The 137,468-nt window shown below is 41.9% G+C and overlaps 1 protein-coding gene across 3 annotated transcripts; it reads right to left on the bottom strand.

Annotated features, from left to right (window-relative positions):
- Nucleotides 1-16,380: 16,380 nt before the first annotated feature.
- SERTAD2 (SERTA domain containing 2) lies at nt 16,381-129,536 on the bottom strand. 3 transcript variants are annotated; one of them, XM_064572424.1, is made up of 4 exons: nt 128,871-129,536; nt 24,495-24,900; nt 22,888-23,080; nt 16,381-21,699 (listed from the first exon to the last, which is right to left on the bottom strand). In XM_064572424.1, exon 4 carries the CDS (start codon nt 21,693-21,695, stop codon nt 20,688-20,690), a length of 1,008 nt encoding a protein of 335 aa, XP_064428494.1. In that variant the 5' UTR covers nt 21,696-21,699; nt 22,888-23,080; nt 24,495-24,900; nt 128,871-129,536; the 3' UTR covers nt 16,381-20,687. The 3 variants fall into 3 exon arrangements, with proteins under 3 accessions (XP_064428494.1, XP_045740844.2, XP_045740843.2); XM_045884888.3 differs by lacking the exons at nt 22,888-23,080; nt 24,495-24,900 and having other exon boundaries at nt 128,871-129,534; XM_045884887.2 differs by lacking the exons at nt 22,888-23,080; nt 24,495-24,900; nt 128,871-129,536 and adding an exon at nt 38,444-38,770.
- Between the last annotated feature and the right edge of the window lie 7,932 nt (nt 129,537-137,468).

The following is a 137,468-nucleotide window of genomic DNA, read 5'->3' as shown; positions in this document are numbered from 1 at the left end:
GGGGGGCATTCAAGTACTGTTTATGAGGACAGAGGGCACTTGGCAGTAACACCTTTTGACCCATCAATTTCACTTCAAGATTCTAGATAAGGATGTCATGAGATTTTAACTAGAGTTGTTAATCATAGCAAGAACAAAAAATCAGAAATTCCTAAATATTTAACATTAGGAAATTAGTTCAATGAATTACAGTGTAGCCATAGACTAGAATGCCACACAGCCACTGAATATGATATAGTAGATGAATACATATGGCCTTGCTTGGGAAAATGTTCAGATAAATTACTGAGTGCAAAACGTTTCCAAGTAATAATGGTAACAATTTTGCTTTGTCAGAAAAATAAAGAGTATGAAAAAGTGTGTGTGTGTGTGTGTGTCTACACTTAGGAACTTCACAAAAATATATGTTAAGGTTTCAGCAGCCTTCATCTCTAATACCAAAGTGAGCATTTTACATTTTTATTTTTGCTTCTCTGTATTTTCTAGTTTTGCCCTACAAAGGGCATACTTGTTTTTGTCAAAAGGAAAAAAAAAAATATTTTTAATTTTAAAACTTACTTCCCAGGGCAAAAGTTGCTAATCTGTTTTCTTCCGGGAGGGGCAGGGTCAACATCTTGGAACCATGAAATCTCCAGATAATCCCCTGACCACTCATCTTCCTCTAAAATCTCATCTTTAACCAAGGAGCCAAAAGAGAGGCTCAACTTGGATTTTTCCTCTCCTTCCAGGCCTTTCCCACATTGTTGAGCTGTGGGAACTGGCTAGGGAGTTGGCACTGGAGAAGAAGAGGATCCAGAGGTCTGAGGAATTCCCATCAGCGTGGAGAAGAACCCAGGGTTTGAAGTCCTGGATCCACCTCTATTTAGCTACGTGACCTTGGGTGAAACAACCTCTCTAAGCCTCAGTGTGCACAACTAAAAAGTGGGAGTAATAGGAGTGCTGAGCTCATTGGTGATTACAAGGCTTTCAATGTAAAGGGTTTAGCACATCGCCTGGCACAAAGCACTCAATAAACGGCACTTCTGATCATTTCTGATTTGGGAAGCCAGACTCTTTCCTGCCACACAGGGAGCCTCTGACAGTCCCGACATTCACTGAAGCCCTTCCGACCATTATGGGAAGGAAACTGGAGGAGAAGCCAAACCTGACCCACAGACTCCAGAAGGGCCTTCTAGACTCTGGGCTGGACCTATTACCTAGGAGACCGCCCATGGTGAGAGCTCTTTTTTTTTTTTTTTTAAGATTTTATTTACGTGAGAGAGAGGGAGAGAGCACAAGCAGGGGGGAGGGGTAGAGGGAGAAGCAAGCTCCCCGCCAAGCAGAGAGCCCGATGCGGGACTCGATCCCAGGACCCCGGGATCATGACCCAAGCCGAAGGCAGACGCTCAACCAGCTGAGCCACTCAGACTCCCCCATGGTGAGGGCTTTTAACTGCGGCCCCTTCCCCACATGCCCTGTCCCTCCTTCCTGTAAATGCCCCCAGAGCCTGGGTCCCCATCTTGACCCTTCCTCCACAGAACCTCCATTCATCACAGTCTACTTGGGGATGCCTCAGAGCTACCCAAGGCCTGTGAACTTATCTTGTTCACCATCCAAGTGGGACAAAGGGATTCAAAAAAACCCACCTACCCATCCTCTCAACTCCCATGACCATCTCCATGCTGCCAAGGCCCCCACTATCAACCCAGAAGGACGTTCCCACGGAGGTGACCCAGCTCTGCAGTCCAGAGCAAGGGTCAGGGTTCTCTAGTCAGTGCAGCAGCTGGGACCTTGTCCCCAGGCTCGGGGAGTCTCCTCGACAACAGTGCGGATGCCCTCTGACAAAAGTGGGAACAGAGTGGCTCTGTGGTCTTCTAGAAGGTTCTGTCTGGGAGACAGAGAAGCTGTGCCCACTCCCTGACCCAAGGGAGGCCATAGTCTCTAGAGGCAGCAACCGGCCCACCCGTTCTCCACCCCCCTCCTGTGCAGGGGGCTGCCTGGGACCAGGGCCTCAGAAATCGTGATGGGAGGAGAGGGCCTTTACAGCAGCACAGGGAGCACCCGTGAGAGCCTCTTCCCTGAAGACCAGGAAGGAGCTGCGGGAACAACTGGGGTTTTTAGTACAAAGGACCTGGTGGGCCAGCCTGACTTCACCTAGCCTGAATGAGTGAGGGGATGAACAAGTGACTGATTTGAGTTTTTTTATTTCTAGAGTTAATTAACATAGAATAAAACATTCATGTAAAGACGATGTGGTACACACACACACACACACACACACAGAGGAATATTAGTCAGCCATAAAAAAGCATGAGATCTTGCCATTTACAACAACATGGATGGACCTGGAGGGTATTATGTTAAGCGAAATAAGTCAGACCGAGAAAGACAAACACCATATGTGGAATCTAAAACCTGTAAGCACAGAGAACAAAGTGATGGTTGCCAGAGGGAAGGGGGTTGGGGGATGGGCAAAATGGGGGACGGGGAATGGGAAATATAGGCTTCCAGTTATGAAATAAGTAAGGCATGGGAATGAAAGGGACAGCATAGGGAATATGGGCAGTGGCGACAGATAGCAGCTACACCTGTGGTGAGCACAGCTTGGTAGATCACTGTGTTGTACACCTAAAACTAATTTACCATTGTGTGCCAACTATAGCCAAATAAAAACTGTTTTTAAAAAATCTGTAAGTGTGCTAACCATTAGAAAATAGTTAAATAGGGGCACCTGAGTGGCTCAGTCGGTTAAGTGGCCAACTCTTGATTTGGCTCAGGTCATGATCTCAGGGTCGTGAGATCGAGCCCTGCGACAGGCTCCTCACTCAGTGTGGAGTCTGCTTGAGATTCTCTCTCCCTCTCCCCCTGTCCCTCCTACTCTCTCTCAATCTCAACTAAATAAATAAAATCTTAAAAAAAGAAAAGAAAATAGTTAAACCCAGAAGCTTAGCTGAGCAACACAAGTGTCAGTCGGGAGTCACATTTTGCATTTACTGTTCAGCTGCTGAACCAGAACTTGGCCTGCAGAGCAACAGTTAATCAGCTATTGAATGGAGGAACGCATGATTTTATCAGACCTCCCAGGTAAGGTAGGGAAAGGGGGAGGAAGCTCTGGGTGTGTCTTCACCCCCGCTAGAGTTAAAACCACTTGCACTTGCTGGTGTGACCTGAAAACTTGGTGAGCATTTGGAGTCAAGCACCCACAGATGGGAAGGTCATTTAAAAAGGTGAAATTAACAAAGCAGGAGGGGAGGGGGCAGGTCAGGGGGTTTCCATTCCCACTGCAGGGCCCTCTCCAGGGGCACTAGTAACCAGACCAGAGTAAGAGAACTGCTGAGTAAGAGAATCGAGTAACACCTGCCTGAGCTGTAGGTCTCCCCCTCAGAATTGCCTGACTCTCTAAGACGCACAGCCCACCCCTCTCCACATACATGTACACTCTGACCCTGTCCTGGGCTGTTCTGAGTGTTGGATGCTTGAGCCAGAGCGAGGGTTTGTGTGGATTGGATTCCCTGGAGGTCGAGCTCCTGGCTGGGACCAGGTGCCCAGGAACTTCTAGGGAGAACCCAGTGCAGGCCACTGGACGACCTATTGCCTCAGGGCCTCTGGCCTTATTGCTCTGTTGTTGACTCAGCTGGGCTGGCTTTGAGGCTCTCCCCGATCATCCGGACTTGTCCCCAGGGCTCCAGCCTTCTGCCTGGTCCCTATCTCCTGTCTCCCACCCTTGGACTCCCCTTGGGCTGCTCCAGTCTGAAAGGCACAGTACCAGGGCCAGTGTCCAGGCCCCGTCAAGCTGGGGCCTCAACACCAGGCAGCATCTGGAGTGCAAGGCAGGCCCACGAAGCTGGTGTTTTTCTCTTGGGGAGTGGCCCCTTTTTGTGACTCAGACCCTGGGAATTTGGGAGCCTTGCTAGGCTCTCACTGAAGCTGGGCTCCCAGGAGCCCCCACCAGGCTCAGAGTGAATGCACTTGGGTTTCTTAGCTCCCCTGGCCCCCCTCCCATTCCCCTCAGTGGGTTCCTTTTGTTGTCACTAAATCCCCTCCAATCTCCCTTTCCAAAAGCCGGCAGATCCAAGTGGAATTCAACACCCAAACACTCACACAAAAGCTAGGATTAATAGCTGGCTTTGTCTGGGCACAGATGTTCAGCAGCTTGGAAGGGGGGGCGTTTTTTTCCTGCCACTTGAGTCAACCCGGCTCCACACTGGGGGAGGAAGGGGAAAGCAAGGAGGGACTGCTGCACTGGGCCCCCTGGGAGGGTGGGGGGAACCATGCCCCAGCTCTCTGAGCTGCTATATTCTTGGGGGTCTGACTCCACCAAGGAGGAGACAAAGGTCCCCCCTCACTGGGAGGCCCCTCAGTCTCTCCTCCTTCCCTTTCTAGCAAGTCACACTCCTCGGCAGTGAAGCAGCGCGGCCGGCTGGCGCTCAAGCTTTGGACTCAGTCCCTGTTCTTCTGGAGCCTGAGCTCTGAAACAGGCCCCAGCAATCCTCAAAGAAACCCTGTGAGCTGAGCGAGATAACAGGTCACTGCCGGGAGGCGTGCACTGTCAGGCAGGCAGGGAAGGCTCTCGGAGGAGGCGGGCCTTACTCTGAGCTCCAAAGGACAGGCAGAGTCTGGTTAGGTACTGGGGGAGGAAGGACTCACGAAAGAGTCCATGGGGCAGGAGACAGGAGCGTCTGGCCATAGGGAACCACCAAAGTTATAGAACTGGAGGAACATGGTGGGGTGTAAGGAAAGCTATTCTGTTGTTGAGTGGAGGATAGGCCGGTAGAGGTGGTAGCCAAGGAAACAAGTGGGTGTTACTGGTGCAGAGCCGGTTCTTACCCAGTGCTCTCTGCCTCCAATAGAATACCTTTCTTGAACAATCCATGTTACTGTTCAACCACATGATTGTGGGGATTTTGAATTTGGTCCCCAACACTTAATGGGGAAGATATCATATTTCCCTATTGTTCTATGTCAGGTAAATCAGGCTCCATTCCCAATAGGATTGCTGGTTGGAAATATGACATCAGTCAAGTTTTAGAGTGGAGTCCCTAGACCGGTACAAATATCTAGGGACTCCAGTCCATCTGGTCTCTGAAGAATTTTTCGGCCAAGATAAGGTCCCTACTGCCAGGAGGTTTATATGCTACAGGAAATAAGTGGGTAATAAACAAGGAAATAAATAAATGAATGAGATGACCTCTCATGGCGATAAATGTTATGAAGAAAATAAAACAGCGATGTGCCTGGCTGAGGGTGGGGTGGGGTGGGGTGGTCAGGGTGGGGTGGGGTGGTCAGGGATGGGCCACTCTAAGGTGACATTTGAGCTGAATCTTGGAGGATGAGAAACAGTGGAATGATGGAATGTATTAGGTAGAACCCCATGTAATCACGGAGATGTAACCTTTTTTTTTTTCTGGTCTACAAAAATACTAATTTCATAGGGTTTGACAAAATATAAGGATAGAGGAGAAAGGCACAGCAAATGCAAAGGTCCTGAAGCAAAACCAAGCTTGGAGTGGTAGTCCAACTTCGGAAAGGTTAAAGGCACCAAGCAAGGGAAAACACTTAGGAAAAATGAGGCAGGAGGAGAGGTCTGGTTAGGGAAGGAGTTGGGAATACTGAAGGAGAAAAAAGAGTTTAAGGTCTGACCACTCAACCTCATGACTTAAAAAAACTGAGGGTTGCTGGAGTGGGGGTTGGGGTGGGAGGGATGGGGTGACTGGGTGATAGACACTGGAGAGGGTATGTGCTCTGGTAAGCACTGTAAATTGTGCAAGACTATTGAATCTCAGATCTGTACCTCTGAAACAAATAATGCAATATATGTTAAGAAAAAAAAAAAGAAAAAGAAGAAGAAGAAGGTAGCAGGAGGGGAAGAATGAAGGGGGGAAGTCGGAGGGGTAGATGAACCATGAGAGACGATGGACTCTGAAAAACAAACTGAGGGTTCTAGAGGGGAGGGGGGTGGGAGGATGGGTTAGTCTGGTGATGGGTATTGAGGAGGGCACATTCTGCATGGAGCACTGGGTGTTATGCACAAACAACGAATCATGGAACACTACATATAAAACTAATGATGTAATGTATGGGGATTAACATAAGAATAATAAATAAATAAATAAATAAATAAATAAATAAATAAATAAATAAATAAATAACAACAACAACAAAACAAGCTACAGTGATCAAAGACAGCACAGTATGGGAAGAAGAAACAGATGAGTGGAAGAGAACACAGTACCCGGAAACAGACCACGCAAACATAGTAACTAATCTTTGGTAAAAGAGCAAAGGCAATTCAATGGAGAAATGATAGTCCTTTCAACAAAAGGTGCTAGAACAACTGAGCATTCATAACCCACCAAATGAATCTAAACACAGACCTTGGATTCTTCACAAAAAGCAACTCAAAACAGATTATAGACTTAAATGTAAAATGCAAAACTACTTGAAACTTCTACAAGATAACATTGGAGAAAATCTAGGTGACATTGGGTTTGGTGATTACTTTTTAGATAAAACACCAAAGTTGGACTTCATTAAAATTCAGCATCTCTGCTCTGCAAAAGACACTACTAAGAGAATAAAAGGAAGTCATAGAGTGGGAGAAAATCTTAGCAAAGCACATATCTGATAAAGAACTGGTATCCCAAATATACAAAGAACTCTTCAACAATAAGAAAAGAAACAACCCAATTAAAAATGGGCAAAAGATCTGAACAGACACTACATCACATGACAGATAAGTATATGAAAAGATCATTAACATCATATGTCATTACGGAACTGCAAATTAACGAGGTATCACTACACACCTATTAGAATGGCTAAAGTCCAAAATGCTGACACCACCAAATGCTGACGAGGATGTGGAGCAACAGAGATTCTCTCATTCATTGCTGGTGGCATAGCCACTTTGGAAGACAAGTTTGGCAGTTTCTTACAAAGAATACTCATGGGGCGCCTGGATGGCTCAGCTGGTTAAGTGTCTGATTGTGGCTTAGGTCATGATCTCAGAGTCCTGGGATCCAGCCCCCAAGTAGGGCTCCCTGCTCAGTGGGGAGCTTGCTTCTCCCTCTCCCTCTGCCCACCCTCTCTCCCCCCACCTCCACTCATGCTCTCTCTCGCTCTCTCTCAAATAAATAAATAACATATTTTTTAAAAAAAGAATATTCTTACCTTATGATCCAGCAATCATGCACATAGCTATTTATCCAAAAGAATCAAAATCTTATGTCCACACAAAAACCTGCACACAAATGTTTATAGCAGCTTTATTCATAACTGCCAAAACTTGCAAGCAACCTTCAATAGGTAAATGGATAATCAAATAGTGGTACATCCAGACAGTGGAATATTATTCAACAATAAAAAGAAATAAGCTATCAAACCATGAAAGGACATGCAGGAACCTTAAATGTGTATTGCTAAGCAAAAGAATTCAGTCTGAGGGGCGCCTGGGTGACTCGGCTGTTTTAGCGTCTGCCTTCGGCTCAGGTTATGATCCCAGGGTCCTGGGATGGAGTCCCATGTCCAGCTCCTTGCTCAGTGGGAAGCCTGCTTCTCCCTCTGCCCCTGCTGTGCTCTCTCTCTCTCAAATAAATAATACAATCTTAAAAAAAAAAAAAAAAGAATCCAGTCTGAGAAGGCTACATATTATAACATTCCAATTATATGACATTCGGGAATAGGCAAAAGTATGGGGACAGAAAAAAGATTAGGGGTTGCCAAGGGCCCAGGAGGGGAGAAGAGGGATGAACAGGTAGAGCACAGCAGATTTTAGGGTGGAGAAACTATTCTGTATGATACGGTAATTGTGGACACGACATTATGCATTTGTCAAAATCCATAGAACTGTACAACACAAGAAGTGAGCCCTAATATAAACTGTGGACTTTAGGTAATAATAACTCATTAATATTGGCTCATCAATTGTAACAAATGCAATACTCTAAGACAAAATGATATAATGGGGGAAACTTTAGGGGAGCAGGGAGAGGGGAAATATTGGAACTCTGTACTTTTTTTTTTTTTTTTTTTTTTGAGAAGGGCAGGGGCTGAGGGAGAGGGAGAAAGAGAATCTCAAGCAGCCTCCATGTCCAGCAACGGACCCAGATGCCAGGCTCCATCTCACGACCCTGCGATTATGACCTGAGTCGAAATCAAGAGTCAGCCGCTTAACCGACTGAGCCACCCAGAAGCCCCTAGGAACTCTGTACTTTTGTCACAATTTTTCTATAAACCCAGAAATACTCTAAAAAGTGAAGTCTATTAATAAGAAGTCTTTAAAAGTAATTTAAAAAAGATTTCTGCTACCCACCTCGCTCTCCTTCAGGACAGGGCTGGCCCACCCCACTCCCTCAGCAGCAGCTACCAGCAGATGCTCTCCCCTCCCCAGCCAAAGCCCTGCAGGGGAGAAGGGCTGCAGCGAAGTGCACAGAACTCCCCCAGCTGGGAAAGGGAAATATCCCCCACCTGGAAGCAAGACCAGCGCATACATCGTTCTCCCAGTCGGTTACCTGGCCTAGGATGATGGCCCTTGGGCCTACTCCCTCCAGCCTGCAGTCACTGGGACCCCACCATGCCATCCCTCAGCAGCACGTGTGGTGGGGGTGAGGACAGGGGCTGGGGGGAGACTGGACACATGCCCAGGGCCAGGGTGCGGTCCCCCGGCCTGGCCCTGGAGGGGGTTCTCTGCAGGTTGCCCCAGCTTTGCCCGTGAGGGATGAAAGGTGAGGAAGTCAGGTCACTGACCCAGGGAGGAGAAAGCACATCCCTACAGGGCGAGCAGAAGTAGGTGGTAATGAGAGAGCCTACCTCACTATGCTGGGGTTAAATGAGATACTTCACGGAAAACATTTCGCCCGGGGCCAGGCCCAAGAAGAGACTGAGGAGTATTGACTGACCACAGCCGTTTGGTGACTCACCCCCATGCCTGCCTGTCCTGCTGGGGACAAAGCTGTGGATTGCACCAGGCCAGGCGCCATCTGCTTGGCTCAGTCCTGGAGCCAGGGTGCCTGGCGCGGGCTAGTCCGTCCACTCCATGGGCAAGGAGTTACTGAGAGTCGGTCCCCTCCGCCAGGCTCTAGAGATGCGAGCACAGCAACACCAACGCCAGCCCCCGGGGCTCTACAGTCCAGTGAGGGAGACGCGGTCATCAGATGAACACAGCCAGGTATCAGGAAGCTCTGTGTGCTGGCAGAATAAGCAGGCTGGGGGTGGGTGGTGCTGGGGCAGAGTGAGTGCGGACAGGGGAGAGGTGCGGTCCGAGAAGGAGCCGGGGCCACAGAGGCCATGAGGAGAACTTTGGATTTTATTCCAGCAAAGCCGTTGGAGCTCAGGAGTAATATAACCCAGCACTCGGCTCCTCGACGTGTGGTCCATGGACGGACCGGCGGCTCCTGGAAGCCTGTTAGAAATGCAGGTGCTCAGCCCCCACTCAGACCCGCTCCCCAGGTGATTCACGTGCACGTTTTGGGGAGCACAGTGATGATTTCTATTTCCAAAGGATCATTCTGCTGCTCTGTTGAAGATAGACGATCCAGACAAGGGTGGGGGCAGGGAGACAAGCTGGGAGGCAGAGCCCCTGGAGCCCTCGTCTATCTGGAAGGCAGAGGATACAGGGTCCGCCAATGATGTGGGGGGGGGGGTGGGAAGCGGGGGCTCAAGAAGGACTCTGAGGATTTGGGCCTCATCAGTTAGGGGGTGGTGGCACCATCTACTGCACTGGGGACACTGGGGGTGAGCCAATAAAGGCTAATTGAATCAAAGTACAAACGAGCCGCGAGGGCTCCCTAATCTGAGCTGCCCCCGAGGTCTTCCTGCTGCTACCGGCCATCAGACAAGTTCACATGGTGTTTCTAGCTGGCAAGGGTTCTGTCCCCCGGTTTGTTATGACCCACAGGGATCAGCCCTTCTGGCCTCCGAAGTTTCCCTCTTGCCCATCCTATTCTTCCTTGGAGCCCAGCTGCGGCGGTTGGCAGGCCAGGGAGGCAAACTGCTGAGATCTGGGGACGAGAACCTACTCCTGGCCCCACATTCCCCCGAGCCAGCCCCGAGGCAGCTACAGACCATGTCCAAACATCGCATGGCAGCATCTTCACAATGACCCGCCGTGTGGCCTGGGCCCCCTGGACGGTAGTGGGATATGTCCCCACTGTGCAGAACAGAGTCCTACAGGCACACACAGAACCCCGCCCCGAGACCCCTGTTACCAGCCATATCACCCTGGACAACTTGCCTAACTTCTCTGGGCCTCGGTTTGCCTGTATGGATTAGCGAGAGGCTGACCAGAGAGTGCAGTGTCCGGCAGAACAAAGTTGCTTTAAAGAAGGTAGTGGGATGGGCGCCTGGGTGGCTCAGTTGGTTAAGCGACTGCCTTCGGCTCAGGTCACGATCCTGGAGTCCCGGGATCGAGTCCCACGTCAGGCTCCCTGCTCAGCAGGGAGTCTGCTTCTCTCTCTGACCCTCCCCCCTCTCATGCTCTCTATCTCATTCTCTCTCTCAAATAAATAAATAAAATCTTTTAAAAAAAGGAGGTAGTGTGCCCTCCCCTATCTCCCTGAGGACACAGGCCCTCAGCCTGACCCGTCAGCAGCCAGTCCTCACTTGGGGTCCCAAGCAGCCTCTGCCCACACTGTGCAGTCTGTTCGCAGACCACTTAAAACAGAATGACCCAAGACTCATCCAGAGTCCATTCCCTGCCAAAACCACTGGCTCCCGCCTCTGCCCGGCAGACATCTCTCCTCAGAGCCCACCTCGCCCGGCACTGACCCCCACCAGCTCAGCCCGCTCTCCCCTCCGCTTAGGATCCCTGTCCATGCCTGCAGGCCAGCTGTACTCGGTCCAGTCAGAGCTGCTCAGGCCAACCTGGAGAGCAGAGCTAAAAAGCTTTTACTCCTACCTGGGGCCACCCAGCCACCCGGGGCAGCAGCAAGGCCCTGGATGAGCAGGTGAGCCCCCCTCAGGAGCTCCCGCACCCCGCAGTCCCACCGGGATCACTCGGCGGCGGTACCCAGTCCCCCAGATCCAAGGGCAGAGAGACGTGTGTCATCGCAGACTCTGGCAGCGAAGCAGGCCTTCAGGGGCTAACGCAGAAGACAGACAGATGGAGGCAGACAGACTGACTGAGCCAAAAGGGCAAAGAAGGGAGACAGAGAGACTGAGAGTCAGAGATTGAGGGAGGGAGGGAGACAGAGAGAGAGATGGAGAGACGGAGAGACTAAAAGCCAGCCCTTGGGCTTGGGCAGGTGGCAGCAGGAGCTCAGCACTCTGGCAGCAGCATTTGGGTTCTGGGGGAGGGGCACTTAGGATTGTCTCCAAACTGGGACGACTCAGCAAGTGCCTCGCTCTCTTTTAGGCTGAATGTTTGGGAAGGCACTGTGGGTCCCAATCAGGCCTGGGCCTGACACACTGAACTGGGGAAGACCACTGCGGGCCACCTTCTCTGAGCTGCTTCTGCCCCCTCAGCTCCCGGGAGGGGGGGGCGGGGGGGGCGGAGGTGTGAGTCTGGGGGTAGAGGAGGGAGGCTCTCAGAGAGAAAGGATGGATGGAAGCTCCGAATGACTTCGGGTTCCCTGAGTCTGTTACGAAGCTCCAAGACAACGTGCGACTTCGAGCTCCCTGCCTTGCTGTGGATCATTGTTCCTTCGTAACTTAAGTCTGGGGCCAGATCCTCTAGGCTCTGAAATGCCAGGAGGTAATAAAGGTTGGAGTCCAGAGTTTGAGACAGCGTCCCTCCCACACACAAACACACACATGCACACGCACACTGCACCTAGCAGCCTTGGGCCCCCTCTGTGTACCTCAGTTTCCCCAGGTCCGCTCAGAATTCCCCCATTGCCAGCCCCTTCAGAATCGTCATGAGAATCAAACAAAGTGACCGCACGACAGCACCGAGCTGTACACAAGGCTGATTATCACCGCCGCTGGAGCCCGTCCAGACCCCAGCATGCGTCCCCACGACGGGCGACGGGCGACGGGCGTGTGGATTGCATTGCCTTCCAACAACACCATTTCAAAAGCCCTCAGCCACCTGGCACTGTTTTCAGGCACTTGGCGGGAGAGAAGTGACCAAAACTCCTTTTCTGGCGGCGGCCCGACTCTGTCCATCATTAACCCACAGAACCGGCGACACGCACGTCCAGCGAGGATCATGTCCTGCGAGGACAAGCGAGGACTGCCGGGGGATGGGTGTGTTTGCGTTGGGGCTCCCGCAGGCGCGCGGGCCGGGAGGCGGGAGGCGGGAGGCGGGAGCCGGGGGGCCGGGGGCCGGGCCGGGAGCCCGGAAGGCGCAGTTGGGAGACATTTCCGCGGCTCGCCCCACCCCTCCCCCTCCCTCGCCAGCCTCCGGGGCCTGTGCTCCGGCAGCCCTGGCCTGTCCCTGCGGAACAATAGGCCCCGCTAGCAGCTGGCGGCTTGGCCGCCCGGCCTGGCTGCGGAGGCGGGGTGGGTGCAGCAGGGGGCAAGGGGAGGCCGCCGCAGGCTGGGGGGCCGGGGCGGCCGGCGGCTCCGAGGGGCGTCCCAGCTCCAGGGACAATGCCGGCGTGTGCGCGTCCCCGGTCATGCACACCCTGTGCCCTCCCCGAAGCCCCAGAGGCTGGCACTGGTGCCCTCAGAGCAGCGGGCTCCTCCCGCCCAGGGTTTCCGTAAAATCCGCGAGGCCTGGCGCCAGCGCCCAGAGATGCTGCTGGAGCCCCCGGGGCTTCTAACGTGCGGCCGGGGAGAGCCGGGGAGAGCCGCCGTCCCCAGAGTGTATGTAGGCCCGCCCCTTCCATGGCCACTGAGCCCACTGAGTCTCTGGGACGGGGAGGGGCTGGCCCAAGGTCACAGAGAGCCAGGAGGAGAGAACCTAGGGGGGTATGCAGCCCTGGAGAGCAGCCCTAACTCCTGGTTCCCGGCTGCCCTCACGGGGCCATCTTCCTCTTGTCCGTCCGGGGGATGCCTCAGTGTGCCAGAGAGATCCACACCCAGGTAAAGAAGCGGAGAGGTGCAGGGCTTGTTGGAGGTCAGGCAAGTGAACGAGGTAAAGCTCAGATTGGGCCCGGGTCTCCCGACTCCCTCACCCCGACCAGCCTCGGGCCGCGGCCCCACCTCCGCCATCACAGCAGATGGGCCCTAGGAGAGGGCGCCGGAGGGGTTATGGTTCTAAGAGTCACAATCCCAGCGCTGCCACTTTCTAGCTGTGTGAGCTTTGGGAAGTTCCTTAGCCTCTCTGAGCCTGGACTCCTTCCTCGGCAAAGCGGAGGAGGTAAGATAAACCTCCACGGGCTGGGGCAGAGTCCATGAGATCACACACACCAGCACTCACGGCTGTCTGGCCCATGTGAATGCGCAGTTAAGTGGTAACCCTGGAGACTATGACTCGCGATGCAGTCAAAGCTTCCTTTCCAAGAAGAGCAAAAGGAAATGGAAAGCGAAGATGAAAGAGGCATTAGGCACTCTGAGACCCCAGATTGCCACACAAGCCGGGAGCACAGTCCTCAGTAAACAAATAGCTGACCACCATGGCGACAAGTACGGTGTTAGGAAATGGTGGTGTCCCCACAGAACATGCCTTCAGCATCAAGACGCCCCAGTTTTGCTTTATGGCTCAACCTAAAACACCACACTGAGCGGAGACGTGGATTTGAGCCTTGCCCACTGCTGTGTTAAAGCTATAACTAGCATTTGTGGACTTCTTTTTTTTTAACATCCTAGAACTAAGTGCTTTACACGTATGGACTCATTGAATCCCCACCATTGCATGAAATAAGCTCAATCTTATCGATGAGAAAGCTGAGGCACAGAGAGATTCGGGAGCTTGCCCAAGGTTACAGGCTATAAATGGTGGAGCCAGGGTTCAGACTCAGGCCGTCTGGTTGCAGAGCCAGACTCTGAACCCTGATCTTGCATTAGACAATAATCACTTTCTCTCTGTGTGTGTCAGCTTTCATTTCTGTAAAATGGGGCCTTTTCCCTGCAAGCTTCATGTCTCAGCCTCCTCCCACATCTTTAGCTCTCAGAAGATGTCCAGTCTTGTGTGACTTTGCGGACTGCTCTGCCTTCTCTGGGCCTTGCAGCACCCCCGCCCCCCAGCACTCCGTACCCTGGAGACTCCTGCCCCCGAACTCGCACTGTATTCAGTCTACACGCGCCTTCGAGCACAGGGGCTGCGCCCAGCCTCACTATGGGGCCCCAGCTAGGATCAGACACCATCCGAAGCATTATATGGTTTGCAAAGATCAGGGTCTGGCAAACGTTTTCTGTGAAGGGCCAAATACTTTAGATCTTGAGAGACTTACGGTCTCTGTGCCACTGGAGTAGGACAGCGGGCACAGACAGCACACAGATGAACAAACGTGGCCGTACTCCAACAAACCTTCACTTAGACAAACAGGCAGTCGGCAGCATTTGGCCCAAGGGCCATAGTTTGCCAACCTCTGGCAAAGATGAACATCACGAGGTCACAGAACAGCAGAAGGAAGTGGAGCAAACAATCCATGCACAGCTCACCTAACACCTGGCAGGACTTGCTGAGAGCATTTACAGAGGTTTGCAGAGCCCTCTAGCAGAGGATGAGATTGGTTCCGACTCGGGGGGATGCAGAGAAAGCTCATGGACCGGCACTTGAGCTTGGCCTTGGAGGGATCGGTAGAATTTTCTACAAGCAGTAGGGGCATGAGCAAGGGCACACAGTGTGATGGGAATGGGGCATCCAGAGGGTTGGGATAGGAGCAGGCCTGGGACCCAGACAAAGAAGGCTGAGCTCTGGGCTTCTCCCAAATGGTAGAGAAGAGAACTATGGGGCTTTTTTCTTCTTTTAATTCAACAGATCTTTTGAGTGCCTACTATGTGCTAGGCACAGCTGTGGGCGTGAGGATAGACAATATTCGTAATTTGCATTTTCATTGCACTGTGAACATTTTCGGAAAGGTTTAGGTGCTATGACTTTATCTTGCCCTCAGAAGCACAGAGAGAGTGAATGATTTGCCAAAGTTATATCTCTAATTAATAGCAGATGCTCATATTCTGGAGACCAACCACTCTACTGAGCAGCGGATTCTTATTTCTAGCTGCCTAATGAGTATCTTCCACCGCAATGTCTGGAAAGAGCTCATCCTGCCTGTTCTCCTCCCCTATGTTAGTTTGCTACGGCTGCTGTAACAAAGCCCCACAAACTGAGTGGCTTAAACAACAGAAATGTGGTGTTCTGGAGGCCGGAAGTCGGAGATCCAGGTGTCAGCAGAGTTGGTTCCTGCTGGGAGCTTGGGGGGTTGGGGCACGGATCTGCTCCGTGCCTGTCCCCCAGCTTCTCGTGGTTTGCTGGCAGTCTTTGGTGTTTGTTGGCCTATGGACATATCACCCTGTTCTCTGCCTTCATCTTCACATGGTGTTCTTCCTGTGTGCTTGTCTGTGTCAGCATCTCCCCGTCTTATAAGGATGTTAGTCAAATTGCATTAGGGCTCACCCTAATAACCTCATTTTAACTTGATTACCTCTGTGAAGACCCTATCTCCAGATTAAGGTCACATTCGGAGGTACTGGGGGTTAGGACGTCAATATCAGTTTTAGAGCACACAGTTCAACCCCTAACCCCTCCCTAACACCAACCCCCCAAATACTCCACTGCTGGTTGAGCGGAACCCTCATTATACCCAGGCCCCTCACAGCTAGCTCCATTCCCTCGCCAGCTGGTACGGCGGGCCAGAGATGCCTGGACCAGGACTCCCACCAAAGATGGCCCAAGGAAGCTTGCACAGGATGTCCTCCGTGAACCCGTGGAAGACGGTGCTGAGGGCGGGCAAGGAGGGGAACTGCTGGAGGACGTGGAACACAACGGCAAACCACTGGTACTCTGTCACGTCAACTCCAGCATCGAGGCTGTTGAAGAACCCATGGTGCCAGTTACAGCAGATAGGAAGCAGCTGCAGGAGTCCGAGGCGGGGAGGGAAGAGGGCCGGGGTTGGGGAAGCTGTGGCAGGGATGGAAAGGAGACAGCCAGGGAGCATGGACACTGGGGAACAGAGTGGCTGGGACCGGAGGGAGGCCCAAAGGGGAAGGATGGGCCCCGGGGGGAAACACGGTGGTGAGTGTGAGATGGCCGAGCTTGCCAGATACTTAACTCCAGAGCTTGGGAGAGAGACAGGAGATGCAAACAAGTTTTCGTCGTCCTAGTGGATTGGATCCCACTGGGAAAGAGAGAGCTGGGGAAGAGAAGCGAGCACCAGGAGGTCGAGAAGGGTCCCAGAGGCAAGGGGGAGAACCAGGAGGAAAAGGTGCTCCCGAGGCCAACACAGTGCGAGAAGGTCAACGGCACCAACCCCAGAACAGGCCGAGGGTGGGCCGTTCCTTCACACAAGCAAGTCGTGACATCCGAGCTGGTTGTGCTCCAGGCAGAAGCAAACTGCAAACACGCCAAACACGCCTCTCTCATCTTTTAACTGTTTATTGTATAATATAAAACTACAAAAGTAAGACTGCTCATTTCCATGTACATTTAATCTGTCCAATTGTTTCGATTACAGCCCAAACCTACATGTGAGTACAGCTCTCTGGGTTCCGATGTAACGTCTGTAATATTGCATAGAAAAGGCACAGCTCTCAGGTCTGTGGGGGAAAGGTTACACCTCCTTTTTGACAAGAGCCTTCCTCAAAAACCATGCACCAAACTATGTCACTATGTACATCTTTTCCAAAATCTTGTTTGTTTGCTTGTCTGGACTGCACTTCTCTTCCAAGCTTGTTATCCCCAAAACACGTCCGAAATTTTTATTGGTTTTGTCTGCAACAGCGTGTGATCCTGGCTAATTTTCAAGAACCATTTAGACTCATTCTTAGAAGCACTGAGAACAATCGTATACAAGCAGGACGCACACACCTCGCTGCCTTCGGCAGTTACAGGAAGTTAACCATTCACAGCCAGAACAGGTTAAATACGCTCTTTTCAATATTTTCAGAAAAGGTATAAAGGTCCAATTTGTAACAGCAAGGTTTTGAAATTAAGACAATTCATATAGAGGGTAACAATCGCTGCACAAAGTAGAGTCTTTTTTTTTTTTTTTTAACACATCTGTCATTTAAGAAGGCTGCCCTGTGGTATTCATAATTCATTGTTTACCACAAAGGTGGTTAATAAATTTAAGCTTTAAAAACGATCTGTAAGATGATACTTTGGCTCTTTGGAGCTTATTTATTTAAGAAATTTTCCTTGATTGACCTCAGGGCAGTTGGGATACTCCACGGGGATATGGCAATAAAAAGCTCAATTGATAAAGACACTCGAGGTGTAGCGGAGGCTCTGGCTAGTTCTCACCCTTTGGTGTGAAAGAGGGTGTCAGTGGGGCTGCCCCTTCTGTCATCAAGAGAAAGTGTTACTAAAAAAAGTTTAAAAATATCAACCCTTTGATGCTTGATTTTCTTAAAAATTTGGAGGTATTAAAACATTCCTTATCCATACCCTTTGCATATTTCAAAAAGACCTACATTAGAGAAGAGGAGAAAACTGAATGTGGACGGTGCATACAATGAGAAGATCCAGGGGTCTGGCTTGGAACCCCTTGGAACACACACTGACATTCCTACAAGAGAATACATTCCTACCATACATTCTGCACATGGTACGATCCAGATGTTGTTAGAGCTCCACAGTAAAATAAATATATTTACACAGAAAAAAAAAAAAAGGAATAAATAACTTACGAAAAAAAATCACTTCAAATTCAAAGCTCTTATGATTCTGCTCTCATCTTGTCATTTCATTGCACATCACTGTCGATAATTTTCCTCTCCCAGCCCCGCCCAGCACATCTTTCTCCTAAAGGCACCTCGAACTGCCGGCCTGACTCCGGATGCCACACGATGTCCTTTAGAAAGGGGGAAGGCACTAGAGCCAGGTGGCATCTGGAAGCACATCCCACACTCAGACTGGGGCTTGGAGATCGCACCCAGGCCCGCATTCTTCCCTGTTGGGACGTCACTTTGTAAAAATAAGACAATGGTAACGTGGCCGCTTGGGGTTTTTGTTCTTTGAAAAACGGGCCCCTAATTTCCCACGTCTTCCTCAGCAGACCTTGAATAGCGAGCATTTACGGCAAGGGTGTCCAGCGTTAAAAAGCATTTATTTGCCTGCTGTTGTTGGGGGTTTCTGTTTTGATTTTGAAGCCCAGCCTTACAAATACGAGAGAGTCAGAGAACCATGTTTGGGCAACACTTTGCTGCGCTTATTTGAACTGTTGCCCAACATATGGGATTTGTTTAAACACACGATTTTGCTAATCCAACCAAAGTACAGTTGTTCAAAGTTACTGTAAATCAGTTTTTAACAATGGCAAATCAACCGCCTTACCCTGTTATTGTTCAGAATAATCAACACTATTGTGTCTGTATACGTATGTGTGTGTGTGTGCGGCGGCATGTGGGGAGTTTGCCGGGGCCTCCGGTTATCAGAAGCGCGGCGCCTGGGCTGACTTGTTCTCCACAGGAAAAGGAAGCTCTTAAAATGGACAGGCACAGTGACACCGGAAGCATCTACAACAGGCCTCACCTCCACTAGATGGTCCCTGGTCCTATCAAGGGAAATGCTGCATCTGCAGCAGGGAAAGGCGTCCAGGTGGAGGCTGCTTGTAGGAGAACAAGTGCAATTTGATCTCTTTCTCACTGCTCCTACTGAGTGGACAATTAGCCTTCGAAAACACATTCAAGTGGGGGGAAAAAGTAAATTCAAATATAGAAAAATTTAACCATACCATACACAAATCTTTTGCTTAAACGAGCAGTTCCTTCATCACAAATGCATTTGCTTTGCCATGTGCATTATAAAAATAAAACTATCTATGGCTTGTTTAAAGTGCCATTTTATAAAGCTGTCTTTTTTAATTGGCCAGGAAGACTCAATTTTATCCATGGCAAGAAGTGAGCAGAATTGGTGACTGAATATTGACAAATGACCAACAACAAAGACAACAACAATAACACAAATCCCATAATTTAAAAATTCTTAAATAAATATAAAAGTTATTCCTAAAGAAGCCATCTGCATTTCAACAATATAGGTTGTAACCAGCTAGAGTACCATTGGAAGAAAGAAAAAAAACTGAAACGAAAAGGCCATCAACAATTTCGGCAACAAGCATGATACATTACAAATGTTTTAAAAATTAAATGTACACCAGGAGGAATAAAAAGCTACAGTGTCCTGGGGGTGGGTGGGGGTGGTGGTGGAGGAGAAGCAGGAACATGCATAGAAAGTCCTGTCTGTGTATTTGGGTAAATCAGCTTTGTAAAGTGTAGTTAAAGCAGTTGATTCATGGAAGCAACCAGATTGGAAGCTGTGACATAATGGTACCAACTCCAGGTTCAAGAGCGAACGGATGTTACAAGACAGCATCCCAGGCTGGGCCGAGGTGAGCTGCGCTCAGTGTGGTGATCATGAAGACGCCATTTTCAGCACTTAGCAACAGAGGGAACAAAGGCTCTAGGGAAGGGAAGCTGGAAAAGACAATTGAGCAACACAGTGGATGCCTTCTGGGGTAGTTTCTTCCTTGTGAGCCCTAACCGAGGAGGTCGGTTACTTTTCAGAAAATTTTGTTCTCGTGTAAAATTTCAGGTAATTGTAAAAATTATGCCAAAAGGGAAAGATTTGGGTTTCTGTTTAAAAAAATAAGAACAATTAAAAGCACAAACTTGGCATAAATACAGTGAGTATTCGGTAGCCTTCCCCTCAAGAGAGGGAGCTAAAGAGAACCATCACTTCAACCCCCTCCTCCCCCCCCCCCCCCCCCAGCTCCACTGCCATCTCCCGCCAACTGCTTAATGCAAGTTTGATGAGCAGACGTGGCTCTGGCTTTGGAAGTCACAGTGCTGGCGGGTGTTCATGCCAGGGGGTTGGTGCTTGTGAAATTTGGGTGTGATAGCGCCTGGCCCTTTCTTAAAGCAGTGTGTGTGTGTGTGTGTGTGTGTGTGTGTGTGTGTTTGCATTTGGGGTCATCCACTGCGGATTAATTTGATCCAATTTTCTCTTTGCACCAAACACATATAAAACATTACAACTCTATAAAAGTACAAGTACAACTTGTACATCTGAAGTTTGCAGGAACTATGTGAGCAAATCCTATCAAAATAGCTATCTCATATGTATAAACAGCATTTGTTTTTAGAAAAACAATATCATAAACTGCAGAATCTGTACAAAAATATAAAATAAATTTGGGCAGCAGTTTCTAAACAGCCATGTAAATGCAACACTTAGGAGGAATAGTTAATGCCTCTAAAAAGGCTGAATTGCCAAGTCAACCTATACAGGGCGAAAATGCCAGAAAAGGTACTGAGATTATCTAAATAATATATATATATATTTTCTCTTTTTACCTCTTGCAATAAAACTTATAGAAAAAATAGACAAATATGCACATGCAATTTACAGCTTTTCCAACTTATTCCTTGTGCTTCACTTGAACTGTTTATTTTTGTCATTCAGCATAGCGACATTGTCTTCCAAGGTATTCTTTCCTATTCCGGGGCAGTAGGTCTCTGAGAACCACTCAAAAAAGCATGTTAAAAGTGGTCATACGTGGATGAAGGCACTCCAACTCTGCTCAAAGCGAAAACTAGTGTGATCCTTGTGTAAAACGATCTTTTTCTCTGAAAAAGGCAAGCAAGGGTGCATGCACAGTGCGGAGAGCTGTGGGGTGCGGGGACACTCGCAGGGTCTGGGCGGCGCAGGCGCCGGTCCGGGGCTCTTAGGAGCCGACCAGCACCTCCATGATGTGGTCCAGCTCGGTGAGGTCCATTTTGAAAGGCTGACTCGGGGCCACCGGCTGACTGCTGTACGGGGCCAGAGTCTTGAGGAGGTCGTCGGCCGACACCGGGGCCATCTTGGAGGCCGTCCCCGACGCGGACGTGCAGGGGTCGAAGTCATACATGGACGTGTCGATGTCGGCAAACAGGATGTCGTCCAGGGTCAAGTCCGTCAGAAAGCCCGTGGACGTCGTGATTTCGAAGTTCCCGGGCAGGGAGTCCACCAGCTTCGCGTCGTCGGGCCTCGGGACGCCTGGCGCGCCCGCGCCCGCCCTGGAGCCGTCGGGCGCTGCCGCCGCGGCCCCCGGGGAGGTAGATGTGGGGCAGAGCTCCTCGATCTCGTCCAGGGCGGAGGAGAAGCTGTCCTTCTCCGGCGGCGGCGGCGGCGGCGGCGGCGCTGGAGCCGAGGGTCTGGCAGGAGCCGCGGGCGGCGCGGCCGGGCAAGTGCAAAACGAGTCGTCGTCGTGGTCCTCGAGCAGCGAGGCGGGCGTGAGGCAGACCTCCAGGGCCGTGGTGCTTCCGAGGTCGCCGGCGAGCGCGGGCGGCAGAGGCGGCGGCGGCGGCGGCGCGGGGGCGCTGGGGGCGGGCGGCGCCTCCCGGAAGCTGTCGCTCAGCGAGTCGGGCGGGGGCGGGGGCGGGGGCGGGGGCGGGGGCGGGGGCGGGGGCGAGGCGGCGGCGGCGGCGGCGGCGGCGAACACCGGCCTCAGGCTGCCTTCCTGCTTGAGCTCCTCCTGGATCCGCCGCAACATGTTGTTGATCAGAACGGTCTTTTGCAAGCTGGGCTCGGTGAGGGGCCTGTGGTTATAGAGTTTCATAAGGGAAATGTTGAAGATAGTCTGGCGCTGTAAGGTGTAAGACACCTTGGATGGACCGTCGGAGGGAGACATGATTTTGCCTTCCAGCCCATCTTCATGCTCATCAAACTTACGTTTTTCTCCTTTACCCAACATATATCTGCAGAGGAGAAAGGAAGGAAGTGGAATTAATCGCATGAAAACTAATTTCTACCCTACAAAAGACGCTGATTCGGAGGTCGGGAGTTGCGACTTCAGTTCCTTGCCCAAGGCTGGGTGGAAGAGATGAAGGAGTTGGGGGAAGATTCAGAATGCGAGCGCATTGGGAAATCTACCTTTGTATGCTGGCGGAGCAATTTTAACACAAGGTAGCCTGGTAAATGTATTTCTTGAGAAATGTGTACGACACAGACAAGTTAAACGTTACCATGGAAACCATGATTTTGACTTTCTCCACTCCTGCACTTGCGTTCGCCTGCCTTCGCTTGCCTAACATTACCATGCAGGTTCAATTTCCCTCCCCCAAACAGATTTATTTTCAACGCCCAAGAAAACACTTGCCATGCTATGACCTAACAGATAAAGGTGTCAGAGATTACAGCTTGAACACATCTTGAACGATGAAAAGAACCAAGGTGGAGAAGGGGGGAGGAGGGCACGGACAATTTTCGTAGAACCCTGTGCGCTTTCAAAATGCCTTTTCCTTCCTCATTATGCACAGAGCTTTTCTGCCTGTTTGGTGACATGTGGTGAAGCACTTGGCCTGTGTCAAATGACCACAGTGATGGAGCTGCCACCGCTTTTCAGCCTAGAAGAAAGTGGAGGAATGTGGCTTTCCCAGCCCAAGTTACCAATGGCTCAATTTAATTGCATACAGTTAGGTCTGAACTTAAGTGGACGAATTTAAAAGTAATCCGTTCTGATTATAAGCACTGCTGTTTGAGTACGTGAGACATTTCATAACAAAATACCTACTGTGATTCCAGAGATACGTACATATTTCAAAAAAACAACAACCTCGTATCTCAGACCTTGAGCATTTGGGAATGGCTTGAATTTTAACTCCTGCCCCACCTCACCTCCTGCTCCCCGCCTAGGCGCCTCCTTGCCTGCTCTGGCCTCAGGGAAGACCCCCTCAGCTGGCTACACCTTCTGGAGAGTGGTCCTTTCTTTCAGAACTTCTACCATCTAAACAGAACAACTGCAAGCCCACTGGCCTTCACCTCACAGGCCTCACTTGCTAACCATTTAACCAAAAAAGTTGTTCTTATGCCATCCAGACCAGGAGATGTGGTTCTCATTACTCCAGGCCTGTGCTCACTCCCCCACCCACCTCTGCAGCACTTACCCACAGGCGAGTGTTAATCCTCTCCTCAGTGCCACTCACTCATTGATATCTTCATATACAAGTAGTTTGTACTTATCCAATTTTTCTCCTAAAAGCGACTTGCCTTTTACTGAATTGCTTCAGCTGATTCTCATGGAGCCTCATTCAATCCTTTATATTTTGCTCATTCTGCATCTATGCTGTCCTGAGCACTCTGCCAGAAAAGAGGGTAGTCCCACAGATGAATAAAGCCTGGTCTGCAAGGGGCTGAAAATCATGTCCTACACCTCATTATCATTTTGAATTGAGTCTCATCTTAAAGGAATAAGGCTAACCATAATAAAACGTCACAGATCTTCCTTGCGACACTTTGTTAAGGAAGGCCATGCTGCCCCTCCCCACCCACAGCAGACAAACATGCGGGTGGTCACAGAGCACACGAGTTCCACCTGCAGGGACTACCTTCACAAGCCTCAGTCCCCGGGAGAGAAGGACAGCCGCAACCCAGCAACGTCAGAGTCAGCTTGAGGATTTGTTAATGTTCATAAATGGGCAGTTACTTGTATGGAATGCCTTCCCTCATGGAAACATTAAGAAAAGGGATGTCGATCACAAGGACCAAAGACCAGTCCCATAATGTTCTCTGAGGCAAGGAAGATATGGCGGTAATAACTCTTACATCTACTACTTCACATGACAAAAACATCTCCTACTGTTTAGTGCTCTAAAAAGTCTCATTTGTTTATATGCTTTGCATAGAACATTTCCTATCTAAAGTATGTGTGCTCATTTAAACTTGAGTGTGAATCAGAGAGGAGGTGATTTCATTTCACATTACAAAACACATTTTCGCCTTTATGCCTTAGAAGTGTTACTGGACGACTGTGTTTTGAAACAGTTATACTGTTTGTATCTGCCTAAAATTTAAGCATCTAAACATTCATTTCTAGGAAAATTTCACTTTTGCCAAAGAGCTCACTGAGTGCGTTTAATTCTCATTATAAAGTTGTTAGATAGTCTATGTTATAGGTTATAATGTAACTGTACCCAACACATGTACATCTGTGTGAGAGGACACAAATGCAGACAACACCCTAAAACAGTGTTGCTCAAAGTGTGGTCTGTAGAAGGTGCCAGTCTGTGAACTGTTACTGGCCCATGAAGAGTTAGAGATACTGTATTATTTAGAAACGTTTACAGCAAACTTACAGAGTAACTGTATGGCTGTAAATCTAATTTTGAAAACGAGGCTTCTATTTTTGTCTCTGTACTTTAATTTCATTTCTCTAGTATTTTTATATTTTACTGAAGTATTCATCTGTGAAGAAGGAACAAACAAATAAGATGGTTCTTCATCACAAAAAGTTTGAGAAGCACTGTCCCCAAATGTAAACCAAAAACAACAACTAAACACAACTTAGTAAGCTCACTGCCACTTGGGATTTTTATTGGTTTTCTGGGGGAGAGGGAGTAGCTAAGACAGTGTAGACTTTTCTTGTAAGTCATCGATATAGGGTTGTCTTTTAAAGAGTTGTTGCCAGAATAAACAATAGGACTCTCAATAACTTTCTCAATAAGGATTACTTCTCTAGAAATTACCACTGAATCGATAAAACTCGACCATTTACCAAGCACGAAGTACTAGGCATTTAGCAGAACTCCCACAGCTGAAGGAGATCGGTGGCGATGTTTTGGAAGAGATTTCAATGTGAGAAGCATTTAATTTCCAACTAGAATGATCCAGCTGGTCATAGCTGTGTGATAATCCCAATGATTTAGGAACAGCCTGATAAGATGTTGTAATGCTGGAAGGGGAAGGAGGAGGACCCTTGTAGGCAAAATTTGTGAGCGGGATAGACAGATCGAAGCTTGGATGCTTTTCAAATGTGTACCGAGGAAGCCATGAGAGAGTGTCTCAAAGCAGGTTTGCCTTCATTTCTCTACAGCATTTTATGAGGCAAAACTGGCTCCACACCCCCAGTGAGACTGCAAAACGCACACGATCCTGACTTGTAATCCCGGTTCTATCGAGATCTGTACAGAAAGGAATAAAATGCAACATAATAAGTCCACATTTTAAGACTTTAAACACTTTTTTTTTTTTTATTTGACAGAGAGAGACACAGCGAGAGAGGGAACACAAGCAGGGGGAGTGGGAGAGGGAGAAGCAGGCTTCCTGCTGAGCAGGGAGCCCAATGCGGGGCTCGATCCCAGGACCCTGGGACCATGACCTGAGCCGAAGGCAGAGGCCTAACGACTGAGCCACCCAGGCGCCCTTACACACTTTTTTAAAGGTTAAAGTTTTTCCAGAGTTTGCCTAACACATCGTCTGAGTCAAGTGTTCCCACTGAGCACGTTCAGCAGAGGAGAACTCTCACCCTCAGGGCGGGTGTTAATGACCACCTCCCGGAGCAGGGCACGGTCCAAAGAAGACAAGACAAGCCACTCAAGAACCTGAGGGCAAAAAGCCAATGGTGTCTCTGGGCCTGGATCTCGGCTGGTCAGCAGCTCCTCAGAAGCCTCTTTCCTCAGGCAAGCTAACAAAATAACAATAGTTCTTTAAAGCCCGAGATTGGAGAAGCACGTGACCTTTTAAAAGCTGAAGCAGCAGCTGGGGCTCATTGGGCCTTCAAGGTAACACTGGAGAAGGGGGTGCTCCGCTGTTCCTGCCTCCGAGGCCCTGGCTGTGGAACCTGCACGAGGACAATGGACCTGCAGTTCGCGGAAGGGAGGGGCGTGTGACAAGCGTGACTTCTAGGCCCTCCTGAGACCTGACACCCCTCTTTGTCTCCTCTCTTGGCTTGGGAAGACTTCAGTTCAAAGCGCAGGTCTTCTACCCAGTTTTTCAGTCAAAGATCCAAAACGGACCCTGAACTTCAGGGCTGGTTAGAGAACCCCCACATGGAGAAAGGAGGTGGTTGCTTCCTCCCTTTTCTGCCCCTCCAAAAAGGAGTCTAAAGCTAACCATAGGCATGTCTCTTGGATATTTGGGGGTTCTTAATATAAGGTTCACGATAAAACACCCTTCTTTCCAATAAACCTGTTAGAAACAAACTCCTAGCATCCTAATTTTCTTAACATAAATTTTAGCAAGTATTTACTACAGCAAACTGAGCTTTGAAAATAAAGAGCAAAACTCATGGGTAGCAACAGAAATGAAAACTTCTGGAGTTTTCTAGGAAGTTTAATCCTAAATACAACTCTACATACCAAACCTGGCTTTCAATTGCACAACTTTCATCAGAAAGGACCCTGCCCTCAAAAGCTACACTCTGCTTGGGCAAATGATCAAAAGTAACAAAAGGCCACTAGAACATTCCTAAGAAAAAGGACCAGAAACACAGGGGCCTATATTACTTCACTATCGGAAGGTTGGCACTTCCAGATTTCTTTTTTTTTTAAGATTTATTTATTTATTTGAGAGAGAGAGAGTGGGGTTGGGGGGGTGGCGTGCGGAGAGGCAGAGAGGGAGAGAATCTTCAAGCAGACTCCCCACTGAGCCTGGAGCTGGATGTGGGGCTGATTCCAGGACCCTGAGATCACAACCTGAGCCGAAATCAAGAGTCAGCTACTCACCCAACTGAGCCACCCAGGCGCCCCTGCACTTCCAGATTCTGAGTGACTCCCCATAGCAAGGCGTCTGAGAGGTTATTATGGGCTGGGGTGATCAGGAGAGACTTTTGGAGATAGGATTTGAGGATTTAAATTTAAGGTGGGATTGTCTCCTAAGGCCTGTTTCCTAATCCAGACGGTAAGCCCGGTGAGGGCACACTCTGTCTCATTCATCTCTGTATCCTCAGGACAGGGCAGTCCCGGACACACAGAAGATGCCCCATAAATAGTTGCTGACTAAATGAATGGTAAATGGAAAGAATGAGGAAAGACTCTGAGGGACAGCCAGGGAACCGTAAGACACAGAGATGTGTGTGTCCTTGTCCCTGAGTGTGAACTGTGCATGGGAGGGAGGGTCTGAGAAAGAGGAGAACTGAACAGACCTCAGAGGTGACAGCTGTAAGGGCGGGACATCCTTAAGGCAAAGTGATGGGACTGAGGCACATCCGGTGGGCAGGGAAGCCTGAGCTCAGAAGGCTGTCTCGTGAATGCCTGTCACACTTCTCAGACTTGGGCGAGTACCCGACTCACCTCAAGGGCTTCTAACACAGAATGCTGGCCCCCTACCCCCAAGATTCTCATTCAGCAGGTCTAGCATGGGACCCGAGAAGGCATTTCCAGGTTTCCAGGTAATACTGGTGTGGGGACCCTATTTTGAGAACCACAACTTCCTCTTTTCCCCATCCGGCCATTTCGTGTTTAAGCCTGTGGATATTTTTACCCAATTAATCTTGGGTCCAAAGGTCTTCTCTATTTGTGTCTAAGCAAGTAAGGAAAAAAAAAAAAGAAAGAAATGAACAGAGTTTTTGCAATGGCAACTGACAACTGACATTAAAAAAAAAAAGCTCTCTGCAGAATTAAGGTGTCTTCAGCTCAATTTTAATGGTAAAGCCCAGCTTCTCAGCCTGATACATCAGATCCCACTGGCTCAGTGGGACCCAGATTCTTCTTGCTAGTATCTTAGGGTGCAAGGTAGTGAGGCCTTAAGCCCAGCGTCCACAAAGGAACTGAAACAGTACCTATGTGTTACCTAAGCGTTAAAAGGCTAACATTTCATAGCTTTTATACTGTTAAGGCATTAAGGAAAAAATGCAAACTTTAAAAAAAAAAACCAATCAGAAAGTTCTCTTTAACTCAATGTTTTTCAACTTTTTAAAAGCTATGCCTTAAAAAAACCCTCTCTCCTTTAATGCTATTTCAACTGTCAAAAATAAGTGTTATATTTAAAGTAAGAATATTAAATCTACGTTTGCAAACTACTACTTCTGTCATCTCCCCCTCCCGCCACAACCCACTGCTTTAACCTGCAGGCTCTCCACAGCCCTCTGTGGCCTCCCACAGACAGGCCCGCGGGGGGTAGCGCTACTCTTGTGGGCAGCATCCCTGCTGGCTCCTGTGGGGGTCTGAATGGGAAGCCTCCTCAGCCCACCGTGAGGGCTGACTTTCTGGCTTTCTATGTGCTGGTCACAAAAGGATGTAAATCATTACTTCAAAACACCTCAAGGCCCAACTGGTTCATAGCTTGTGTACATTTTCAAGAGCCTGTTCCAGTGTCCTTTTGTACCAGTAAATAAAAACTAGAAAGCCACTGTTTTCCCTTCTCGGGAGTGTAACAGGCTTCACGATTAAGTGACATGTTTTAAAAGTCAGTTAACGAGGCAGAGTGAAGCCATGGTGTCTGCAGTCAGGGAAGGGTAGCTACGGGGGGGCACGGCTTCTGGGGAGCTGGTCAGCGGCCTGTATACACTTAGGATCTATGCACGTGTCTGTGTGCATGCTGTACTTTAATAAAAATGTTTTAAAAACACTAGGTATTAGCTCTCAAGATAAAGGCTCCCAGTTCAAAGGGGAGCTTGGGGAAGCCATATCCCTAATCTCTTCAACTACATCCTTCAAGGTGACCACTGGCTGCTGAAGGGCACAGAACTACCCATGCTGACACTAAAAATCATAAAAATGAGATGTTTACAGCGATGCCAAAAATTCAGAACAATGGTTTGTCCTCATGCATCAACCTCATTTGAAGAAAAAAGAAGCTAAGAGAAAATGTATGACAAGTGTCTTCGAAAAGGTTAGCAGGGGCTATTTCCTCATCTGACATCCTGTCCTGCCAAAACCCACAGCCCTTTAAGTGGAAACACACACATTCTTTCAGTTTCTTTTGGGGGTAGTGGTAGAAGGAAGGAGTACCCCTGGCAAAATTATTGTGTGTGTGACAGACTTCCAAGACCCAGAGAGAGGCCGGCCAGAGAACTGGCTCTGAGACAACTTCTGAGACACGGAATACTCTCATTTCTCTTCTCCGCACCCCATGTACTTGCCTTAAGATGCATTCTGGATCCTGTTTTTGAGGTGGTCCAAACAGAGAGCTTCTGTGCCTAAGAGAGGACACCTCCCACCAGCCACAGAGCAGAACTCTGAGAAATGGTTCTTCCCACTGTCAGACTGTCACACAGCAACTCCCAGGCAGGAAGGAAAAGCCCGATCCAACTTCAGCTGGGGGAAGCCACATTTGCTTAGACAACTTTCTATACTGTTAAAATATTACACCTTAAAAAACACACAGGGCTCAGAAATCTGATAATGTCTACGCTTCTAACACCCTCCCTCCCCCAAGTAACAACAAAACACACCCGGAGAACAAAAAGGCCACCCTGAAAAGGACGTACTAGGTGGGGGGGTTGGGGGTTGGGGGGGCAGGATCACAGAAACAGCGAACAGAAACAGGCCCAGTCCTCCAAAGACTCACCACCCACGGCTGTGCCACGTGCCACGCTGCTGCTCGCAGTGGGGACAGACCCTCGAATGCGGGAGTGGGTGGTGGCGTGGGTGGGGGAGATCAGGAGGGTGCAGGAAGGGGGGAATGTGGAATCAGCCCTCCCAAAGGCTGCCTTCAGACCCCAAAGTGACTGCCTCTGGCCTCGGGGAATGGCAGAAACAGGGGCAAAATTCCAACGGGGAGAAAGCCTGTCTGCTTATTTACAGACTGGGTAAGGACTCCCAGAAGACAGCGGGGAGTGTTAGTAACAGAACCCCTAAAGTTGCCTGCCTCGGGAAAGGTTTTTTTTTTTTTTTTTAAACAAAACAAAACAAAACAAAACAAAAACCAAAGCTCATCCAGGATGAGGTTCCTGCAGTAACATCCATGCTAATTGGTAAGTAAGACAAAGCCTTCCCTAACAAATCAGCAATGTAATTATGAAGCCAGGCACTAGATGAAGCCAGTTAGGCGCGCTCGGGCGCTATTCTGCAGCTGTAACCCGACACCACGCTCGCGGTGGCGCCTCCACCCGGCTCTCCCCGCTGCGCCCGGGGCTCGGGGCCGCAGGGCACCGCACCGGCTGCTCGCTGCCCGCCACACCCTGCATTTCCACGGAGACCCAGGGAACAGTCCTCCCTGCTGTCCTGACAGCGCCTTACAGCCTACAGATAAAACCGAAATTCGGCCAGGAAGGCCACCTCTAACTCAACTAAAAAAATAAAAATAAAAACAAAAAACTTTTACGGTTTCAGAATGTCTTCTAAAGTCCACGTTTCAAGAAACTCTAGCTTTCCCTCTCAGGCTTTTTACTTCCATGCTTCCATTAAACCGAAGATCGTTTCAGACACTGTTGGTTTGTCAAATTCATCTTTTCTCTTGGAAAAAGAAAAGGAAAAATTTAAACGTTGACAACTAACTGCATTTAGTAGGCAAACCAGACTCAAATTCTGGGAGAGAATGTTTCAAGTAAATATTTCTTTGGACTATACTATGGCCTTGTTAATAAACATCTGGAAAGAAAAATGGGCTTTTTAGAATGTAACTGTTAAGTAGTATAAAATGTTTCTAATATCCTGTCTTATTGGTTCCTCTACCAGCTGGAAATTTTAGGTTTTAAAGCTAACTTTTAAGAAGCTAGGGACACCAGTCGCCTTCTTCCAAAGACAGTGGAAATGCTAACAATTACTTCACTTTACCTAAGGATTCTGGCTAAAAGCACCACACCCTTAAAGTAAAAGAGCAGAAATATACAGATTCTGAACTTAAGTTTAACAAAAACATAATATATGAGGCCTGGATTTGCTTTTAAATCCTCTAGAAAAAAACTGGCCATGTGGATGAAACAAAATTGACAAAATGTTGACAACTACTGAAACTGAGTAATAAGTATAAGGGGATGCATTACACTCTTCCTTTACTTTTGAGTGTTTTGAATTTTCCATAATAAAAAGTTAAAAACACACAGAACACGTCAATACATATGTTTAAAATGCTACGATTTCGAAAAATCAAATAAGAACAATAAATTATTTACACCCTCAGCGAGAACTATTCTATTAACTTGATAGGTTAGTTTACACAGAAGAAAGCCATTAATGCTCCATGTAAACAAGCATGCCCAGCACAAGTCAACTCTTTTCAAACTCTGAAAGACAGCACATCACGTCCAGCCACAAGGGGGCGCAGCAGAGCAATCAGGCGCGCCTGAAGTCTGATTACTGCAATTCTACCTATAGATCTCTCAAAGTATACACACTTCCGAGATTGTTCCCAAATTACAGTCTACACAGGACAGTGCTAAGCAAGCCAAGGGCCTTGCCAAGCCCAAACTAAACTATGTTATGTTATGATTCAAACTCTGAAAATACTGTAGTAGAAAACGCTGCTGCCTGTGTATAAGTAACAATGTTTCAAAAAACCATGGTTAAAACCCTTGGAGAATTCCTGAAGTGAGAACACACACCAACAACAACAAACATACAAACCCAAGTCATAAGGTGAGGACTCGGAGAAGCCAACAGTTCAAAATTGCCGGTGGGGGTCCTAAAGTGAACTCCAACCACACAATGAGTTAGTCTCAATTTTACCAGTATTTAAAAGCCTTCAATAATCCTATTGCCTCTTAAGAACAGGAAACTAGGGCGCCTGGGTGGCTCAGTTGGTTAAGCGACTGCCTTGGGCTCAGGTCATGATCCTGGAGTCCCGGGATCGAGTCCCGCATCGGGCTCCCTGCTCAGCGGGGAGTCTGCTTCTCCCTCTGACCCTCCTCCCTCTCATGCTCTCTCTCTCGTTCTCTCTGTCTCAAATAAATAAAATCTTTAAAAAAAAAAAAAAAAGAACAGGAAACTACTTCCACACTGAACAGATAATGGCTTCAGGCAGTTATTTGGGAAAACTTCATAAAGGATACTGGGGAGGAGCCATTTAATTGTAAAATGTAACAAAGTTAACCTTAGAGAGATAATGAAACCACTTACTGTGTAACTACCTTGCTGTAATTTTTTCTACTCAAATTACAAGTTGAGGTTCTATGTTGTTGTATGTTCCATAATAATGTCCATAAACAACTAACTATTATCACCCATCTTTCCATTTGAAACTTTGTAAATATAAACCTTTATAATCATTTAAATTATGATGCTAATTCATACTAATTTGGTGTCAGGAACATCTTTAACATGCTGAATCTAAAGACTCATAATCAATTAAGGAAAAAAGTTCTTAGATTTTAATTTCTTTCTTTCCACTTAAGATAATGTGCCTGTAAAGGGTAGCCAGCCTTGCCCCACCCCCATTCCTGTGCATAATGAAAATTTTTTTTCTCCTGTATTTATAATTGCTTGGATGGGATTCTGGTTTCAATCCTCCTGTAGCGTCTTTTCCCCAAAGATACCTTGTTTTTCCCCTCACATTAGAGACCCATAATAAACAATGTCAGCGGGCATAAAAGGCGTAGGGTAGAAACCAAATGCTTTTTGCCAAAAGTAAGTGACAGTTTTTTGTATTTTTTTTAAAAAGAGGGCCATCAGATCTATAAAACAGTCACACTAAAACAGGCAAATGTAATTTGTTAGAATGCATCTGTATAAAATAAAATTATATCTTTAATTAAACAAAAGGTTGCCTTCCAGGTTTTGTTAGCCAACTACCTGCCACTGAATGAAACTAACAGAAACTCAGTATGTATACTACAACAGAAAGCATTTTTATAGAAGTGTTTCTTATAGACAATGAGTAGTTTTTAATCTTTGTGTTCAAATTCAGAATGCCTTATTACTGTGAAAAATCATTTTAAAGAAGACATGTTATAAAATATCAAACATATTTCATCTTTTAACTTCCACATGCAGTCTACTTATTTATTTTTTATTTACTGAATGAGTAAAACTGAACATTGTACTGTATGGTCCAAATCTGGATTCTTTAAAAGAAATTTCTGTAACATGACATACATGAGAGGATATAATCTGAAAGTACAGGATAATAGAAACAGACTTAAGAGACACATAAAAGGGAGGAAACTATTCAACAGTGTACGTTGCAGTCCCATATAAGCAACATCCATACTCAGAATCAGCATGTGTATTTTAGTTACTCCTAAGGATTAGGCAGGCTAGTGACAAGGTTTTACAAAGACAATTTAAACTTTACATCATATACTTGAATAACTCACAAAGTAGAGAAAAGAAAATGAGGATACAAACTAAACTTGAGAGCAGTGAATGATACTTTGTAAATATGCCAGCCATTCATTTTTAAAAATAATTACTGTGGGGCTACTCTGAGATAAAATGTATTTCTTTCTGAGGACCTCTGCATATTGATAATTAATGACCCATGGAACACAAAGTCACTTAGTCAAAGACAATAAAAATAACCAGAGTACCACACTGAATGTGATAAATATTTATTTTCTAAGGAACCGACCTCTTAACACTTCAAAGCTCTTCAATGATCCCTAAGGAGAGCCTGCCCCCAGCTTACCACACTTGCTACCCCAACATTCCATTCATCCTGCCTATCTTCAGGAGTTTCAGAGGCAAGAAGGCAGGTGCTACTTGAAGAATCCACACTTTGAATTTGTAAACCAGCTACCCTTAGACTGCTAGCAATCATCATCAGGTGAATCTATTTTATTTTCCATTTCTGGATGTGGTAAAAAAATATTTTTTAAAAGTCAGCCTGCTTTAAAAGCTACTCAGAAGAGACCATCAGCAAGTTCATGACAAGCACAGAGGCAGCACAAAAATTTCTTCTTCAGCTGCAGGCCACAGAGCTCAAATTCCTCTGCCGGACCGCTTCTCTATGACAGCAGGGAAGACACAGAAGTACACATGCACATGGAGGTTCCCTCCTCCAAAAAGGAGAGAAATCTGAAAGGCAAATCTGTATCATGTGTTATTACAGAATGGGAGAACCACTCAGGGAGGATCAGTTTAAAACAGTCGCCACGTCATTATCTCGTTAGCCTGGCTAGAATTTTATGCAAACCTGTTCTGGTGTAGAGATGACCTTGGGACTTTCAGATTCCCCAAGTTTAACTCGGACAACACTTCTGAACACCAGGGTGGGGTACTCCGGCAGCCCTGCTCGAAGCCCCAGGAGCTGTGGCGTGGCGGGGAATGATAAGCAGCCAGCCAGGAGAGGAGAGCAAGGAGCTAAAGGTTGATCTGCAGCAAGTGGAACATCCGCATGTAACTTTCTGGCCCTGGCACATTCAGGTCGTTTTTTTTACTTTTGTTCAACAGATTCACACAGCCCACTACAAACATGAGTGTTCATACATAAAATGTCCTGATGAGCCAGAATCCCTTCCCCTTCACTATTTTACATGAAACTCCCTAGAACCACAAAAAATGCTTGGTTTAGGGGCTTCTTGTCAGTTAACCGCCTATGAAGACTGTGAAAGCAAAAACCTTAGAACCACTTGGTAACTCCGCAAAGTTACAGGTTTTTGCAGAGAGACAAAAAGATAGTAAGTCAGACATGAATTAGTTTTAAGAACTTAGGTTTGCTGCTACCTGGAGTCACTAGAGAAACAAAGCTGCCTTTGGGCACCTAAAACTAGTCAGACCTGCTGTAGCAGTTGCACGGTGGCTCCAGACCTGCCCTCCACTCTCCTCCCTCCAGCCCCCACCCCACGCATCCGCAGAGCTCACTCCACTCCGGGTGGGGCCGGGCTGGGCACACTCACCCCTTGTTCGGCCGTCCCCGCTCAGAGGCAGGGCCAGCACGGCACACGCAGCGTGCAAGTGTAAGGGGAGGCCAGACAGGCGAGCAGATGCCGACTCCATTCAGAACTGAGAGTGGCCCTGGGTACAGAATACGGCTTATGTGATCCTCGGCTTCTGAACTACATAAATCAAATTGTGATGTTTGTGTCAGTGAATCCTGGCAGGTATTTCCAATTAAGTTCAGATGAGGGACAGATGAGCCTTTCCAACTTTTGGAGCTCTCAGACCACAATGAGAGCAGAATTTTCAAAAGGGAGTTTGCACTGTCTATATGAAGTGCTTGGCTCAAATGATAAGCGTTCGTTTCGTCCTGTTAAAATAAAAGTCCTATGTTTTTCAAAGATAATGTGATGTTTTTATTTTGAAATTTTTATTTGTGTTTCAATGAAAATTTTTAGACAGCCAAGCATGTTTTGTTTGTCTCATGATCTTCAAGGAAAAAAAAAAAAAAACACACAAAACCACAAGGCATCTATTTATTACCCAGAATAGGAATGTCGTCTTATTGGCCTGACATATGCCATTCACAGATTCATACAAAGAATGAACTGCGACACAGTGCTCATGGAGAAAGACACTGCTCCACACAATGAGTGATGGGCGCTCCAGGGGACAGTTCTGTTCACAGGGTTTCCCAGCATCTGCACAGAGGGCAGAAGTTTGCTTTTCATACCAATTGCACTGGCCACTGGAGACAATTTTTTTTTTTTAAAGACATGCCAACTTTGGTTAGTAGCTGTTTCCTTCGAGAATATTAAAACTATATTAAATATCCATATACTTTTTAAGCAGAAGCCCTGGGTTTCCATCATTTGTTTAAGTAATGGTATCAATAGTAGGTAGAAAATTATCGTTTATCCATATGCAAGTGGCCGCAGAATTTTGTATGTTCTGTTGGTCAGTATTAATTAATGGAAAGACCTATGAAGGTGGGCGTTACCCTTCCTGCAAGGCCACTTTTCACTGAAAGCCAAAGCTTGCCCTCTGGTGCCTTTAGCATATATGTGATCTTTGGATTCAGTAATCAAAGAGACCTCTCTCTTTCTCTTTCTGTCCTTGGCCAAGAAACTACTGCAACTAGAGCCGTCCCCTACAGGATATTCCATAACAATAAATATGAAATTTCTGTAGCAACAAAGTTTTAAAACAATTCTACAAGTGAATTAAAGTTCACACTCCTAAATACCATATTTATCTCCACGTTTTTAATCTACATATAATATTGACAGTGATCTTGATTTTTCTGATATAAATGAAATATAAAATAAAGCTTCATGCTTTTACTAGTGTTCTTTAGCAAGAAACCACAGCAAAAAAACAAACTCAAAAAGCTTCTGTTGTTACCTTTCTGAGTTAAAGTGTAAAATCCTTTGATAGAGGGTAGCCCTGTAGTATAATTTGATACTGATAATTTGTAGTATGCTACTTTGACCAAAAAAAAAAAAAAAAAACTTTATGCGTCTGTCTGTATTTTTGACCTCCCTCATACCTTTTTTATGTTTTGTGTATGTGTCTTTCTAGAGTACAACAGTACTTTTATTCGGCCACTGGAGCGTTATTTAAAATAGGGGATGCCAAAAGTATCAGTTGTTACATAAATTTGAATGAGTTTTAAAATAGCAAAATTTTGGGGTGTCTGGGTGGCTTAGTCGTTGGGCTTCTGCCTTCGGCTCAGGTCATGATCACAGGGTCCTGGGATGGAGCCCCAAATCCGGCGCCCTGCTCCGCGGGAAGCCTGCTTCTCCCTCTCCCACTTCCCCTGCTTGTGTTCCCTCTCTCGCTGTCTCGCTCTCTGCCAAATAAATAAATAAAATCTTTTAAAAAAAAAATAGCAAAATTTTTACTTTTTTCTATGCTCATTATTAATAATTCAGTGCGTGGCAACTGGGTAAAATTTATATTTCAGTTTCTCACTAAAAAAGCTTCCAAGGGGGACAATTCAGGAAACAGGAGCCTAAAGAATTTCAAAATCTGAATTAATATCCTTCTCTCAATTCTTAAAACGAAACAAGACTGAGCAGCTGTTACCTAAGAAGCTGTAACACTTGCCTGACAATAACACTGTTCCTTAGGACACCTCTTGTTGTACACTTGGTTGGTATTATAAAATGTGAGTCCTCTCTCCTACCTGTTGTAATAAAGCAAGGAACAGCAGACTGTCAAAAAAAAAAAAAAAATGGCTGTCAAATCCATTTCATTGAATTTCTCACTTGACAGCAACATGGTTATGTACATTTTAATTAGGAGTTGGGGGTAAGTAAAAATTATTTTCAGGGCTTCCAAACTTGATGAACATAAACAACTTTACATTAACGTATAATTCCTCTAAGTAAATCAATGAGGCTAAAGGAAAACTTTCTAACACACGTCTCTCCTGTTTCTACAAAGAAACTGATAAAATTAACAGGAAAGCAGAGATCCATGAACAAGCTATTCTTGCTCAGGCCAGAAGCTGGGTCTTCCGACAGGTATTTTCACCCTCACAGCACACCCTCCTCGCTTGCGCAAATCAGAATAGACTGCTATAAAAAGTGGGAGCAATGGGAGGAGCTCCTAGAGTGAGGCATGCCTTCTGGTTAGCTGAGCAACTACCTCCTTCACCCCCTTCAGCAAAACAATGAAGAGGCTCTCAGGTGGACTGTGCTCCAGGGGTTGAGTGGAGCCAAGAGCCCACTTCAATCTTGTCAGAGACTAGTCCCTAATTATAAAATGCTACTTTGAACACTTAAGGCCTCAGGGATCCTATTGGCTGCTACAACTTCTAGGTTCTTTACACACATTATGGACATTTCTTAACATATCTTGGGAAATCAAAAAGCATATTTCAAGAACAAAGCTTGAAAACATTTACTGTCTTCCTTAAGACTAACTGGGGCTGCCCAATTCAATTCAAATAAAAACTGCTATAGTCTGAGGCTGTATGTCTCACCCTGCTGATGTCCCCTCCCCATTCAGTGTCTGTAAAAACTTACTTTCCACCACCCAAAACAACCCAAAACTACCCAGTTTGAAAGCAGAAAGTTATTCTAAGACAAACTGTACCTAATCTTTTTGTGAAATTTAAGACAACCCAAAACACTACTCCCATCTCAATCTATTACCACAACTTCTGCTAAAGGTAAGCTAACTGATGGCCAAGAATAAAAGTAAGAACAACTTATGATTTTCTCTAGATGCAATGGCCCTCTGGCACTCTCTGTCTTAATGGTACAAAGTCCAGGGCCAGGGACAGCTGGCTCCCCTTAGCCCCCTCCCTTTCAGTCATAGGCGGTTACCACCAAGATGACTTGTAGATTTCTAACTTAAAAGCCAGTGAGACGTTAAGTTTAATACACACATATATTCAAAATCAATTCACTTGTCACGGGCGAAAGGAGGGTAGAGAGGGATGTTTTCAAGCTAAAAACACAGAGAAACTCACAGAAACACACTATAGCAAGTTGGATGCACACCCGGTCACGGAACCCAAAAGTGAAGCAGCCTTCACTCCAGCAATCCGAGCCTTAAAAAAAAAAAAAGTCTCGTACGTTCACAACAACACAACGGCCACAACACGCACACACATCCCAGCTGTAAAAGCGACAGCTCCCAGCTCCCTCCGCCCCATTGCTGGGCTCCGGTTAGCTCTCGACCCCCTCCTGACCCGGGTCCGTGACTGCCCGTCCCCTGCCCTTCCCCCAGCAGATCTGCCCGCGTACGCTGGGGGTCCCCGGCCCTCACCCCGGGGGTCTAAGGGTGAGAGGCCGGGAAGCAGTGGGAGGGAGCGCTCCTCCGGGTACCTGCACCAGGCCAGGTCCCTCTAGCCGAGGCGCCCGCGACCCTCGCGGCCACCCGGGCCCCTCCTCCGCCCTCCGGGCTCTCCCGGCCCTGGCCGGGTCCCAACGCCGCCCCCCCCCACCACCACCCATCCACCCAAAGGGAGCCCGGCGCATCCGAGGATCCCCTCCAGCCTGGCGCCGGGAGAACTTACCACATGCAGCTCCACCTGGGAACTAACGCATCAGGAGGGGTTTCTGCCCACTCCTCAAGCTACTCTCTCTCCATGCGGAGTCCCCGCTCCGGGGGCCCGAGGGTGGCGCCGAGGAGCGGGCAGGAGGCGAGACTGAAGCTAAGACTCCGCAGTCCTCTGCCGGCGCGCTCGGAGCATTATACAATGGTGGAGGCGGCGGCGGCGGCGGCAGGCAGGCAGCGGAGGAGGAAGCGGGAGGCGGGCGGAGGGGGCGCCCTGACCGAGCGAGCAGCAGCTCGTGCTCCAGCACTCTCTGTGCAGGAGTGACGTGCGGCCAGCGAGCCTCCCGCGAGCTCCGGGCCCAGGGCTCAGCAGGCCCCGCCCCGACCCCGCCCCCGCCCCCTCCCCCGGCGGTCCCGGGAGGCGCGATAAATGCCGAGCCGGGCCCCGGCCGCCGCAGGAGCAGGAAGGGGCAGGCAGAGCACGGGAGACGTCGGGTGGCAGCGCCGCCCACGGCCCCCTCTCCGGCCGGCGCGCCCTCTATTTTCTCTTAGGGAAAGGCTTAAGGAGATGGCGAGAGAAAAAGGGACACTCGGGCCAGGGGACCACAACTAACCACCAATAATCCCCTCACACTCCAAAAAATACTCATGCAAATGACCGAGCGGCTAGTGACAAAGGCGGCGGCGAGTGCAGCGCGCGCACAGCCCGCTGAGTCGCGCGACCGCAAATATGACAAGCATCTAAGCTATTCGGCAACTTGGGGCCGGTCAGCAGGGCAGACAGGGTCCCGCGGGGGAGGAGGGGATAGGAGGCGAGGGGCAAAAATTCGACCCCGAGGCACGGCGTCCACGCTCCCTGCGCGGCTTTCGAGACAGGCGTCCCTGGAGAGCGGGGGGGAGGGGGGAGCAGCAGCGTCCGCAGCTGGGACACTCCCAGACGCCCCCGTCTCCGGACGCACCAGCGGCCTGCAGAGATGTCCGAACCCCAGGACGGGGGCTCCCGCTGGAGCCGGGGTCAGAAAATGCCCCTTGCGCGCGGCGGCCTCCGTCCAACACTCGAAATGGGTCACCAAGTCAACAGTACTTTCGGAGTAGGACGGAGCCGAGTTGCATTCTTCGTGGCCGGCCGCCCGCGCTGGCAGAGCCCACGCAGGTAGGGAAGCCCAGGCTTGGAGATGCAGCGCGGTCAGAGGCCCCGTCCTCCGCCCGGAAGCTTCATGTGGATAACCGTTTCCCTTAAGGGACGGCATCGGCTTTGAACTACTTACATGTAGCAGGGAAATGTATACTAATTGGGAGAGGTGTGTATGCCTGAGTGCTGCGAATTTAAAACACGAGGAAAAGAGAGACAGCTCCCCTGGAAAATTAATGATTATTTTAGAAAATTACATGCGCGTTCAGTGTAAAGCTGTTACAAAAAGTAATTCAGGCACCTTAAAATTTTGGCTGTCACCCCAATCAATATCTCAGATATCTGGCGTTTAATGGTTCACTGTACTAGTTATATTTAAGGGTAATAAAGCTTTAAGACCTAACATAAAGGTGATTGTAAGTCTTTAACATCAAGACAAGCGTAGACCTATTCAACTCTTCTGTAATGATTTGTTATCAATCAAATTGATGATCTTATTGAAATTAAACCTGGGCTAAAATGTTGGTAGAGAAGACCGTGTTTCTCATTTTATCTTGAAGGAGAATAAAAAAGGTTTTTACTTGACCCTCAGTATAATTAAAATCTTACAGATTTTTCTTTAAGTATAACCGATGCCAAAAGCTAATTATTTGTGGATATCTCTGGAAAGTTTCATTACAGTGGCACTCCAAATTACACATCATGGAAGTAATGCTCAGGGCCCTCTGCAGGTCCTGCTCAGTCTGTGCTGGGTGGCAGAGCATTCAGACATTTTGCTGTGAAGCCAAGATATTTTTCATTTCCAGAGTTCTGCCTTTTAGAGACAACACTAACTACTAACAGTTTCCTAACCACCCACTCACTTATACTTTCAGCGCTCACTTTAAGGAAAAGCCATTGAAATAGAAGGTGCAATAATCTCTTCCTGTGATATCTTTGTAGCAGAGGCCAGAGGCTCTGTTGAATTTAAAATTAATTTAAACTGTTACTCATGGATTGAAGTTAGCAGTGAGTTAAACTTACAGAATTTTTGTGGAACTTGGATATTTTCTAGCAAATGGATTACCAAATGCAGTGTTCCTGTACAAAAGAACCAAAATCAAAGTGACAAGCTTTGTGTCTCCAGAGTAGACCTGAGATTCTGCTAAGGCACGTTATTCAGGAAAGGTCGGACTTCTAATTTTTTTTTTTTTTAAGATTTTATTTATTTATTTGACAGAGAGAGACATAGTGAGAGCAGGAACAAGCAGGGGGAGTGGGAGAGGGAGAAGCAGGCTTCCCGCGGAGCAGGGAGCCCGATGTGGGACTCGATCCCAGGACCCTGGGATCATGACCTGAGCCCTGAGCCGAAGGCAGACGCTTAACGACTGAGCCACCCAGGCGCCCAAGGTCGGACTTCTTAGGAGAGCAACCTGAGTTTTCGAGTGAAGAGGTTTTCACCTTTCCACACTTTTGAAGGTAGTAACCTCTTAACAGTATACACAGTATATACGAGTCCCACTTCCCCCACTTTTAGATTCTGGTATCTTCCATCAAAGCTTGAAGTGGCAGCTTCGACAGCTGCTTATGTGGTCCCACACAAGGTGGTTAACCACCCCTCCCCCCAGGCTGAGCCCCCACAAGCCAGCCCAGCAATCCCAGCCTGGCCCTGGGAACCCAACTCCACAAAGATAAGGAAAAGCCCTCCCTGAGCTTTTGAAGTCAACTCCCTTCAGTATGCAATGGCATGATTTTTTTTTTTAAATCATTGCTTATTCTTAGCAAATGAACAAGAAATGTTTCGTGAAAATATAAGTGTGGTTTTCACTCTCACTCTCTGGGACATTTAAAAGCCCATTTAAAATAATCCTACCCTCAGGATTTAGAGTTTAGAGTTTCTCCTTCTCACTTTCAAATATAAGAAATTTGGCCAGGCATCCACATTTAACTATCGGGAATATATCTGTTTGGGGAGAAAACAAACATGGCTTTTGTAAGAATAGAACGGTGATGGTAATTTGCAAAAATACTCATTAGTTTAGTTTCAGAGAGGTACTTCTCAACATTGCTTTGTATTCTGGGTACTAGTTTGCACTTCACTGCTTCTCTTTGAAAGTTTCTGGGCCTTCACATCTTGCAAACTACTAGAGGACTTCACTAACTGAAGGCTACTTTTAGCACTTAATTAGCATGCACCCAAGAAATGACACCAGGACAAGCTGGCCATTAAACTGAGAAACAAAGACTTTAAAATAGTTTTAAACTTCACTTTTTCTTTCTCCTTTACCATATTTTATCTCTCAGGCTCCACTTGAAATACTAGTAGTAATCATCCACCTCTGTACCTTGGAAATACTGATCTTACGGCAAAAAAATAAAATCAGATAAAATAAACATTTCAGTTAGACACAGTGTATGCAGCCAGCTGGGCTCAATCATCTTTTCATGAAAAATACAGACATCCTTATTGAACCTGGACTTCCTACTCACTGATAACGTAAAACCATTAACTTCAAAATAAAGTTCTGGAAGGCACATCACCTAACTGATTACCAAGGAGTTGATACTGGACACGGTGATTGGACACCACAACTCTCTCTCTTTCTCTCTCTCTCGAAGATGGCACAGACAGGTTCAGTATTATGCAGCCACTAGGAATTGAAAACTTCGTTGTAGCAATGGAGAATGTTAACACATCTCCTTCTGCAGACTCCTCTCCGGCTCTTCCTCCACCCACTTTTGTCAGGTTTTTTTCCCTCTTTCTCCCTGAGGTCGCGGTTCACGCGAGCAGAACTTCGACTCCAGGGAAGGGCTGCTTTTGCTTTGCACAGCTTCCCTAATTATTACTGGCCTGCTTTGCATCGGCAGCCCCTTATGTTCTGAGAGAGGGCTATTCTGTTAGAGATACACCTTCTTCTCTTTAAAAATCTGACAATATTTAAATCCAAACTTGGGACAAAATCTTAGTGATAGTATTTGAAGAAAATGCTTTTCAAGCCATTTTTTCCCCCTAACGCTGTTGATTAGTCCCTTCTAACCATGACTAGAAAGAGAGCTTCTTTGGGGCATTAGTGTCCTTCCTATTCCAATTGCCACTGTTTTCCATTAAAATCTTCAGATAAACTGTGAGGTCCAATTTGGAGCAGCCCTTCTTAGAGCCTCCAGCTTTTGCTCTCACCCTTTTCTCAGCTGGAAAGCAGAGGCCTTTCCTGGTAACAACTCCAGTGGTCCCTTCCTTCTGGATGCTGTTCCATTAAAGACTGGTGGTGGCTTCTCGCAAGCATCTCTCCTTGTCCCCAGTTCCGCTCACAGCACTACGCTCTCAGGGGCCTCTGCATGTCAACTCTGTACTGCTTGTGTATAAACCATCCTCCCTTCTTTTAAAGATTTTATTTATTTATTATTTATTTGAGAGAGAGAATGAGAGAGAGAGAGCATGAGAGGGGGGAGGGTCAGAGGGAGAAGCAGACTCCCCGCCGAGCAGGGAGCCCGATGCGGGACTCGATCCCAGAACCCCGGGATCACGACCTGAGCCGAAGGCAGTCGCTTAACCAACTGAGCCACCCAGGCGCCCACCATCCTCCCTTCTTGAGGAGTTCATACTCTTCTCAAGATACTGGGCACTACTGACATCCACAGAAAACATCAATAAATGTTAGAAATCGCATGGCCTCCACGCCTTCCTTGTCCTTGGGAACCAGCCTGCGGAGAGGATGAGTCCTGGAGTAGGAGTAGGAAGATCTTGTACAAATAAATCACTTAACTATGAATAATCGTTGACTTTTTAGTTTCTCAATCTGATATGTCACAGATTTAGGGTCAGCACTGGTTCTGGGGAAAAGAGCACAGGTTGTTGGTCAGGAGATTTCGGGTCTAGGTCCTCAGCCACAGCCAGCAGGGAGGCTGAATCAGACCCTTGGCATCACAGGGCCTGCTTTCTCACCCTTCAAAAGGAGGTGCTCAGGCTCAAAGATGTCTGTAGCCCCTCCCAGAGCTAGGAGTCTATAAAAAAGTGATTACAATGTAGACTATCCCCATGGGGGAGTTTTAGGCTCAAATGAGATAATCTGCTCAAACTGGAAGAATATAAAACCAACTTCACATTCACACATTTCTAAAAGAAAAGAGAAGTACAAATAACGATAATAATATACTCTAGTCAATAGGATATGTTCTTGGAATTATTTTCGTATCCAGAAGACAGATTTGAGCAATCTACCTGTATTCTCCTAGATCTGTTACCCATTATGGTTCAAGTCACCTATCTGGGAAATCTGTAGCTCACACCATCCCTCCCCCAATGTTTGGATAGAAGCAGGATGGTTTAGAAGGCATTTTCATGTGGATTTACATGTTCACTCTTCATAGCAGCTTCCCTGTGCCATAGGCAGGACAGGTACTCCTCACATCTTACAGAGGAGGGAACAGAGGCTTGGAGATGCACCTGCCGACTGAACTCCTTTACCACGCTGATTCCCAGGGACAGAGAAGGTCTGGAGGCTGTGAGATTTCTAACATTCACGGAAATTGTTTGTGGAAGCCAGGAAAGACCAAGCGGAGGGTCTTGAGAAGAGTATGAACTCAAGCAGGGAGGATGGTTTATAGGCAGGAAGTGCAAAGCTGACATGCAGAGGCCACCAAGAGGGTAGTGCTGTGCCAGGTCTGGACACCATTTTGCTTTGACCTTACACTAGGGTCATGAAATAACAACAATTCTACTTCTTACACAAAGAACTCCAAACCTGCCTGTCCGTGGCTTTGTTGGCATCCTATTTTAGCCCACAGAATTAATAACCCATAAACCCCACAACGAAAAAGAAATGAAACTCACCACACCCTTCAGACCCCTCACTCATTTCCAATATGGTTCATAAAACTGGCATTCTTGTTTATTACTTTGTCTCTAGCTTCTAGAACGGTACCTAAGACAGTAGGTATTTTTAAGTTTTCACTGAACGAATAATTTAAAGAATGCTGAAGAATTTATACCAGTTCCATAAACTCAAGGGGTTAATCTCTCCTGCTAATGTTTTCCTCTCACTACCTTTTCACTAAGCTGTGCATGTGTGTGTGTGTACACATATAAATAACCACATACATGTATTTTTTGTATTTTTTTTAAAAGATTTTATTTATTTGACAGAGAGAGACACAGTGAGTGAGGGAATACAAGCAGGGGGAGTGGGAGTGGGAAAAGCAGGCTCTTGGCTGAGCAGGGAGCCCGACTCGGGGCTCGATCCCAGGACCCTGGGATCATGACCTGAGCCGAAGGCAGACGCTTAACTACTGAGCCACCCAGGCGCCCCCTCTTCCTACTTTAAGAATTAAAATCTTGGTCAAATGATATTTAAAACCACAGCAGCATTTGATAATTATGGGAGGGGGGACGGTGAAGACTCGCCTATCCATATTTTCAAGTGATTACCTGAATGGTTCAAATGACCCCTTATTACGGGCACCTTCATGCCCTCATGGTCATGGAATATAAAAATATGCCAATAATCAAATATTTTATGAATATCATCATCCAATATTAACTCCCAGGAAAACTTGGCAAAATGATGACAGGAAAAATAATTTTTTTGGAAGTATTACTCTAATGCCAGCTCTCTTTTATGTTTCAAAATCATGCATTTATATGACTGGCTAGACTAAATTCTATTTTCTGCTATACATAGTCTCATATCTCTTGTCGAAACTATCTAGGATTGTATACCTTTAAATGACCTATGAGTAAAGAAGTCATTTAAGAGAACTATGGTAATTTGGGAAATGTAAATAATATATTTAAGCCATTTTTGAAGTCCCAGCTGTAAAAACTCTACTTTGAGAAGTTAAAAAAAAAAAAAAAAAGCAAAGCTTTAATGTGTATAGATGCCCAGGAAATGCCTCTAAGTTCAGACTATAAGGTATCATTAGAAAATAAACATGTGGCCAGAAAACCCAGTTTAAATGTAAACATAGTATACAACTAAAAATGAATCAGCTTGTTTGCTACTTTGAATTTTTATTGGGTTTTCTGGAAGATAGGTAACACTTAGGTAAAATGGTATAGACTTTTCTTTTAGTCACCGATGTAGAGCTTTTTGTTTTAAAGACTTGTTGCCAGAATAAATAAAAATAAACATTTTTTTCAAAATTATCCAACTGTCCAATCATACTGGTCCCTTGCTTTAAATTGAAAAAAGGTTAAATTTTTAATTTACAAGTTCTTAATATTTCAAATTTCAGAAATGCACAGAGTGAGGTCAAAAAGGAAGAACTAAAGCAAGCATCCCAGATAAACACTAACACATTAGATACACTTGTGTGGCCAGTCAATTGTTTTTCTAAACATGCTTTAAATATTGAATGAAAAATTTAATCTTGCTAAGTAACACTTGTTTCAAAACTGTTTTCTTAGAGAAGTCTTGTGTGAGTTATATGAAACTCCTTAAATGGGCAATTATCAGAGAAACAGGCTTTTAAGGAGAAAATAATAGTGTGAATGAGCCATATGCAACTTCCCTTTTAAAAAACAGAAGTTGAACCTGTGACACCAAATTTAGAAAGGAGAGTGCAAGAATATCATCTCTATCATAGACGCCCACTGCTGGGCTGTTCAGTTACAAATCAATGCACACGCTATGAATTTGAGTTTGCTCACACAATACATAATGGTTAATCATTCCTAAAGATGGTTCTTTTAAAAGAAAACATAAATGTGAGGGGCGCCTGGGTGGCTCAGTCGTTAAGCGTCTGCCTTCGGCTCAGGTCATGATCCCAGGGTCCTGGGATCGAGCCCCGCATCAGGCTCCTTGCTCCGCAGGAAGCCTGCTTCTCCCTCTCACACTCCCCTTGCTTGTGTTCCCTCTCTCGCTGTCTCTCTCTCTGTCAAATAAATAAATAAAAATCTTAAAAAAAACCAAAAACATAAATGTGAAAGAGTCACATCATATAAAAAAACTCACTTAAAAAGGGGCCAGGTTCCCTGACTTTGGCCGCAGTGATTCGTTTGGGGCTCATTACACAGAGCAGCAAGTCCACACTGGGAATGCAGATAACTAGATTTTGTGGGAACAATAAAGGTAATTTCAACAGTGTTTATACTTCCTTTTCATGTTATTTAAGAAATTAAGGCCCAAATTACAAAAAGGTTGACAAAAATTGTAATGAATCAGACGTTCATTTTCAATCCACTCTCATTTGTTACCACTTTGGAACTGTTAGACATCATACTTTTAGTTTTAGTGATAATAACAGCTGTAAAGATAAAGACTCCAGAATTACTATTTTCACATTTGGCCAAAAATGAAAAGTGAGAAAATAGAAACCTTTCGAAAAGTTCATCAGATGAAAAGAAGAGAATTAATGGAGAATAATACCATTTATGGACAAGAATACTTAATATTTTATAAATATCACTTCTCAGGGCGCCTGTGTGGCTTAGTCGGTTAAGTGTCAGCCTTCAGCTCAGGTCGTGATCTCAAAGTCCTGGGATCGAGTCCCTCAGTCCCTCGTCAGTCTGCTTCTCCCTCTCCCCCAGGCCTCTCCCCCCTGCTCGTGCTCACTCTTGCTCTCTCTAATAAATAAATAAAATAATCTTAAAAAAAATAAATATCACTTCTCTCACACCTCAACTCGCCAATAAATTGAATACAATTCCAATTTAAATCCCAATTTTTTTTTTCATGGAACTTGGTAAGCAAATCTGGAAATCATCTGGAATAGCAAAAGGTGAAAGATAGCTGTGATAAGTGTAAAGGACAAAATGGGGGATGTGTCCTGTCAGATATCAAGGCTTATTATAAATTTCTAGTAATTAAAAGAGAATGTTCATCACAAGGATAGATAAATAAATCAACAGAACAGAACTGACTGTACAGAAATAGACCCACACATAAATGGAAGTGTAAAATACGACAGAGGTGGTATTACAGATCAGTGGGAAAGAACAGATTATTCAATAAATGGCTAAGGGTCACCTGGTTAACTTCATGAAAAATAAAATAAAATTAGGTACCTAATACTTCTCCAAAAAATACATTTCAGGTGGACTAAATCTAAATATGTAAAACACAATTTTAAATTAAAACTTTTAAGGAGAGAATACAGGAGAATGTGTTTACGGCTTCAGGAGAGGGAATGTGAAATTACTGTTTTATTCCTAAGATTCACTCTCTACTTACCTCTGCTTTGCTCTGTGCCTTGAAATGTTGACCCCCTAGGAACTAAGTTCTTTTGCCAACTAGTTGCCAGCTGGATTCAGTGAAAGCAGTGCACCAGAAGGAGACCAGTGGGTCAGAGGGGGAAGAGGGTGGGGTATTTCTTTCCTGATCCTTCCTGCTCTGAGCCCCTGTCACGGCAGTATCCATCCCTCCACCCCCACAGCTTCTGGGTGGCCCCTTCTCCAGGGTGTCAACTGTCACGAATTCTAGCAAGACCATTTCCTCCCCTTTCCCCTTTAAACCTAAGGATAGGAACAGCTTCCTACTGTTGTTGGTCTTCCATGCCTCAACTTTTGTCACATCTCTGTAAAAAGTCCCTTTATTAAAGTCTCATGAGTTGTATCATTTGAATGGAATTCTGCTTCCTGCCGAGACTTTGACTATTCAGAAACAAGACACCCAATGCAGAAACCATAAAGAAAAAGATGGATAATTTGATTACATTAAAATTAAACATCTATTAAACAAAATAAAGGCAAGTTAAAGACTATGGAATGATATATATGATTCATATAATCAAAACAAGATTAGTATTCAGAATAAATTTTTTAAAAGTCCTATAAACCCAATAGAAAAATGGGTTAAATAGGAAACTTAAATGTCCAATAAATATATGAAAAGACCTCAACCTCATCAGTAATAAGAAAAATGCAAATTATAAAAAAATAGTTCACAACGATCAGATTGACCATTCTGGAGATAATCTGGCATTATCTGGTAACATGGGAGATGCATACACCCTACCCATAGACAAGCAGTCTTTCTTACTGGGGTTCCATGAAAAAATAAACCCTACAGAAAATGATTCAAGTGACTATTTCCTCAATTCTCCCATGGATGGTATAAAGTTAAAAACCAGTAGTGTGCTGGTCAATGGTTAACAACTGGCTAGGTAGATGGGGAAAGAAGCCTTTATTTGTAGCATCTGCTGATTTCTGTGGTGTAAATACTCCCAGCACGGCTGATTTCAAGTCTCCCAAATGACCTCAAGAATTAGAAAGAGATCCACACAATCGCTCTCAGGAGCAGGTATCAGTCTCTAGCTCCAGCCCCACACTGGAACCATTCTAGACCTATAGGACCGATGTCTTAGGGTACTGGGGCTTAATTCTCTGGAGGAATTCTGGATGAGAAGAGCTAAATCTAGAATCTAGAGAAACTCTTGCTTTTATCCCCCATGGAGACATAGAATGTTTGTAGCAGCTTTGCTTGTAAGAGCTAAACATTGGAAACAATCTTAATGTTCATCAAGATGAGAATAAATTAATACACTTGAAAACTATAGTGGTTAAGAAGTACTAAAGGTACCATATAACCACATGGTTAAATCTTAAAAACACAAATGTTGAGTAAAACAAAGCAAGCTGTTAAATATGTATAGTATAATATCATTATATAAAATCTTTTGAAATATGCAAAATACTGCTACACATTGTTTACAAATACATAGCTATGCAATTATAAAATAAAAACATTAGAGATAAAAAATATTTAGGAAAGTGGTTACCTCTGGTAAACAGAGGAAGGTAATGGAATCAGGGAGAGACATGGGTAGCTTCTCTTTTATCCATAATGTTTAATTTCTTTTTTAAAAACATGAAAAGCAAGTAAGTATGTTGGAATAAACAATTTGAATTTGATTTAGATTTCATCAGGTTAAAAAAAATATACCTTCTTTTCTTTCTTCCTTATGGTTCCCATGAAGTAGAACTTCCTAAGTTTTTTCCTACAATTTCCAATATTTATTAATAAAGCACTGGACAGTATTCATATTTGATGTATTTATTTATCCCCATCATTTCAGTAATAACTTATTCCTTTCATTCATTTTGATATATTGTCCTTCTTTCTCTCTTAATAAGATTGTAAAATCTAATGATAACACTGTAGTAACCTATAGTTCTTAATAGGAAGCCCAGCTGACGTCAGGTATAAGAGAATAATTGGTATAAAGCCCATGTTTGGGGTGTATTTCTCACCTGCCAGGCCAACTTCTATCATGCTAGAAAGGATAAAAGCTTCCTCACAAAATATGGAAGGCTTACTTCCTTAATATACCAAATAATGCATTTAGCACTAAAAAGTGAAATCGTGTGTGTGTGTGTGTGTGTGTGTTTTAAACCAATGGAAACACATTTACCCATGAAATAAATTTCTTTCACTCGGTGTTGAGGTGACCACTGGCTGCTACACCAAATGCATTTTGATTCTTTCTGATTTTGTGTCTCTTGATATAGGAATAGAAATAAAGCCCACATGCTCTCTCGACCTCTGGGAACATGATGTTGTCTCAGTGCATGGGTAATGTGACTTTTTTTCAGAGATTGTCTTGAAATAAGCCTATGTTTTAAATACACACTTTTCTGCGTGCTAGCAGGCATTCTGAAGCTAGGTGGTTCTAAATAAAGAACTCTAGTCAACAACAGGAAATAACTCCCACAGAAAAAAGGGGCAGAATACAAACTCTCACCAACTCTTGTACACAGTTCACAACGGCCTTTTGTTCCATGCACATTAAGCCTGAAATCTTTACTTTTCAGAGCATGTCTGGGCCTTTGCAGAGCAATTAAACCTTTCTTTTCCTTTTGCTGATGTCCTTGCCTTCTGTTCTCCAAGGAAGTTAACCTTGCAACTAACTTCTTACTATGAGGTAGCAGATCAGAAAACGGAACAGTTTCTATTCTGAAGCTTAAAGTTTTTGTTTTTGTTTTTAATGGAGCTTCTCATGGAAATAAAAACTCTAAGTTTAAAACTCATTTTTCCTTCTAAGACGTACGATGCTATATAAACACACACATGTATGTTTTAAAGGAATATGTTCATCTGCAGTATACGTTTCTATGTTCCTATGGGCTGATATGATATATCGACAAGGATATATATCGTATCAACTCTTAAGTCTAGATTGATGGGTTATTAACGCTTTATTAGTGACATTTCAGCAAATCAGTGCAACTGGAAGATAAATTTATATTCTATTCAAAGGTTCCCATCTTGAGTCTTTTATGAAAAACTGGGAGAAAAATCCAGATCCCAAGCTAACCAAATAAAGAGACATCCGAACGATAGTTTTCAAAGTCAGAGTGACTTCTATTGGAACGGTTTGGTGGCATTCAACTGCAGGACAGCACAGGTACTCCTGACAAGACAAGTGGGCCAAGGAAAACAGCTTGAATACAACTTACAAGCTGCTATTTCTTCCCTCTCCTCTACACTCAGCCTTGCCCTCTCTACTGGCTCCTTCCTGAAGTCAATAAATTATAGACTCAACACTCTCTATCTTCAATTTTAAAACAAGAAACAATCTCCCTGTGCTTCGGTGCTGCAGGAATGCTAGGACCTGCTCCAGTCTCTATCCTTCACAGCTTTGGTCCCTCCTCCGTCCTCTGGCTTCTGCAGGCCCTCACTGTCAGCCACCCCTTGACCACCCCCACAAAAGAGCACCTGTGTCTTCTAAGCGCCAAGGCCAATGGACACTTCCCGGGTCCTCATAGTACCGAGCCTCTCGGTAGCATTTGACATTACTGACTGCCTCCAACCACCTCTTTCAGTGAGTCTGTTTAAACTATAGTCTGCTGGTTCTTATCTCTCTGGACACTTAGAGTTCCCTTTGCTGGCTCTTCTTCCTCTGACCCCATAAACCTATAGTTCTTGACTTTTCTTAAAAAATCACCTCCTCCGGTTGCAACTTGGGACCAGAGAGGGTTAATGAGGTGAATGGGGGATGGGGATGATTGGTTAGAATCCTCAGGAAAATTTGGAGACACGAGTGTTTTGAAAAAATTTTGCCCGTTGATAATCACTATCTAAATGTTTGTATTCCCTATGGTTTTCTTTTTGCTCCTTCTCTTTGCATCCTATAAACTCTCCTCAGGCAACCTCACCCACTCTCAGGGCATCTATATGCTAATGATTCACAAATCATTAACCACATTCCAGATCTTTCTCTCTGAGCTTCATATCTGACCTTTATGTGGAGAGAAACCATATATCCCAGTTTGTCAGGGTCACTCCTAGTTTATGCTTGTCCCGGCGTAATTATTAATAGCACCCTGCTTCAATCTCAAAACGGTCCTGGTTTGAACAACAGAAGTATATAATTAGCCTCTTTCTATCCCATTGCCTATTAGACATCTCCACTGGGTATCATAAAGGCACCTCCAACTCACAGCACATCTAAAATTGTCCTAATCGTATCCTCCTTAAATCTGCACCTCCTCCTGAATGCTTAAGGATGGTTAAGGTACCAACAAGGTACCCCTGGTGTCTAGGTTAGAAATCTAAGATTCAAAGTATCTTCCAGCTCCTTTTCCCTTACATTTAACCAGATATACAGTCCTGTCAATTTCCTCTCTTACATATTTTTCAAATATGCCCCCTCCTCTCCATTTTTCCCATCACTGCCCTAGTCAAGACCCTAATCATCTTTCATTTTGATTACTGCAACAATCCATCTCCCTACTTCCAGTCTTGAATAATCCCCTTCTCCTCCATCTATACCATCTACTGGGTGACTGGTAGCATGCTACATACTAAAAATACAAAATGCACAAGAGATGCTCCCACCAAATTCACAGGGAGGAGTCTAACTCATCAATGCAATGCAATGGGTTATGTGGTGATAAGAGACATGCGCAGGATGACAATGGACACTTATGAGTGGCCACAGAGCCTGGCCAGTGTGAAAGACACAGTGATGGTTTTAGGGTAAATGGGGATTAGTCAAGGTCGTTAAAGGCAGATGGAGCAGCAGAGACAGGGAGGTGAGAAACAGCATAGTATATGGGTGCGGACCTGGAGTGTAAATCGCAAGCAGGGAGTAGCAACATACAAGACTAAGGAGTTTGGCTGGACATGTCTAGGAAGGCCTTGGATGCCACATGAAAGGGTCTGGACTTCATATTCTGAAGGCAGTGAGGGTCATTAAAAGGCTTTCCATGGGGGAGTAGCATGATCGGATTTTTATTTTGGGACGTTATTTCTACATCTATACCTGAACTTGACAGAACAGTCTTAAAAGTTATTTAGAATAACCAACAAATGAAGAAAAAACAAATTTTACTGAAGATGTTAAAAAGCTGTAATAATGAATAGAGTTGAGTTCTGGCAAAAGAAAAATACAAATGGATCTGCACTGAAAAACTTGAAACAGGCCTTAGTATAAAGATCTAATATAGTCAAAGATGACATTCTTGTTAGGGCAAAAGAGGAAGGTGTGTACAGTAGTTTATTATTTATTTTTTTTAAGATTTTATGTATTTATTCATGAGAGAGGCAGAGGCAGAGGGAGAAGCAGACTCCCCGTGGAGCAAGAAGCCTGACGCAGGACTCGATCCCAGGACCCTGGGATCATGACCCGAGCCGAAGGCAGACGCTTAACTGACTGAGCCACCCAGGCGCCCCCCGTAGTTTACTATTTAAGGAGAAAGAACTGGATGCTAGATTTTTGCCCCAAACAATGTGATAAAACACTAGAGATTAACTAAAGAATAAAATATATTTTAAAAAAAACACATGAGAACTAAAAGAAATTACATATGAATAACTTAAAGGTAGACAAGACCTTTCCAAACATAAAGCAAAAGAAGAACCATAAAGTTAAAACAGATCACACTACAAAACTATATGCCAAGAGACACCATAAGCAAAATTAAAAGAAAAAGGACAAACTAGGAAAAATATTTGTAACACAGTTAACAAGGAGTTAGTAATCTTATTTCCTAACGAGGTCTCATGAATCAATTAGAAAAACACCAATACTAAATTAGAAAAACATTGACACTAAATTGGAAAAATGAACAAAGCTAATAATCACCAAAAGAAGAAATGCATGAAACAACAAACACAAATTCACCCAATCAAGGCAATACAAATGAAAATTTGTATTGCCACACACCACGCTGACTACAGATGTGTGAGCACTGATAACAATGTGAGGGCACAGTGGGCTGGGCTGTCAGAGCCACTGATGAAAGTGTAACTGGATTCAACCTTGAGAAGACAGAGTTTGGTCAAGGTTTGTATTAAGAACCTTTGAAAACATCCATATCCTGTAATGTGGTCCTTTCACAGCTAGGAATTTACTCCATAGAACTAATCAGAGCTGTGCATAAAAATTATATTCATTCAACAACCATTTATGGAATGCCCAGTGTGTCCTAAGTTCTGGGAGTTGGAATGTGGCAGCAAAGAAAACCCACAGGGATCCCTGTTCTCACAGCTCTTACATGTTAGTGAGGGGAAAGAGAAAAAACAGAATAAATTAGTAAATTACATGGCATATTAGATATTAAGTGTCATATAGAAAAATAAAACAGGACAGGAGGATGGGGAATGTGTGCTTGGGTGTGTTATGTGTGGGTTGGGGGTATGATTTTGAAGAGGTGCTTAAGAAAGAGGTGCTTAAGAAAGCCTCACTCAGAAGATGACAGTAAGTAAAGACGTGAGGGAGGTGAGAACTGAAGCCAAGCACAGGAGTCTTCCCAGCAGAGGGAAGAGAAAATGCAAGCATACCTGAGGGCTCCACGTCCAAAAGGAGGGGAACGAAGGAGGCGGGGAGTGGAAAGAGACAGGGCACCGGGAGGGGGCATGTTGTGGAAGGCCTTATAAGCCAACGCAATGACTTTGGCTTTTACCTTGAGTCAGAAGGGAAGCAATGATTGCAATACTCTTGACCCCTAACTACGTATTCTCAAGACACTGGCCAGTGGTCCTTCTAAAACGAAAGTCAGGTCATGTCACTCCTCTCTCGAAACCCTCCAATAATGGTGACTGTGTTGTAATGATCGATTTGCTTAGTGTCGCTTTGAGGTTTGAATCTCAAGTGTGCCAAAAATTCTAATATTTGAGAATGTGCCACCGACATTAAACAACTGAGAACCAGTTGTGTAACCAGTGGGTGTAATGGTTACGAGCTTGAGCTTTACAATTAAGGCAGATCTGCCGCTTAGGAGCTTTCTGCCAATGAACCCTGGGCATTTTTCTCAATTTCTGATTCTTAACTGTAAAAAGGGGGAAATATTATCGACCCCGTGGTGTTACAAAGATTAAACTAGATAATGCATTTGTTTTTCAAAGTGAAGTGTACCACTGGTAGCACACGAGGTGATTTAAAAGGTACAAAGAGCCGGCACTAAAGGATCAGCTTAGAAAAGAGCGGTAACAGCTAGGTGAGAGGAGAGTGTTGTGTGAGGGAATGCAAAGGTTTCCCAGGAGGAGGAGGAGGACTCAAGGTTTCTTGCTGCCTCCCATGCTGCTGGAGGTGGCCAGGTGACAGTTTTGGCTAGTGGGATGTAAGGGGAAGTCAGTCTCTGGGAGCCCTGGGGAAGAATTTTACCACCCTGATTAAAAAGGGAGGGACACACAGGCTTGCAGAGAGAGTTCTCTCTCCTTTCCTGGCTGTGTGAGGATGCGGTGCCTTCCTGTGCGCATGACGTAAGAGGGCTAAGGACAAAAGTCCAACACACCGAGGGTGGTGAGGTGGAGGTTGAGGTGGAGCCTGGGTCCTTGACGACATCACTAAAGAGGTAAAGAGAACCACTAGGTGCTAGGAATGCCCACTCTGAACTTCTAAGGGAAACAATCAATGGCTTACGGATATGTTTATAATGCTGTAGGTGAGGTCCAAGGACCAGAGAGAGGCCCATGAATCACCAAGGGACCAGTTTAACCCCACATCCTTGGACCCCATCTAGCTATGCTAAAACATTATCTCTATGGGAGAGGCTTAACAATCTTTTCCTATTGGTTTCCTATTGCTTCTATAACAAATTACCATAGCCTTAGTGGCTTAAAGTGATGCAAATTTATTCTCTTAACAGTTCTGGAGGTCAGAAGTCTAAAATTGCATTGTTGACAGGGATGCATTCCTTCTGAAGCCTTCAAGGAAGAATCTGTCTCCTTGTCTTTTCCAGCCTATAGAGGCCACCTGCACTCCTTGGCTCATGGCCCCTTCTTCCATCTTCAAAACACATCATTCCAACCTCTGCTTCTGTTGCCCCATTTCCTTCTTCTGCCTTTGACCTTCTTACCTCCCTCTTATAAAGACCCTTGTGATTACATGGAGCCCAACCAAATAATCCAGGATAGCCTCCCCATTTCAAGAGCCTTAATTTAACCACATCTGCAAAGTCTCTTTTACCAAGTAAAGTCACAGTGGGGGCTGGGGGAGGATGGATGAAGGGCACTATTCTGACCACACTTCAGTCAATTACAGGACCATTACAAATCACAGGTTTAAGCCACTGTTTGTTGGCTTTTCTGTAACCTGCACAGGAAAGCATCTTAGTAAATCACTCACTGGTCATAAAAACTTAACCCAGTGGTCCTCGATGGAAGCAGAGGTGCAGGGTGGAGAATGGATAAAAGGGTCGGGGAAAGCCAGGCACATTAGAATCGTTTGGGATGTTTTTCCAAAATACATATGCCTGGGTCCTGCCCCAGGCCTATGGAATTGAGCTGTCCAGGTACAGGCACCAGGCATGTATGGATGAACAAACCTCCCTGGGAGATTTGGCTGGAACCCCTGGCTAAAATCCACTGAATAACCTCCAACAATGCTTTAGGTTTTTTATCTGTAAAATATGAAAATAATTTATGTCCTGCCTATCTCTCGTGAGTATTGAAGATCAAGCAAGGCAATGTATGTGGGAGCATTTAATAATTGGTAAAGAGCTACAGAAGTAGCACTGATGAGGGCGCCTGGGTGGCTCAGTTGGTTAAGTGACTGCCTTCGGCTCAGGTCATGAGCCCGGAGTCCTGCGATCGAGTCCTGCATCGGGCTCCCGGCTATGCGGGGAGCCTGCTTCTCCCTCTGACCCTCTCCCCTCTCATGCTGTTTCTCTCTTGCTCGCTCTCTAATAAATAAATAAATAAAATCTTAAAAAAAAAAAAAGAAGTATCACTGATGATTATTAGAGGAAACTGACACAGAATGATGGTATTGGGTGAGACAATTCATCCAGACAGATTCCAGGTACTTGGAACAAACAAAATAAGCAAAAATATATCTTTGAGAAAAAACGAAGAAATCACAAAGCCCATGCACCAAACCTCATGCATTATCATGTATTTCCTGATTGTCTATTTAATCCTAAAGACAATTTTAATTTTTTTACCTCCAAACCATAGATTGTAAATGGAAATTTGGAGAATGGATTGTACATGATACTAGCCAAAATGAAAAAAAAAAGAAAGATAGCTAACAATTTGAAAGAGGAGGAGGGATTAAAATGTTGATATAAGAATTCCAAAAATTTAGCAATGTGGGATTATTTAAAGTAGTGACAAATAGCACCATGCCCCTCCCTCACTAGCCCTGCCCTAAAGGACTCTGTTCCAACAGAATACCTTAGCAATCTAAATGATCCTGAATTATAAAGAAAAGGCAGCATTATGCTCAATGCTCTCAGTGGGAAAAATGTAATAACAACAAGAACAATAATGGTATAGGGAAAGATTTTTATCAAACAAGTTCACATTAAACAAATTTGGGTGCTTAAAGAGAAATTATTTCAAATACCTATAAAATGCATGTGTATAGAATGTGTGTATGCTGTATAAATAATATGTCACTATGTAAACTACACCTGTTGTAAATCTATACATAAGTTCTGCTGATGTGAAGAAGTCCTCATGCCTCATAAGAGCTCAATAAATCTGTGTTGTTTGAGAGACCAAAATTGACACTGTCACCTTATGAATGAAGGATGGTATTAGATCAGTCCATCTGCTGGCTGTAGAGTATACGATAATAATACCACACCTTCAGGGGCGCCTGGGTCGCTCATTGAGTTAAGTGTCTGACTCTTGGTTTCACGTCAGGTCATGATCTTATGGGTTGTGGGATCCAGCCCCGCGTCAGGCTCTGCGCTCAGCAGGGAGTCTGCTTGAAGAGTCTCTCGCTCTGCCCCTCTCCAATGTGTGTGCACGCACACGCACCCGCACACATACTCTCTCTAAATAAATTAATTTTAAAAAATGGTACCACACCTTTAAATCTGTATAATTACTTGTTTACACATTATAAAGCATGTTGACATCATCATCTTATTTGCTCCTCTCTCCCTAAAGCCCTAAGAGCCAGCTACTACTATACTGTTTTTCATTTGAGGAACTGAGATTTAGAGAAAACTTTCTCAAGATGCCACAATGACCAAGCAGCAAAGCCCAGACTGGAATCCAGATCTGATTCAAAATCCAGTTTTCATTTTCAAATTTACATTATTGTAAATAGCACTTCACTTAACCATCAAATAAAGACTCTGTCAAAGCACATCTCTAAAAACAAATTCAGATGGGCACTTCTAAGTGCGGTGATCTATCTACCTACCTATCTACTTGTTTATAAAACAGAATGAATCAGAAAAATTTTAAGATATCTTTTTAAAAATATATATTATCTCTTTCTTTTTAACATGCCTGCACACTGGCTAAGCTTCTATAAACAGCTTTAGCTCCGAGTGAAATTTTATGACTGAATCTCAAACACTTAAATAGAAAATGCTGAGATGGTCTAAGCTAGTAAACAAAATCATTAACTCTAAAAACAAAAAGCTCAAAATGCACAGGTTTCACAAGTATTTGGTTGCTATAAGAAATGCTGTTGTTATTCCAATGGTGTATTTTACTCTTATTTATAGTTCTAGCGGACTACTATGTTTCCATGCAATTTCAACCCACATACATTGATGACACAAGCAGGGCTTAAAATGCCATGATTCATCAAGGCTGCCACAGTCATGCAGCTCAGTGATAGACCCATCGGATGTGAAGCTGCCTCTGCATAACGTACATTCATGCTCACCGCACACTGCGTGTGACTCCAGCAAAGCACAGTCATCCACCTCTGACCCACCCTCCCACTTGCAGAAGAGACAAACTGTGAAACAGAAGTAAATAAAAAGGGATTCTATAAAGGCACCCTTAGTCAGAAATCATCTTTTCTACAGAAACAATAGAAAAGTCTTCACTATGACTTAGGCCACTCATACCGTTACCTTTTGATTCTTTGCAGGAAAACCAAAGTACAAAATACAGAGTATTTAGAGACTGTTTAACATATAGTTAAGCAAACTATAGTCAACATTTTCTGACATGCCTAACAACACAAACTTTGGAGTCAAAAAGTCCTGGGACAGACAGAGTCTCAAGTTCCAGTCTGACCATGTGTTGGCTATCTGACCTTAGGCAACTTGCTTAAGCCTCAGTTTTCTCAGCTGTAAAAAGGGGAGAGAACCAGGACCCGAGGCAGGTGTTACTATGAGGGGTAAGTGAGATTATGTACTTAAAGACGTTAGCACAGCCCCCTGAAAATGATAAACACAGGTAGCTGTTTTTGTTATTACTAATTACTTAAGTTTAGTTGTGCTCCGGTGGTCACTGGTGTTGGAAGGAGAGCTACTTTGTTCATCCCCAAGTAGGCCTAGTCATTGTTGCTGACTATGATGAATCTTATGTACAGGCTTGGGATACACATTAGATGGAAGTCCACACGCTTAAGGCATTAGGCCAGACTGGAGTACAAGAAGAAGACATTTTTGAATAAATCTCATCATCTGAATAGTATTGAAGATGAACCTCTGTACCTGCAATTCAATATAAAACCAACCCCACTTTTTTTCCTTTGCCTAACATTTACTGAGTGTCCACTGTGCTGGGCCCTAGTCTAAGCTTAATAAAAGATTCTGTCACAAATAACTGAGAGAATGTTAGCTATCTGGATTAATTATTTGTAATTCCCTCCTTCTTGGCCCTTTGCTTTAATTATATTCTGATGCAAAATGTGTACATAACAAATGATAATAAAGACTAAGAGAGATCAGCTCCTTTCTACAACGGCTTTAAAATATAAGTAACAGGAGCAACCAGCATGCCTCTTCCTACTTTCATTGCTGTAACTGGGCTACAATGCTTTCTTTTTCCACCTAAAAAAGTATGAGTAATGTTTGGCAAGTGAACCCAAAGAAATGGAGAACATACACCAAAAATGTCAAAAGCTTTAAAGCCTCACTAGAATAAATGGTACTCCTCTTTCTTTAATATCCATTATACCTCTAAGCAGCTGAATCTCAAACCTCTTGAGTTGTTCTGAAAAATACTGGTGCTCATCTCCATTGGCCCAAACTTCTACCCACAGGGTTACGGGCTTGAATGGTATGTCGGGACTTATATTTGGCTGTAAGTAAAGAAATACTAACTGGTTGAAATAACAAAGAGTTTATTTTTTTCTCACAAAATTAGAAGCGTGGGGTTATACAGACCAGGACTGGAAAGATGGTTCAAAGGTAACTATTCCACCATCCTCACAGTCCTCAGGGTCACAAGAAGGCTATTTACCAGCTATTTCATTCACATTCCAGGTAAGAATAAAGTCAAAAGTCTTGTCCTTGGGCGCCTGGGTGGCTCAGTTGGTTGAGCGAGTGCCTTCGGCTCAGGTCATGATCCTGGAGTCTCGGGATTGAGTCCCGCCTCGGGCTCCCTGCTCGGCGGGGAGTCTGCTTCTCCCTCTGAACCTCCCCCCTCTCATGTGCTCTCTCTCTCTCATTCTCTCTCTCAAATAAATAAATAAAATCTTTAAAAAAAAAAAGTCTTGTCCTTGTGAGCATTTGTCTTTTGTCCAAGAAGGGATAGGTTCCCCCAGGAACCTCTACCCACATGTTATAAGCCAGAACAGAGCCATAATATAGCCATATCAAATACAATGGTATCCAAATATCAAGTATTTCAACTTAGCACAGAGTTACCCCAAATAAAATCAGTGTTCCCTTAACACCAAATGAATGGGAGAGGAATCTGGGAAGATGGGCACAGTAGAGAGCACCAGAAATCTGTCACTCCAACTAGGCACGAAGCTGCACTAGCAGCATCTGCCTGATGTAATTTTTTTAACTCTGGAGTCTGCTGAAGGCTTATGACTTCCAGGGGAAGACTTGTACAGTAAATTACAGTGAATTTTAGTTAATTTCAGTCAAGTTCAGCTCTTGGCACATTAGAAGGTACTCATCCCCCATCTCCAGTTGTGCATATGCTCCTGGAGCAGCTTGCAAACAACTTGTGGGAGCCAGGAGGGCAAAAAGAGACTCCCTCCAAATACTGGGGATCTATGCCCTGATTGCCTTTTCTTAAAGTAAGCTCTACAACCAACGTGGGACTTGAACTCACAACCCCAAGATCAAGAGTCATATGTTCTACCAACTGAGCCACCGAGGTGCCCCATATGCCCAGTTTGTTGACTGTTGTTTCCAGTCGTAGAGGTGCAAAGAGGTAGGTAGACATTTTTGTTGCACCTCCCCATAGTGTTGCAAGCCCTTCCCCCTCCCCTTGAATTGACTTCCAGGTGATTTAAAGGGCCAGAACCCTTTCCCTCCACCTTCATTTTTTTGCTTTTCCCCCTTTGCAGAGCCAGACATTAAAGGTTAAGACATTTAAAGCAAACACAACAAAAACAAAAAACAAAAAAACAAAAAAAACACAACTGCAATATACAGGGAAAATAAGAAAGCGACCAAGTATGTCCAGACAAAAGCTCAGAAAAAAAAAAAAAAACAAACCCTGAGAAGACTTTAAGTTTATACCTCAGGCTGATTCTTTTTTTTTTTTTAAAGATTTTATTTATTTATTTGAGAGAGAGAGAATGAGAGAGAGCACATGAGAGGGGGAAGGGTCAGAGGGAGAAGCAGACTCCCTGCCGAGCAGGGAGCCTGATGTGGGACTCGATCCAGGGACTCCAGGATCATGACCTGAGCTGAAGGCAGTCACTTAACCAACTGAGCCACCCAGGCACCCAACCTCAGGCTGATTCTTGTCACAGAGGCAGCCTACAGCAATCAACCCACCCACAAAACAATAAACAGAAACAATACAAAAAAACAGCAAACCCTGAGGAAGGGGGAGACTTTGATTTCCAGAGTTGCCACACTATTAGATTCAAATGTCCAGTGTTCAACAACAAAATTACAAGGCATTAAACAAAACAAAACAGGAAAATATGGCTCATTCAAAGGAAAAAAATATAAATCAATAGCAAATGTCCTTGAAAAAGACCTAGTGGAGATATACTAGACAAAGATTTTAAAACAACTGTTTTAAAGACACTCAAAGAAGTAAAGGAAAATGTGGAGAAAGTCAAGAAAATGACATGTGGCAATGCCTGGGTGGCTCAGTCAGTTAAGTGTCTGCTTTCGGCTCGGGTCATGATCCCAGGCTCCTTGCTTGGCAGGGAGCCTGCTTCTCCCTCTGCCTGCTGCTTTCCCTGCTTGTGCTCTCTCTCTCTGACAAATCAATAAATAAAATCTTTTAAAAAAGAAAAGAAAATGACATGTGAACAAAATGAAAATATCAATAAAGAGACAGAAAACCTTAAAAAAAAACTGAAAAGAAGTTTTGGAGCTGAAAAGCACAATAACTGAAATGAAAAGTTCCCTAGAAGTATTCAAAGGTAGATCTGAGCAGAAGAAAGAATCAGCTAAAGACAGGACACTGGAAATTATTGAGTCTGAGGAACAAAAAGAACAAAATTGAAGAAAAGCAAGCAGAGCTCAAGGGACCTGTGGGACAGGTGGAGCAATAAACCCATCATGGGAGTCTCAGAAGAAGAGAGAAGGGAGGGGTAGAGAGAATACTTGAAGAAATAATGGCTGAAAACTTCCCAAATTCGATGAAAGACATGAATATAAACATCTAAGAAGCTCACCAAACTCCAAATAAGATGAACTCAAAGAGATCCACACTGAGACATATTTTAATAAAACTTTCAAAAGACAAAGAATCTTGAAGACAGCAATAGAGAAATCATTCATCACATACATGGAATCCTCAATAAGATTATCAGTTCATTTCTCATCAGAAACTTTGGAGGCCACAAAATAGCTGATCTATTCAAAGTGCTAAAAGAATGAAACTGTCAACCAAGAATCTTATATCTGGCAAAACTGTCCTTCAAAAGTGAGGAGAAATTCAGACATTCCCAAATAAATAAAAGCTGAGGGAGTTCATGACAACTAGGCCCATCCTGTAAGAAATGCTCTAGAGAATCCAGCAAGGTTAAGTGAAAGGACTCTGGACAGAAATTCAAAGACCTATGAGGAAATAAAGATCTCAAAAAGGTAAATACGTGGACAACTAGAAAAGCTAGTATTATTGCAAAATTGGTTTTTAACTGCACTTTTTGTTTTCTACATGATTCAAGACAAAAATAGATTTAAAGAAAAAAAATTATTAGTGGAAAAGCTAGTATTACTGTAACTTTGGTTTATACTCCAAATCTTGTTTTTTCTACAACTTAAGAGATTAATGCATATCAGCAACCAAAAGGGGTTGGGATGGAGCTATAAATGAGTAGGGTTTGGTCTGCCAGTGTGGCTCAGTCAGTTAAGCATCTGCCTTCAGCTCAGGTCATGATCCCAGGGCCCTGGGATTGAGCCCCATATTGGGCTCCCTGCTCAGCAGGGAGCCTGCTTCTCCCTCTGCCTGCTACTCCCCCTGCTTGTGCTTTCTCTCTCTCTGTCAAATAATGAATAAAATCTAAAAAAAAAATTTTGTATGTTATTGAAGTTGGGTTGGTATAAATTCAAATTAGAGTGTTACAACTTTAGGATGCTAAATGCAATCCCTATGGTAACTACAAAGAAAGTAGCTATAGAATACACAAAAAGAAATGAGAAGGAAATTTAAACATTTCACTATAAAAAAAAATCAGCTTAGCACAAAGAAGACAGTAATGGGACAAAAAACCTATTAAATCATATAGAAAACTAATACCACAATGGCAGAAGTCCCTCCTTAACAGTATCACTTTAAATCAGTTGCATCTCTATACGTGAACAAAGAACAATATGAAAGAGAAATCACAAAAACAATTCAATTTACAAAATCATCAAAAAGAATAAAACACTTAGGAATTAATCAAGGAAGTAAAAGACTTGTACAACAGAAACTACAAAACATTGCTAAAGAAATTGAAGAGGACATAAATAAATGGAAATATATCTCATGTTCATGGATTGAAAGATTTAATATTGTTAAAATGTCAATACTATCCAAATGACCTACAGATTCAATGCAATCCCTATCAAAATCCCAATGTTGTTTTTTGCAGTAATAGAAAAACCATCTTAAAATTCATATGGAATCTCAATGGACTCTGAACACCCAAAACAATCTTGAGAAAGAAAGACATAATTAAAGGACTTATACTTCCTGATTTCAAAGTTTACTACAAAACGACAGCAATCAAAACTGTGGTATTGGTACAAAGACAGAAACATAGATGAGTGGAAAAGAACAGAGAGCCCAGATACAAGCCCTCACATATATGGATAAATGATTTTTGACAAGGCTGCCAAGACCCTTCAACATGGAAAGGACAGTTTTTTCAACAAATGGTGTTGGGAAAACCAGATATCCACATGCAAAAGAATGAAGCTGGACCCTTACCTAACACCATCTGCAAATATTAGCTCAAAATGGATTAAATGCCTAAATGTAAGACCTAAAACAATAACTCTTAAGATGAAAACATAGAACAAAAGCTTTACAACATTGAATTTGTAATTGATTTCATGGATCTAACATCAAAGGCACCAGTAACAAAAGAAAACAGAGACAAATTGGACTTTATGAAAATTTTGTGCAACTAAAACACTGTCAAAAGGGGCACCCGGGTGGCTCAGTAGGTTAAGTGTCTGCCTTCAGTTCAGGTCATGATCTCACGGTCCTGGAATCGAGCCCCATGTCAGGGCCCCTGCTCAGCAGGGAGTCTGCTTCTCCCTCTCCTTTCACCCTTCCCCCTGCTTGTGCTCTCTCTCTCAAATAAATAAATAAAATCTTTAAAAAAAATTTTTTTAAATGAAAACACTGTCAACAGAGTAAAAAGGCAATCCACAGAATGGGAGAAAATATTTGCAAATCATATACCTGGTAAGGGATTAATATCCAGAATATAGAGAGAACTCCTAAAAGTCAACAACAAAAACAACCTGATTCAAAAATGGGCAAAGGATTTGAAGACATTACTCTAAAGAAGATATATGAATGACCAACAAGCACATGAAAAGATACTCAACATTAGTAATCGTTAGGGTAATCCAAATCAAAAGTACAATGAGGTATCATTTCACATCCATTAAGAGGGCTATTATCAAAAAAACCAAACAAACCAGAAAACAACAAGTGCCAACAAGGATGTGGAGAAATTGGAACCCTTGTACATCATTGGTGGGAATGTAAAATGGGTGCAGGCACTGGAAAACAGTATGGCAGTTCTTCAAAAAATTAAAAACAGAATTACCATACGATCCAACAATTTCTTCACTTCTGGATGAAGAATCAAAAGCAGGGTCTCAGAAAGATATTTGTACATCCATGTTCATAGCAGCATTATTCACAATAGCTAAAATGTGGAAGCAACCCAAGTGCCTATCAATAGGTGAATGGATAAGCAAAATGTGGTCTACACATAAAATGGATATTATTCAGCCTTAAAAGGCTGAATTTCCTGAAGGAAATTCTGCGATATGCCACAGCATGGATGAATCTCATGCATGGATGAGGACATGAGGCTAAGTTAAATAAGCCCATCACAAAAAGACAAACACTATATGATTCCACTTTTATGAAGAAGTACTGAGCGTAATCAAAATCAAAGACAGAAAGTACAGCGGTGGCTGCCAGGGGCTGGAGGTAGGGGAGAATGGGGAGTTCTTTTTAATGGGTATGGAGTTTCAGTTTTACAAGATGAAAAGAGTTCTAGGGATGGATGATGGTGATGATGCACAACAGTGTGAATGTATTTAATACCCTTGAACCGTACACTTAAAAATGGTTGGTATGTTAAATGCTATGCTATATGTATTTTACCACCAAAAACAAAAATAAAAACAAACAAAAAAACAGAATGAAGTAAGCGGGGGAATAGATATAACTTAGATAATTAACAAAATTCACCATAAATGGTAAAAGACTAGGCTTAAATTTATGATTTCTTTGTGGGGAAAAATGAATTAAAATGTCAAATGACTATTAACAATTGAAATGGCTTTGTATTGGTCAGTAATGACCACAATACCATCTTGGCTTACTCATATAACCCTTTTCTCTGAGAACTCCATATGTTTTCCACATATATTAACTTTTCTCACAAGGTAAAATGAGAAATTTTCCAGAGGGTACCTGCATAAGGTAAAGGAAAGAAATACAGAATATAGAACCACCAAATGAACTCTTGTGCCAAGTACTATGCTAAATGTGTTACACATGTGCCTCATTTTCTCCTCCCAGAGACCTTGTGAGGGATTCGGAAAGGTTAGGTAAGCTTTTAAAGGCTGTTCATGAGAAATGCAAACTGAGTCTCATCAGGTTCACTAAAACTGAGTGTGCTGAACCAGACTCTTCATTAACCTAGTATTCACCTCTTATCAAAGAGGTTTGCAAGGGTAGCCCTTGTGAGTAGTACGTACAGTGAAACAAACAAAAAGATCTCAATACTGAAGTCAACACAGTAAAGTCATCAGTGCTAGACCGGCAGAAGGGAGGGGAAAAGGAGAGAAGGAAGCGAGAGAGGGGCAGAGCTTTGATCACTCCCAAAGACTTGAATGAACTAAAACCATTACGTCTCAAGTATTATTCCCTTTAACTCAAATGTAAGTTCACAGATGGGTAGCTTTGACTCAAGGAAATTAAACTTTAAAGAACACACATGCAACATATTCAAGTCTAGAATATATTTGAACGCGGTAGGGTGTCATATAGCCACCAATTAACATTAGAATTTGCTCCTGAACATACAGAGTTTCTAACTCAATCAGAGCTTATTTCTAAGTCTGTAATCATTCTGTAGACTTCCCCCCAAGAAAGTAGTATTACAACATTATTACTAAGCAAAATACTAAAAATACTAAAACACAATGGAAGCTATTCTTCTCTGAGCACATGTATACAACTCCCATTGTTATTAAGAAAGCTGAGCACACACTCGTTTGGAGAAAAAAAAGAAATACCATGTAATGCCTCAGAGCTATTATAAGTGATGCACTAGCTTCCTACGACTAAACAGGAAAAGCAGAGACTCGTTAGATTTAGTTTTCAAATATGTACATGTCCAATCAATTATTTATTTTGCGTTAATTTTAATTTAAGAAATTACCCCACATGAAATGGTTGCATCACTGATAGATTAGATCATGACACTCTTTTCAGAAAAGCAAAGATAAGTTTAGTAAGTTTAAATACTATACTAAATAAAGGTTCCCTTCCTCATCTGAGAAAACATGTGAGTTGAAATCAAGTATGGGGACTTCTGGAGTCAGTTTCATAACTACTTACAACCCCACAAGAAGTTAAAGCAAAAATTCTTTATAGGAAAAAAAATTTTTTAATTCACAATTATGTGGTTGCATACATATTCACTACTAGTTATGCAGATCATAAGGTCTCAAAAGCAAGGAGGTACACTTTCTGGGTTTTGAAACCTTGGTCTCTCTTTGAAGAACTGGGGTGGTGGTGGCGGCAGTGGGGGAGGAGAGCGCCCTTAAAACTGGAAGAGGCCTGGAAAGCTCACCCAAGACTTGCATTTGAAAAAAGATAGATAAACCAACATTGGGTCCATTTACTGAGGATTATCTGCCTGGTTGCAATAGAACGGATATATTTCTTTTATCATGGTGTATGTGTTGAGGAGGTCGACATGATTTTTAATTGGATATTACCAAAATGAGTTGGGGACACTTTTTCTTTTTAAACTAATAAACATTTTTTTTTAACTACAATATTTTTCTTCCCAATGGACAAAAAGACTGGGGCCCCCTAATGGCTTCATACGAGTTGGTTTTTAAAACCTGGAAACTGATTGGGTGATATCTAATCTCCAAGATTAAAATCACTTAGTGAATATTGTATTGTTCCACTGTTCTCACTGTCATTTTGGCATGTGGGGCCTCGCTCTGCTGCTCCTGCTGGCGCACTTACCAGCTAATGAAACCTAGCCCAGGAGCAGCTGCCTGAATCTATGTCAAACTGCATCTGGCACCCATCTATCTTCCAGCCATCTAAATTCACCTCTGAAATCATACAAAAGCAGCGCAGAGCTCCCTGCAGCCACACCAACACACCAGTCTTTGTTTCGTTGAGACTGTAAAGCAATTTTAGACCCTTTTTTTTTTTTTAATTTGCCACATATTTTAGAGTGGCAGCTTTTGAAAGGAATGATGGAAAGTTTTTGTTTTTTGGTTGGTTTTTTTTTAATCATGAGACTATCAAGTCTTAAAAATATCCTGTTAAAATTTGGTAGACCATCATTAGCACAGTTTTGGCTGAAATAGTACATTTAGGGGCTGGCCGGTAGAGACACACTGGTGCCGACAGATCCCAGACAAGGAGGCGAGTCTGCTTAAAATTCTTGAGTTGTCACAGTTATTAAATATGCTGTGCCACAAAAACCTTCCAGTACTCCAGGTTTTCTCTGTATCAGCTCTGCTGAATTATCAAAAATGCTGGTTTTAGCAGGAAAATATTTACATGTAAATTCAAGGAACATTATTTTCAAGGACCATTATATAAGAAAGGTTTTCTTGAGTGAGGGAATATATATTTAATACATATTTATTTAATATAAATAACATTTATTTAATATATAATATATATTTTAAAGATGAACCATCTTCCCAAAAATAGTAATCACTTGGATCATTCTGTAACAATGGACTCTTCTTCTGCCCTCCTGATGATAATGATTTTAAAAGAAAATAGTATTTTCTTTAACTAAGGCCTGAGCCATCAACAAGGAGTGTAACCAAAAAAAAAAAAAGAAAAGAAAGAAAGGAAGGAAAGAAGAAAACAGTGTAACAAACATGTATGAAAGGATCTACAGGGAATGCCAAATCTTAGATAATGCCTCAAGCAAACTTAGTTCTTAGATCAGAAATAAGTGAAAAAATCATTTTTCTTTTTTTGCTCATTCATTGATTTTATTCTAATATATATGTTAGAATTATACATATATACAATTAATTTCTCTTTAGACAGTATTTACCTGCACCCTATACTTTCTCTTTATTATGCATTTACCATCCAAACTTTCTGAGGTTCACAGTTCAGTGGCATTAAGCATATTTTTATTATTGTACAACCATCACCACCATCCATTTCCAGAACTTTTTTTATCATCCCAAACAGAAAGTCTGTACTTTTTAAACAATAACTCTCCACTCCTTCCTGCCCCCAGCCAGCCTCTGATGACCTCTATTCTGCATTCTGTCTTTACAAATGTGACAGTTTAGGTACCTTACATAAGTGGGGTCATGTAATATTTGTTCTTTTGTGTCTGGCTTATTCCACTTAGTATGTTTTCCAGGTTCACCTATGTTATTGCGTGTATTAGAATTTAATTTCTTTTTAAGGATGAATAATATTCTGTTCTACGTAGATACCACATTTTATTTATCCAGTCATCTGTCACTGGACATTTTGGTTGCTTCTATCTTTTGGCTACTGGGAGTAATACTGCTCTGAACATTGGCATACAGGTATCTGTCTGAGTTCCTGCTTTCAATTCTTTGAGGTATGCCCTAGAAATGGAATTGCTGGATCATATGGTGATTCTATAGTTTTTAAGAAACCAAAAAGTAGCTTTTTAAAACAAAGCTTCTAAAACTTAAATCTGTCCTCATTATGAGTCATAGATAATTTCACGACTGAAATTCTTCCTCTCTGATGTGTGGAGGTTATCAGTGCCCTCCACGGTGCTAAACCCAATGGTCATTCTCAGTCCTTGTCCTACTTGACCTGCAGAGCTGATTGGCCGATCACTCCCTCCTCCTCCAGGAAACACCTTGTTCATTTGGCTTCCAGGATCCTGCTCTTGGTCTTCCTCTCACTGGTCACATCTTCTCAGCCTCTCTCAGCTGGTTTCTCTCCCTCTCCCTGACCTCTATAGGGTCCTTGAGGCTCAGTCTTTGGACTTCTTCACTATATTCCTCCCGTGGAGATCTCATCCAGTTTCATATAAATGCTGGCAACTTGCAAACTTAAATGTCCAGTCTGTCTACCTCTCCTCTGAGCTCCAGACTGCCCATTCAACATCTCCACTTAGATGTCTCAAATTCAACATGCCTTCCTCAACTTCCCCAAAGCTGCCCCTACCCCTGTGGTTTTCCCCATCTCAGTTAATGGCAACACCATTTGTCCAAGTCCTCAGCTCCAAAACGTTGGAGTCATCACTGATTCCTCTTTCCTTCATATCCCACACCCAATCTGGCAGCAAATCTGGCTCTCTCTTCAAAATCTAAATAAATGAATCATTTCTCATACCTCCACTGCTACTACCTCTGTCCAAACCACCATCACTTCTTGCCTAAAGTACTGAAATAGCTTCTGAAGTACTCTTTCTTGCTTTTACCCTGTTCCTCTACTGTCTACTCTCAACACAGAACCCAGAACAACCCTTTTGAAAATGTTAAGTCAGATCATGTCACTGCTCCACTCAAAATTCTCCAATACCTCCCCATTTCACTCAAAGTATGACCCAAAGGCTACAACATCCTAAAGGGCTCTTTATATTCTGCATTTTCGTCGTCCCTCTAACCATCAGCAAACTATTCTCCCTCACTCATTCTTGTTCCTCCCACACTAGCTTCACTACCTTGCTAGTCCTTGAACATGCTAGAACTTTTTTACCTCAAAGCCTTCACACTGGCTGATCCTTCTGCCTGGAACTCTCTTCCTCCCCATACCTGCATGGTTTTTCCCTTACTTCCTTCAAGACTGCTCAAAAGACACTGTCCTTTGTTTTTAAATCCTGTTTAAAATTGCAAATTGCAACCTTCTCACTCCTGCAGTCTGCTCTGTATCTTCAAACTCCAAACGCCAAGCAATCCCTTAAAACTTTTTTCCATAGCACATCTCCTAACATATTGTATAATTTATGTATTATGCTTGTCTTTTGCCCCAGTTAAACTATAAGCTCCATGAAAGCAGGAGGACCCCACACCCCTGATTTTGTTTACTGTTGTATTTCTGGCATTTAGAAGAAAGCCTACCATGAGTGGATGCTCAATAGTTTTTAAATGAATGGGTCAGGAGAGACACCCTTCATTTTGGGATGGGCTTAATAGGGCTACATTCAAATGTTCAGGCTCTCTCCCTTCAGGGAACCCACAAACATTTTTAAAGCATCTTCTACGAGTCAGGCACTGTCTTAGCTGCTGGGGAAATACAGATATCCCTTCCCTCATGAGGGTCACAGTCTAATGGAGTTCTAAGAAGTTCATAATTTTTAACCTAACTTTTGGAGATAATTATATTTTCATATGCAGTTGTAAAAAAACAATACCAAGAGATACCATGTACCTTGTACTCAGTTTCCCGTAGCATCTTATGAAAGCATAGCATAGGATATTAGCTTTGATATAGTGAGGATAGAGAACTTTTCCATCAGCACACTGATACCTGCCTTTTTATGGCCATATCAACTTCCCTTTCTCTACCCTCTACCTTCCGTAACCCTTGGGAATCACTAATCTGTTCTCCACTTGTGTACTTTTGTCACTTCAACATAGTTATAAAGATGGAATCATACAGTATGCAATCTTTTGGGACAGACTTTTTTCACTCAGCACAATTCATCCAAGTTGTGGCATTAGTAGGTTCCTTTTCACTGCTGAGTAGTGCTGAACATACTAGTTAGTTTAACCATTCACTCACTGAAGGATCTGAGTTGTTCCAGTTTGGGGCTACTATGATTTAAGCTGCTATGAACATTCATGTACAGGTTGTGCATGAACCTAAGTTTTTGTTCTTCTGAATTAACTGCACAGGTGTGCAACTGCTGGGTCATGTGGTAGTGGCAAGTTTAGCTTTGGAGGAATCTGCCAAACAGTTTTCCAAAGGGCTTGTGACATTTTACATTCCTACCAGCAATGTATCTGTAACCTACTCTCTCAGCAGCCTCACCAGTATTTAGTGTCATCACTATTTTTTATTTTAGCTATTCCAATAGACCCATATGTATCTCCTTGTGAAATTAATTCACATTTCCCTAGTCTGATGTCCAATGACTGTTTGCCATCTGTATATCCCCTTTGGTGAAATGTCTCTTCATGTCTTTTGCCCATTTTTTAATTTTTTAATTGGATTGTTTAGTTTTTTTACTGTTGAGTTTTGGGAGTTCTTTATATATTCTAGATACTAGTTCTTTGTCAGATATTTTCTCCAAGTCTGCAGCTTGTTGTTTCATCTTTTTAACATAGTCTTTCATAGAGCAAACTATCTTTGATGGTCTACCTTGTCAATTATCCCCTTCACAGATCATGTTTTTCATGTGTAATGCAATTTATTTTGCAATGGATCTGGGTCCTTACTGAGTAAGAGTTTGCCAGATTGAGAAATGAGGAAAAACATTCAGGGTTAATGTATCAGAATGGCAACACTAGCTATATGCCAGTTGGCTTAAAAATATGAGAACTGCAGAACTCTCTGACAATCCTATACTTACAATAATACTCTATGTGTAACCAGAAAGTTCTATACTCTTCACAAGATGGTGAGGATGGGAAAAAGGAATAGTTCTATGTTTATAATATGAAATATCTGGGACTTGGCTAATACACTTTCTTTAAAAACAAAGAAATTACTAATGCCAACCACTCTGAGACAATATATAATTCTAGATACTAGAAATGGAACTCAGAATTTTTTCATACAAATAATGTGGTGGTAATTAGATAGACTATTGTAAGTAGAGGGGCCTCTTCTTTATTTGACAGGATCGTGTTTATAGAATGCTCTACATAAATGAATTCTCTAGATAATTAATGAAACTTACCTCTCTTGGAGTGCCAAAATGTTTTCTCTCTTCACCACAATGGAATACTCTGGAGTGCTGTTACTAAATCTATGTATTTTATTATGTGGTAATGTTGTTAAATAAGCAAAGCTTTGGGGCTACTAGAGAATTGGATGCCCCTCTATCAAATTCCTCTGAACTGCCAGCTTAGTTTGAGCCTCGGCCTTTTGTATGTCCGTATTTGTTACTGGACATTCTGCTCTCAATTTTCGCAGCTGTCAAGATGCGTACTTCTCACTACACTTCCTCCTAATCTGCAGTGGTTGGGGAAGCCCTGTAACTATGCTAATAAGAATTCTGTCTAAATTAAGAGTAATAGCCTCTGAATGAGGACATGATTTTACTCACATCTCAGTAAAATGCATTAGTGCATGGCCATGTGATATCCATTTTAATGCTGTTGAAAGCTTCGGGCAGAGGCTTCTAGCTTCCCCCAATATATTATGTATTCTCCCTTTCTTCAATAACAATGTAATTTTTAGTTGAGCCCATGACTGCCCAACCAAAGACTAAATTCCCTAGCCTCTTTTGTAGTGGTGGGGGCAGGGGGGGAAGAGGGGGCCCTGTGACTGTGTTCTGGAAGTGAGATTTGAGCTGAAATGACAGTTTATGTGACTTATGTGTTGTGCCCATCTTTCCCTCCAGTCTGTTTTCCCATTCCAATGGCTGTTTTAGTGGGTGTTGCGCCATCTTGGACGAAGGTAATGCTCCAGGGTAGTGGAGCAAAAAGATAGAAAGTGATATGATAACAGTTCCAGTGTAGTGTTCCCTGGGCCTTTATCTATGACATCTTTGAGTATCACTAATATTTTCAAGAAATGCCATAACATTCTTAGTAAAAAATGAATTCTAAGTTAAAATATATATTATGTAGACCTTTCTGAGAGGAATGTTTTAGTAAGCAGCCTCTTACATGGTCCCCATTGACTCCTGCCTCCTGGTATTCAGGTCATTGTGAAATTCCCTTCACTTGAGTATAGGCTAACCTGGTGACGCACTTCTAACAGACAGACACAGCAAATGTGAAGGGAGATGTTGCTTTCAAGATTAGATTTACAAAACGATTGTGGCCTCCATCTTACTCACCCTTTCTTGCTCAACTGCTCTGATGGAAGCCAGATGCCATGTTGTGATCTACTCTAGACAGAGGCCCACAAATCAAGGAATTCCTTCCAACAGCCATGAGGGACTGGGGCCTTCGTTCCAACTGCCTGTGAGGAACTAAATCCTGTTCTCAACCGTGTGAGTGAGGTTAGAAGTAGATCCTCCCTCAATCAAGCCTTCATATGAGACCACGGCCCTGCTTGGCACTGAGAGAACCCGAGGCAGAGGCACTCAACCACGCTGGACCCAGATTCTTTATTCACAGAAACTAAAATGATAAATGCTTATTGTTTGAAGCTAAGTTTTGGGGTAATTTGTTATACAGCAATAAATAACTAATATAGCTGTTCCAAAATATAAATATCAATGATAAGAGATTGTAATTTCAAAAAGTCATACATAAATTTCACTTTATGGTTTTGCTGCTTTTTATACATATTAGAAATTTGTAGATAGTGCTTATGTGAAAAAGAAAGGAATACATTATCTAGAGTATGAAAATAACTTCATTTACAGTTATACAATTTGGGCACTAGCAAATCAGATTTTGAAAGTGACCTAATAATTAATTCTACTAAATATTTTAGGATTAATGCTTTCATATCAAAGTAATCAAGTAATCTATATTACACAGTCATAAAGATTTCTTATTCTTTTCCACCAAAACAAAATAGTATCTTGATTATAATATAATTTAGGCTCAAACTCTAATTGTGACATTTATAAAATGTTATAAAATCCACAAGATACCACAATAATAAGCAAATTTCTATATGTTCAGATTTGGAAATGTTTAATTACTAGTAATTTAAATATTTATATCTTGGTAATCCCAACTCCCTAAGTAGACTCTTGTGCAGAAAGCAACCAACTTTTTTTCTCCAGATTCATTTTTTTTAACTCAAATACAGCAGACATTTTTTAAACAGCTTTATTGAGACAGAATTCACATACCATATGACCCATCCATACAAAGCATCTAATTCAATGGCTTTTAGTGTAGTCACAGTCATACAATCAACTGCTTTTTGCACTTGGTGTCTTGGGAGGCCAAGACAGAAAGAAAGTAGAAAGAAGGGACTTTCACAGAAACTACCACCCTTTTCAAAGGCTAAAGTCCCATCTTCCAAAGCTAAACTGCAGGAATTTTCTCAAAGTTTATTCCCTTTCAGACAACTGGCTGAAATTCCTAGATTCCTTTTCAGTCTTTAATGACGCTGTCCTCCATCCCTAGTCCTACATTGGCTCCTGCCCACTGCTCTTTCCTCTTCCCTCTAGCTGCAGATCCAAAGGCCTCCCAAAGTACATGGTACTCTCTAGTGCAGAGCTCCTGTTCAGTGTCAAAACGTCCCAAGTGGGTGGCAGGTTCACTGAGATGTGGATCCCTCAGTCTGCAGGGCAGCCACAGAGGACCCAAAGCAATGGAAAGTCTTCAGCCAGTGCAGAAGCATGGCTCACCCTCTTCAGTATTTTTGATGTGTCACACCAGGAAAAAGACTGTGAAGCATTATTCTAGTTTGACTTATTCGGGGAACAAACATCAAAATCAACCACATTCCATCATGCTGCTAGGTACTGGGGCAACAAATCAAAAGACAGTCCCTTACCATCTGGGAAAAGGGACATAGAGGTAATTCCAATACACTGTGAGAGGAGCTCCAAAGTAACAGTGTCACAGAATATAGCAAAGAAAGCTCCCAGAACTGGTTTGATAAACAAAGGAGAAGAGAGAAGGAAAAAAAAAAAAAAAACAACCAGATGAGAAACGGCTGCCTCTAGCTAAGGAACTGCTTTCTCAGGGAACCTGGGAGGTAAGTGCCACCTTCTTCACCTTATCACCATATCCCAACACCAGCACAGTGCCTGGCTTATTCCAGGTAGTAAATAACTTGGCTGAAGGAACAGAGTTCACAGGCCTCTTCTTATGCAATGTGACCCAATAACCAAGGGTTCCCTTTTGTCAGACTCTGCAGAATTACAAAACCGTTGGAATGTGTAATCTTTGTCTTTAGTCTCCTGGGATTAATTGATCCTTTTGGGGGACTCCTATGATCTGGTATTTCTCAATTCTTCACTAAATGTAAGCATAAGAATTCATTTAATTTAATTCAACAAATAATGAGTGCCCACTATGATAGAAAGCCTTTTAGTGGAGTATTTACAGATTTCACAATACTCATTTTTTAAAAATACTATCTGCCAAATAAACTTGGTAAGAAAAACTAGGTTCTACGAAAGTTATGTCCTTTCTTTTCTTTTTTTAATTTAAGGAAGAAGTTCTGAGAAGAAATAAACAAGAACCGCCTTGCCCAAGAGGAGACACCCAGGAATATTAAGAAAGAGGGAAAGCATAGTAAAGAACTTGAACTAAGAACAAGGAAACACTTAAACCAGAAAGAAAAGCAAACTGGATGCAATGGTCACATTCATTTTCTATCTCCCTGGTAATTTATGAAGGCTTTAGACTTCATCCTCTGCAATAACGTATCTTAGAATTCAAGTTTGCTTGGTGTTTATTTCCCATTATTTTTTAAATACAGCTCCAGACAAACTAAAACAAACCCTCCTACTAGAGAGTAAAAAAGAAAATTACAGAAAATATAAAGTGACAGCTATAGCACATTTTATTATTTTGAACTATAAAAATATCACTGATGCACAGCTGTCAAATATAGCAAACTCAAAAAAATGTAGAAGGAAGACATTCATATAGGAAACAAGAGTGCAAACAATTCCCAACAATAAGGGGTGTAACTATTACTCTGTCACACTTAATCCCTGGGATCCACAACACTTAAGGAATTCCTGGTAGCTGAATCTATACAACAGGAAGACTGATACTCCTGTCCTTAAAACTGGCTTTTCTCTGGGCCAGTCAAAAATCTTCTAATTGTGAGCATCACATCTTATCTAATCAAACCATCAAAATTCCCCCCAGAAAAGGAATCCTAATTAAGTTTTCCTTGAGTCTGCCCTCGCAGTCGATTACCTCTGAATCTTTTGCCTGGGGTGAAGATTCATACTACACAAGGATGATTATCAAAACCAGAAAGAAACTATTCTTGAGAAGCAGGTGGACAAGCATATTACAGAAACTATGAGATGAATAAATGAAGTTAAAAAGTAGAATTTGAAATTGAATTCCACCTATAATCCTGAAATCCTAATTTTGGTTATTTTACCATTGTGTATCCTTCCTTTCTCCACCCCCACCCCCTACATGAAGAAACCTTTTAAAAACACTATTAGAATGTAGCAGAACTGACTGGTTTGGTTTGAAGTACTTCTTCCTGTATCTGGGAGGTTCATAATCAGTGAGGTGTTTCAAAAGATGAAGAGCAAAAGGAAACTGAATGAGGGGGCTGGATTATGTAATTTGATTCTAACAGAAACAGAAAACCTGTATAATCCCTGAATGGAATAATCAGATAATGAATCATCAAGAAAGGATATAAATTTACCAAATATCCTAGTGATTAAGTGAATTTTCCCTGATTTTATTTTTTCTTGGGCTTGTATTCATTATTTGCTGAACATTACAAGTAGCTTATTATCTTACAATTCAGATAAAATTGAATATTTAAGATCAATTTCATTAAGGACAACATGATTCCTTACACATTTTTATCTCACTTCATCTTTTACTTTGGCAAAACTCTGTCGCTGAGTTTTGTCACTGTGTCACTACAAACCGTGGCACAGATTATTCATCAATGGATTTGATAACTTAAGAGATCAACTATTAAAATTGTACATCATCATTTGGCACTTTAATGGTTTGGTCTCTGTACAGTTTTATTTTTTTGGCAGGTATTTGTTTATCATCTATGGTACTGAATAATACCTTGTAGTAAATGTATACTGTGGAAATGTGTCTCTTGCAAATGAAATCTATAAATGCTCAATATGTGCTTTTCAACATCTTTAACTGGATTTTCCTGGAACTTACATTATTGCTCTTGATCTCAAACTTTTTATTGCCTCTTTTATATACATTTTTTGTTCAAAACTGAAGGCAAAATACAGAACTTAGAAATTTTTTTTTTGGTTTTTTTTGGGGGGGGTTGTTTTTGTTTTTACAAACACTGTTTCTCTGTAAGTATAACTAATTATCTTTCCAAGGAATCTTTCTGAAATAAATTGATCATAACTAAACTTGTATCTAAGACTTGTTTAAATTTTATTATAGCTCAATAACTAGATCTCAAAATAAGGCCATGTATTTTATTTTATTTATTTATTTATTTTTAAAGATTTTATTTATTTATTTATTTGAGACAGAGAGAATGAGAGACAGAGAGCATGAGAGGGAGGAGGGTCAGAGGGAGAAGCAGACTCCCTGCCGAGCAGGGAGCCCGATGCGGGACTCGATCCCGGGACTCCAGGATCATGACCTGAGCCGAAGGCAGTCGCTTAACCAACTGAGCCACCCAGGCACCCAAGGCCATGTATTTTAAATAAAAGACAATTAAGCAGTCAACTTTTTAGTTTTCAAAATTTCATTTTAAAAGTTTACTGGGTTGTATTTTAAGGATGCAAACAGGAATCAGACCCATAATACATTTAATCAATTTTATTGTTCTTTGCAAAGAACCAATTTTTGTTTCATAGTTTTTAAAATATTCTTTGCTCTTTTTTTTATTGACTGATTTCTCTTTATTATTTTCTTCTTTCTATTTACTTTAGATTTTATTTGCTTTTCTTTTTCTAGTTTATCCAGGTAGAAACTTAAGTAATTAATTTTGGATTTTTTTTCTTCTCTAGTATCAGCATTTAATATTATACATTTCCCTCAGCACTGCTTTAACTGCATCTCACAAATTTTAATACATGGTAATTTCATTTTCTTTCAGTTCAAGTTTCTAGTTTGAGGGGCATCTGGGTGGCTCAGTCATTAAACGTCTGCCTTCGGCTCAGGTCATGATCCCAGGGTCCTTGGGATTGAGCCCCGCATCGGGCTCCCTGCTCCGCAGGAAGCCTGCTTCTTCCTCTCCCTCTCCCCCTGCTTGTGTTCCCTCTCTCGCTGTGTCTCTGTCAAATAAATAAATAAAATATTTTAATAAAAAAAAATTTCTAGTTTGATTCCACTGTGGTCAGAGAATATATTCTCCATGATTTCAATCTTTAAAAATTTACTGAGACTTTTTCTGTAGCCAAGAATATGGGCTATCTTGGTGAATGTTCTAGTACACTCGAAAAGAACGTGCGTTCTGCCACTGTGCTGAGATCATGACCTAAGCAGAAATCAAGAGTCGGACACTCAACCGACTGAGCAACCCAGGTGCTCCCCCTAGCAATATTTCTTACTCTGAATGAAGTTTACTTTGTCTGATAATGATATAGCCATTACAGCTTTCTTTTTATTAGTGTTTGTACAGTTTATTTTTCCCTATTCTTTTACTTTTAACTTATTTGTGTGTTCATATTTAAGTATATAAATAATATGTAATTATAGATGGCATTATATAGTTGGGCCCTTCTTATAGATAGCATATATAGTTGAGTCTTGGTTGTTTTTTTTTTTTTTTAAAGATTTTATTTATTTGACAGAGAGAGTCACAGTGAGAGAGGGAACACAAGCAGAGGGGTTGGGAGAGGGAGAAGCAGGCTCTCCGCGGAGCACGGAGCCTGATGTGGGGCTCGATCCCAGGACCCTGGGATCATGACCTGAGCCGAAGGCAGACGCTTAAGGACTGAGCCACCCAGGCGCCCCGAGTCTTGTTTTTTAATCCAGTCAACTCCTTTTAATTGGATTGTTTAAACCAGTTACATTTAATGTAATTATTAAACTAGGTTGGCTCTAAATCTAGCATCTCATCTGTTCTTTGTTCCATTTTCCCTCTTTTCCTCCCTTCTTTTGGCGTGAGCATATTTTACTATTTCATTTCATTTCTTTATTATATTTGCAATATTCATTTTAAACTTAACACAATATACCTTCAAATAATATACAACTTCACATATATTTTAAGAACCATTTCTGGTACTACTTATGTCATTCATTTTTCTTCTACATTAAATAGTAAGATCCACAATCAATCTACTTGTTTGCTTTAAATAGTCAATTGTCAAAGAGTTTTGTTTTGTTTTGTTTAATATTACATGGGGAAGGGTCTTTATTTATCCACATATTTACCACATCTAGTCTCTTTATTCTTTTGTGCACATCTAAGTTTCCATCTGGGATCTTTTTCCTTCAGCCTGAAATTTTTCCTATTACATTTCTTGGTGTGCAGGTCTGCTGGCCATAAGTTCTTTCACTTTTGTTGTTTTGTTGTCTCAGACATTTATTTTGTCCTCATTATTGAAGGATATTTTCACCTGGTATGCAATTTTATATTGGCTGCATTTTCCTTCAGCATCTAAAAGATGTTATTTCACTGTCTTCTGCTTGTATAGTCTCTGATGAGTAGTTTGTGATACTTTTCAAAAAAAAAAAAAAAATCCCTGAATGTAAAAGTCTCTTTAAATGTCTTTTTTCCCCCCTGGCTTCTTTTAAGATTTTTATCTTCATACTGGTTTTCATCAATTTGGTTATGATGTACCTTGGTGTGGTTTTGTGTTTGTTCTGCTTCAGATTCATTTAGCGTCTTGAGTCTGTAGGTTGAATTTTCAGCAAATTTAGCTATTTTTGTCCTTTATTTTGTCTAATATTTTTCTCCTTCCATCCTTAGAACTTCAATTACAGGGGCACCTGGGTGGCTGAGTCGTTAAGCATCTGCCTTCGGCTCAGGTCATGATCCCAGGGTCCTGGGATCGAGCCCCACGTCAGGGTTCCCTGCTCTGTGGGAGGCCTGCTTCTCGTTCTCCCACTCCCCCTGCTTGTGTTCCCTCTCTGGCTGTCTCTCTCTCTGTCAAATAAATAAAATCTTAAAAAAAAAAAGAACTTCAATTACATGTATATCAAACCACTTATACTGCCCCACAAGTCACTGAGGCTCTGTTCATTTTTCTTTTCTTTTCCTTTTTTTTTTTTTCAGCATTTTACTCCATGCTTCATATTGAATAGTTTCTGTTGCTATGTCTTCCAGTTCACTGACCTTTTTATTCTGCATTTCTAATCTGCTGTGAATCCCATCCAGTAAATTTTCATTTCAGACATTATATTTTTTAGCTCTAGAAGTTTGTTTTTAAGTCTTTTCCATTTCTGTCCTTATTTATGGTTATGTTTTAAGTCCTTGGTCATGTTGATAATAACTGTCTGCTAATTCATTATTTTAGTCATTTCTAGTCCCCCTTATACTAATTTTTTTCCCCTGGTGATGAATCATACTCTCTACTTCACATGTCTAGTAATTTTTTATTGGATGCTGGACATTATAAATGTTGCATTTTTAAGTGTCTGGCTTTTACTGTCTTCCTTTAAAAACTACTGTTTTGTTTTGACCAGCATTCAAGTTACTTGCAGATCAACTTGATCCTCTAGGCTTGTTTAAAGTTCTGTTAGGAAAGCAGGGTTTCTCAACCTTGGTACTACTGATATCTTGAGCCATATAATTCTTGGTCGTAGGGGGCCTGCTCTGTGGATTACAGGTTGTTTAGCAGCATTCCTAGCCTCTACTCATTAGATATCAGTAGCACCTCCCAGTTGTGATGACACAAAATGTCTCTAGATATTGCCAAATGTCTTCTGGGGGATAAATTTGTCCCTGGTTGAAAACCACTGGTCTAGGGTAGCTTTTACTCTAGGGTGGTTCAGCCCTATTTCCAAAGTGTGACCTTTCTGGTACCTCTACTGAATGACCCTCTGGCTACTCAGAACTCAAACAGCATAATGCCATAGGTGAGGTCTGGGAATCATTAGCTTACAGGTTCTCCCAGTTCTTTGTCTGGTGTACAGAAAACAGTTAACATAGCAGGCCAGATTGCTATCTTTTGAAAGGCCTCCTGGGAACTTGGACTTCAGAAGTGTTCCCAACATACTGATAAGAGTGGCTCACTGGGCCTAAACTGTTTGTACAAACAATACGGTTTATGCTGAACATCTGCTTTCTTTGTGAAAGTCTGGAATTTTGGTATGTGTCAGGTAGAACATGCCTACGTGACCAGCTCCTAATAAAAGCCTTGGTACTAAGCCTCTAATGAGCTTCTCTGGTAGACAACATTCCACATGTGTTGCCACAGGTGATTTCTGGAGAAATTGTGTCCTGTGTGATTCCACTGGAAGTATACTCTTGGAAGCTCACACCTAGTTTCTTCCAGACTTCACGCCATGCACCTTTTCCCTCTGCTGACTTTTGCTTTGTATCCTTTCATTGTAATAGATCTTAGGCAGGAGTATGACTATATGCCAAGTCCTGTGAGTCTTTCTAGAGAGTCATCAAACTGATGGTGATTTTTGGGACCACCAAAACACCCAGTTTCTGGAGTTTAACCACAGACATGCATAGCTTAGTATTCAGCAACAGACTCCAGGGACCCCCTATGCAGATGTCTACACAACTCTCCCTCTCTAGTACTTGGCCTCACAAATTCTAGTCTCTTCAGCCTCACTGAACTCTAATCCATCTCCCCTCAGCTCAGCTACAATATGGATAAACAGTGCTCCAGGCAGCAACCTGTGATGATCTCAGGGCTTACTCCATTTCCTGCTCTCAGGGATCACAGTCCTGCACTGACTGTTGAGCAGTTATGCATCTGCAAAGGGCCAGCCACCCATTGTCACTGATACTGATTATATCCCCTATTACTACTACTTATCAATGCTTTCTTTTATTCATTTAGCATACCTCTTGATAATTTTTTTGCTTCTTACCCACATCTCATTGAATAAGACTATCTCCTACCACTCTGTCCCAAATGCCTATTTATCTGAATCACATTCACTTATCTGTTCCAATAGATATTTATTATGCACCTAGTATAAGGGAACCTAGTATGGTAGTTAAGAGCACGTAATCTACAGCCAGGATGCCTGGGTTCAAATTCTGTTTCCTCCCCTTAATAGATCTGTAGCCTTGGACAAAGTACTAACCTCTGTGCCTCAGTTTCCCCATCAGTTAAATGGATACAACAGTATCTCCCACATAGGGCTGTTATGAGGGCATGTGACCCTCTCAATAACCTTATATGGGAGATACTGTTAACAAAGTTCTTAGAACAGTGTCTGGTACATGGGAAGATCTACAGAGCACTTGCTGCTCCTCCTCTTCCTCCTCCTACTACTAATGCCAAGCATTATCGTAGATGTTGGACGAAAGTAAGACAAAGCCCCTTTTTTAACAAGGAGTTTAGAACTCATCAGAGAGCACACAACAAGGAACAATGTAGTATTTCAGTAGTTCAAATAATCATTGTAAGATAACATTTATTGAGCACTAAATAGTTTTATCTGCCACTTAATCTTCATAGCAACCCCACAAGTTAGAGACTTTTATGTCCATTTTACAAAGAAGGAAACTGAGTACTTGAAGGTTCACATCCAAGGTCATACAGTCACTACACTGTTGGGGCTTGTACAGCATGAGACAGTTAATGGATGCCCCTGCTGGTTGCTAGATGAGCCCGCTGGAGACTGGGGCTGCTCAGGGCTACCACTGCTCCCCTTCTCCACTCAAGAGCTGAGAGGATTGGATACGGGGTGTGAGGAAGAGAGCTGGGCTTCCAGTTGAGATGACAAAAGGATGGAGAGAGATGCCATAACAGGAGATAGAGCATTTAGGAGGGTAAACTAGAGTCTGGGGAGAGATAACAAATTTAACTCTGGATATGCTGAGTCAGGGGCCTGCAAGACATTTAGAAGAATACTTTGTAATACCTTACTGGAGATCAGATGAAAGGTCTTACCCATTATCTCCTTTTCTTACCTTAATTAATTATTACCTTTAGTGTTGTTTTCAACCCACATGTCAAAGTCTTCTGGATGTATGAAAAAGAACACTACTGAATATGTTTGGAGAAATATGTCTATGAGTTTGGGGGGGGGAAGTGGAAGGGTTAGAAGGTGTTGGAATCAAAATTATCAAATTTTTAGAAAAAGTGACAAATACAGCTTCTGCTGTACCCTTACAATACGAGCACAGTCAACAAACAGTTTTTAAAAGTAAACAGGAGGTAGCCAAACAATTGGGTTTACTAGGTATTAGGGAAGGCAGAATGCAATTGTGCAACATTGGAATTTGACCAGACCATTAGGGTCAAGGAGTTAAATGTAAAAGGTTCTTCTGATTGTCTGGAAGGTAAAATGTCTGCTATCCTATGCATTAAAACAAAACTAATCATACTGGCTTTGAGTTCAGTTTTTCCTTAATTCTGAAAGTAATCAACCACACTTAGATAAGTAGTACAACCGAAGGGCAGAAAAGATAATACCCAAAAAAGTATATATGAGAAAAAAATCTTTTAATTAGTGATTTTGAAATCATTTAATATGTATATTAATGACAGTAGTTCCGTAAAAAGAAACCATGTGGAGAATATACCAACATTTAGTTTATGTTTTCACAAGTATATGCTGACTGTCTTATAATTAAGTACACAGAGCTCAAAACAGCTAATGCTACAGAGAGCTTACACTGACTGTTAACCATTACAGAAGAGGTTGAGAGATATTTGCTAATGACTACCATAAAAGGAATGGATGACTAAGAACGGAGAGGATGTGTGACTAAAAAGTCCCACTACAGTTCTTTGAAAATTCCCTGAATAAGTAGGCATGCCAAATGTGGTCTGTCATAAAATTATTTGATGCTGAACTCTGTAGTTAGACAACAAATACATGCTTTGCTGAAAGGATAAAGGCTTTGTATAAATCATTCAATTGCAGAGTGCCAAAGCAACAAGACCATCAGTAAGTGAAAGTGTTCATCAAATTAAAGTGTGGCCCCAAGTTCAAATGCTGCTAGGCTAGATTAGGCTAACTCCACAGATAATTCATTCAGTTCCAAGGGTGCTGGACTACATATCATGCTCCTACTGTTCTTTCCTATATCTGAAAATGTACAGTAAGTTTCTCACAGATCCTCAAACACTATATAATCCAAATCAGCACATTATAGTCTATCTTTGGTAAATCAACCTTATCACCTCAAAGGCTCACCACAGCTATACACAAACTGCAGATTTCACAAGAAAATCCCAGTACACAGTTGGGAATGCATCCTATTTCTTTCATATACACCCTGTCTCTGCATATGCTGACACAACTGATTTTCCAAAGGAATGTTATTTTCCTCCAAATAGTAATTCCAAATTGTAATAATTAATAATAGTTACTATATAAATAATGTCATTTCATCCTTAAACTTGTGAGGTAGTTATTACATCATTTTTCAGATAGGGATGCATGCTCATGGTCACATCTTTTAAGATCATATTGAAACTCAATGACTCCAAAACTCATGTTTGTTTCACTACACTTCACTGTTTCTTGATATTTTTCTGTTTGTTACCAGCACTCATGGTAGAAAATACATTGAGCAAGTATTGACTCAAATGGGGAAACAGTCTTGAATAACTACAGAAATATCTTGTAACACACAACAGTGACTTTTCGTGCCATGTAACTGAGACTATGGGTATTTTTCTTTTCAGTTTTATATTTTTGGTTTTCCTAAACATGTTTATAGCATGTTATATTTTAACAACATATGGGTTTTTAGTAAAATGTCCATCTCCAGCATATATGAATCTTGCATCCTTTAGAACCCATGTTTTATGTATACAATGAAAAAGAAAAAGTTCTTTATTCCTCTACACAGCTGTCTTTCATTCAATATAATTGATTCAAAATGAAGGATAAAACTTACTTTCCTTATTGGGATTTTAATATTTCCTCTACCTAGTGACTGATGTACAAGGAAAAAGAACTTATTTAATAAAAAGACATTTTAATTTTCTGAAACAATAAATTACAAAGTGGCATTCTGCTCTACTGAAAGAATGCAGAATCCAGTATTATTAAAAATGTCAACTACCATCATTACAGAGGACATCTGTTGCTTTTGTTGCATCTATTCCTATTCTTCCATAACAGTACCCCACTTTTCCTTGAGAGCCCCCCTCCCTTTTTTCTCAGTCCAGGTGATTCTACTCTCAGTACCAGGGATAGGCACATGACCTAGGCCTGGCCAATTAAAGCATTCCATCTCCCTTGCTACGGTGATTGGCTCACAGATGCATACATGTCCCAAGACAGACCAATGAGATCCAATGCCAAGACCTTTGCACAAACGACTGGGAAAGAAGTGGCCTCTTTCTGCTAAGGATGCCAAAAAGGTAAGACCATCACCTCTGGCTGTCCTCACTACCCTATGGGGACAATATACCTAAGAATGAAGACACCACAGGAGAAAACAGTGAGGAAAAGTAAGAAAAGATTACATATTCCTGATGCTATTGAACAGTAGCAGGTTCAGAATGGGAAGGTTGGTGTTAAAAGCCTACCCCTGTCATGGGGTCTTACTCTGCTACAGACCACCCAGCTTCTCTTGACCTCTTGTTTCTACCTTCCAGGCAATTCATGGTAATTCAGGAGAGCACCTGGTACCATTTACAGCTTAGGTAGAGGAACAAAGTTAGTTTCTGTTTTTGCAACCAAGAACCCTAGCTAGTCCAATGGGCAAACAATTTTATGATCTTAGGCTGGAGAAGTCCTGCCAAAAAAGATAGATCTGACTACATAACAATCTAAAAATAGTAATAAAGAAAAAATAAATTACAGAAAAGTAAGTATGTGAATGTGCAATTCACAAGAGAATACTAGTCAGTATATACAGTTTAAAAATTTCAAATTAATGAGAAGAAAAGAAATGAAGGTAAACAAGCAGAACAGCAGGATACTAGCCTCCCAAAACAACAAATCCTAGGAAGGCAAAATCCACTTCTGTGTCGTTTATTATTGAAAGCCTAGTGGGGCGCCTGGGTGGCTCAGTAGTTAAGCATCTGCCTTCAGCTCAGGTCATGATCCCAGGGTCCTAGGATCGAGCCCCACATCAGGCTCCCTGCTCAGCGGGAAGCCTGCTTCTCCCTCTCCCACTCCCCCTGCTTGTGTTCCCTCTCTCTCTGTGTCTGTCAAATAAATAAATAAAATCTTAAAAAAAAAAAAAAAAAGAAAGAAAAAAGAAACCCTAGCATACCCTGGCACATAGTAGGCATGCAGGTATTTATTAAACAAATGAATCAGTTTAGGAAATAAGCAATTGGATATAACGAAACAGATCTTCTCATGTATTGTTAGTAGGAACATACAATTGTACAGACAGTGGAAAACAAATCGGCAATATTATAAAATGTTTTAATGTACATTCTACTAGACTCAGCAAACCTATAACAAATTTATCTTACTGAGAAAAATGGAAAAGTGTGCAAAGATGTAAGTATAAGTGATATTCCCAGCAGTACATTGCTTCCAGGAGAACACATGAAAAACAATACAAATGTCTGGCAGTAATGGTTTAGTGAGGAGATTATTATGCATCCATTCACATTGGAATACAATGCTGCTATTTAAAAAGATAATCTATATTGACACGGAAAGAATTCCCTGCCTGAAAACAACAGAAAGCAAAATGGCTTTTACAGTATGACTTTATTAAATAAAGTTATTAATTTCTACATATCCCCTGGGGGAGGGTCTAGAAGCTTATTCATCAAAATTATGCCAGTGGATTCTGAGTGGAGAAATTAGGGGGATTTAGACTTTTATGGTTTGGATTTCTTGAACAAACATATATTATCTTTATAAACATACAAAATAATAATAAAATGACACACACGCACATATACATGGAGAATTAGTACAATTTCCAAAGGAATTAAATTTAGTATGTAGTCAGATAAGATATGGGAGACTCTTAATCATTATGGCAATGTAAGCCTAAAACTGACCCAATCGGCTTACCAGGGAATAAAATCCTTCCCCACCTCACCTTCATTCTAGTGGTGTAAGGCCCAAGGGAAAGATGGATGCTAGAGAAGGTACCCAGGTAAAGCATCCTGAGAAAAGAATTTGTTTTATCTTATAAATGATGCTTTTCTGAATTAACACAAAAAGCAAGTAAACTGAGGAACTATGAGGGAATAAGCCAAGGCCATCAGTTGTACAGATGGTCACTGCATCAGTTCTGACCAGTCAGAAAACCTACACTTGAAAACACATCCAACATGCAATGGAATTCTTTCATCCAACACCACTAGAATGCTCTTATTTTGCTGCAAATGAAAACATATTCACTCACTACTTATCCCCAAATCCTCCAACATATAATCAATTTAAAAAGTAGTAAGTAGGGTCTCCTGGGTGGCCCAGTCGGTTAAAAGTTGGACTCCTGATTTTGGCTTAGGTCATGATCTCAGGGTCATGGGATCAAGCCCCGCGTTGGGCTCTGGGCTCATTGCAGAGTCTACTTGAAATTCTCTCCCCCCTTCTTCGCCCCTCCCCCACTTGCATGCACACACTCTCTCTTTAAATAAATAAATCTTTTTTTTTAAAAGATTTTATTTATTTATTCATGAGAGAGGGGCAGAGGGAGAAGCAGGCTCCCAAGGAGCAGGGAGCCCGTGGGGGACTCGATCCCAGGACCCTGGGATCATGACCTGAGCCTAAGGCAGACGCTTACCCATCTGAGCCACCCAGGCACCCAATAAATAAATCTTTAAAAAAAAGAAAAAGTAGTAAGTAAATTGTTTGGCATGTAATACAGAAAGTGAGATTGATACAGGAAGAGGTAATGTAATACAAGCTGTCAGTCTAATACAGGAAATAGCACAACCAGCACATCTGAAAATCTTGTTTCAATGGCCTATAATATCCTGAAGTACTTAAAATCTCAAGAATTCTGCCTTTGAAACAGAAAATTCTCTGCAGGGTATCATAACTTGTACAATACATCCAAGTTAATATTGTGAACTCTCTCCATTTCTTTTTTTTTCTTTCCTTTTATTTTTGAGAGAGAGAGCACGGGGGGCGGGGGTGAAGGGGAGATGGGGAGAGAGAGAATCTTAAACAGGCACCACGTCCAGCACAGAACCCAACGTGGGGCTTAATCTCACAACCCTGAGATCATGACCTGAGCCAAAATCCAGAGTCGGACGCTTAACATACTAGGCCACCCTGGCACCCCGAACTCTCTCCATGTCTTTAAAAAATAAGATATATGGTGAATTCAAGCATGTTGAACACCATCTCAGAATTTACATATTCAAGTATAGGCAATGTAGCATAATGGTTAAGGCCTCAGGGGCAGACGGTATGAGTAAAAGTCTTGACTCTGCCACATACTAGCTATGAAATCTTGAACAAAAATAAGACCTGCTTCAGAGCTTTAATGATTAACTGAGTTAATACATATAAAGAACTTAGGACAGTTCCTTACACAGAAAATGTTCAATAAATGTATTAGCTATTATATGGTTACTGGGCATAAAGGATTCTCTAGTACTCTAAATGCTGTGGGATGGCCATGGAACTAACCAAGCTAAATTTAAGTTTTAAGGCATTTATAATTCAACTCATTATGGTTCTGAGTTTTTAAAAAAAGTGGTGAATAATTAATTTTAATTCTTTGAGGTGCTTTAAAACTCTGCATTTACTAAATGTTATTCATAAGGTTACAGAGTACAATTGTTTCAAAGAGTTCAGAGGCTTAATCTAATTAATTTTCTGAGCCAAAATGTGGTAATTTTTTATAGACAATTTGTAAAAGTGAATATGTTTATCAACTGCGGGTTTTATTCTGAAAAAAATCTTTACAAACATGACACACATACTTCAAAGAACTGGTAATGAGGAGTTTACAACAGTAATTATGACAAATTTGAAAGGGCCTAGTACTAAGAAATGTTCTAATCTTAGACGTACATTTTCCTTCCTTCATTATATTAAAATGAAGCTGTTTCTTTTTTTTTTTTAAGATTTTATTTATCCATTTGTGAGTGAGAGAGAGAGAGTGCAAGAGAGCACAAGCCAGGGGGAGGAGTAGAGGGAGAGGGAGAAGCAGACTCCCCACTGAGCAGGGAGACTGACTGAAGTGGGGCTCCATCCCAGGACCCACAGATCAGGACCTGAGCTGAAGGCAGACGCTTAACTGACTGAGCCACCCAGGCATCCCTGAAGCTTGTTCTTTTTTATTTCTTTATCACTCCATTTTGAGCCATCCTTTAATTTCATTAACACATCATTAGACTTCATTTCATTGTCCCTTTTCAATAGGGATGCTCTTTTAAAATAAAGGTCTCTATTTTTGCAAAAAAAAATCATGAGATCTAAAATCTGGCCAAATCATTTTATCAAGTAATCTGCAAGAGTGCTTCAACACATAGCACAGTGGTTTTGGTGGAGACAATCTGTAAAACATACATTACTAGAAATCTACTTTATCGCAGCAAATTTACCATTTATCTTAGTAAAGAGGTCTTTAGTGTGATGACTGGTGATTTGTTTTGTTTTGAGATTTGAGGAAGACCCCTTTGCAGCAGGTTTGATTATTTAAAAGTCATAAATATGGCTCCCTTTTTTTGGTAGTAAAACATCTTAACTATTGTATGCTACTCTCTCAAAAATAATTTGGAGCAAGCAACAAAAACTACAATAGTGTGAGGGATGCCTTGGTGGCTCAGTCGGTTAAGCACCTGCCTTCAGCTCAGGTCATGATCTCAGGGTCCTGGAATCGAGTCCCTGCCCCTCGTCAGGCTCCCTGTTCAGCCAGGAGTCTGCTTTTCCCTCTCTCTCTGCCCCTCCCCCCCTCATGTGCGCCCTCTCTCTCTCTCTCAAATAAATAAAATATTTCTTTAAAAAATACAGTAGTGTGAGCTGCATTAGCATGCATTTAATTTGCTCAAATTCAACTATATGCGCTCTGTTAAAACAAGAAAACTGGAAAATAACAATTTAGGTAGTAAAGGCTACTCCCCCTGTTTTACCCATTATATGCTCAGAAGGACAGGCGAGGGAAACAAATTTTGTACCTTTAGTCCATTTCAGTATTTAAGTACCCCTCCTTAATGACTCAAGAGACTATTCAATTAAGCTGAGGGTGGTTTTAGTATTAGAGACATTTTCCATATAACATTAGTTATATGCAAGTCAACTATTTTATCTGTGCTCAGTGGAAGAAACAGCAATTATTCCACTGCTGCCAGGGAAAACTGGCTCTCCGGGGAGATGGAATGTCAGTCTCCACTGTGTACCTTCCTCGGGGATTTACAAGAGCAATTTTGACCAAATGCAATTTTTGCCTTACATGCTATCTCCAAAACTGATCTCGTGCCTCAGATGCAACTCCACCGTTCGCATGAGCGCTGCATGCGCTGCTTCAGTAACAGTGAGTAACAGAGGCCAGATAATTACAGAATGCAATGCATGCTCATCTAAGCCATTACTGCGGCTCCACAATCTCTTACAATCCTGCACAGCATCTGTTCAGTTTCTTCCGCACTGTCCACAAAGTCTCAAATAGATCCGCACCCCACTGATAGTTAATGGCCGACAGCAACACCTACTTTCTAAGAAGATGAGGGCCATGGGGCCATCAGTTTACTCCATTTACTTTATTTTCACCACACAACTCTGCATCCTCAGCCAGCCCCTCCTCCTACCAACCGGAGTCTTGTCTCACCCTATTACTGAAACTACTCTTTGAAAGCCACCGGTGACTTGGGTGCCAAGTCCAAGCACATCTCAGTCTCCATCATTCTCTCTCTCAACCTTGCTACAAATTAGAAGTACAGTACAGGGTGCCTGGGTGGCTCAGTCGTTAAGCGTCTGCCTTCGGCTCAGGTCACGATACCAGGGTCCTGGGATCGAGTCCCACATTGGGCTCCCTGCTCGGTGGGAAGCCTCTTCTCCCTCTCCCACTCTCCCTGCTTGTGTTCCCTCTCTCGCTGTCTCTCTCTCTGTTAAAAAATAAACAAAACTTTAAAAAAAAAAAAAAAGTACAGTACAATACAAATGCTGATGCCAGGGCCCCACCTGCAGACTCCAGGTTAACTGGTCTTGGGTTGGCAGAGGGCTGGGTCCTTGCTTAAAGCCCCCCAGGTGATTCTAATGTGCAACCAGGGTCGGGAACCACAGCTTGAGGTGCCTGGCTGGCTCAGTCAGTAAAGCATCCAACTCTTGATTTTGGCTCAGGTCATGATCTCAGGGTCGTGAGACTGAGCCCCTCATAGAGCTCTGCATTCAGCAGGGAGTCTGCTGGAGATTCTCTCCCTCTCCCTCTGCCTCTGTCCCTCCCCCTGTTCGTGCTCAATAAATAAATAAATAAATAAATAAATAAATAAATAAATAAAATCTTAAAAAAGAACCACAGCTCTACACTGACTCTGTTCATCAATTCACCCCTTCGACTTGAAACTACTGGTCACCAAGATATTCTACTCACTGGGCATTTCTACTTCTATTGTTCCTCTTCAATATCCTTGTCCGGAGTCTCTTTCTCTGATCCATTTCCTCCGCCAATTGTTCATTTTCCTCTCAAACCTTAATTTAAGGTCCCTAAGGATCTGAAATCTTGTATCTAATCTTGAAAAGCCTCGGCTCCAGACCCTCACCTCACACAGACGTTGTCCCTCTGAATTCAAACTCCACATGTCCAGAACGTCCTACTGTGCGAGTTGCCTCTCTCCATTCTACACAGTAGCTATTTCAAACTTTCTGCATTTTTCTCAAACCCCTCATTCTACCACATCTCTCCTTGCTCACAGCAGAAAACCTTGCTCCTACTTCACAGAGAAAATAGAAGCCTTCACAACTCTCTTAGCTTGACCACAATCTGACCAAGTCATCTACACGTGCACTCTGTCTCTGCACCCCAACCCCTCTGGGGCTCTTGTTTTCTGCACCCCAACCCCTCTGGGGCTCACCACAGAGACCAGGACCTGTCGATCATTCCCTTTCTGGATCCTTCCCATCAGCATCTAAGTATATCGAAACCTTTTCCATTTTCAAAAAAGAAACTCAGAAGACTGTTCAACTCCACATTGTCTCTTAGGTACCACCATCTCTCTTCTCTTTGTAGTCAAAATTCTTAACAAGTACCTATATCCACTTTTCCCCCTTCCCACTCACTGCTCACCTCACTACAAGTTTCCACGCCACCACTCCATCCAACTGGTTCTTGTCATAGTCAGCAAGGGCCTCTCTGTTACTAAGTCCACGGAAACCTTTCTAGAGCTTAGCTTTCCTGGTCTCCCTACAGGACTGTACACTACTGTACTATATTCTATTCTTTTTAAATATCCTCTTCCTCTGGCTTCCAAAACACTGCACCATCACTTCTCCCCACTTCTCTGGCCACTCAGTCTCAATCTCTTTTGGAAGCTCACGTATTTCTGAGGATGCTTTCCTCACCTGCTCACGTCCTCTCCCTGTACACCCTCGTCTACTCCCAGACACCAACTGTGGGCTATCTACTGATGCCTCGTAAGTATTTCTTCACCCAGATCTTTAATGAGATTTGGATTTACACACTCAAATGCCTAACTCTACTTCTCCTTTGAGAATTCTGTCTTCTTGATATATCAAATTCAACATGTCCAAAATGGAACTCATTCTCTTCTCAAGCCTCCCCTCAGATCTGCTGCTTCTCCTCTTTCTCAGTGAAAGGCATCAGCCTCATCCATCCAGTTTCCCAAGCCAGAAACCTGGGCACCATTCTCATCCTCTCTTCTTTCTAAATGCACAACATTCCAGCAAGCACGAAGTTCTGCCTATTCCACTCCAATTGCTCCAGTTTAGCTCCAGGTGAGACTGTCCTGCTTCGAATTTTACTGGGACAGAATCCTAACTGGCCAGTGGGATCTCTCTACAGTGCAAATCTCATCATATCACTCTGCTGCTTAAGACTATTCAAGGCGGTACTGTTTATATAGGAACGGGAATAGACAAACAGGTTTATGGGATGGAACAGAGTTCAGAAACAAACCCAGAAAAATAATTTAGTATGTGATGACATTTAAAGCAGCATTTAAAATCAGTGGGGGAAGAGTCAATTAATGGAGTTGGGTTAATTGGCTATTTAGTTAGGAAAAATGGAAGTTGTATCCTTACCTCATGAAATGAATGGGTATAAATTCCAGATAAATTAAAGATCTAAATGTAATAAAAGAAATCATAAAAGAACATAGAAGAAAATACATGAGAACATTTTTACTAATCTGGGGATGAATAAGGCACTTGAATAAAAGGCCCACACTCTTTAGAAGGCTGGATTAGGACCCCTGCTCACCTCCTTAACATCATCTCTCTCTACTGCCCCTACTCCTCCTCTCTAGTCATGGGAATGTCTTGCTCCAAGAGATGCACCACACACACTCTCTCACTTCAGGGGCGTTGCAACATTCTCTTTGCCCTCTCTCTAATTTATTGAACAGCACGTTCTCTTCCCTCTGATTACAAAAGCTGTATTTATCATTACCTTAAATTTCATTCTATGTCTTTTTTTTCTGCATTCTATTCAGTTCCATTGATCTGTTGGTTTCTTCCGGTGCCAATGGCATAATTTTTTAAAATGTATTAATTATGTTAGACTTCAGGTAGGCCTATACCTGGTAGGATTATTCCTTTCATTCTTCTTTATTCAAATTTTGAGAAACAATAGAATCAGCTTATCAAATTCTATTAAAAATTCCATTAGGACTTTTGGTTGTAATTGCATTGAATCTATAGATCACTTTGGGGAGGATTGGCATCTTCTCATCTAGGAATATGTTTCTCTATATATTCGGTCCTTCAGCAAAATTTTGTTATATGTCTTACAGAATTATCATTAAAATTTTTTTCCTGGGTATTACATAGTTATAATTGCTATGGTGATTGGGGCTTTATTTCATTACATTTTCGAAGTGATTACTGATGATGTATCGGGAAGCTATTGAATTCTGCATATTTTCTTTGCATCTGGCTAACTTACTGTTTTTTCTTACTAGCTCTAATGGTAGTTACTATTACTAATAGTTATCCCGGAAGAGTGAAAGAGTAGTAGATTCCACAGGAAAGAAAAAAGACAGGTAATTGAAGCAGGTCTGTATGCAAGATAATGAGGTCCATATAAAACAGGTTGAGTTTAAAGTGATAGTGTTATACTTAACTGGAAATGTCCCAAAAGTATACAGAACTGGAACAGAGAGGAGAGGTGAGGGCTGAACAAGATGTAGGAGTCACGTTCATACAGGTAAGAGCTGAAAACACTCACTAAAAGCAATGTTGATGCCAGGATTAGTGAAGAAAAAATGACTATTCTAAAATTTGCTGCAAAAAATGAAATGAAAAAAGACTTTTTTTTTTCATTGTGTGGTAGTTTTGTATTACAATTACTGAGTACAGACCTGTAAAATGTACTTTTCCAAAAAGAATTTCAGGAGACCAAGGATGGGGTCTCCCAACGGTGGGTCTGACTATTACATTACTACTGTGGGATTCATGTGAAGAAAAAAAAATTCTGATGATCAAAAGTAAAGGCAGGAAACGGGTGGAGGGAAAGGGAAATGCTGAACTACAAGGTCATGGTCAGGAAGCCAATTTGGCGAGGTATGTGGAAAGCCAGCACATATAGAATCAAGTACCACATACAGTAGTGCACAGTCCAAAGGCAGCTTTGTTTTCCTAACAGGACTCAAATGGCAAGGGGAAGGCCAGCGCCTCCAGTCCAGAGGGAACCACCTTGAAATTCCCTGTCAAGCTTGTTTTCTTTTAGTCATTCTTACCACTGAGACAGACTTTCAAATGGAGCTCAGACAAAAGGCTGCCCGGGTCCTAAGAAACGCATTAGCAATACATGCCTGATGTTGATTGTCAGCAATGTACACAAAGTCCCCTTTTCATTCATTTCCACTATTTTTTCAAACAAGTCAATGGATGATACTTATAAATCACACAATGAAAGAAAATTAAGATCTAGTATGTACAGCCAAATGGTAATTTTATGGAAGAGAGGCTATTGTGTGTGTGTGTATTCACTGAAAAAACAGCAGAAGAGCACTTGTCAAATTGTAAAAGTAGATATCACTAAATACCACAACGCAGCATAGTTTTTATTTTTTAACTTACTCTTTTCTGCATTTTTACATAGTTTTTTACAATAAATATATGTTGATTTTGTAATTTAAAAATACAAAGCAGGTGTTATAAAAAACAGAAATCAAAGATCCAGACACAATTTTAATATCAAAGAAAAATAATCACAACTGTAATACAGAATTTCAGATTACTCGGGAAGATAGGAATTCTGATTAAATCTCCAGATTTTCAGAATATAAGTAATAAAGGAAGATGTACATTTTCCTTTATAAATGTACACCTACATTTCTCCTTTGGAGAAAGCTAAAATAAAGGGGTCTTTTAGGGAATAAGTGTGAAATCCATAAAGTAAGTGTAGCAGCGTGAAAAAGAGAATGTAACTGATACTCTCATTATGCTGTAAATTGGGAAAGAGGTCAGAGAAGATAATCACCTCCAAACTGACCCCTTTAACACAGCAAGTCAAAACAGAGTCATACTTTCTCAGGAAATGAATGCAACATCTCTCTGAACCCGATGAGGTGTACAGGGTTAACTGCAGGAGGGAGCTTCTTCTGGGCACAGTCATGGGGGAAGGGCAAAATGGGTGGCAGCTAATCCTGCCTTCCCCTGAGACAGCTGTTTCCTAGGCTGGACTCTTACCTTCCAGCTTCCCCCGACCAGGCTGCCTTCCAGATGCTGGTCCCTCTGGAGAGTCTCTACCCAATCCTATGACCCACACCCCCATTCTCCCCTCCTTGGGACACGGACTTTCAAAGCTCAGAAGGAAGAGGCTGGCAAAGCTGCTAAGTGCACAAACTAGTGTCCTCTGATTTGAAATGGAAGACAGTCTGCCAGTAGACAGCTGCCTAAAGCCAAAAGTAGTTTACTTGCAAGCAGATGAGGTACTTGCGAGGGGCTGCAGGGGATATAAAGAAAAATTACTCACCTTCCTAAGGGAGTTAGTGTTGACAAAGGTGGTGGGGGAGAAATAAAGTCAGTCAATAATAATGAGAAGGAGCACTGCAGAGTGGGTGAGAACAGGCTCTGGAGTGAGAAGACTGAGTCTAAATCCATGGTTTCCTAGCTGTGTGACTGTGAGCAAGTCACTTAACTTCTCTGTCTTAATTTCTTCATCTGTAGACTAATGATAGTAGTGGTATCACTTCATAGGATTCATGGGAAAGGTAGTTAAAACATAAGAGCTTAGAACAGCACCTGGCACATAACTTTGTGCCCCTATGTAACAATGTGCTCATATTTTATATCTTATATCTTCTATTAAAAAAGGGAGGCATTATTAGCCCTGTTTGTAGGTGAGGAGACCAAGGGTCAGAGAATTCGGTTATTCAGATAAGATCTGGAAAGAAGAACTGAGTTATGATATGAGCCCACATCTGTCTGAATGCAAAGCTTATGACTTTTATTACTACTACTAATACTAGGAAACAGTAGCAGTCAAGATTTGTTTAGTTCTTACCCTGTACCAATTATTGTATGCAGAATTGCAATTGTTCTCACAAGATACTATGCGACCCATTTTACAGAGAGAAGAAAGCCTAAGTGTAGAGAGTCCCGCACCCATGCTGGAAATCAATAAGCTGGTAAGTGGCAAAGCCAGGGTCTAAGTCTCTGCTCTCTTCTAGTGCCAGAGTTCGTCACTCCTGTCCAGCGGTGCTTCAACTGGGGAGCTTTAAAAGAGAGGGATTTCAGAGGGTCCTACCCCTAGAGGTTTCTGGGGTAGGGAGCCGTGGCAGCACGCCAACCTCCTTGCCAGTGGTTCTCATGAGCCTGCAAAAGCATGTTTTGTCGTAGGTCTTAAATGCTAAGGTGAAAAGTTTATACTCACTTCATCTAGAAATGGGGAGTCAATTAAGGTTTTTCAGTGAGGTTTTTCAGTAAGCAGTGTTTTAGGAAAATTAATCTGGGAGTAATGAATAGGATGGGCTGGAGGGGAAAGAAAAGTGTGGCAGAAACCAACTGGCAAGGAGACTATTCTCAGCCACAAAGCTTATTTCAGTCTTAACATAGCTGTATATCAGACACACAGAAAATAAGTCCTTGGAAAAAGACCCACCTAAACACGAAATGACTTGCAACTGCAGAAAAATGTATTTTAATATACTGGATCAATATAGAGTAACTTAAATAAAAATGAGGTTTTTCCTTTTTAAAATTAACAGAAGAAAAAGATACAAGTGTATGCACAAACACCAAAATTTTTAAAGGAGACTCTGAGACACAGTAGGTATGTAAATATGATTCAACTGACCTAGCATATTATGAAGAAAGGAAAAAGTAGGATTTTAAAGGGATTTATAGTCTTGAAAAAAAAACTAGGGAGATAAACTTTCTGGAAATATTGAAGAAAAGAGAATATAATGTGTGGGATTTATTTTATATAATAAAGGATATAGGTTATTTAGATAATAAATTCATGAACTGAAGTCATTTTTAATATATATTATAGCTGTAAATGTATTTATGAGACCCTAATTTTAAGGTAACAGTAGTTGTTGCCTATTTGAGATTAAAAAACTAAAATGAGGGTGCCTGGGTGGCTCAGTTGGTTAAGCGACTGCCTTCGGCTCAGGTCATGATCCTGGAGTCCCTGGATCGAGTCCCGCATTGGGCTCCCTGCTCGGCAGGGTGCCTGCTTCTGCCTCTGACCCTCCCCTCTCTCATGTGCTCTCTCTCTCTCATTCTCTCTGTCTCAAATAAATAAATAAAATCTTTAAAAACAAAAAAAAAACTAAAATGAGGGTGCCTGGGTGGCTCAGTCAGTTAAGCTTCTGGCTCTTGGTTTCAGCTCAGGTCATGATCTCAGGGTTGTGAGACAGAGCCCTGCATCATGGGGCTCTGCGCTCAGTGGGGAGTCTGCTTAAGGGATTCTCTCCATCTGCCCCTCACTCGCATACTCTTTCTCTCTCAAATAAATAAATAAATCCTTAAAAAAAACTATAATCAAAATTGTAGTAAAATAAGAAAGTTTTATAGTTTCTAGGTTTATTATCATTAGAGCATTGAGCAGATACAGAAAGTACTCATTTTCAGAAAGGAACTGAGTGAGACAAGCACCATAAAGATATTATACCCTTTGACTAAAAAAATCTGCTCCCAGTAATCTATTCGAGGGAATAACTGAATAAAAGCAAAATGGCATACATAGAGGATACACAACACAGTGTTTCTCTAGTACCTAAAAACAAGGAACAATCTAATAATCCAGTATTAAGGAATGCTTGATAAATTATGATTTATAAATCTAATAAAACATGTATAATATTAAATGAATTTCTATCATAAAAATGATATAGAGATATAAGAAAATGACTGTCATATTTTAAGTGCATATTGCAGAATACATCAATTGCATGGATATGATTTTTCCCTATATATAAAAATACATACATGGAATAAGGCAAATGTCAAAAGTAAAAACAGTAGCTCGATGGCTTTGATTAGGTGTCTTTCCTAAAATAAAAACTTTAAATATTGTTCTATTGTCTTTATATCTATACCCATTTTTTAAATTTCTTTAAGGTGGAAGAAACTTCCTAAGGCAAGGCCACCTCCCACCCTAATCCCAGATAACTCTCTCCTGGATGGTTTTGCCTAATTAGTCTTATTTCTAAGGCAGCAGTAACAATAGCCTTTCTTCTCATTCTTAATATTTATATTAACTGGAAATAACATAAATTGCTATCCCTTCTCACGATTCTGAGTCCAGGGCAAATCCAGGCGAATCCAGGAGAGGTGCCCCCACACCCACACGCTTTCCTGAATTTTTGGATAGCAGAGCTCAGCAGCCACATGGGTTAGCTTGCAATAAAACCCTTCCTATTTCTAAATAAAGTATTTCTCTGTGCTCATAAGTGGAAATGCACTCAGATTCTCCCAGAGTTCATTTTATCTGGGCCATTAGATAAAGAATGCCTGACAAAGGGAGAATGAGATTCAGGGAAGTGAGAGCTGCAGATGGCTTTCCAGAGAAGTCTTTCTACTGCCAGGTTTTTAGAAATAATTTGGGGGTGGGGGAGAATCAGCAGTTATGAGCAGGTTGCAACAGGAACACCTTATCTTAAACAATTTTTTCCAATGTTCTACACTCCATTTCAGGGAAAAAAATCTCGGGGAAAAAGAGGTAGTTTTCAAAAAAAATTTTCCAGCTTTTTTTCTGTACTTTTGCATCTTGAAGAATAACCTAAATAGTGGTTTGAAATGGGCCAACACAGATCTTGCAGACTTCGGGCAACCACAGGTCGAGTAAAAGAATTTCCTTTCTCCTGATCCAGCCGCCTCCCCTCCCATTTCCTATTCTCTCCATGTCACCCCACCACCACTATCCACTGTCCACCACGCATTGTTCCCTCACTCCTTTATACAGCCTCTTGTCTTCAGAAAAGATGTACGTCGTCAATGAAAACGCATTTCCAGTCCTCTGTCCTGAATACCCTCAGGAAGATTCGCCTTCCTTAAAAGACTGCTCTCTCCACATTACCCTCTGCTTCAAAACCCGCATAAACTTGCCAGACTCCTCAGCATAAACTTCAACTCTCTCCCTAGCTGGTCCATCTCTTGTTCCTATATATGCCTTGGGCTTTTCCATCTCTGCATCTTTGCTCACAACATTCCCTCTCTGGAATGCCTTTCCCTCTTCATCCTCACCGTCCAAAACCCGATCCCCATCCTTTAAGATTCAAGTTAAATTAGGGACGCCTGGGTGGCTCAGATGGTTAAGCATTTGCCTTCGGCTCAGGTCATGATCCCAGGGTCCTGGGATCGAGCCCCACATCGGGCTCTGTGCTCAGCAGGGAGCCTGCTTCTCCCACTCCCTCTGCCTGCCTGTCTGCCTACTTGTGATCTCTCTCTCTCTCTCTGTCAAATAAATAAATAAAATCTTAAAAAAAAAAAATTCAAGTTAAATTGCACTTCCTCTGAAAAGCCTTCCCCGTTAGCACTTGAGTGCTTTGTCCTTCCACTGAGCTGTCACCCTAACTTATGCCTCTATTATGGCATTCATGGTATCTTGCACATTTTATAGTTATTTGTAAATAAACTTATTTCTCCACCTTAAAAGCAGTGACAATAACCTCTTCTACACCCCTCCTGACTGCAGACTCAGCAAAGGACTAAGTTTTGGTGAAGTTCAGGCTGTCTGTGCACATTCCCATGTGCATGAGCACGCGCACACACGCATGTGTAAGTAAGAAGTTCCCACTTGTTTAGAACCTGGAATGGGTCGGTGTCCAGGATAACCTTCACCCGGGCTGCACATCAATTCCTGGAGCTGCTGCCGGGTCTCCCCGCCTAAGAGATTCAGATCTGAGGGACTGGGGCAAGACCCAAACATGGGTACTTTGCTGAAAGCTCTGGGTCTGAATGTGCAGCCAGAGGGCAGATGTGGGGTCCTGGCAACAATGTGTATGTGGTTCAATAGGGAGGAGGAAAAGGAAGAAGAATTCTCCCCCTTTTCTGGGGGAAGAATCCACCCAGTTCCATTTCTTAGTCTTCCTCTCCCCATTGCACAGAACCTTATGATGCCCTAAATTGCCTGCATTTTCCCACCTTGACCTGCCCCTTTCCCTAGCATCTCTATGCTAGAAGTTCCTTCCTGTCCTACCCCTCTTGAAATGTCAGTTCCTCCAGGGAGTAGAGTTCAATTAGATATTTGCAATAAAGCACTGCCATAAAGATAATTTATGTCGTAGGGATCATTAATAAGCCTTTTAATTTTTTGCATTCTATGATAAGAGCTACTATCTACTGAGAACTTACTACATCCTAGGCATGGGCCTATGTACGGTGGTGTATGTACACAAGTCCTAATTTCATCCTAGAGTAACCTTGGGAGGGAGTTACAATTATCCCCATACACAGAAGACAAAATAGACTTGGCAGGTGAGGTAAAGCAACCTGCCCAAAGGATACACAGCCGGGAAGTGATTAACGCCTACTTTCAGGTCTGAAATGTCAGACTCCAAACTCATGCTCTTACCCTCCTTGCTACATGTTAAAGAAGACCCCTGTTCCCCCACACTTGTTACTGTGTTCAGAGGCACTTGACGAGGATAAAGAAGAACTCTGGTAGCAAGCAAGAAGGCAGGAAACTGCTAGAGGCTGACCAGACTGGCTCTGTTCCTGGGGTCCACTCCCCTGGCCACTGCTTCCGTAATTTTCCCTCCTTCCTCCACTCCGACCCTCAGATTCTATGAGCACGGACAATGCCTTCCGTGGCGGCAGTACCTGGGCCTGGTTAGAAGGGGGAAACTGGGGCAAAGCAGCAGCCACCTGTGTGTAGGGTTGCTTATAACTCGTCTGCCCTATTTGAGATGCATCAGTAAAAATGCAATTAGTAGATTCATTTCTTAGATTTCTGTTCTATCTCACTTGCTAAAGACTTGAATTAACACCCACATCTTAGAAATAATACCCTGGTAGGAGTTAATGAGAAAAATATGTATTGAATGTGGGTCCTGGTTGTGAAATACAAGGCCTATAATATCCAAAAATGTTTTTATTTATCCAGGGACACTAACCCTTAACAAAGATAAATTTACTTGCAAAGAAAAAGATTAGCCTGGGCAACCTATAAAAAGAGCCTTAATTTATTTTCTGATTACCTCACTCTGTTACCAGAGACTCTTAGCCACTTTTGTGAAGACTTCACATGCCCATTTAAATCCGAGCTCATTCCACGGGCACGCCATTCCACATACCCCCAGAGTCCAGCACTCTTTGCCTAATCTGTGGCAACCAAGCTGGGATGATTCTGTTCCCTCAGTGCACACACTCTTGCACACACAAACCCAGTGTGTGAACCTCTGCCAAGAAACAAGAGGACAGTCCTGCTGGAAGATCAGGCACATCTGAAAGTTAATCGGTTTTCTCTGCGGTCCAGTTCCAGCGCTCTGCAGTCATCCTGACAGCTAGAACACGGCCAATAAACACTCCTCTTGCTTATGGCACAGGGATTCAGGCTGAAGGCCATGATTAGCAGCCGAGAATGCACACCTCAACGGACTCAGTTTCTAACAGACAAAACTGAAATTATTTCGGTCTTTGTGGTTTTCTAAATATTCTCATTCCAAGTCTCAGAACAGAAGGAAGCACAGTAGATGGTGCTGATATACATACAGAACACTGACTGATGTTCCTGGTCAAGAGTGGGAGAGCCCGAGCTCGGCTTGCAGCAAGAGGGCCAAAGACGTAAACATAAAAGAGTCCACGGTGTGATGACTGTCTTGAATTCTTTACAATTCAACTAGCTTTGTGGGAAAAGCAAATTCTAGGAGTCAAGAAATCTAAACTAGTCCTGGCTTTGCTACAGAATTAGTTACTGATCTTTTCTGTGCCTCGGTTTTCTTACCTATGAAATACAAGTCTTAGTACCTCGATGGGCTTAGTTCCGTGTCACGGAGATAAAATTTGACCACTAATAATAGCATGACCATAAGTAAGATAATCCAGGAATGCTGAAATCTTATTACTATTTCTTATTTCATTTACAGTCACCAGAGTTTTATGATTTAATAACAGCAGAAAGAGTTAGAAATGGTTTTAGTCTCCACTTACTCAAGTCACTTTTCACTTTGTTCCCTTTCCAGAAAATAAGCATATAGGAACAGCTTCTACAGAAAGGTTCCTAAGTCTCAAATAACTAAGCACTATATAAAGTTTTGAACTAAAAAAGTTTCCTCGTCAAAATTTTTACTGCCTTGGCCGGGTCAGTAACTATGAGGAGGAAAACGCACTTGAAGTATTTGAATTCCTACCTCAACTGTGACAGAACCAAAGGAACCACGGCCCCCAAAGCAGAAAAGATTGGACAAATACATCCCGCATCCGATACAAAGGGGGGAACACTGGAGGGTGGTTCCTCCCTTCTCAACACCTTATCTTGCTAAACCACAGACTAGCAATACTAGTAAAAGTCAGAGAATTGGACTTTTAAGTAACAAACACAGAGAAAAGTGCATTAATATGAATGGACAGATCTGCATATTATAGAGGAACATCCCCACCCAGGTCAAGAAATAGAACATCGTCAGCATGCCAGAAGCACCCTCCCCACCGGGTACCCCTCCTCGATCACATGCCCTCCCCCCACTCCTGCTGACACGCATGTCTCCTTGATGGCTCCTGGTGTATCCTGGGCACAAGAGCCGCACCTTCTCCACGGCAGCAGTTCTCAAGCACGGGCCAGCGAACTCCTGGAGTGGAGAGGGGTCCCTTGACTACTACAAAACTGGAAAACTGGGATGGGTTCAAGATGACATGAACAAAGGCAGCAGTACCAAACTGTACCAGCAATCACTGTATTCCTCACCTCCACACACTAAATAAAACATGCCAGGTTCGCATTAAAATGTCCCCAGTGGAGCAGTCAAAATATTAATTTTATTCAATCTCTACCCTTGAGAACGTGCCTTTTTAATATTCTGTGACAAAAACAGGAGAGTACACATAAAGCACTTCTGCAGTCTACCAAGGTTCAAAGGTCACCTGGAGAAAGGCGCTTGGGCAATTGTTTGCCTTCGCGCTGACGGAGGCTGCTTTTTTCATGGGACGCCATTCTTACTGAAGGAATGACAGTCAGACAAACTATGGTTATTCAGACTCGAGTGTCTGGCAGACAAGTAAGCTTATCACTTCAGAAAAACAACTGACAGTTTTGGTGCCAGTGATAAAATTCGGGCTCTCAAGTGAAAGTTAGAATTTTGGAAAACTTGTATCTGCCACCATGTGCTCGACAGCTTCCCCACACTTAAACACTTTTCCGATGAGATCAGTAGTGAAGTTAAAGAACGTGACATCTTAATGTTGTATAATGAAATGTGTCGACAATGAAAAGATCCACACAAGTCAGTAGACCAATATTTTCCAAATAATCAATGTTTGGTGTTACAAAATCACGCATGAGTAAAAATCTATGCAACATGCAAGATAAACTAAGGTCTTTTAATTAATAAATAATTACAAGTTTATTGACATGGTTTCAGGTTTCACACTGCCACCAACCTTTAAGAAACCACCATTTGTAGTGTTAGTTGGGCATCAAAGAAGAATATCCACAATTGTTTGAAAAGGTTATGAAAATACTCCTCCTTTTTCCAAGTACATATCTGTGCAAGGCCACATTTTCTTCATATACGTCAACCAAAACAATATGCCACAGCAGATGAACGTAAAAGTGCAGCGAGAGAAACCAGCTGTCTTCTGTTAAGCTAGACATTAAAGAGATTTGCAGAACTGTAAAACGATGCCACTCTTCTCACTAATTTTTCTTGTTTTGGTAAAATTTAGTTATTTTTCATTTAAAATGTTATTTATGTTAACACGTAATGGGCTTTTCAATGAATAAACAAATATATATATTTTAAATTTCTCTGTTTTCTAATGTGGCAGATGATATCAATAGATATAATCCACATAAACAAAAGTTCTTTGAAGTCCTCCATAATTTGTAAAAGTATAAAGTGAGATCAAAAGGTTTGAGGAACTGCTGCTTGAAGGTATAATTTGGGAGTGAAACTGCTGGATCCCAGGATATCTTATCTTCAGCTTCACTAGATACCACCAGACTTTTTCCTAACATGGTTGTACCAATTTACACTCCCATGACAGCTCTTTGGATTCCGAGTATGAGTCCTTTGTCTATTGTAGGTGTTCTAAATACTTTTCCCAATCTGTTTGTCCTATCTTTTTAGTGAACGGAAGTCGATCAACCGTAGCTGAACTTATCAATCTTTTCCTTTATGGTCAGTCCTTTTTGCGTCTTGTTTATGAAATCTCTCCATATTCCTAACTCTATATTCTCCAATACATTCTTCTAAACATTTTACTGCTTTGCCTTTCACAGTGAGCTTCATGGCACTGCACGTTTATCGGTCCTTTAGGACCTGTATGGGCTCGGGACGGTTTACAGAAAGGAGCCCGACGTGTCCTCTCTGTGTTGCCACGTCTCATTAAGGGGTCATTCTGTACATACTACCCCTCTAAGTTTCCATCTGAATAGCTCAATTCAACTTAAGAGATGGAAGCCTGAGAATTCAAATGTTTCAGTAGAAGACAAAAAATAAAGAGACCTCCACTTTTCAACTGGCTCTTGGGTAAGTAAATATATCATCCACCTTTTTATAGTGTTACGGTGGTCAGCCTAGCTGCCTTTCTTTCATGTGCCACAGTGAAATATTCAAGGAAGTGGTGTTGATGTTTTAAGAGAGAATGAAAGCATTTGGGGACATTCTCTAGGTCCACAGATTTCAGTATTTCTCAGCAAAAGATAAATCTAAAACAGAGTGAAGTGCAAGCATAGTGCTTGTTTCAGTTACTTTAATTTACAAAGGGCTGGGTGGTGGTTCCAGGATTCTTCAGTAGGAAAAGCACCATCCTATCCACCACGGGAATTGGAAAGGGCATTCATGTCACATATTTGTCACCCTGAGACTCCAGCATCTTTCTAAAATGTAAGTTACTTCTTCAAGACTCAATAAATATTCATGCCCAGGTATCTGTTTGCACATGAACTACCTGCTACTTTTAATGCCTAGCACAGTATTTTTTCAAACAACAGATTATTATCCACTAATGAGTCATGAAATCAATTAGGTGAATTATAATCAGGTGTTTTTTGTTTTTTGTTTTTTTTAGTGAACTACAATGCAATGTAATAGAAAATATCAGAATGCCTTAAACCATAGTGAGGGTGAATATTGCTTCATGAATTTTTTTTTTTCAGTTAAACATGTGTATATGTGTGCCTCAATGTAAAATGTATTTTGTACTGTGAGTTTCTGTCAAAACACTTGAAAGACATTAGCCTGGCATGTCGTAGTGAGTACACGTGCTGGAGAATTTTCATCCCAACAATCATTTCTTATCTGGGGAAATACCCAGCCACCCACCCACTTCCAGTTGTGTGGGTAAATACATGTGTCCCCATGTTCCTACATGACCCCACCTCCCTGATCCCTGCTGAGTGTTCCAGGAATGGACACGTGATCTATATTGATCTGATGAGTTCCCTATGATTTTTTTTAACTTGGCCTCCAGAGAACTTTTCAGTGACAGAAGCTATAAAATAAACTGCTGGTGGCCATGTTTCCAACTCTGTGGAAACATGGTCTGCCATGAGAAGGAATGAAACAAACATGCAGAAAGAGGCGAAAGAAGAACTCTGGCCACGTTCAGGCAACTGCAAGTCTATACTTTCCACAGTTTGGTGACCCAAGCCTTTCTTAGATTCTGTAAGTCAAGTCTCTGTTTTGTAAATTACTTTCATAGGTTTCTGACACTTTCAGTCAAATAGGGAGACATATAATGCCTATTCTCCTCAAGTCTTGGGGGCTGAAGTGATGAATTGAAAATTTAAATCCCAATGAATGATGACTTGGGTTCTTGCCCTAAAATCTATGGAACTCTCCCCACTCCACCATTTATCATCTAAGAGGGAAAATGCACAACTCATAAAAAGCTATAACTATAAAAAGGTTGTTACTGAAATTCAACTTTGGTCTTCACTACCAAAATGAAATAAAGAACACTTTGGGATAAACATGGTAAATGGAGGTTGGACCCTCAAAGTCTCTTGAGCAAAGTTCACATATGCACCATTTATAATATTTTGCCTCTTTCTTTGGCATGATTTGAAGCCTGCAGCATTACAGTAGAAAGGTACTGCACAGACCTCAGTCAATGGGATATCTGTTTATTTTTTAAAAGTTAATCCAGGGGCGCCTGGGTGGCTCAGTCGGTTAAGCGGCTGCCTTTGGCTCAGGTCATGATCCCAGAGTCCTGGGATCGAGCCCCACGTCGGGCTCCCTGCTCAGTGGAGAGCCTGCTTCTCCCTCTCCCTGCCTCTCTGCCTACTCGTGCTCTCTCTCTCTCTGTCAAATAAATAAATAAATAAAATCTTAAAAAAAAAAAAAAGTTAATCCAAAATCATTCCATCGAGTTCTTTGGCCCTGGAGTCTAGAGGGAAGGCAAAATCGCCTGATTATACCCAAGTACTGCTGAGTGTGATTCAAGGACTTGGAGGCAGAAATGTGAGAGAATGAAGAGAGAGACTGGCTGAAGAGCAAAACCTGGAGCTGAGAGAGGTGAGTATGATCCAAGCCAAGAAACTGGGAAATTGAACACAGCTTTTAAATTAAAGAGAAACTTCTCTTCCTCTAAGAATATAACATAGCTTCCCCCTATATCTGCTTTACTGGAGGCTAGTTTGCCCTTAAAATTTATAATCCAACTGCCTTTGTGTGTACCTGAACATTTCATGCAGAATACTGCACAAACTGACCCATTTACACAATGCAGTTGGTTCAGCTTTGGAAATAGCTACTGAGAAAGACAAGTTTAATTCTGATGCAAGTAAGGTCTATAAAGGCATTCCATGAGTGTTTTTGTTGGCAAAGTAATCTCTTATATAATGGGACTTGTAATTATTCTGATCATTTTCTGCATTCCCTATCAATTCAGCTTAACTTGGAGATTGCCCAAATTATCAGAGGTTAAAAAAGGTTCTCCAGGTTCTCAGCTGAACAGCACTCATGGAGGGCTAGCAAGTGTGTGACATGCTCGCCATCAGCTTTTGAAAATGTATGCCAAGGAATTAAAAGTTATCAGCAGAGCTTTTATAACAAGGCACAATAATATATGATGTTCTCAGTCAAAACCTGTAGGGACAACACCTACAGAAAAATCTGGTGCCAACAATCTCATTTGCTTTTTTTTTTTTAAGATTTTTTATTTATTCATTTGAGAGAGAGAGAGAGCAAGTGAGAGCACGAGCAGGGGGGAGGGCCAGAGAGAGAGAAGCAGGCTCCCCACTGAGCAGGGAGCCCAAAGAGGGGCTAGATCCCAACACCCTGCGATCATGACCTAAGCCAAAGGCAGATGCTTAACCGACTGAGCCAGCCAGGCACCCCTCGTTTGCTTTTAATTTACTTTTAATCTTTATACTTAGCTTCTCAGGGACGAGGAACATTTTTCTGAAATGTTCCAAAGTGATCACAATTGTCATTTTTTTCATACAGATAGAAGGTTATATAAAAAAGAGCTTCTTCATAAATGTTTCCAGAAGACTGACACCAAATCTGGGTTATCCATGAATTTATCTGTGACAGTCCTAGTCTTTTAAATGTTTGAACACTCAGCATGGGGTGCACCTTACCTGGGATGAAGCCTCCCCCACTACATCCCACACTCCTGTAGGTCTGGGTCCAGCACAGGGCAGATACTCAGGAATGTCTGCTGGAAGCTCAAATCAAATTAGCTCCTAGGATGGGAACTGTAGCCTCTGCTTAGGGAAGAGTTTATTTATTTATTTATTTATGAAAAATGGAGGGGAGGAGAGGCAGAGGGAGAGGGAGAGAGAGAATCTCAAGCAGACTCCCCACTGAGCACAGAGCCCGACGTGGGGCTCGATCTCACAACCTTGAGATCCTGAGCTGAGCTGAAATCAAGAGTCAGATGCTTAACTGACTGAGTCACCCAGGCGCCCCAGGGAGGTGTACGTTTTAAAAGAAAGAGCACACTCATCTGCATCTGGGGAATGAGCCCTAAGACTAGTCTCTGCAATTAACTGAAGTTTCACTCTCCTTATGGAAATGCTTTACTCTAGATTTTTTAAAAAGTATATTAAAACTGAACAGTCCCTAAGGTTCATTCTGCACTACCATTCTAAGTAAGAAATAACAAGACTCCTCTTTTTTTATTGGAGTATTAACTTCAAAGTCAATCAAGAAGTTCCCCTTTGATGGTCTATGTGCTCTTACTCTGAGCAACATGAACTTGGTTACTAATCTGGATTTGCTGACTGTGGTTTTCTGTGTAGCTACGAGAGTGAGAGATGGGGAAGACCATGGAGCTGGGTGTTATCAAAAGTGCTTGGTTCTGGCTTGGTGAAGGGAATACTGGAGCAAGAGGTCAAAGGAGAGAGATTCCAGTCTCAGCTCTACTGCTTGAGCTCCTAGGTGCCTTGAACAAGCCATAAACGTTGAGGGAGAAGTCCGCTCCTCATTTAGAAGGGGGAAGAGCACTAGCTCACAAGGTGGCTGGGGGTGTGGAATAGGACCATGCCCCTGAGAGGGCTTCCAAACTACGACGCACCATCTACCTGGTCTCATTACTTGTAACAAATCTGCCCAAATCCTGTTTTTCAACAAACTCTGCAATGTCAAAATAAGAAAGCTAATGCTTTTATGAAGGGTTAAAATGAAACTTCTCCTTTGTTCTCTGCTCATATCAGATCCCCCGTGGAACAGACAGCAAGATCACGACTTAGGAGTTACAATCTAAGCCCAACCTGGCTCTCCCGTGGCTCCACCACCGACTTCACTTGTCTAACATCTGTCCCCTGCCCTTCCTACTCCTTGTTTACCATTACAAACAGCTTCTTGCAGGGATGAGAAACTCCGCTGCTGTTAAATGGTAAACTGAGACACTTGAAGCATAGCTGTCTGAACCTCCAGCCGGGCTGGGCAGACCCCCCGCGGCCGTTCCTGTAAGCCGTGGGTGCGGGCTTCCCCAGGCAGGGGTGGGGAAGCCCGCGCCAGTGCCACACTGCATGGGCCGCTCACTGCAAAGGCGGCAGCACGCGCAGCAGACCCAGACGTCCCGACGTCACTGCACAGCAGAAGTGAGTGGCTCCGACTGGAAGCTGGTACGGACTCCTCATTCTTGGTTGGTGAAACGGGAGTCACTTGGGTTCTTTGTAAAAGCAGATTTTATGTACTTCCTCTCTATTCCTTCAGCCTGCTGGCATTTTAAAAGCTGGCACTATCATCTTTTAAAGGCAAGACTCTTTTTTTCCCCATTTGATGAGATAAAACACAAAATCAACAGCTCTTTTGGTTCATTTTAAGTTATACAATAAAATACATTTCCTTCACCCCAAATGCACTTTTTCCCCGCCTTGGGTATATTTTGGTCAGCTACTGTATAGATGTTAGCTTCCTGAGGTTGCCAACACAATTAACTTCTGATTCTCACAGCTTCACTTAAAATTCATTTTTGAGTGCCTACGGTGTTCCAAAGTGCAGTGTTAGATAGCAGCTTTTTAAAAAACTGCATTTGCCTTTTTAATACACAGAGTTTTAGCCATTTTTCTCTCAGGGCTAAGCTAAAATTGACATCAATTTGTATTCTCTAAACCTACACCTCAGAATCAGGGGAGCTGGCTCAAGTTGGGGCAGTCCGCAGAGAAGTTAAAGTACAAGTAATTTCTTGTGGATAGTCTACACATATTTAAACACCCTCCCTCGCTTTTCTTAATGTCACACTGAAAAACCAACTCAGAGTCACGAACAGAAAACCAAGGGTTATCTACGAACCTAAAGTATTCCCAGGCCATATATGCAACTATAAATCATGGAAGGTAAAATTCTTCTTCTTCGCTTTTTGCAACTGCCTGAAAATACACTAAAAGTGGACATGTGAGAAAGACAACTATTTTACATACCACATAAATAACATTTTTACCAGTGGCTCGACTCTCCTCTCCTTCCCAATAAAAATCTGACTTCTGATTAATAGAACAGTTCTTTCATGTTGGTTTTGTCTCTTCCAGTTAACATCACAAAAGAATTGTAATCATTCATTCTCTCAATTTTATGTCGCTTTCAGAGGCCAAATGAAAAACAGGATCATCTTGTTAATAAATCTTTCCAATTACACTGGGGAGTGTAGACTTACACTAGATTTTTCAAAAGGCTCTCTCTCTGAGGCAAGGGAGCAGGTTACCTTAGTGTCAAAGAGTCCCTAAATGCAGCAAGATTATATCTGATTTTAATGCACAGATGTCTTCACTGGAAAAAAAGAAAAACCTCATAAATCATCATCTCCACACATTTTAGAAGGGAGCGGAAGTAACAGAATACAACAGTTAACAATTACTAAAGAAGTTACTTAAAATAGTGGAAAGAGAGACAAAACCGTGCTTAGAAGGCCTGAATATCAGTCATTCCACCACTTGTTCACTTTTTAATTCTCTGGACTTTTCAGTTAGCTCATTTCTAAAACAGGAATAAGTCCAGCTCTCCTGCTCATCACACAGATTTCTTGTTAGGATTTTATGTGCAAATTCAAGGATAAATACTTTACAGACTGTTTTAAAGGGCTATCCAGTATTCCTGACATTAACAAATTTCCCTGCATTGCATTTACTCAAGTGTGGCTGAAGGTGACCGAAGCCAGTGACAGGCCTTCAACAGTCCTGCCAAAAGAGAATCTCTAAAGTGGGTCCACTATCACCGCTGCGTGGGGTGACGTCAGGCTGTTGTTTACAGGAGAAGAAAGGCTGCCAATTTCCACTGAGCAGAAGACCGCAGTGGCCAGCCTCCTTCAGCTGCTTATGAGCAAGAATGGACTCTTTATGTGTGGCATGTGTGTACATGCAACAGTTCATGTGGGGCCGGGGGAGGGCGGTCAGACACACCAAGACACGAAAATGGCTTTGTATATGTGCACCAGCACTCTGGGTCTTCTGTTTTCACTAAGACAACTAATCAGAATTGATCAAAATGCAACTTTCACTTTTGTCACTCTGAAGAAAAAAGAAATACCCCTCCCAGAAACTTCATTGTTTGATTTTTTTTAAAAGTATTTTTAAAGCAGAACAGTCAATTCTTCTAGTTTTAACAGACTCCTCAAGTTCGACATTCACTAACAGAAAGAATTATGGAGGATATATTTCAAAGCAAAAAATATATTCAGATTGCAGTAACCAAGTTTTATAGAACGGAGTGGCTGGAGTTGCTTCCTCCTATAAGCTCAGGAAGTACTCACTCAAATATTAACATACACCAACTGAATCCACTTTGGGGAGATATTTTGTTAAGTCTATTACTATAAAGGGAAAAAAAAGTCTGGCTTATTAACATATGCCCATTCATGAAATTTCCTGGCAGAAAGCAACTTTATATTAAATCAAATTTAGAAGGGCAAAAGAAAATAGGGACTGCATTCATTATATTTTCTTCAACTATCCATCACCTTCTGGGATGGCAGTCAAATCAGGAATAATATGGCAACAGATCATGTTTATAACTGGCACTGAAACTTTACTTCAGACAATAAATCTAGTGTATATCTTAACATTTGAACACTGAAGAAGAGACGTGGGAAATATTTTGGTACCTGAAGATGTATTTTCTTTGGTCCTGCTGTAAGCATAGCTGTAAAGAAGAGAAACTACGGCTCAGTAACAAATGAAGTGGAGGACGAATTCTGAGTTCTATTTTTGGCTCTGCTGCCGATTAACGTAAAATGCTAGGTCAAATACCTAGCCAAGGTGAGCTTTAGTCTCAGTATCTGAGAAATGGGGATGATAATAGCAAAGATTCGTTTCCAATTTTTAGGAAAACATAAGAGAAAAGAAGTTAACTCGCGGAAGTCTTGTGTAACATTACAATACACTACAGGAACTAGAAAATAATAAAAACACGGTCTGCGAATCCAGCCTGATATTGGCCAACTCCTTTGAGAGTTGGGGAGGAAAACGTGCTAAACAAGTAGGAAGTGTTATTAGCACTTCTTTCATTTTATAGTTAGACATAACAGTAGCATTAAAAATATGGCACCAGCTCAACTTTTTCAGGGCCAGTTCCAGCAAGTAACATTGGCCACATCTTCCTAAACACACCAAGAAACCTGAAAGGCCATCCCTGGGCTCCTTCTTAACATGGAATGAGTAAGGAAAAAAAAAAAAAGGATGCCAGAAAACCCTGTAGAAAAATAGAGAAGTAGGTTTAGATTATACTTGAAAATGGCTGTTACCGGCTTCATTCCTTCAAGTGGTGAAGAATACTTGAACACACAAGTCAATGATGATGCAAAACAATGATAAAATGGTGGCACACAGGGGAACATTAATGGTCTGACAGTCACAGATGTTTTACAATTACAAGTATTTTATTGGCTGAACAGAGCAGTGATTACAGCAGAGCTTCAAACATCCTGAACCAGGACAAAGTTCATGAACTTTATTTTTAAAAGAAATAAAACTGCATATAAAGTAATGAAGTCCACTGATAAGGCAACCAGCAAGAGGAATAGTAAGAGAAACCAAATTGATAGTCATCCTCATACTTAATGTTTTCCCCTATCCAACCAACTTAAAACTCTAAAATCAACTATTTGGGATTTATTTTTGTTGTCTGGCCATCAAATTGACAGGATCACCATAAAGGACACTGAGAAAATGAGGGCATAAGAAGAGTAGACAGTTATAACTGAGTTTCTACTTGACACGTCGTGCTCTCACTGCTACAGTCCAGTATACCAAAACATCATCCACTGCGTGGCACACTAGTTAGAAAAGTCATAACAGACATGCTTGCTGTGCATCTGCTTCATAAACTGCCTCGTTGGGAGTACGAAGAGTTCCAAGGACTCAATACACTAATGCTCACAGGTGACTACTGAATCATTTCAACTTCGAAGACACACCTAATAGAAGAAAACTCAGTTCCATCTCAGGAACTGACGGAAGAGGACAGAACTTCTCTTTGCCAAGAATTTCTCGCTAGTCATAAACATGTCTCTTTTCTTCTCGTCACAGTGAGTTTGTACTAATACCTGCATCCAATATTCAAAAGTTAAAGAATAAGTATTCCAAAGCACATTTCATTTTATATTCCTCAGGTAAGAAGCAGGGATACTGCTAGCTGGAACGTCAACCACTTGGACCAAAAACCAAATGGAAAGCTTTCAAAAAGAGTAATTCTCACACCAACTATGCCTAGAAGTGTACGAATGCCTAATAGAAGATGAAGCAGGGGCGCCTGGATGGCTCAGTCGTTAAGCGTCTGCCTTCGGCTCAAGTCATGATCCCAGGGTCCTGGGATCGAGCCCCGCATCAGGCTCCCCGCTCTGCAGGAAGCCTGCTTTTCCCTTTCCCATCCCCTCCCCACCCCGGCTTGTGTTCCCTCTCTTGCTCTCTCTCTGTCAAAATAAATAAATAAAATCTTCAAAAAAAAAAAAAAAAAGAAGATGAAGCAGAATAAGCAAGCAAAAGGCTTCCACTTTATTTTAGGAAATGGCAAATCCATTTCTTAAAAAAACACCTTCTTACTCATCAATTATTCAAAAATAAAAGTCACAGTTTCTGCAAAGGAAGTGAAACCTAGGTCACCAGAACAGCTGCCAGAGGCTGTAAGAAATGATGAGTAGATCACACAGACGAACAAAAAGCAGTGGCAACGAGCACTTCTCCTCCATCACCCCCAACATTGATTCTTTGTCTATCTCCCTGTCTTGTCATCACATGAGAGCAAAACATTAAAAAAAAAAAAAAAAAAGAGTGGTCAAATGCCTTTATGTCTCTACTGATGATCCTAAATTAGCCCAAATAGAAAATGCTTCAGTCGTCATGATACTGCTCTTACGGTGCATAAGTACTGCAAAGAACAAAACCAAAAATTCATGACCCATGTCCGTGTAGCACACTCACCACTTGGTAGTCACTATGTTAGCGATAACATGTGACAGGAGCCGCTGTGTAACTTGACCATGCCGAGAAGACAGGATCGTCCCTGTACTACCAGGTTTTCATGCTCAGTTGGGAGAAAGACGGGCTGCACCACCAGCAGAGTCCATGACTTGGTTCACAATAAATCTAAATGTATGGCTAATTACAGACAAATTTTCTGACAATCAAGTTTTTCAAACATAACACAATTCCAATACTCTCAAATGACCCTTTGCTTTTGTCCAGCTACAATTTTTTTAAAAATCACTTCTCAAACTCAAGTTGACCATACGTATCCCCAAATACTTCACGACTCAGTCACATAGCATATAGTTAAAGATGTATAAATTGAATGGCACAATGCTCAATATAGCAAAATGGACTCATAGCCCTAAAATTTTCCATGGCACTGGGTCTTCCAGAAATAATAACAAAAATTATTCTCCAAGTATAATCTCTTTTCCAAATAATTTTTAAAAGCCACTGTAAATATATTATTCTTAGCTGGTCAAAAATTTTTCATTGATCATGCTGTGATTTTCAGTCAAAATAAGAACTCCATATGTAAAGTGAAAACAATAAATGATTTGGGACAAAAGCAGTGTGCCCTCAGAATCTATTCCATACAACTTTAGACCCCACACATAAGAAGCTCCAAGCAGAATACAGAAATGATAGAATCAAGAAAGAAACAAAGAAAGCTCTGGCAATTACTCTATCATTAAAGTCCTGAGTAAAAGAAGCAATTAATGCACTGCTCTCCAACCCACTATCACTTAGATTTGTGTTCCATTCTCTCAAGAAGCACAGTTGAAACATTTCTCAGTAGGGAGTTATAAAAGTTGAGTCAATCCCAACTGCTTAGCCTTGATTGTTTTTTACGTGCCTGATTGTCTGAAGACAGGAATACATGCCGATCTAACTACTAATCCCGGCAATTAGTATGGCCAACTGTATAGCTATGAACAAATGTTTCCTACATATGATTCCTCACATCATGGCAAAGCCAGCCTTACTCTAGTTAGGAAATTAAATTTTAGTTTCAGCTTTTGGATCTCGATCTTTGCTTTCTTTTCATTTCTTTTTTTTTTTTTTTTTTAACACTGGGTAGTGGAAATAAAAATAAAATCTGGTATTAGATGGGAAACAACAGCCATTTCACTTTTTATTTTAGCCTCTGAGCTACTGGTAGCAAACCTTAACTAAACAGTAAAAGCATTTGTTACACAGCAAAGGGAATCCTGTCCAAAAGGCTTTCCGGCAAGGTACTAAAATTAAAAATCTGCCCAAACAAAACCAAGTTTCATAAGTTATAATCACATGTCACCCTTTTTTTTAAAGAAACCAATAGCAGATTGAGGAAATGCAATAGAAATTTCAAACTTTTTTTTCCAAAACTCTAGCACTTTTAACTAAAGTTATAGCCACAGCATCCCTTATCTGGCTTCTTTAATAAAATGATAATTTATTTCAGAGTTCTGCTTTGATTGTGCTGCTTCATAATTAAACATTTATAGAACCTTCATTTGAGATATATAAAAAGCATCAACACACACTTAAATAGTTCCTTTAAAAAATATCCCTCTGGGGGTGCCTGGGTGGCATAGTCAGTTGGGCGTCTGACTCTTGGTTTTCACTCAGGTCGTGTTCTAGGGTCATGGGATTGAGCCCCGCTTTGGGCATGCACTCAGCGCTGAGTCTGCTTGGAGTTCTCTCTCCCTCTCCCTCTGCCCCTCCCACCTTCACACATGTGCTCTCCCTCTCTCTCTGAAATAAATATAGCAATCAATCAATCAATCAATCAATCAAAATAAAAAATATCCCTCTGGCTGAAATGATTCATGCCAGCAGAAGGTTTGAATTATGGATGGAACCACTCAAAATATGACCATTTTCAGTATTCACAGAGCCGACTAGATCAATAGATGTTTCATCAACAAAATTAAAGACAAAGTAAAAAAACTGTAACGGAAAAAAGATGAGCCAAGGTTCAGCATCTTCCAAGTCAGGAGAGACACTGGACTTGTCACCATTCTTCAATTTTCTCGCCATGGAGGTCAGCAGGAATTCAATATTTTATTTGAGGGGTTAAGAAGGAGCAATAACTTCCCTTTAAGAGTGATCCCATCGTTTAGGAAGAAAATTTAAAAACAAGGTGGTGATCTTCCCGCATGATTGGGTTATAATAATTTTGCAGAACTTCACAGGTGTTTCAGAAGTGCTTTAGAAATTCCATAGGGAGAAAAATATGACAATCCTTCTCTACATATTTTGAAAAGGGCATGCCTGAACAAAGACCCTCCAGTGTTCACACATATTGGAAAACACCATTTTGGAAGATGACTTTCTCACAGTGGGTGAAAGAAGGTTCAAGACCAAACAATAAAAAAATTTAAAAAATTAAAAAAAGATTTGCTGGTAAACAAGACACAATTCTTTTTAGGAAGTAGGTTCTGAAGAAGTCAGAGTTGCTAAACTACGATGATAAGCCTAGATTTGCCCAAAGCATCAAAGATCTGGTCTATCCTGGACAAATAAGATACTGTATTTCAAATATAGCATTTTATTTTGCTGACTTTTTCAGAGGTCATGGTGCATTTATTTTAATAAAAGGGGAAAATCTATCTCAACCGTGTTGTTTTTACAGATAGTGACATTAAAGAGATTTTTGCTCACATTTGATCCGGATCTTGATAAATACATACCCACCGTTGACAGTTTCCCTTCCCTGGCTCTGCAATAATATAAAGTGAAGTTGAAATATATAAGGAAAAATAAGATGGGTCAAAATAGGTTAATGGAGGGTATCTGACCAATCTGCAAAGTTCACATAAAATGTTTTGCCTTACATACTGAGGTGAGAGGACACGCAAGGGACCAGTTAAGGGAGAGTCACTTATTATGTGCTTACTAGTATGTAGTGTGGCAATGTCAAAAGAAGACAGAATTTTTTATAAGATGAACAGGAGAGAAATAAAATAGGAATTAGCATTATTAAACATCAGCTTTGTGATTGTTGCTTTACTTATTTTTAGACATCATTGTTCTTATTTTACAGCAAAGAAAACTGAGGCTTGGAGGGGTAATGAACATTGTTAGTGGTATACCCCACGTCCGTTCCTCCCTTCTTCTCCCTAAGAAAACCCTAATCCAAGTCACTGGTCCAGAAGTGGGTAGAGATGTCCATACAGAAAGACAGACAGTCCACACCTGTGCGGAGGTTTCTGACTTCATCTGAATCCCATAACATATGGATGTGAACCAGCTTGAGGAAGGAGCCCAAAATAAAGTTGGAGCTGGTAAGGAGTCTGGCACAGCAGGAAGATGCTAAGAACCTAAACTACAGAACTGACCAACCACGGAGGCTGTCCTACCTCTGGATTTCTTGTGAAATAATAAATCTCCTGATCACTCCAGTGAGCCTGAAGGTAGTTTCTGACAGTGTCCTAACTGATACAAGAATTTTATTTCTCCAAGGTCACCTGCAGTAAATGGCAGAGCAAGTGTTTGGACCAACATCATTCTGGCTTGAGACTGGGCTTTTTCCACTAAACCACACCGTGGCATGAACTCTGGTAAGTGTTTTTTCTCATGACATGATCATGCGATGTGAGAGCTAGGAAGGATCTTACCTCACCATACATTAGGAAAATGCATTTACCTCATCAAAAGGTTTTAAGCAAACACAGAGGAGAAACATATCACTAGCAAGAATTCCCAGAATTTCACATTCTGAAGAACTTCTCATTTCATATGCATTTAATTTTTAGTAGAATATGAATTCATATGCCTTTAATAAGTGGAACTGAGCTCTTAAAGAGCATTCTAAGTTATTATGAATTTTCTTAGGTGTGATAATGGTATTGTGTATGTAGGAGAATGTCTTTATTCCCAGAAGATGTATACTGAAGCATTTAATGGTAAAGAGTCATGATGTCTGAAACTTATTTTCACATGGTACAATAAAGTATGTATGTAGAGAAAAAAAGGAAGAGTGAGCCATAAGGCAAACACAGCAAAAGGTTAATAATTACTGAGTCTAGGTAGAGAGAATATGGGTGTTTGTTGACTTATTCTTCCAAGTTCTCTACATGTTTGAAAGTTTTGCAGTAGAAAGTTTGAGTGTGGGGGAAGATGGTGTGGGAAATAGTGTGGATGTACACTGGAATAATCTGGGGACTTAAAAAAAAATACTTAAATGAGGGCCTCACCCCGGGGTTGTGGCTTGGGCACGGGCAATCCTAATGTGTATCATTGGTATGGTAGAAAGAGCCTGAACTTTGAAGTCACAACTCGGATAGTCCCAATCCTGTTAAGACAACTCTGAAAATTTTTCTAGACTGTTTTTTATTCATGAAAAATCATCAGTGTTTTAAACTTAAGCATTAATCCAACAATAAAGAAATTTCCCTGAAACATACATTGGGTGACATAAGGAATATTCAATTAATAGTAAACCATCACTAACCCTTCCGTGCTGTGCTCAAGACCATGGGGCATGAAGAGTGGAGCAGACTTAGTTCTTCCTAAACAAATCTACTCATACAGTAGTCTATGGTTTCACATGCCAAAATTCAGTTTATAAAAATGAAAAAAAAAAGGGAACAATATTTAAGAGGAAGCATTAAGCTATTTAACCTCTTTTAAGAAAAAGGTCTTACCAAAATCATGTTCTTTACTCCAGGCCAAAGATGAGTCATAATCTGTTAAACTGTAAGGAAAGGAGGACTTCTTGAAAAATACACAACTCCAATTCTCTAAGTTCAAATGTGTGCAATTTACTTAAAGATACTCCAGTGAGTCTTACATATGGAAAAAAGCTCTCTAAGGTCCCATATCTAAATTTCAGCTGGCGCATAGGCCTCCTTAGTTCTATTTGTCTTTCTTAAAATATATGTGTCTGGGGTATGGGATAGAGGTGAATAAATGGTAGATAAAATAAAAGGAGAAATAAACAAATGACAAACTTTAAAAATATAATTCTTATAATAGGGATTTTATCTTGAAAATATACCTTATGACTTAAGTGGCTTTTAAAAAAGTTTTATTGATATACAATAAATGCACAGATTTAAAATGTGTAATCTGGTAAGTTGTGACATATGTATATACCCCTGAAACCATTATAGCAATCAAGATAATGAACATAACTATCCTAGGCAGCCTTTTCAATCAAAGAGATGTGTGATGGTTCTTGCCCAGATATAGTTTTCAGGAAAAGAAATTTTTTTTTCCTTTAAAGATTTTATTTATTTTTATTTGTCAGAGAGAGAGAGCACAAGCAGGGGGAGTGGCAGGCAGAGGGAGAAGTAGGCTCCCTGCTCAGCCTATGTGGGGCTTGATCCCAGGACCCTGGGATCATGACCTGAGCCACAGGCAGATGCTTAACCAACTGAGCCACCCAGGTGTCCCCAGGAAAAGAAATTCTTGATAGAAATTGTTATTTAAAATAACAACAACAATAACAACAATAAAGAAATCTATACACAAGTGTCCAAATACTTTCATCAACAGATAAAATATACATTGATGTTTTGGATTTTTTTCCCTCTAATTTAATCTAAGAGACAAGCATTTGATGTATTATTCTATCTTAGATTTAGGTCCAAATAAACAAACAAGTGTACTCTAAAAACAAAGAAATTCTTAATATTTTCAAATACCCAGGGAAATGAAAACAAAAGCCATAGGCACACAGCATTATGTTTGAGAATTTAAATACACACATGTATCAAGAATTTTGGCTAATTCTGAAGCAAAACAATTTAGAAAGATTACATCTACATATTATAGCAATACATACAGACTTCCTAAATTTGGCATATTAGGCCCAGAGCATGCCTATGTCACAGGTAGGGCTGCTCCAGGCAAAACTAAGGAAGAAAGTGTATCTCCAGTAACCGACAAAAGCCTCAGTCTACCCTTCTTTCCTCCCTTCTCAGTGTTGCTTCCGCTTTTCAGGAAACTCCCCTTGTTTACAGGGCCCTCATTAATATATCAGTCTTCCTAAAACTATGGAAGAATTTGTGGCCCCAAGAACCTAAACCATATCCACGGTATCTATATATATTCCATTCTCAGGCACAGTTTCTGCTTCCCACAGGCATTGCTAGTGAATCAAAGAAATGGCCAGGATGTGGGCTTCGTTCCCTCTCCTTTCCCTTCCTTGCTGAGCAGTTGCAGTAGCTAGAAAGGGGACTGCACTACCCTTAGGGGCCTAAGGCACAAAGAAAGCCTGCTAATCATCTTTGCCCCAACTGAACAGGAAAGATGGGAGTCCCATGAAGGCCAGCCAGGGCCTCCAGAAGGCAAGTCCATTGGACCTAGGACTCAGCTTACTATTGCGGCCCACAGGAGACTTCCCACCAACCTACATCCCATATTGCCTAATACCAGAGAGTTAATGTTCACGTGGGGATCTTTTGTCTCCCCAAATGGACTGTGAACACCATTATGAACAGGTGCCATGTCTTATTAGTCTCTGATAACCCCAAGCACTTGGGACATGTATCAAATATTTACAAATAAAAATTTAAAAATAATTATATGATATATCATATTAATGCTATTTGTACTGCAAAAACACTTAGATATATCTAATGTCTGGGGTGGAAATGTATACTAAGGGTTTTATTTGTTTCTTTAAGAAATTACATGGTTTTGACAATCAGGGAAACAAAAAATTAGTTCTTTACGTACACTAGACAGAGCAAACTTAAGATTTTCTTGTTAATTGTGCAATATAGCTGAGATGACTACATTTCCATTGCGCAATTTTCAGCGTTACACATTTTTTTCAGGCTCTGTCACAAAGAAAACAAAGCAAAGGGAGAAAACAACTTTAAAAGTGTAAAGAAGAGGTGCCTGGGTGGCTCAGTCAGTTAACCATCTGCCTTCGGCTCAGGTCATGATCTTGGGGTCCTGGGATCAAGCCCTGCATAGGGCTCCCTGCTCAGCAGGGAATCTGCTTCTCCCTCTCCCTCTGCCTTCTGCCCTCCGCCCCCTGCTTATGTGGGCCCTCTCTCTCTCTCTCTCTCTCTCAAATAAATAAATAATCTTTAAAATAAATAAATAAATAAAAATGTAAAGAAAACCAAGGAGAAATTTTAAACCCTAACCACTGGTAGGTTTCCCAGGGTTCATAAATGAGGATGATTTCAGGATTTCTAGTGGAAACATCCAGCAACATTATAGGTGTTTAATATTTCAACTCAAACTCAAATGATAATTGTCCATTCAAATGGAGTTTTGTTTCAGGAGTTAGGATTCCTTTTATACCAAGTCGAAGGACATAAAATCCATATGAAGAAATCTTACTTTTTTTTCAGAATATTACACAATGTTTAGTTATGACTACTCCATATAGTAAATAACAAGCTCTACACACACCACAATGGTTTGGAATTTAATTTCTACAAGGACAGGAATATTTGTCTCTTTCTGCTGTTATATATGTGCCTAGTAAGGATAGCTGATACGCAGTAAGCATTCAGTAAATATCTGTTGAATGAACAGAATAAATGAATGAATGGAAACCAGGAATGGGATATAGGTGTGCAAAAAAAAAAAAAAAAAATCAAATTTTTAATGAGGCATAGGTTTCACAAAGTACAATTTCTGGAAAAATCTCTTATTTAATCAACTCTAAAATGCAGTTTATCTAACCTTATATTTGAATTGTTTAAATTAAAAAGTAACAATGAACTGTTTGTTATCTAAATCAAAAGGAGTCATTTTGTTTAATCAAATTGAAAGGTTTTCTGCTACTGATGTCTGAATAATGTCAGATATTTAGGGAAACTGTTAAACATTCTCTCCAAATCAATGGATTTAGGTCCTTAGGAAACTTTCTACTCAAAGGATTTTTATGTAAATCTTTTTTGTTTAAAAATCCATATTCATTTTCATACCCTTTGATTTTCTGGGTGAAAAGAACCCTTAAAATCAAAACAAAAGTTAACTCAAAGGGATACATTTCATTTGAGTTGAAGCCATGGAAGACAATAAAGCTGATGGTTACTTCACCAGGAACCATTAATCATTCAACAATGGTGAACCCTGGAAAACCTCACAGTGGACATGGTCTGATGTTCTGTCTGGTTTTAAGGAGTTAACAACAAAACAAAACAAAGGAGCTGCTCTTCCCGTTAATGTGATGTTCTCAGGCCAGCCACCCCCAACATGGTCAGGTGGCGATGGTCATTGCTGAGACAGCTCCAGAGCTCACCAGCGCCCCGGACGCCGAGCAAAAGGAGGACAACAAGGCTGGGATGTTTGAGATGTTTCAAGGTAATGTGGACAGAAAAAGATGCTGTGGGTATCCCCCAACAAAAGAGATTAACAGAAAAAGCAGTAAATAATAAATATGTCAGTTTTCCCTTTTCACCACCTCACGTAAGCTAAAACTTGGTTGTAGGTTTACAAAATAGCTCCTGAAGTCTTGTGTAGATAAGATGATCAGGGAGCTCATCTGCTGAGATAAGGCAGAGCAAATTTTCTATACAGAAAATTTTATATTTTGCCTCAGTCTCATAAAAGCAGACTGAACTAAATGAAAACCCCTACTCCATACCTTATACAGAGGCAAAGGCAAAAGAGAGCTAAAGAAAAAACCTGCTGTGATTGAGGAAAAAGAAACCAATGCAAAAAGAAGATGGGAGCAAATAAGAAAGATGCTGCATTAAAAGAAAGACAAACTCGTAGAAACTCTAAGAAAATTGAAAACAATGGCAGGACAAAGGGAAGAGGGTAGTGAAAAACAGATCAAATTTAAGTAAAGAATGGACTGTTTTGATCATTTTATTTAATACGTTAAAAGTAAACATTCAGTACTATATAGAGTTATACATACCACCACACAAAATTATAAACATCAATGCAGACATCAAGTTCAAAAGTGGAGAAGAAAGCTAATCGTTCCAAGTTTCTATCAGTTGGAAACTGAACAATAAGGACAAAAGGACAATATATTTTTAAAAGTTGCTTTCTGTTTAGCAACCTTGCATCTGAGGATCATTGTTCCCTATACTTAATATTAAATGGAATAAATATTATTTCTCATATGTGCCACTTGTCTTAATAGGTCTTACTCTGAGTACACTAGAATTTCATTTCCACTTAAAAAAAGTGAGTAACATCATGAGGTTGTGACCACTCTTCTCTAATAACCAGGGAGAGGAAAAGCTAAATTCAAAAAAACTTACATAATGTGCTAACTCTGGGCTTTTGACTTTTAAAGACGGCTAACTCATTTTTAGGGACAAAAGAAAAAAAAAAAAACTAGTTGCTTAACACACAGCCTTTCTACACGTGTCTTTACTCACCTTCCCAAATAAAAGATTAGCTGGAATAAATTAAATCCTCCAAGCCACTATACATATTCTGAAATGTGCACATTTCACATTTGAGGTACAAAATAAATGAGCATAAGGAGAGGTCCTACAGCCAAGTAATCCTTTTGAAATTTGAAAGTAAATAATGTGATTAATTTTTCTCTTTGAATATAACTTCTAATGGAATCTGATATATCTGAACATTTTTTTTCCTGCAATGCATGAGCAGGTTTTACAAGCTTTAACTTAATAAAATGATTTATCTCGTCGATACATACTTTGTTCTTCAACATCAACATCTGCTATAACTCAGGATACACCAAAACTCAGTGTTAACATTGAAATCCCATTCAATTAAACCAAAGTTCCTTGTCTCTTTAAAAGGTACCTTACATATTCTTGTGAACACACCAGTAAGAAGTCTCTTCAAATACAAAGTTAAAAGGAAAAATGCCCTTCAGACAAAAGATCTAAAAGGTTACAATTTTTAAATAATGATAAATAAACATCCATTTCTAAATGCTAATGTTTATTTTGTATTTGCTTGCATTTTGTCCTTCTCCAATGCTTTTAAAAAGCACTTACAACCCCTACAAAGTCCTCTCAGAGTGAGGGCAGAGTAACTGCCTTCCCTCTTCCCATTGAAAGATAAGAACATGGGGAGTAGTGGAAGTGAAGTGTACGGCTCAAGTCACGTGCCAATCAGTAGCACTGCTCAGTCTAGAACTCCATGGACCTCAATTCTAAGTTTGTCAATAGATCATGCATATATTATTTCCCCTCCTTTTGATCACTAGCAGAGTATACAATTATCCATTTTCTTAATGTTAGAAGACAAGGATAGAAATCACAAGTCCTAAAAGTTATTTCCATCCCTCTCTCCTCTTCTTTCCACACAGTTCTTCATCAGAAACATTGCTTTTTTAAAAGTTGGAGACATCATATACATCTGTAAAATGCTAATAAATACTCCAATGCCTTCACAAAAATGTCAAGGGAAAGAGATATGAGCTACAGAAACAATGTCATGATAAAATGTGTCAAGCGAAAAATAAGCAACTTCCCATCTCACAGACCAGACACTTAAGTGTAGTTTCTGAGTCCATAAGTCAATGTTTTTAAGTTTCATTTGAGATAGGCTGCTTTAAAAGTACATGGGGGAAAAAAGGGCAAGTTTACTAAATTGATTGTTTTAGCCAATAAAAATGCAATATATTCAGCTAAATGGGGTAACTGATGATTTAGTTAAAGAAAGGATTATGTATACAGAGTTATCCACGGTGTAGTAGATAGTTCACATATTTGAAAAGTTTTAAACAATGTTATGAAACACTGTACACTCCTGAGTAGATCAGTATTCAGGTTTCTTTGCTGAGGGTATCTCTTTCATGAAAGCCATTTCTTGCATTTTATAATTTCAGAGGGCACAGTAATTAAACTGCATTTTATTGACAAGTAAAACAGAATGATTCTAGAAATGAAGCAGCTGGTAGGCCCCATCAATTTTGCTTATTTAAAAGAATATATTCCCCAATTGTGCAATGCCTATTAAGTGCGCACTGAAGTTTAAAGTTTAAGGGTTTTACTTACTAATTGCATATACCTCCTTTATGATTCCTATTACACTATTTACTACAGCTATTTCAAAAGTTAATTATTTATTAAGACTGCTCAAGAAAAAAGAGTCTCACTCTTGAATGGAAAGAGAAGTAAGATTTGGTCCTTAAGGAAATGATGTTGCTTTATTTTCACAGTGTGAGTCCGATAAATTCTCTTTATTAATTCTGGCCCGGCTAGCTCAGTCGGTAGAGCATGAGACTCTTATTATTAATTCTGAAGCCAATAAGAACATCATATCATCATTTGGGACATTCAAAATAGAATCTGTATAGTTCATATTAATTGTAATAACATCCAACTTAGTGACAAAGTTTGGGAGACAGAAAGTCTTACAATAAAAAACGGACATGTCAGATGACAAAGATATTCAATATGCACTTTTCAGACTATTTCAAGTTTAATTTTCAAAATGAAAAGTATGTTCTTAATAAAACGTAAGTTATACTGTAATTCCCCTCACTTACTCTCTATTTACAAAAATAATAATTGAGAATGTAAAAATTCAATTCAATACTAATAATAGTATTCTCCACACTATCACTTATGTCATTCCACTACTCATAAACAACTTGAGAATAACAGTATTTAATTTATTATACAGCATCCATTAAGCTTCTTTATGTACCCAACACTCCGCTAGGCACCAGAGATTAAATTACAAATGAAACACTATTCTCACCCTCAAAAAACTTTCTGTTTAGTAGAGGAGAAAATCACGGTTAACAGCAAATGTGTGATAGGTACCATTATAATAGAGGTATATATAATCTGTTATGCAAATCTAAATGAAAGAGGGACTGACTCAACTCATCTAATAATTAAATTTCATAAAGATCCATATAAACTCCAGTTTAAAAGTATAAATCCAACAAAACATCATGCATAATGGTTAAGAATTCTGCTTATTTCATTGACGGCAATAAATCTTTATCATTACCAAAAATTTACTTCTAAAAAATATAGCCATCCATGTTTCAAGATATACAAGGAACAAAAGAGAATGAAATTTGAAAAGACATACCAAACACTAGTCAAGACCTTTGCATAAATTAACTCACTCTAACCTCACAATAACCGTATGAAGCAACTGCTGCTATTATTCCCATTTTACAGATGAGGAATCTTAAGTTAACTTGACCAAGGTCACAAAGATAACAAGAGGAAATTCTGGGACTTGAACCTAAAGAGCTTGGTTCTGAAGGCCACACTTATAATCACTACACCTCCCTGCAGATGGTGATGATGATGGGACAGCTAACACCCAATGCTCTGTGACATGCACTCTCTTATTTACCTTTATAGCAACCCTTTGAGGAAAAGTCATCCTTTCCATTTGCAGGAGAAAACCAGCACAGGCCAGGTTTGAAACTTGCCCAAGGTCAGACAGCCATCAAGGGTAGGCGGCAAGGTTCAAACTCAGGCAGCAGGGCTCCACTGTGCTAGAAGGCCTCTCAATGATTCAGTCTTAGACTCATGAAAAAGGCCATAGAAAATATTTATTAAACAATTCCAAAAGGCTTTGTATAAGTCTTCTAAACACTTTGAAAGGTTTTGGGGCTTATGACAAGCATTTCCTTACGATAGCTTTTACATCTGAGTCAACATTACTACTTTGGGTTCATCATAAACACATTTCTGCTCTTTAAAAAGAAATCTTTCTGTAGAAACTTGGCAGATTTCAGTACAGGAACAGTCTATTCTTTAAAATTAAATTTAGTAACAACTTATTCTGGTTAGTCTGAAAGAGAAGGAGAGAATGAACTACTAAGAGGCCTTTCCTGTACTTTAATATTTCAAAACATGTTTGGTTTGGCCTAATTTGAATCTTGTGGACAACGAGACCAGAACTTGATTCAAAAAGAGTATTTCTGAATTTTTAAATTTTTAAATAGGCTGAATTCTCACAAGTGACCTCAGAAGCCGATTCAGAGTAACTATTTCTCATAATTTTTACTTTTATCTCAAATTAAATATTAAAGATGCATAAGGCAAATATTAAAGATACATATATTCTCATAAAGCATATATGGGCAGCAGTCACCCACAACCAAGGAACAAAATTAAATTTTACAAAATTCTGTAGCATGACATTGCTTAAGAGCAATGAAGTATACCAAAAAATGGATATCAAAAGAAAAAAAAAAATCCATATTTATCCTTAACACATCCCACTGTGCCCTGGGACTGAGAAGTAAAAAATTCTGTGTGGTAATGCCTCGCTTGAATAGAGGTGAGATGAAGATGAAGTGTCAAGCTGGATTTCCATCTTACCTTGCTTTCCTCCAACAGGTTCAAAGACTTCATAGTCTTTAATACTGAATTCATATTTTTTTCAAAAGGAAACCCATAAAACTATTTTAAAATAAAAATACTAAGCCATGCCACTAGGCAACCTGTCTTCCCTTGCTCTATCCCCACACATTCAAATTAGAAATACCTTTGCTTTGCCTTTATTAAATAAAAGTTTAACTTTGATTTAGAGTAAAATGTACCCATTAGACGTTTTACACTTTTTGCAGGTTATAGAGTCTATCAGATCCCATCGCTGACTATTACCTCTCACTAAGCATCCTGAAGACAGAAAACATGCCATTACCGCTCATTTTGTAAGCGTTATAATGCCCCGATGGTGGAAGTCTGGCAATACCTAGAAATACAGCAAAGCTGGTGAATAAGGAGTCGAGGGGCGGAGGGAAGAGGGAGCGAGGGAGGGAGGCAGTCGCCACCTCAAACCCACGCCGGACCAGGAACCTCCAGCCCACAACGTGATCCCTGCCCTCCCCAGAGTGGACCGGCTACATTTTTCCAGATCCCCCCAAAACCCAAGACGGTACTCACCCTTCTGCGAAGAAGTCGGCACCGGGTCCAGCTCCGAGACGGGTCGGGGTGGCAGCGAGGGAGGGGACGTCTGGGCTGTGGGCGGGGGGTGTCGGTGCGTCACTCGAGTGCGGGACGGTGAGTTCGAGGGGTGGGAGCGGAGAGGAGCAGGGCAATCAAGTCACCGCCGAAAAAGGAGGAAGGGGAACGGAGGTGGGGGTGGAGAGCCCCTTCCCTAAAATAAACCCACCGGCCCCTGCGACCCCCTGCCCCAGGGAGGGAAAATAAATCAGGGGAAATAATGGACTGACAAATCTCTAAAACGACGAGGAGCGAGGAACAGACTTTAATTTAAAGGGGGGAAATTGAGCGAGGGCTGGAGGGGAGATAGAGAGAAGTGGCTCTGGATCTATCCCATGCCTTTGCAGTCCCCAAGCAGAGGCGGCTGGCAGAGGGGAAGTTGCAGCGGCTCCTGAGGAGAGGGAGGAGGAGGAGGAGGTTACACCGTAACAAGTACAGACAGACAGCCATGGATCAGAGGGGCGCTTCGAGCAGGGGCGGCCGCGGCGGGGCGAGCGGCGGCGGTAGCACCCCCTGCTCGCTCGCTCAAGACATTTAATTGGATTGATGGGTTGTGCAGTGACTCACAGACTTTACAGAGTCGTACAGCAGTCCCCGCCCAGCTGGACAGGGGAGATGCGGCGGGGACGGGCGGGGAAAGGGGGCCGAGGAAGAGCCGGGAGGGGAGGAGGCGACTGAGAGGGCGAGGCGTTGGGGGGGCGGGGAGCGGAGCGGAGCGAGTGGCGAATGGCGAATCCCGCCGCTCCGACGGGCGTGGGCGTCGGCCAATCACGGCGCGACTCCATAGGCGGCTGGCTTCTCCCCTGGCCCAATGAGTCTTCTAAGGACACTGCCGCGAAGGGGGCGGGGGAAGTGGAGTGGGGGGTGGGGAGAGGTGGGTGGACGTTGAAGTGGGGGTGGAGGGAAAGATGAGGCGCCGGAGACCGGCGGAGTCACTCTGCCCTCCTAGCGCCAGAAGTGCGCCTTCCGCCAATCCGAAGACTGCGTGGGGGTGATGGACACAAGCGTGTGACCAATGAGGAGGAGAAGGTGCCGCCCCGATCCAGAGGGGAAGGAGTGGGCGGGCAAACGCCTTCCCCTCCCTCCCGCCGGGTTCGGGTCAGTCACGCAAATAACAGTGTGAGGGCTGGGGCCGGGCGGAGGAAGGGGGGGCGACGGAGGGGCCGCGCTGCTGGCGGCGTGACAGCGATAGGGACTGGCTGTGCTGCCGACTCCGCACCGGCAGGAGGAGGCGGCGGCGGAGGCTGGCTCCTTACTCAGCTTGCAGGCTGCTTCTGCAGCTCTGCCTCTGCCTTGCGCTGCTGGGGAGACCCTGCAGCCAAACCCCACTCCCGAGGGGCAACCAAATTTGGAGTGAATCGGATCAGAACTTTGCCCCATATCCCTGCAGTGCCCACTCTGAGAGACAGCTCCCTGTGACGTCCTGCGGAGCCGTGCTCTGGGATTTGAGGAAGCTGGAAGCCAGAGACCCGAGGCTTGGCAATGGCATTAGCCTCTTTGCTTGCCTGTTTTCTGGGGAAGTCAGGGTAGGGTGTGGACAGGTTGAAACAGCTCCCGAATACATACCATTTCTTTATTGAGCTTCTGGAAAAGGCCCTTCTTAACCTGGCAGGAACGAAGCTGTATGGGCTTTGCTTTTTAAATGTGTGTATGTCTTACCTTCCCTCCCGCACTACTCTTTCTCCCACTTCTTTGCCCACCCTCCTTACCTGGTACTCTGATGGCAGTGGTAGGGAGCGCTCACTGCTGGATCTTCTCACTGCTCATTCCCAGGAGCTATGGCTTTTTCTCCATTTCTTGCCTACTGTCCAGTGATCATTTTACAGCCCTTAACACTTTCCACGCACTTTTACTTGGAAGTAACTTTAATCACCAGTAAACCTGACTAGAGATGCTCACGAAAGCAAAGACACTGGCAAAAATCCACTTTCTTTCCCACAAGGTGCATTTCTGGGCACTATTTGAAATTTACAGTTGCTTCCTACCAAGAAACCAAGGAAAGACAAATTATTGCATGCCTACAAAAAGATCTTCAAATCCACTTAGAATACCTGATACCCATTTTTCATAGACAAGTCAACTAGAGAGACCTAAGAGTTGATTTAGGGTCTTGAAGTAAGCAAGATAATTTTTTTTCATAATTATGAGATTAAAACCTACAGTGGTCTGAGATTCAGAAAACAGATAATAAGCGAACACAGATGCTTACTCTAGCCATATTGAGACTTTCCTTGATTATTGTCATTTTAAGGTACTGAGCCCTGAATTCTGACTCTGATACTCAGCCTGACACCTCTTACCTCTTCTCTGATTTTAGCCCTACTCCATGACTTCAGCCTGTAGTCTTTTTTTTTTTTTTTTTTAAGATTTTATTTATTTATTTGTCAGACAGAGAGAAGAAGCAGGGGGAGTAGCAGGCAGAGGGAGAGGGAGAAGCAGGTCCCGGCTGAGCAAGGAGACCAATGTGGGGCTTGATCCCAGGACCCTGGGATCATGACCTGGAGCCGAAGGCAGACACTTATTGGACTGAGCCACCCAGGCGTCCTATCAGCCTGTAGTCTTGAGTCCTGGTTAAAGTGTTATCTCACATACTGTATTAATAACACAGAAGAAGATTTTGAGTCTAGACATACACTAGGATCTTTTAGAGGATCTCCAAATACCCAAGTTTAGCATCCTGTGGCGGAAGTTGCCCCCTTACCCCCTTATTGGCATGCCTTCAGTCTCTACCATGTGTCATTTTCTAATTCTGTGCTCTCTCAATTCCAGTATTTCTTAAATGGTTGTCCAAGGCCCACCCAGATTCCTGGGTCTGCATTCAGATCCATTGAATCATCATTTCTGTAGGCGGGACCTGGGCATCTGCTTTTTTAACAAATACCCCAGGTGACTTGAATAAATACTAAAACATCAAAATAAGCATTTGATTTTAGACCCCCTATTTATTCCTTCCTTTGGAAAATTTGAGCACCTGTATTTATTTGTTTCTTTTTTCTTATTTTCCTTTCTCGCACATACCTATTTCCTTTCTCCCATATATTTCCAGGCTCTTATTTTTATGATCACTTCCCTTTCTACGTTTCTTGTACACAAGTCTGTATTATACACTGGTAGGGTGATCCCTGAAAAAGAGGGTGAAGCTGGCAAATTGTCTTTCATAAATATCATAGGCATACCTTATAACCATGATGCTTAAAAGTATAGAGAAGACAGTTAATTTTATAAGCTTAAAAATATCACCATGATTGATGTTATATATGAACCTATGATATGTGTGAGACTTACTAGTTTATAGTTTCAAAGTGCACAGAGGTAGAATTTTTCATGTGTAGGGGTCACATTTCAAAATTCAAATTTCACCATACAAAAAATATATTGTTGTCACAATTTTTATTCTAACCAGTGGAGTGAAACTAATGATGTACTAAGAAGTGTGGTGATTTAAAAAAAAAAAAAAGTACTATATGAGATTTGTGTTGCCTCAGACCTGAGAGACTCAAAAGTACACACATGCAACATTTAAATAGGAACCTGGGGAAAAGTCTAAGAAAACTTTAAGTGTGTTTGTCATAGATAAGCAGGATTTAGTTCATTTTTATCTAGTTTTCCTTTTGCTTACTTATTTTACTTTCTAATCTGTTATGATTTAGAGTTCCATGTATAATTTTTAAAATCTAAAATAAAAAGTATATGAGCAATAAGTGATTATAAACTATTTCCCTTTTACTGCTATTTAGATATTTATATGATTGTAGCTGATCTCAATTAGATTATAAGCTAGTTATAAATTAGTTTGAATATATACTATCCACATAGATCAGGAAGCTATAGCACAGCTTTTATTGAGAATAGAGAATTCAATCCAGGACTCCTAGATTTCCCACAGACAGAGACTAGGCAAGCATGAGCTCACAATCCAAATTACAAAACAAATGAAGAAATAAAGCCAGCACAAGCAAAAGGAAGTGGAAACAAAAAAAAAAAAGGAAATTAGCAGAATTAGATTCTAAATATGAAAAAGGACAGTTTAAGAAAAATATAGACCCATTTCACAAGTGCAAAAATTCTAAATAAAATACTAGCTAACCAAATCCAAGATGCCTACTCCAGTGAACTAAGAAAAACCTTGAGCCTCATTTTCCTATCTTTAGTTTAGAAATCTCTCTAGCTTCCTATCTAGCCATCTATCATGAAAATACAATAAATCAAGTAGGGTTTATTCCAGAAGCTCAAGCATGATTTAATATCAGAAAACCTATTGGTAATTCATCTCAAAAAGACTAAGAGAAGGGGCGCCTGGGTGGCTCAGTCTTTAAGCGTCTGCCTTCAGCTCAGGTCATGATCCCAGGGTCCTGGGATCGAGCCCCGCATCAAGCCCCTCACCGAGCCCCACATTGAGCCCCATATCCGGCTCCCTGCTTGGCGGGAAGACTGCTTCTCCTTCTTCCACTCTCCCTGCTTGTGTTCCCTCTTTTGCTGTGTCTCTCTGTCAAATAAATAAATAAAATCTTTAAAAAAATAAAAAAGACTAAGAGAAAAAAAACACTTGAGAAAGTGCATCACTTATTAATAATAAGAACTTCTAGAAAAATAGGAATAGGAAGAAATTTACTTAACTTTATAAAGGACCAAAACATACAACAAACTATTACTTGACAGCTTTACTTAAAACACATTCCATTTAAGTGTGGGATCAAGACAAAGTTGCCACTACTGTTTAACATGAGAAAGTCCTGGCTAACAGGGTAAGATTTGTAAAAGGAAGAAGAAATTAAATGGAAGAATCCAAAGGAAAGAGATAAAACTGGGCTTGTTTGTAGTAACTTGATCAACTATTAGCTATTAGAAATAATCAGAGAAATCGGCAAGGTGACAGAGATGCTTTTCTCCCTTTCCTCCACTATACTACATTTGTTTTAGCATGACACATGGCCAACCAGAACAAAGACATCATTTGCCAGCATCCCTTATAGGTAAGTAGTGCTGTGTTCCAGGTAATAGGTTAAAAGTGGCATCGGTACATAAATCCTAGAAGGGAGAAGGTATGCCTCATCCTTTTTTCTACCATCTGAAATGAAGACATAATGGCTGGAGCTTGAGCAGTTATCTTAGACCATGAGCTGACCTTGGGTATGGAAGCCACACTCAGTGGAGCAACAATACAGAAGGCATCTGCTCTACCAGCACTAGCCTTAAAATATCTACCTCAAGTCTTCTTAAACTTCCTGAATAAACCTCTAATTCATGCTACTGTTATTTTAGCTTATGGGCATATGCGTGTATGTGTGTTGTGTTGTTACTTATAGCCAAACCCCATCCTAACTGTTGCAGCAAGATCCCCAAATACAAAATCAATTCATGAAAACCGAAAGTATTCCTACACACTAGTACTAACAAACTAGAAAGGAAGATACTATTTACAATAGCAGCAAAGCTATAAAGTGTCTAGCAATTAATCTAAGAAAGAATGCACAAAACCTTTATGGAAAAAGATGTTAACTCTGTTAATAGACTTCAAAGAAGACCTAAATAGGGCTATGTATAATGTCTGTGGATAGGATAATGACATTATTAAGATATCAATGATCTCAAAATTTATTCATAAACTCAATGCAAACTATTCAAACTTGTAGCAGGATTTGAGGAATTTAAACATTTTAAAATACATATGGAAGACTAAACTCCATATAATCTGGTCATTTTTTAAAAAGAAAATCAGAGAGGGGAAATTTACCCTCCCAATAGTAAGACATATTCTAAGTGATAGTAACAGACATGTAGAATAGTGGAACAGAATAGAGAACTCAGAAAGAAACCATTGACCTACAAGAACTTGGTATGTGATAATGGTGACGTCACAAATCTATGACGAAATCACGTTGAGATAGTCAACTATTGCTACAATAATAATACTACATAACAGACAACCCCAGAAAATCAGTGGCTTATTGCAGCTATTGTTTTTTCTCCTTCTTGGGTCTGTGTGTGAACTGAGATTTGCTGATCTCATCCGGATTCATCAACACTTGATTGGGCTCTGCTGAATTCACTGGGCTTGGCTCCAGGACACAGGTTAAGTTCAGGTCTTCTTTACATGTCTCATTCTGGCAATTACAGAAGCTCAAGAGGTAAAGCCAAGTCACTCAAACACATTGAATACCTCTGCTCCCATCACATATTCTAACATTCCATTGGCCAAATAAGTCACATGGCCAAGTCCAACATCAGTAGTAGAGGGTGCTACAAAATCACATGGCAAAGGGCACGGCTGCATAGTTCAATAGCAGGAAAGACATGAAGGCTTGAGAACAATAATCCAATCTAATACAGAGGTTTTGTTTCATAGATAATTTTGGGATAATTAGTTCACCATGGAGAAAAATAAAGTTGCATCCATATCTCATACTAGATGCGAAGGTGAGCTCTTGATGAATTAAAAAAGCCTAAAAAGGAAAGGGAAACCTGTTAGGCTAACAGAGATTAAAAATAGAATAGCTTTGGAGTCTAGTCTTAAGATAGGAAAAGACTTCTTAAATAAAACTCTAAAAGCATAAACTATAAAACCAAAAGAATGATGAACTTGACTGCATCAAAATTAAAGTTTTCTGTTCAACAACAACATCATAGACAATTTAAGAAAGAGTTGATAGATTGAGGGGTATTTCCAAAGGCTAAAACCAACAAAAGATTAATATCTAGTATATACTAGGAATACTTGCAAATCATTGAGGGGGAAAAAAACAAACAGGAAACACAGTAGCAAAATAGCCAAAGGATATGAACAGGCAAATTTACAGAAGGGAACCTTGAGAAAATAACAAGTAGATGAAGAGATAGACAACCTTGCTGATAATCAGATAGATGCATAGTAAAACAACAAGATTACTTCTTCACATCCATGAAATAGACAAACATGTGAAAGTTGGGTAACACCAAGTGTTGGCTAGGATGAGAGGGAGCATGAACGCTCGTACTCTGCGGTTGGAAGTTCAGCCCTGGTACAGCCGTTTTGGATCCGGCAATCCGTCATGAAATGTAGCAGATGTTTTCCTGATGGCCCAGCAGTTCCGCTCCTGGGGATATACACCACTAAGAAAGAAACTCTTGTGCAAGTCGGTAAGAGGACACAACTGAGGATGTTCATCACAGCAGCACTTGAGGTGGTGGTGTCTTGTAGGCAAACTTAGGCATAGAACACCTGTACTGGAAGTAAGTAAAATATAGCAGATGCTATGGAATAACATGAAGTAATGTACTAAATGTACATCTTACAGCATGGATAAATCTTCAAAATGTTTTGTAAGTGATAAAAGGTAAGAAACAACAAAATCATGTAAGCCACGGGCCTCTGGATGTTTTTCATACAGGGATGTTTTTCATTTCTGCTCTTAGCTGGGGCACTTTGAGGGAAGGATAAGGAAGGTGCCGTGACAGCTCACTTCTGACTCAAATATGTCCTCCCAGTTTTCACGTAAAGTTGTGGCAGGTTTTCATACAGCCCCCCACCCCCCCACCCCCGGTGGACTCCTTCTGCAGGTTTCCACCCTGTCTACTGCTATGGCATTCCCTGTCACCTCCCCACTTCCCCATACATATTTAATACACATGCATCTGGTTGTAAGTTTCCTTCTCAAGCCGGGGGGGGGGGGGGGGGGGGGGGGTTGGGGGGGGCGGTGAGCAATGGCTCTTGAAGAGTGAGCCACAGTCAGAGATACAGAATACTGGACAGCCTTTCTTGCCACTCTGCTACTCCCATCTGCCTACTTCCCCATTTCCAAGTGAGAGACACCCAAACATTACTGGATTTTTAAAAAGCTTTATTTCAAGACTGACCTAAAAATGTGTTTGCTTGTGTATTTTTACATACCTCCTAGCGTGCTGTAGGGCTAATAATAACCATAAGGATGAAACAATAGCGGTGATTGTAATATTAGCTTTGTGTCAATAAGCAGTAGACACAAAGGCCTTTTAAAGTTGATTGGGAGGGAGGAGATGAAAAAAGATAATGAGCTGTAGAGATCTAGGTTAGAGATCAGAAATAGCTCCCTAAAATCAGGGTGGATAAACAAGGGAAGGAGTTACCAGAAGGTTTGGGGAGAGATGGGTAGTTTTCTGAAAGACTTGGGCCTTTTCTAACCTAAACACGGGGGAATGGATGCAACGGCTCTTGAAGTTTCTCCGAGCCCTGTCAGGTCATGAATCTCCTCGAGCAGAGGCATGTTGGAAGCACAATTGTTTCCCACAAAGGTATACTGAGAATAGCCCCTGCTTGGATTATACTGCCTTAAAAGCCTGTCTCTGCCCAAAGCTTTCCTAATGGCTCATTACTAGCATATGAAATTCTGACCCTAAGTAACGGCTATGATTTTATGGCCCTCAAAATCCCATATGCAGGAGCTTGCCTGAGCCCAGGTAGGGAGCTCGGCAGAGCAGTACTATGAGGCCCAGCAGACCATACCCCTTCCAGGTGAACGAAGCAACAGCGGCAGGCTTCTCTCCACCTGGCTTTGGATCTCTGATTTGTGCAGAAGCCACAAT

The sequence above is a fragment of the Mirounga angustirostris genome, unplaced genomic scaffold, assembly GCF_029215605.1.
Source record: "Mirounga angustirostris isolate CCGP_5_RB_7025 unplaced genomic scaffold, mMirAng1.0.hap1 SCAF_10, whole genome shotgun sequence".
In the NCBI taxonomy this organism is placed as follows: domain Eukaryota; kingdom Metazoa; phylum Chordata; class Mammalia; order Carnivora; family Phocidae; genus Mirounga; species Mirounga angustirostris.
This window is presented reverse-complemented; position numbering and strand designations above follow the sequence as displayed.

Coding starts and splice junctions, on each gene's coding strand:
- SERTAD2 (XM_064572424.1), bottom strand. CDS start 21,695: ATGTTGGGTAAAGGAGAAAAACGTAAGTTTGATGAGCATGAAGATGGG.